Source organism: Excalfactoria chinensis, chromosome 2 (genome assembly GCF_039878825.1).
Source record: "Excalfactoria chinensis isolate bCotChi1 chromosome 2, bCotChi1.hap2, whole genome shotgun sequence".
In the NCBI taxonomy this organism is placed as follows: Eukaryota; Metazoa; Chordata; class Aves; order Galliformes; family Phasianidae; genus Excalfactoria; species Excalfactoria chinensis.
The window spans coordinates 6,812,116-6,956,294 of NC_092826.1; the positions used below are offsets into that span (position 1 = coordinate 6,812,116).

The following is a 144,179-nucleotide window of genomic DNA, read 5'->3' on the forward strand; positions in this document are numbered from 1 at the left end:
GGAGATCCAGGTATTCATCTTGTGGTCAGTGCACTTTGATGTATCTCCCCTGCTGAACAAGCAAAAATGGCAGAGCATATATGGCTATCCTTCATATAGCAACAATCTGTTAGAAGCCCGTTTTCAGAGAAAGTAAAAATATAGCTAAGGATGTTAATATTCTTTCTTCCTTTTTCTGTTCTGCTTGCAGGTAAGCCTACTGGTGTGTGTGTGGGGGGGGGGTTATGAGGGTAAGACATTATGATAAAGGGTTAGTGACAGATGGATTTTTGTTTTTTACTTAGCTTACTTCTAAAGCAAAATGATCTGGATTAGCTGCTTCCTGCCCCCTGAGGTGGCTGCAGAACTTCTCAGGTTACTTAAATTAAAGACTTAATTTGGCTCAGTAACTTACTCTACCAGGTCGAGAGCCAAGAAGGTGTTTTATATGATTTCTTCATGCTGAGCAATGTTGTTCAGCCAGAGGGAAGAGGAAACTCTGGGGGGAGTCTTTAATTGCTGCTTTCAGTTAGCTAATGGATCATGACAAGAAACCAGATCAGTCTTGGTGTTGCACAGCAGAAGGGCGAGAAGTGCTGGACATAAGATGCAGCCAAGGAAATTCCAGTTATGTATAAGGAAAAAAAAATAAGTTAGGCCTGTGACTACTCAGACATGTGACTGGATTGGGAATGGAGGCTATGAAATCTTTGCTTGGGGATGCTCAGATTTTGAGTGGAAGAGGCTGTGCTTTGAGCAGGGAGTTTGCTGTAGGTGATTCCCAGAGGGTCACACAGAAGTCATTTTTACTGTAAGATATTTGTGGTTTCCATTTGGTGACTAGTTCACTATTTTTCTTCACCAGGAAGGCTTATCGTTGTTCTAAGCTGGCTTTCTGTTCTTCTACAGTAATCACTTTTCATGTCTTATTTGTTAAAATTATGCTCACTAGAGTCAGAATGGTGTCTGTGGAGACAGTGCTTTTGTGAAGCATGTATTAACTGAAGGGTTCCGACTGCATGTCTGTTTTACTGTATCTGCCCAAGTAAAGATTTCCAAAAGTGAAACCTAGTTTGGAGGTTGCTGTTTTCGGTGCTGTTTTTTCAGCTTCAGTTTCATGTATTTACAGTTCACAGCACTAATATTCAGCAGAATATTTTGGAGCAGGGAGAGCTAAGAAGTTGAAGGCAGACTGTATTCTCTTAAAGAATTTTAGGGTGTGAACTTTGATGCTGATGTGTAACTTAATGATGTATTCCATTACTGTTCCTTTGTTTTGAATTGCTTATTTAAAAGCATAAAAACACCTTTTCCTTCCCCTGTGTTCAACCTCCAGCTTTCAGCACGCTCAGTGTACTCCAGTTAATACTTGAGATGATTTGGGTTGCAGGTGAATGCATACCTGCTTTTTCATAGGCTGTGGAGAAAGACAGTCTCTGTAGTTGCTACTCCTGTATATTTTGGGAATTAATGTGAGAAATGAATAGGGGCCAGTTTTGTCTTGCATGCTGTGTCTGTTCTTGAGCTTGCTGGATTTTAGTAGTTCTCTCTGATGCAGTTCTAGATTTATAGACATTTTTTAACCTAATAAACCTCCATTCTTTAAAACAAGTGAATCATGAGGCAGAGTGTGGAGGACAGCTTTTTTTCTTCCTTTTCTTGCTTAGTCACAGGAGACTAAACTTACAGATTGATTCTAACAGCTCCCTAAGATACGCAGAGCAACTGGGTGGATGCTCTTAATCAGGATCTGAACTTTATTTTGGCTCACAAATCATTGTTTTCTTGTTTATTGTCCTGCTTTGGTGAGATGAGAAAAGCATTTTATGACGAAAGCATTCAGTTGTTTGGCTTTCTGTAATGGTTATGTATGACATTTGCATCCTCACTGAAATTTGGTCTTAGATATGTTAACAGTGTACTATTTTTACACATTCCCGGGCATTCTTAAAATGTGAGATGCTTTTTTTTCCTGACAGCTCAATTTAAAAAATCTTTTTATTTCTTACACAGTGAAACTATCAGTTTTAATGTTTGCACTTACGTATATATTTAGTCTATCCTTCTAGTATTTGAAGAGAGCTTAGAAGCAGAAAGGGGAGTGACTTTTTACATGGTCTGATAGTGACAGCTCAAGTGAGAACAGCTTTAAACTAAACGAGGGGAGATTTAGGTTCGATGTTAGGAAAAAAATTCCTTTCTCAGCAGATGGTGGGGCACAGGAACAGAACAGCCTGCTCACAGAAGTTGTGGTTACCCCATCCTGGAGGTGTTCAAGGCTGAGCTGGATGGTGCCCTGGGCAGCCTGATCTGGTGGGTGGCAACCCTGCCCATGGTGCAGAGTTGGAGCTTGGTGAGCTTTGAGGTTCCTTCCAATGTAAGCCATTCTGTGATTATAAGAAGCAGAGCGTGTGGTTTCCTGAAAATATACAGGAAATGCAGTTCTAAAACTACTTATGTGCGTTTCCTACTTGATCATAATTCATCGTGCACTGTGAACTTCTAATGCTAAAGTGAACTCTTTGTGGCTGTTAAAAGATCAGAGTCTTCCCCTACACTGGGTCAGACTGTGATCTATTTGAATCTGTGTGACATTAATGCTGTTGAAATTGACTTGGGCTATGTGAGAGCTGAAAGCTGTGGCACTTTAAATACAGCGCTGATTCAGACAGTGTTTTACTCGGGGCAAATAACTTGATGTCTAATACTCAGTTATGTTCTGTTCAATAGGCATGACTTAAAATAATTGCAGCAATAGTGAGGATCTGCTTTAACTAACTGAGACTTGGAATTCACTGAGTAATTATAAACATGTAGATCATGGAATGAGGGTGTCTTAAGATGTGGGAAGAAAAGAAGCTAGAAGCTCTTTAGCTTCCTTGTTCACCTTCATCTTCCTTTCCCTTCTTGCTTTTCTTCTTCCCATCTTGTTTAGCTTTCTGGTGCAGTCCAATCTCAGTATGACTGCAAGTAATGCTACATTCATTGTTGTTCTTCAGCAAATAGAGTTAATAGCATTAATGGGAGCCAGCAATCAATGTTCTTCAGTTTGCAGTGACGTTAGAATGAGTCCTGCTGCTGTGCTTTTAAGCTTTAGCAGAGTTAAAGGACAGAAGAGCCTTTAACAAAAGCTGTAGTGCGCTGTCTTTTCATAATTGCTTGTAAAAAGTAAAACTGCTCAGGAGATAAAGCAGAAGATGCTTTATCTTCAGTTTTCATAGAACTTCTATAAAAGTTCAGTCCTTCAGAAGTGTAGCTGCATGAAACTATGCTGCAGATACTTCTTAATACTGTATTTGGATGGAGCTGAAATTTTCACTCCCTTGTACAGACATGATCACGTTGTTAGATGTTGTGCTGGGATCGGTAGCTGACAGTTGGATAAAACAGCAGGAGGCTTCACTGTCACTCGTATTGGTTGTTTTGCGATGGTTTGAGTGTTAAAATGAAGCTGAAGGGAGTGTTCTGTCTTTAGGCAGGTGACATTGTGGTAACCTTCATTAATTCCTCAAGAAGCAAGTGTTAAAGGAGAGCAGCGTAAGAAATGGTTCACTGCAGCACAATGCTTAGCAGCCTAATTAGTTGAATACCATGTGCCTACCTCTGCATGAAATAACCCATTTCTTCACAAGGTAAAATAGGAATTTTCAGTTTTGCAACAGCCCAAAGAGGCCTTTGTTGCAAATGTCCATTGGCTTTTTAACTATTTATTCTCAAATAATGAAGGTCAGCATGGTATCCATAGAGACTGCATGCAGCTTCCTTGTTAGTCTTGGCAAACTCCTGTAATAACTACATTTGCTTGCTACTGACAAATGTTCGCATTGCATTTATTGGAAAACAGTATGAGGGTGACTTTCTGTAACTGAGAAATGTTGAACGTGTAGTTTTTCTTCCTTAAGCTCTGTTAGAATTTCCCCTTACGAGTTGCCTTGGAGGCCTGAGCAGCCTCAGAACAAGCAACTTTAAATTGGAGCAGTCTGCGTATTTCCTGGAAGCAGAGAACTTCTTACTGGCTTAGCCTTTCCTTTCTGAAAGCATAAGGAACGGTAAACAAGGATAAATGGGTCTGCTTTCGGCCCTGTGTAAAAGGAGAGTTTTCTGCTATGAACTAGAACATAAAGGCATTGAAGTATTATGTGAATATGATGAAGCCAGAATTACAGGATTTAAAAAAAGTAACCTCATAGACTTTCCATCACTTTCTTCTTTTTTCCTTTAACAAAGAATGGGAGAATTTTTGCATCACCAGAACATTCCTGACGTCTTGTGGGATTTCTGGTTCTGAGTTGCTGAAGGGGGGAAGTAAAAGGGTTCCCTCCAGGGGCTGTTACAGTTTTATTCCCACCCTGATCCTTTTAATGCTTACCCCAAAATTATATATATATGTGTATATATAGAGAGAGAGTAACAGAGTCTTGAGCTGATCAGTTGCTGCAATGCTGAGAAATACGCTAGTTTGTCAGAATTCTGCCAGGTCTGTTCACAGAGTCGCACATAATCACAGAATCGTAGGGGTTGGAAGGTCCCCTCTCAGTCTTCTTTTCTCAAGGCTAAACTGACCCTGCTCACTCAGCCTTTCTTCATAGGGAAGATGGCTCCAGGCCCTTCACCATCTCTGTGGCCCTCCACTTGAACCCAAAGAGGTTTAAAAACGTGTATTTAAGAATTGAGGACGTATATTCTTATGTCTTGCATTTAGAAACATTAAATATATCTTACATGTAGAATTGTGGTGGTTTTGTATCAACGCTTGTTTTAAATGAATCTGAGAATGAGGTGTTCTTCAGAATTAGTTGAGTGGTAATTAATTGGAATGTCATAGAAACGAGTCATGAATCATTTTCTTTTCCCCCTTCCCCTAAAGGTGACCGACTGCTTTGTGCTGCTGGACAGCTGCAGCGATGTGTAGTAGTCTGTTGCTGTAAACATCCCCGACTGGAAGCTGTAGCAGCTCGAGCTTTCAGTCAGATGTTTGCTGCACCTGGCTATACCTGGACAGCACCAGGAGGAAAAGATGTCATAAACCTGCATGCGTGGATACGTATCTAGTAGTTTCTATAGACACACTGAACTGCCTCCAAGTGAGTTAACTTGATTTTTATTAATATTGCTAGTATGATTGGTTACAAGCTAATGTGTAACAGGGTGGAGATACGAAGGTATTGCATATAAGTCATTCAGAACTGAATTCTTTGCTGCTCCATGGTATGAGCTACAGAACTATGCTTCTCTGGAATGTAACAGCAAGGGCTGTTTAATTTCTTGTACAAATATACATAAACAAAACTGACCTTATGAACTAAATTTTTTTTTAATGGTGTCTGTTACTTATTAAGATGTAGAAAAATGATTGATATATTTGCTAAGTATTCAATAATTTTATTTACTATGCCTTACTGTTTCTTTCTGTGATTTCATGTTCTGCCTCTCCTTTGAATGGGTGCTGCTCTCACTGTTTGTAAGCTGGATGTAACCCGAGGCCAAAATAAAGGTTAAAAAAAAAATCACTCAGGATGTATTTTTGTAGTTAAACAGTGCCAAATGTATGCAGTTGTTCGTGGTACAGTCAGCTTGCTTTGTGCCATCATTAACAAAGATTACTTTTCACATAAAAACCAGCTTTTGAAAGTACTTCTTCAGAGTTCTCTTCACTAATTCTAAGCTTAATCATTTCATTGAGAACAGCAGTCAGCAAAACAACTTCAGTACTTTCCACTTCTCTCAGTGAGGGATGTAGGAAGTGTGTTCTGCAGATGTAATTTCCTGGACCTTGTCTGGGACTTCTTTTCTCCTGTTTCTGTTTAGTTCTTTATTTGTAAAGGTTGGGAGCAGAATAGCGTAAATGAGTTGTTTGGATAGTAAGCATTTGCTGCATTAGCTTAGCTTTCCAGTCTTTCTCCTCTGGAAATGTTAGCTTTATATTCCTGGACATTCAAAAGGTGAATTTGATGTTCAGTTTATTTGATAATATGGCAGTGTAGATTAAAAGGGTTAGCTAGATCTAACTTTACTACAGGAATTCTGTAGAAGATGATGTGCCAAGATACAAATACTTGGAAAAATGCAACTTCTGATTTCTTAAAACTGTGACGATTCCTTAGGCCTGAAAGGGATGGATTACAAGTATTGCAGAGGCAATGATTCTCAACAATGTCATGAATGGTCACCAGTGAACTGAGGGCAGCCATTCGTTCATTCTGGGCAGTTGTGTGACTGTAAATGCAGAGCTGGCTGCAGTGTGGGTCACCTTTGTGCTGGCACAGCAGTGTGTGGCGATCAAAGGTTCTGAACTTACTGATAGCGCTGCTGCAATGATCTGTTTTCAGAGCAGTTCACACACAATTTCTATTAAAAAAACATGTTCTCTTAAATGAGATGTTTGGCTCATGTACATCTTCAAATTAGAAACATAAGCAGTTTTACAGATATATATAATTTTTTTTAAATAGAACACAAGTGCTAGTCATTTTTCCAGATGTTCTTTGCTGTAAATGCCTGGCATTCCCTAGTTCTACATACTACTTGGACTTAGAAGAAATGAAGTGCTGTCTGTTAACATTCTTTACCCAATGATCAAAGTGGATGTTATCCTGTAGTTAATCTTGCAGTCATTTCTGTTAGTGCTGTCTTAGCCTTTTCACAAGCCAGATAAGAGTAGTCACGTGCAGTTCATCAGCTCAGTCTTGTGGAGTTTTATTTATGTGCTGGTATCTAATAGCCATACTCAAACACAGCCATCATACTTCTTTACATGAAAGCCAACTGAAGCGGTTTGTAACTACAGGAAATAAATAAAGCCACACTGCATTTTTGTTGGGAGTTTTCTTGCGAAGAGTTTGAAAAGCCAGGATCTCTGCTTTCTGCAAGTGAAATACAAGCTTATGAACATCTGAACGGATCTCAGACATTTCTGCTTGCAATTGAAGAAGTTGGAGTCTTTCCAGATGTTGCGTGTTTACGCATTGATTTAAGTGGAATCATTGAATTTTAGGAATGGAAGAGGCAGATTTGACATGTCAGCCTAATCATCAGCAAAGCTAATTACCTTGTATTGTTAATGTGATGACTGCAACTATTGCTTATGATAGAAGGAGGCATAAATCAGTTTCTCATATTTTATGATGCACTAACATCATAGTGGAGGCAGATACCTAAAGGAGGAGGTTGCTAGTCCAGAGGCTGGCAATGAAGTTGTGAATATGCTGCTAATTCCGGATGACTGTCATGCCTAGCACAAGTGGGAATGGACATGCAGATGTTTGAAAGTGGAAGCTAGAGTGGAATAGCATGATCCCTACTTGCTGAGCAAGTGGAATGCTTATGAAGGTGCATGTTTAGAGTCTAAATTAGTTGCCTGTGGTTTTCCTCCTAGTGGCTTTTATGACCACTTAACAGCAACACATCAACATGCTGGCCTGCACGAAGGGCTCCCCTTGCTGTGAACTTGCAGCTGCGCTCACTAGAAATGCTTGAGCTTGTGTTTTTTTTTCTTCATACAAAGGACCAACTGTTAAGAATTCAGAAGGCTTCCACCAGCCTCTGTGTGTGAGGAGAAATCTGCATCTGTGGTTCCTTCTCCACAGTAAATCTGCAAAACACCTGCTCAGACAGGAGCTGTAAGAAGGCTGATGGAGTTTATGAAGAGTTCCTGGATTGCTAAAATTCAAGGCTTTAGATGCTAAGTAAGCTGCACATTTAAAATCTAAAGTGTTGAAGCTTAATTGATAGCGTTCTGTTCTCTCACCATTAAAATGACTCATCTTTCTGAGTAACAATCTGCGTGGAGAAAACTGAGAAGGTTGAAACAACAGTTTGTTGAAAGCAGTTTTAGAATGGGAGTTAGTTGAGGAAAATGTAGAGCAAGTAGGAAGGAAAGCAAAGGTAGCAATAAAAGCTGTAAAATTCAGCACGTAAAGGAAACTGCTGAAATGTTTGGTACCCCAGGAGGATTTTTGCACAAAACATTTGAGAGGGACGTCCTTGAAGACTGTTTTCTGGTTTGTACCACCCTGTTGATGTCCCACATATATTCTGGTGTTCAGTATCAATTCTGATAATGCTTTGAGGTTTCTAGAAGGTGCCTGCTCTGAGCATCAAGAGTCTTGGCAGGTAAGTGCAACAGAGATATTGAACTCCAGCAGTTGTGAGAATGGATTTATTCTGTGGGTTTTTTCCTGTTATCTCTATAGTGTTATAGACTGTACAAATACATTGCCATGTCCTGATATTTATAAGGTTAAATGTTAAAAAGCAGTGCTCCAACTTTATGTCAGTAAGGTTTAATAACTGTTGCAAATGCCTTCTGAGTAGCTTAAGCTGTAGCACACACGGTGTATATGTCTGTGCCGATTCATTTTTGGATATCTTGAAAGCCAATGCTGTATTTATATTGTTAAGCTAACTTTTAGTTCCTGTAAACATCCTACACTCAGCTATAACAAGTGGTAGGGCTGGGAGGTGGATGTTTACTTCAACTGACTTGGAAAGGCAGCTTTCCTGAATGATCAAGTGACATTTTGGCAAGAACGGAATGCTATATTTCAGTAGAATCCAGATAAGCCTATTTTATTGTGAATACTCCTCTTTCTGTGGAAGTACTGCATATCTGTAAGTGTCTTACTGCGTGATTATTGTAAAGTAGTTTTAACTGCTAAAATGTGTATTGTTTTGATTGCAAATAAACTGTGACTCTGTGTCTTTGTCTTGAAAAGAACATTGTGGTGTCCTCAGCTCATCCAGCTTACACTCTAGACAGGAACATTGCCAGAATCTATTACTGGATGTAAACTGGACAATTTGCAGTAGCCATTTCTTATTTATGATCAACTTCTTCATTGTCAGAAAAAGAGTGGATATGTTGGATAATGATAAATAAAGAGAAATAATGGTATAAAATATTTAAGTGGTAGAGCTATTTAGATTTAACAGTTCTGATGGGTTTGGTATCTAACAAAATGAGAAGTATCTGGGTAGAAGAACATGGGAAGGAGATGATCTTTACCTTTCCATTTAACTCATTTTACATTGTCTCGTGTCAGGATCCCGTTCCTATTGGTGGTGGATGATGTATTGTTAAATGAAATAGAGCTCCAGCATTTTGAGAATAGGAAATACTACATTTATCCATTCAAAAAAAAAAGAGCTCAAGAACAGTTTTGTTCAGGCAGAAGAATGAAGGACATGGGATGCATTGTTGGGACATATAACTTGCTTTCCTGGGGATCACTTCGAAAATGCATTTCCTTTAGTATTAGGCAGTGATTCCTGATACGTGATGTATTTCCTACCCGAGGCAAACAGGTAAAAATCATGTATTACCGTGTATGTGAATGCATGGTTTAAAACCTTTTTGTGTGTGTGTGTGTGTGTGTGTTTGAGCCAGTGTCACCTGCTCAGTTGGTGCAGACCTCTGAGTTTTCCAGTTGAGGTGAGCTGGAGAAGCCTTAGGAATGTGAGTTGTCCTCTTTGGAAGAGATACTGTGATGAAGGGGAAGCTTACTGCAGAACAATCTGCATCTCTTATTTTATTCTCCAGTTAAACGCCCCATGGCACCACTAACTTCACTCCATTGCTAATGGAGATCCTTCTTTCCATCTGCTCCGGTTGGCATGACGTGCAGCCATGCTGATGTAGTCATGGCATAGAGCAGCAGGGTTGGACAGCAAGAAGGAATTCTCAAATCAACATTATCACCAGTCCAAAGGTGCAAAGAGTCCTTTCAGCAAGCACCATTTGTCTGGAAATAAGAGCTATTGTGGGGGTAGTGAGTAAGCAGTGTGAGCAGACTGGGTGTGGGTGTGTATGTGGGGTCTGAGTGGGTTTAAATGAGATGTAACATTCTTGTTACAAATAGGTACAATAGGGTAGGTACGCAGTCTTAGTGATTTTATTAAAGGAAAATCGTGACTTTTTGACGTGTCTATTGAAATACAGGAGAAAAATGGTGGAACTGGTGAACGACCTGTTGAAAGTTTAAGATTTAACATATGCTTTTTGGGAGTATTTGCAGCAGCCTGAATTCTGTAGTGGTCAGGGAACCAGCTGAAGTGTAGCTCTTCCTTGGATAAATGCACGTTAGACAGCAGCGATACTCTTGCTGAAGGATTCCAAGCAGGTTGGCTGCTCCTCAGGGAGACAGCCCGCTCTAAAGGAGCAGCGGGACCGATAGCACGGAAGGAAAGCTCTGAAGGTAAGCCAAACTCATGTGCGTTTGTTCCTTTATGTTTTGGCTTCAGGAGAGGATTCAGTGACTGGACGTGTGCATCCTTGCTTGTACAGCTTTGCTGCATGTGAAAAGCAGCTGTTGGTTAATACTTGCCATTCTGGTTTGCGCTAAAGGGCAACAAAAAGTCAGATTTCTAACCTAGAATCTAAAGGTTCTAAGCACAGCATCACCGAACTTAACACTTCTGAAGCACAGAAAGGCAAGGCCATAGTGTGTATGATTTATACGATGGTCCAGAAGTTCTGCTTAGATATGGTCGCAAAGGTAAGTCGTGTAGCTTCGGTCATCACATAACCTCGAAGAACACAGGCACAGTTAATGCGTTTTTTTGTTACTTTTGAAAACACGCGCTTACTCTTCTGTGTGATTCTTCCTGTTTTTGTTTTCCTGATGGTGAGAATCCAAACTTATTTCAATAAAAAGATGCTGATATTGATTGTTCTTTTCTGTTTGGTTCACTGAGGTTGTTCTTCCACTAATCATGTTCTCCTGACCAGCTTCTATTCTGGCCAGCTTCATCCATGTTTTAAAGCTTCTCTGTGCGAAGTTAATAACTACTTAATATTCCATGTGATCCTATAGTAGTTGAGTGTCAGCAGTGGGAGTCTTAACTCTGATGTGGGAGTCTGTTCAGACAGTCTGGGAATGCATGCTGTCAGCTCAGTCTGTCACCCATAACGTGTGTGTTTAAGGGAGGAGAGCCTAACCCAAGAAAGCAATGCATGGGCTCTGCATGCACCGTGAAGGAAATGCAGTTTATGTCAGTTGGGATCATTTGTTATCTGATAGCATCTCTTTCTCGAGAGAAATAATTTCCTGTAAGCAATGTGGCTTTATCTCAGGCATCTGCCAGTTTAATAATGTGAAAAATTATTTTCCCAAACATTGCACAAGCCTTATCTCCCTGACAGCAAGAAAGGGAGGTGGCAAGGATGAAAGATGCCTTGTGAACTGAACTCTGTTTAACTTAAGGTTATGGAAAACTTGCTGGCAGTGTATACTTTGAATGCAGGAATTAGTGCAGTTTTTGAACCCACTTTCCCCAATATTGATGAACTAGTAGGACTGACTTGTACCAGGTAGTAGGAAATATGTCTCACAGTTAGAATCTAGAGGTTGCAATGGCTAATTAACAAGATTTTAAAGCTAGTTTGGGGGATGTTAGTAAACATTCTCTTTTTAGGAGTCAAATAGGTTGTTTGCATCACCCATTAGGAAGCGTTCAGAAGATGCTTAACTTTGGCTGAATTAACTGTTCCACATTTTCAGTAACTGGACCAGGTCCTGCTGTCTGTAAGGGAACGATGCATAACTGGAGTTTATACTTAGCTACCCTATGTATGTAAAGCTGCAGGACACTGGAGGTTAAACAGAGGTATGTGGGACAGCTTTCTTTGCCAGTTTCCATAGTACGTAAACACTGTTTATGGACAGTAAGCACAGGAAGGGATTATTTAGTGAGCAGTATTTGAACATGAAGAGCACAGAGGTCCAGAAGTGCTTGTGAGGTTCTGTATCATTTGATTCTTCTACAGGGGACAGCTTTCTACTGATGATTACATTTCTTTGGTGCATCACTCTGGGTTACACTGCAGAGCTGCTGCGGCCCAGTGAGGGTTGTTGTAAGAATGCCTTTCTCTCTGAGGGGCTGCTTAACTTCAGGCTGCCCCGACTTAGATATACTATCCACACTTCTACATTGGGATGTGAGTTTCAAAATTACAGAGGTGAATGGGGGTGAGCACATTCAAATGGTTTTCTGATTATAAAGTAATCGGGTGCTTAAATGGCTTTGAAAATAGCATGTTTATGCTACTGGAACCTTCATCATTGAGTGGTGGTGTTCTGGCTTTTCTCAGAGATAGAAGAAAATATGAAGCCAAAAGAAGTATTCTAAATACCTCCTTGTCATTCCTGCCTTTAAACACACAGGTGTGCACCGTGCCACCAAGTAGGCTGGAAGTGGGGTAGGCTCTGTCTGCACATTTCATAAATGTCTTTTTCATAACCGAGTTAGAAAAAAAGAAAGAAACCAAAAACACCCCCCTTTCCCCCAACGCCTCAAGTAAGTGTTCCATGCCCACACTCAGGCCCTATAATTATTATCTTAGGGTTTGTTTGTTGTTTGTTTGTTGGTTTCTTTCATTGGGGTTAGGTGCTGCTCTGAGACAGCTGCTGCCACACTGAGCAGTACATGATTTATCTCATTCGTATGGACGCTGCCTCTCTAAGGCCTTACTGTAAGCAGGGTGGGATGGGGAGCTTTTCACTTGGTTGTTTATGTTCATCCTGCTCTGCAGGAATCCCAGCAGCAACGTGACATCTCCCACCAGTAAATATGCTTATAACTGCGGCTCTGGCCTCCTCCTGCTGCAAAACAAAGCAAACTTTTGTGAGCTATCGGCGTTAATTCTCCAGGTTACTGCTTTTATTGCTATTATTTCAATATGTTATATTTATCATATGGAGTATTACATGGATACTACATTAAATTATGTACTAGATGGGAAGGAACTTCTTCACAGTGAGGGTGATGGAGCATTGGAACAGGCTGTGGATTCTCCTTCTCTGTAGATATTCAACTCTTAGCTTTGAAAACGGTAAAGTGCTGAACTTCCCTGTTTGGTTGGTTGGTTTGTTTGAGCTGCTATAGAAAATCAGGTAAATGAGGTCACGCTACAATCGTAGAGCCACGGAATATCTCATGTTGGAAGGGACCCACGGATCACTGAGCCCAACCAAACAAATGGCTTCCAACGCCTGGTCTCTGTGATAGCTCACATCTATTCATTAGATTTGTTGATTGTTTCACTGCAGAATAACAGTACAGGTTGATGAGTTACTCGTTATTCACCAGTTGTGTCTGAAGGCCACGTTCTGATTCTGTTACATCTGGATGACCTCATGGATTCCTCAATGTCTCCCTTTATTTCTCGTTAATGTCAGTGAGACCAGGAGCAGGCTTGTATCAGAATGTAACTGGAAGAACTAAATACGCTCAGATGTAACATCGTGTGAAGCACATGCAGTGTGCACATAACTACTTAAAGCGGGTTTAACTGTAAAGATCTGCAAAATTCACAGCTAAAATATGTCAGGGGTGACTCATTTATTAACAGAGCTTCCCAGTATGAACATGAAAACTGAACTCCTGTCTTTATTGCACGTTTCAGTAACCGTGTCTGTGATGCAAAAATAAACCCCCCAAACCCTTGATGTGATGTACTGATGAAAGTAGACTGAGCAGATGGTTTATACGGACCGTACTCCACGTATTATGCAACTGTGCTGTTCTTTCAGGGAACGATAAATGGGGTGGAAAGATAAATAGCTACCTTTAAAGCCAAACTCCCATTCATTGCCTAAACAGAAAAAGTCCACGAGAACACTCCATAAATAGGAGAAATACTCAGGTGTGTGAGCAATAAAACATACCTTTTTTTTTTCCTCTTTACCATCTAACCTGAGTAATTATCTCTTGGCAGCACTGGCATTAAAAGCTTCTTCAGTGCATTGAGTCTGTATGGTTTGGGTTAGAAGGGACCTCAAGGACCATCAAGTCCCAACCCCTTCTGCTGCAGGTAGGGTTGCCAACTAGTAGACCAGACGGGTCTGGTGCAGCGCAACAGATGGGGCCTCATGGGGGCAGAGTAGAGGGCAAAGAGTTCAGATAACTGAGTTCATCTTCTGCTCTGACCTCCTGCAGACAGCCCAGTTCACGATTGTTACCATTACATTTTAGTACCTGGAGTGTTCAGTGGAGCTGAGCAGCATCTGAGCAGTATTTGTGACTGAGGAAAACTTGAGAGGAACCTCTGCATTAAATTATTCTGTGAGTTGGAGGGCTTGGGGTCAAAAATTCCAGACTGCAGTACATGTGTTTTCCTCCTTGTAAGGGGGAAAGAAGGAATAGGTGGATACGTCATGCCATACTACATTGCTAGGAGTTGCCTAAAATCATCAGATAACCAGGCAATTATAAGAGTCTGGACTTATTTGTTCCATATAAGCAGATGTTTTTAGTATTCATATTTGGATCCCCAAAGGAAACCAGTTTTTGTGATTGCAGGATGCTGTAAGAACAGGCTGTATTTGTTTATTAAGCTTTGCAGACCTGAATTCTACTTCTATGTAGAAACGTCATAGAATTGTAAGTACAGAATTGTTACCATCCTCTGAGTGTGAAACGTAGGCTGGCAAAAGAGACAACAGTGTTGCTTCCTGCCCTTGGGAAGCACACAGGAGCTTTGCTGTTGACCTCCAGGAGACTGAACTTTCTGCAGCACTTATAGAACTACAGCCCTTTACAGCGTAGCCATATTGTATTGGCAAGAGGACTTGTTGCAATTCAAGGAATACCAGCCTGAAAAAGATCTTATTTACAGCTCTTTCCTTTCTCAGTTAATGCATCAACACTAGCATGGTTGGGCTCCATCAGGAGAGGGGTGGTCAGCAGGGATAGGGAGGTGATTGTCCCTCTCTACTCTGCTCTTGTGAGGCCCCATCTGGAGTACTGTGTCCAGGTGTGGAGCCCTCAGTACAAAAAAGATATGGAGATTTTGGAAAGGGTCCAGAGGAGGGCCACAAAGATGATCAGGGGGCTGGAGCACCTCCCCTATGCGGACAGGCTGAGGGAGTTGGGTTTGTTCAGCCTGGAGAAGAGAAGGTTGCGGGGTGACCTCATTGCAGCCTTTCAATACCTGAAGGGAACTTACTCCCAGGAGGGGAGCAAACTCTTCGAAAGGGCTGATAATAGCAGGACTAGGGGAAATGGTTTTAAGTTAAAAGAGGGAAGATTTAGGTTGGATGTTAGGGGGAAGTTCTTTACTAGGACATTGGTTAGGTCCTGGAACAGGCTGCCCAGGGAGGTTGTGGATGCCCCGTCCTTGGAGGTGTTCAAGACCAGGTTGGACGGGGCTCTGGGCAACCTGATCTAGTAAAGACGTATGTTTGGTGGCCCTGCTAGGCAGGGGGGTTGGAACCACATGATCCTTGAGGTCCCTTCCAACCCGGGTCATTCTGTGTGTGATTCTGTGTGTGATTCTGTGTGTGCTGCTTTTCTCTCTGCTCGGCTATCCTATAAATAGCTCACTCTTCAGTGAGAGCTGTGGCAACCTTCCCAGTATGGAAATGATAACAAAGATGTCTGTCTCCTACAACCTGTCTATGTGCCTTTTCAGCACTGCTGCCTCTTGGTATTTAGAATGTGCTTTCCTATGCCATTAATCTACTTTTCCATTTGACACCTACATGTATCTAACTCCTATTTCCTTGGATTGCAGTAGATGTGATAGTCATACTACGAGTAGTCATGGTTTGGCTGGAGTAGAGCTGTCTATGAAGAAGAGCCTCATGTGATGCCGTGTTTTGGATTTCTGATGAAAAGAATGGTGATGGCACGCTGATGTTTCAGTTGTTGCAGAGCAATGCTACACAGATCTCAGGGTATTTCAGTTCCTTATGCTGCCCTGCCAGCAAGGGGCTGGGGTGCACAAGAACCAGGACCCAAACTGGCCAAAGGGATGTTCCATACAACACGGCGTCATGCTCAGCATTAGAATATGGGGGACAGAAGGAGGAAGGAAGGGACATTTGAAGTGATGGCATTTGTCTTCCCAAATAACCATTGTGTGTGATGAGCCCTGCTGTCCTGGAAGTGGCTGAGCATCTGCCTGCTGATGGGAAGCACTGAATGAATTCCTCACCTTGATTTGCTTTTGCACAAAGCTTTTGGTTTAACCTGACCTCAACCTATGAGTTCTCACACCTCTGATCCTTCCTGTTCTCCATTGCACCTGGGGAGAGTGAGTGAGTGCCCAGGTTGTACTGAGCTGCCTGTGGGGTTAAACCAGCTACTTCTTCTCAGCACTTCTCGTCTCGTAGGAGCCTATGTGAGAAAACAAGCCCCAAACAAGAAGTCTGCATAAAAGCAAGGAAAAAACAGCATTTAAAACTGCAGTGTTCAAGCTGTACTGCTGACTCCAGACATCACCTAGCAGGAGAAAGACACGCTGTACAGCTGTGATAGGATTAAGCGGTGTAAACCTACAAGCAGCAATGTGATTAATGCAGGGTGTTTCTAAACCCTGCAGTGATTATATTGCTATACCAAGAAAACGACCGTCCGATCATGGGAAATATTTTCAGTGCGTGTTTGTTCTGAAGTTATTTGTAATTGATGGCTTTCCCTCAGCCTGCAGGAGGTAATTTTTGCATTCACTGTGCAGTGCAATCAGTATCAGTAGATTATGCAATCCCGAGATGGCAAGAATTATGATAAGCCTCATGCTAAGCTCTAGAGAGATCTGTACGTGTGCAGTTTGCGCTGCCCCGTTTTTATTAGCGTTTTCATTACACAGATGTTACTGAAAACATGTTAATGTCCTGGAACAAGATAAGGGCAATGGTGTGGTCCTGAACACAGAGCTCCACATCAAACGTAACAGGATAAAAAACAAAGCACACAGAGTTACTCCAGATACTGCGGGGAAAATACGAGGCCTTAACAGAAGAACAAGGAATTTTCTCTGTTAAGCACAGAACTACCTGCAGAACAACCTCTGGTGATTCCCTCCTTAACCTCCCTGCAGTTCTCAAGCTGAGCTCCCAGAAGTGCACAGCATCAGCTGGAACTGTTTCCTCATAGCGATCAATGGGAAAATACTTTGAGAATAAAGCGAGCGCGGAGTATCTCTACAATTCCCTCTTAAATTGCTGTATTGGTAGAGCTGTGAGCCCCACGGATGATCAGAGCGATGGGACGGGGATGGAAGGCAGCAACATTCACAGCACCGGCCGCCCCGCAGCACGGCCGGAAACCCGCGCTGCTGTGGAGGGGGGGGGGGGAGGAGAGGGAGCTGCGCATGCGCCGCCCTACGGCCGCCATTCTCTGCGTCACGTCGCTAAGGAAGAAGGCGCCGTGTCGGAAGCGGCAGATTCGCCATAATCCGCCGCTTGGCCAATCTCACCCCCCACCGCCTCCATCTATCTATATCTTTATAAGGAGGAGCGGTACGGCACACATGAAGCCCATCCTGCTGGCGAGAAAGTGTTCTTTTTGATTTTTTTTTAATTTATTTGTTTTTGACAAGGCCGCCGCTCTTCGCTTCCAACCAGCTCTTTCGCTGCCCCCCCAGCCCCGCCGTGGTTATGGAAGCTGCGGTTGCAGGTGAGCGGCGCCGAGCCGGGGAGGGCGGCGGAGCGCGCGGAGCTGTTGGCGCTGGGGCGGGGAGAAGTAGTTCCGGGCGGAGAACGGCTCAGCGCCATCCGCGAGAGAAGTAGTTCCAAGCGGGGAGCGGCGGCTGCTCCTGCCTCAGCGCGGCGGGAGGAGGGCGGAGAGGGGCTGCGCGCCGTTGGGCCTGCGCGGCCTGCGGGCCGAGATGCGGTGTCTGCGCGGCGGGTGAAGCCGGCTTTGTTTTGTACGAGCTGGTGATGTTGCAATGATCGAACATCAGATCGTATGACTCTATACTGAAATTTGGCTCTCGGTTGTCATTCATTGAGATGATTCGCAGACCGCATTCAGGGAGTGAGGTACTGTCACAAGTCCACGCGGCTGGATGGGATCCACTCAGGAGTGCTGAGGGAGCTGGTGGAGGTGATTGCTGAGCTGCTTTCCACCATCTGTCAGTGTTCCTGGTCAGCCAGAGAGGGTTCAGAGGACTGGAGGCTTGTGAATGTGACAGCCATCTACAAGAAGGGTCGGAAGGATGATCTGGGGAACTACAGACCTGTCAGCCTGACCTCAGTGCCAGAGAGGTTATGGAACAGATCATCTTGACTGCGATAATGCAGCTGGTGTGGCTCAGCCAGGGGATCAGGCCCAGCCAGCACAAGTTCAGGAAAGGCAGGTCCTGCTTGACTAACCTGACGCCTTTTATGACCAGGCGGCCTGCCTAGAATGACAGAAAGGCTATAGGTGTAATTTGCCTACGCTTTAGTAAAGCCTTTGACTATGTTTCCCATTGTACTCTCCTGGAGAAGCTGGCAGCTTATGGCTTGGACAAGTACACTCTGCTGGGTAAAGAACTGGCTGGATGGCCAGGCCCAGGAGGTGAATTGAGTTAAATCCAGCTGGTGACCAGTCATGAATGGTGTTCCTCAGTGGTCAGTATTGGGCCCATCCTGTTTAATGTATTTGTTGATGATCTGGACAAGGGGATTGGGTGCACCCTTGTTAAGTTTGCAGATGAAGTCAAGTTAGGAGGAAGTGTCAATCTGCTTGAGGAAAGGAAGGACCTGGATAAGCTGGATCGATGAACTGAGGCCAGCAATGTGAGCTTTAACAAGACCAAGTGTTGGGTCTTTTGCTTTGGTCACAACAGCCCCATGCATCACTACAGACTTGGGGCAGAGTGGCTGAACAGCTGTGCGGAGGTGAAGTATCTGAGGGTGTTAGTTGACAGCTGGCTGAACAAAGCCTGCAGTGTGCCAGGGTGCCTGAGAAGGCCAATGGCATCCTGACCTGTATCAGAAATAGCGCAGCCAGCAGGAGCAGGGAGGTGACTGTCCCTCTGTACTCAGTACTGGGGAGGCCACACCTTGAGTACTGTGTGTCCAGTTTGTGGCCCCTTGCTGCAATGAAGACATTGAGGCCCTGGAGCGTGTTTGGAGAAGGGCAGGAAGCATGAAGGGTTCTGAAACACAGGTCTTGTGAGGAGTGTCTGAGTGAAGTGGGGTTGCTTAGTCTGGAGAAGACACCCAGGGGAGACCTTGTTGCTCTCTATGGTTCCCTTAAAGGAAGTTGTGGTGAGATTGAAGTTGGCCTCTTTTCCCAGGTACCAACCAAGAGGGCAAGAAATGATGGCCTCCATTTGCACCAGGGAAGGTTCAGGTTGGGTATTTGGACTGATTTCTCCTTTGAAAGAGTGGTTATTCGTTGGAACAGGGTTCATAGGGAGTCACCATCCCTGGAGATGTTCAAGAAACATGGAGATGGGACACTGAGGGACATGGTTTAGTGGGCATGGTGGTGATGGGTTGATGGTTGGACTTGATCTTAAGGGATTTTCCAACCTTAAAGATTGCATCAGGTGTGCTCCAGAAATCAGATTCAGAGCCTTGCAGCCGGAGCCTCCCATATGATTTTGTTATGTCCGGTGATAGGGCTTAAGGTGTGATGGTGTCTGAGTGGATTTTTGTGGTAACCGCTGTAGTGTCGCATTTATCCACATGAGGGCGATCTTACAACGTTGAAAAGGCGAAGTCTTCTTGTGAGCGTAGGTATCTCTGCTTTTTTAATGAAGGAGAAGCTTTGTTGTTGTTTCTTTTGGTAAGTTGATTATTCTCAAGTTCCGCAGTAAAGTTAATTTCCTTATTTTTTCCGGCTTTTCTTTTAAAATCATTTGTAGGGAAAGCTTTTTTTTTGTTGGCCTGAACTAGTTATTCCAACAGCCCTTTTAATCCAGTTCTTAAGTTTGTGTATTCTGTGCATCGTTAAAGTATGCAGGAAGTATCTTTTGAATAACTTCTACAAATGCTTCTGTAAAGTTACATAAATCTAGTGTGAGTAAGAGGAAAAAAGAGAGACTTCTATCTGTCTTCCGTAGTTAAAACCAACATTCTTAAGTGACAGTTAAGCAGCAGAAGTTGGCTTTCTTTTGCTAATAGACTCTGCCTTTGGTACTGCCAGAGTGGAAGGATGACAGAGGAGGGAGATAAAGGCCTTGTGCCTTTTCCCCCTGGGGTGGCTTCATCATGTGGCATGATGCAGGTTCTGCTTTCTGGTGATGAGTTAGACAACTCCAAAGCAGGTCCGTGCAATGTGGAGTACTTAGTATTGGTGAATTTTCAAAGGTACTGGCTTCTGTTGGTGAAAGAATCAAGTATTTGAATGCTGTCACAACAGGCTTGTGTTAAGGGCTGTGTTTGTGTTGTGTCCTATCAGTACCCACCTTCTAGTATGATGCTTTTAAATAACCTTCATGCTGCTTTCAAGGATTTAACTTATTAGAAGGCTTTTTTTGCCTGCTTTTCTTTTGTTAAAGGTGCTTTTAATCTTTGTGTAGTTCACATCGTTAAACACAAACGTTTGGCTTTTTGTCACTTCTGTGAAGGATGTTTTGAGTAGTACTTGAGTCCTTATTGCAGAGTAAGTCTCAAGTAGGGTCCCATTGAATGCGGTCCTGTTTTACTTCTGATAATGTCAAGAAGTGTTCCGTGATTATTTTTCTGATGATGTGCTGGGTGAAGTGGCCATTCCGAACACTTAATATTGTCATTCTGGTGTTCTGACCTGGCATTTAACCAGTTTGCATAAGGGTAATTGAAGCCTAAGATGTGTTGTTGTTTGTGTCTCTGTGACATCTCCTTCAGTGTGTCAGTCGTTCTTGTGCTCTTGTTGCTAATGCATCCTAATGCTCCTCTGTGTGAGCGTTTTGGTCCTCAGAGATCCTGCTAGTTTTGGCCAAGTCTCTTAATCGGATTTGGCCCTAAGCCTCCCCTAACTCATAGACATCCTGCTTTGTTTCCCCTCTGCTTTATATTCTGCATTATCCCGCTGGTGTTAGAACAGTATTTTTCAGAACCTTGTTTGGATGCCTGTCAGTCAGCAGCCTCGTTTATGGCTCGGCATTCTGGTTCTGGCACCTTATTAGGCTTGTTGAGTTATTGCAGTAGCATGCAAGTTATTTTTGAAGGCAGCTACAAAGAAATGAGAAACAAAAAGAGCGGTTTGTTTCAGCTCTGTGCTCTTTGTCATCTCCCATTGTTTCTGTCTCACCCTTCGTTTCAAAATCATCTTCATGATTTATCACTTCAGGGTGAGTCTCCTTGATCCGCGCGGTGTGTCACACTTGCCACCTACCCTTAATATCTTCAGTTCAAAACCTGTTCCGTAACCCCTTACGTTTTGATTGAGCCCATTGGAGCCCTTCACTTCTTGGTGTTTTATCCTCCACTTGTCATGTTCCCGTAGGCACAGATGGAGCTATCAGCTCAGCTCACAGCAGTGCTGTCACATCGCTGTGTTCAAAGTGGTTAATAGCACCGACTTACATTGTGCTTTTTTTTAACCCTGTTTTTGTTTTCTCTGTCATAGTATAGTTGCATTGTATCGTTTTTAGATGAAGCTTGTTTCTTATCTATCTTATCTTCTTATCTAAAAACTCCAACAGGCTCACTGTAATTTACTTTGTAGCATCTGGCAAACTCAACAGAAGTGTTTAACCCAGGAGAGCAAACTTGAGGTCTCATTAGAAAAAACATACTGAATGGATATCATTAGTTTTTATTTAAAATGCTATTAATCGGAATTGATTTTAGTGCGATTTATTTGTTTTCCACGAATTTGTCCTTTATCAGCACTTTCACAACTTTTTCCTCTTAGGCCAGAACGATAAACGCTTGTGGTATTTAACCATCAGTTACATTGTCCGGAGCTCAGTTAGCAGCTGCAGGCTGGGACAGGGATGGTCAGGTGCTCCTTTTGTTTAGGCTGGCGAATGAGAAAAGAACAGTTGCAGACCGAGTTCACATTCAGGTGAAGGAAGCCCTAAAATTCTGCTCTCTCAGCCTGCTGCTTGTGCTGCGGTTGTTTCGTTAGGTTTGAACATAGGCGCTGCTGGGCTGTGAGCCATTTGCAGAGGGAGTTATTGCTGCTCCTCTGGTGTTGGCAAGTGGTGGGAGATGGATAAATGTATTTCTTATGCAATAGTGCTTTTGGCTTTAAATATGGTGTATTTCACCCCGTGCTTTCTGATGAATCAAAACACAGAAAACGGCAGAAAACAGGGATGGATGGATTGATTTTTTTTTTTTCAACTCCACCAAATGAAGAGAAATAAAATTATTGTATACCAACGCCTTTATTAAAATGATAACCAAAACGCTAAAAGGCAGAGGTCTAGAGAATAAAATGTGGCAAAATATGGCTTTTTTGAGGCTAAAATGTATGTAATCAAAACAGGTTCATTCAGAGATTCTTTTATGGGATAGAAAAATGCAGCTGACAGTTCAGTGGGATGATGAAGCAGTACTGATTACTTGCAGATATTAAGAGCAACGTGCTCAGGCATTTCAGTCTGCTCTTTTCTTCTTGAAGCAGAATATAGTTCCGAAGAGTAGAAAAAAGAAATCTGTCACACGAACATGCGAATCAGATCTGATGGCTGGGAGAAATACTGTTAGTGTAGTTGCTTTAGAGTGGAATGTCATCACTCCTTGTAATGTATGTCAGTTCTTCTGTGCGTAGTTCAAACTGGCTCTTTTATTTGCTGAGAACTAATTCTGCCTGTTGGGCGCAAATTATTGCCTTCTTGTATGTTGCTCTCCTATGAACTATTATTTACAAGATTTGAATGCTTCTACCTAAAGGAAAAGTCCTGTCTGGTTTTTTTCTTGGATGTTATAATATCCCACGTGCTCAGCTTTTGTGTTGAAAGAGTTCTTTAATGAACACAATAGATTTATTGGCAGAACTGTGCCCACCTTCTGATACGATACGTACTATTATTGCACTTGAAACTTGAACAAAAACCTTCGTATTTTCTCAGTAGTTTGCGTATAATTATATTGTTTTATGTTATAATGAATATTTATCTCAATTGAATAAAGACAGCTTGTGGCTAGTAGTGCTGCATTGAGTGCTGGGGGGTTTCAAGACAACACAGTACAGTACAAGGAGGAAGGACAAGGCAGTGAGCAGGTCGGGTACTGAAGTAGCGCGACCATCTGTTTTTGATAAGCTTGTTGGGCTGTCGGTGCAATGCTTTGCTGGTAGATGAAGCTACAGTTTGCTTCTGCTTTTATTGTACCATTTGTGTTAGCTAATTGCAGGCATTCCTATGCTATTAGGTATATTTATTGTTTTTACAGTAGTAAGAAACTGTTTTAGGGACATTTGGAAACTGTTGCTGAGTGTTAGGCAGGCTGTTATCCCTGAGTATAATTTTGTCTTCCAATACTTGAAGGGAACGGCTGTTTACGAGGGTGGATAGGACAAGGGGGAATGGTTTTAAACAGAGACAGGAGAGGTTTAGGTCAGATACTAGGAAGAAGTAGGTTAGAGACTAGGAAGAAGTTCACACAGAGGGTGGTGGCGCACTGGAACAGGTTGCACAAGGAGGTTGTGGATGCCCCATCCTTGGAGTCATTCAAGGCTAGGCTGGATGCAGCCTTGGGCAGCCTGGTCTGGTGGTTGGCGATCCTGCACACAGCAGGGGGATTGAAACTGGATGATCATTGTGGTCCTTCTCAACCCAGGCCATTCTATGATTCTGTGACTGTACTGAGGTATGTTTGTGTGTGGAACCATGGGATTTTATTTTCCTTGATCCACAAGTATAGCTGCTTTTATAGGTCTGGGCTTGAAAACTGGAGAGTAGCACACCTCAAGGAAGTTAAACTTGCTGAAGGAGGATTAGAAATAATGTCGTTGTTAAGGGATATTCTAAGCAACTCTGCAGACTGGAGGCTTCCTCTTGCCTGACTGCGGAGCCCTGCCTGCTGGTCCCAGAATGGTGGACACTGCTAATGCTTTTCCATTTGTAGGTTTAGCCAGGAACAAAACTGGGTCCCATCCCAGTGTCTGGAGTCAACAAGCCTCACCACTCTATAGTGGCAGGCACCAGGCTTGGTATATTCAGCCCTAGTCTGATTGCAGGCACTGCACCAGATCCATTTTTGCTGGTCCCTCTAGTAGCTGGCACTTGAAAATGAGGACAGACAGTGGAATTGCACTGAAAGATTGTTGTGAAAGGATTTAGTGAGAAATAGGACAGACTACACAGTCTGTGCTGTGCATAGAACTGTGGATCCATTTGGGTTGGAATGAACGAAAGGTCATATGATCCAACTCCCCTGCGCTGAACAGGGACAGCTACAGCTACATCAAGTTGCTGAGAGCCCCATCCAGGATGACCTTGGGTGTTTCCAGGAATGGGGCACCCACCACATCTCTGGGCAGTGTGTTCCTGTGCCTCACTTCACTTACTGTATGTTTTATTATTCCTTATATTCAGACTAAAGAAGCATTTTTTGAAAAGAAAAAAAGGTGTCTTCTGATGTCACTGGGTTCTAATGCTGGAAATAATTTGGAGTTGGACTAGATAACCTTTAAAGGTTCATTCTAACTCAAACAATTGTATGATTCTTTGATCCTATGAAATAAGGGTGTGCTTTTGTACTTAACGTGAGGCAAAGAATACTTGAGTCTTCTGCCAGGATTCCATGACAGTGTTTGTAGCTGTACGGTGTAATAGCCCAGTGAAGCCTGTGTTTGATAATTCTGACCTGTACAAATGTCATGAAAACTGGGTGCTCTGTTTGCCTTTATGATTGTTAGCTGAGAATGAGTGCTGATGGATTCAAACCAGGCGAGAAGCAAAGTTCTTTTAGTTGCAAGGAAAAAAAAAGTCTGGGTATTAAAGTGTAAGTTAAGGTGAGTAGTTGAAGCTTGGAAGTGCATAGTGAGGAGCAGTGAGAGAGGAGAGTCTGATAGGCTGGAAGGTGCTAGAGAGAGAGAAAGGGATTTATTTAAGTCACAGAATCATAGAATGGCTCTTGGGTTGGAAGGGACCTCAGGTATCATCAAGCTCCAACATCCCTGCTGCAGGCAGGGCTGCCAGCCTTCACATTTAATACTAGCAGGAGCTGAGGGGAAAAAAAAAGATGAAATAAGTATTACAACAACTTGAGGGACCAGAGAGTTACTAAACTGAGAATAAAGTTTATAATACATACACTGAAGGTGGGAAGATATCTGTTATATACATTATACTCTACCTATTTATTTGGATTGCTAATAGTCTGTAATACAATAAATACCTAACTGCCGCAAAAGAAACCAGCTAAAAGCCTTAGGCTGAAAAACTTCCTAGTCATAGGACGTAACACAAGTTTACTTGCAGTACATTGCCGTGGATTTGAAGCAGAGTTTGTTTTATCTTTAAGTTCAGATTGAAACAAGTAGTTATGTAAATTCTAAACCATACTGCTGTATATTTTAGGAAGGTTGAGCAGGAGCACAAATATTTGTGCAAGCAACTTGGTTATTCCACGCGTCAGGGAGTGTCAGGTGAACTTTTATTTTTGTATTTAACCTTGGAGTTCATAGAATTGTTAAGGTTGGAGAAGAACTCTGAGCTCATGCAGTCCAACTTACCATCAACATTTCTCATTAAACCATGTTCCTTAGTACAACATCTGCATGTTTCTTGATCACCTCCGGGGACGTTGGCTAAACCATCTCTCTTTGCAGGCCATTCTGCTGCCTGAATACTCTTTTGGACAAGTTGTTTTTCCTGATATCCAACCTGAACCTTCTCTGGCACAACTTGAGAGCATTCCCTCTTGTCATAATTGAAAGGACCTGACACTCCCTGGCTGTGCAATACCACCTATTTAATATAGACAGCACTTAAAATCTTCTGTGATCACCTTTAAAGTTTTTAAGTGCTGTCTGTATTAATTAGCTGCTGAAAAGTTTTGGATACATTGGAATGATTTATGACATATAAACACAGATGGATAATCTCTCTTTTGTTTACTTCCTTTGTGTTTCTCATGAAAACAGTTATTTAAAAGCAAAACAAAACAGCCCCCAGCTTATCCTTAGTGCTATAGGGATGTTTGTGATTTGTTACAGCAAACTCTTAGTTTTTGACTCATGGATCAAAAGTATACATAACAATGTTAAGTGTTTTCCATAAATAACTCTACTTCCAGTATTGTTTCCAGTATAAGCGGTCCCTCCTCTGGATACAAAGAGAAACAGAACAGATGCTTTTAAACTTTGAGAAGGGAGTTGGGAATAAAGGAGCTTGTTTTCCAGTCTGCACCCCCTGTTTGTCCTCAGTGATCCACTGATTAATCTCCCTTTGCTATGCACATGCTCAGTATAATAAACTATTTTTGTCTAATTCAGAAGTACCCTGAGATCCTTGGAATAATGGAAAACAAAATTGAAATGGTTTCATTTATGTTATAACTTAATTTGCTGCTCCTTAATTCAAGAGAAAATGTAAGTGCTACCATTTATTTCAATGTACGTGGAGCTTATATGAGCAAACTGGAGGTAATGAATTAACACACAGCAAGCTTAGTAGATGGAATGCTTCAGATTGGTTTTGGCTGAAACCCTTGTTTGTTTACCTGCATGCTTGATTAATATTTCTTTCATTATCTGCATATTTAATGTCTAATTAATTGCTCTGTTGATTTTCCACATAATTAATTATCCACTACTTAATCATTTATTCCCTGCGTAGTTAATTGACTTTTTGCTTATTTGATTTTTACACTTAATTGACTGTAATTCATTACTCTATTGCTATATCACCTAATTAACAACTGGTTAATTGGTTATCATTTACTTATTTTAATCTAATTGTTTAGGCCCATAATCAGCACAGCTTATCCTCTACTTTCTGACCTCCTTTTCCAGTCATTCTGCATAAAAGCATTTCTTCCTCTATTTTGCTTCAGTCTCATTTCTAAGCAGAGCACTGATTGCAGCTGTTGAGGGAAGGGACAAAAAAACTGAGCCTGAACTTCCAGGGAAAACAGCTGGCAGTCAGGAAGCAGAAACAGTGGCAAATAAAGCCTTGAAACAGAAGTATCCACTGCATTGTGGAATTTCAGTGTTCAGGTTTGGTTAAACTTGACAGGTTTTGTAGTAGGAATATTAAATATGTGTGTGTAGGAGACAGTATATTTTGAACAACAGGAATAGTTTGTGGGCTGTTTTTCAAAGCTATGTTAAGAAATGAAAGCATGTCACATCTTTTAGTTTTGGGGTATTTGTGTTATTTCTAAACATTATGTTGTTTTTGTTACAGCAGGTATAAGTGAGAGCCAGCTTTGCTATTCTTAACGTTCGAAAGCTTTTTCTTGAGTGGTGCAAACCACACAGTGTGTCACGAAGGGAAGGTAGTAACATTGAATAGGGCTAGTGATATTTGCTTGGGATTGTTACTAGTTCTAAAATATATCTTTCCTGTTCTCTTCCCTCCCCGATTCATCCCAAAGCTCACAGAAAATCACTGTATTTTTGAGTTTTAATTTGTAACTCAAATAGCATTGGCTGCTCCAGCTAGCATTTAATGAAGGCGTGTCATTGTTTTCCTTACGGATATGGAGGGAGAGGAGAACTTGAAAGTGATGTATGGGCTGGGGCTTATGTACATAGCTGAGGATCTGGTGTGCCTTGAGGATTGGCTCCTGGTTGTTGGAGGTTTCTTTAGAAACAGAAGGGGTTACAAAATCAGAGCATTACAGCGAGTTTCATTCGAAAACATTGACCAATATGCATTGTAATGAAATTCTTCATTTACTGCTGCTTCCTATGTCTTCAGTGTTTTTTCTTGTATTATTTTGGAGAACTAAAAGGAACTTTGCATAGAACTTGTATGTCAAAGTATATGAAATCTTGATAGTTCTCTTGGTGTCAAATGTAGTTAATGCTGCCCCTGGTTGCAATGTAATGCTTTGCTTTGAGTATAAAACTGTTTTTACACTTAAATATGTACCACCATTCATGTTTTCCAGTACTCAAATAGGTGATTAGAGATTAGGTTTGTGCCTAGGTAAGGTAAGTTGAATACACTTGAAAAGTAAAGAACAGTGAGGTCCTTGACCTTTAATTAGACATGGAGCTGAGCTTCTCTGTATTGCAGAGCTACTTTGTGAAGGATGGAATGTTTTGGGTTTGTACCAATGGATTATTCATCGGATCTGGACAACGACTTCATGTCTTAAACAATTTTCTGTTTATCAAATGTTTGAAAAAATGTGAAATTGTGGCATTGTGTAAGGCTGGAAGTGGGGAAGAAAATGACTTCATCTATCCTGTTTGCATTCAGAGTTGCAGAACATCTTGGGTTGGAAGGGACCTCACAGATCACCTTGCTGCAAGCAGGGTTGCCACTCACCAGATCAGGTTGCTGAGGTTCCAACCGGGCCTTGAACACCTCCAGGGATGAAGCACATTTCTTAGGTTTTAGTCAGGAGAAGTTTTTTGACCTGCAAGAGTCTGGGTAGAAGTTGTACCATTTCTTAAGTTTGTTTTGTGATTTATTATGAATGCCTTCATTTGATGGTGTAACATTCATTTCCACTGGTTTGTTAGTTGTGTTATAAGAATCAAAACCTCTATAACTACCGGTAACAGGAATATATGACCACGTTTGGAAATATTAACCTGTTGTTCTTTTAATTTACTTTTCAGGGATCAGTTCCATCTTCATGTGTAAGCTCTGTAACTTATTTTCACCGTATCAGTCAGAACTATTGTCTCACGTCTCTGCGAAGCACAAAGAAGAAGGGACTAATGTGGACGACATAATTATTCCACTTCAGCCTCTAACAGCATCAACAGTCATAAACAGAAATGGAGAAGGTACTTTGATAGATTGAGTAAAATGTAATTTTCAAACAGTCATTTAGGCTTTTTTTAATGAAACCTGTGGTCTGGTGGTTCTTCTTTGTATGTAGAACAATTTACATAGTTTGTTTCTGCAGTGGTTACCGCATGCTGCCAACATGAATTTCATTTAGTGTAGATTATATCTGGGGATGGACATGGATAAACGCAGTGTGTGACAGGGGATGATTACAGTGCTCCATTAGTTTCAAATGTCAAGTACAGCAAAGTCTGCTTCCTAAAGCTTTGATTTGAGGAAAGCAGAGGAAAGAGTGTAAGTGCCAGTCAGTTCAGTTTTCTTAGGCAAGCAGCCAGAGCACCATGGGGTGGGAAAGGGAAGGGGGAGTAATGCTTTGAGTTACAAAACTTACTGCTTTTGGAATTTCAGATAATATTAATAGTTTGTTTTTAGAAGGCAGTGGGGTGATTCATAATCTGTTATTGTGCTTTGATATTAGTACTAGTAAATAAAAAAAGAAGTTGTGTAGGCAAAGTTTGATGCTATCTACAGTTAAAGAAGTCACATTCATGACTATTTTTAACTGATGATAATTTTGGTCTCCTGTAATATTAGCAGTGGGTTCCAAGTGATTCAGGCTTTATCTGTTTTATTGAACAATGGATTCATATTGTTGGCAAAGCTCTTATCTTAGTACAACTACCAAGATTTCCCAAGTCCTTAATAATTATGATTGCTGATAGTAGGGAAAAAAATAACCCACTCTAATATCACACTTGAATGAATATTTTTATCATTAACTTTTGTGTGTGGCATTTCTTCCTTTGCTGACCAGCAGTAATTCATAGTTACTTTGATGTCATGAATGTAATAAGTTATTTCCAGTAACTGGTCACACAGTGTTCAGCTGTTACCTCCTCAGATGGCTGGTGAGGAAAAGTTTGCATCAGATCTGTGTCAAATTTCAAAATCCTCATTTCAATTATACAGAATGAGTATCTCAGGTATGCAGAATCCATCTTCCTTTCTGCATTTTTGTAGTTTCCTGTTACCCCTTCACTAAGCTGTGTCTCTGAGCACAGTGATAATGGTACTTTGCAACACACTGTTATTCCTGTGAGTAGAAAGGCTCTTCTGTAAACTTCTTGTTGTATTTGTGGCAGAAACTATTAGCACTGTTGTTGTTGTATGTTGTAAGGCAAGCATCACACATTCATTGGAATTGTATGCTACCACTATGCTTGTGGTAGCAATGGTGATAGGAGGACGGTTGGACTTATAGGTCCATTCCTACCTTGTGATTCTGATCCTATGAAGATACCATTTTCATTGTTCCTGGTCAATACTTCGCATCATCTGATGTGATCATGTGGTGCTGCTGCCTTTAGATTATTTGGTCTAATTCTTTGACATCTGCTTTTAGTAAGAGTAAGAAAATGAATTACTCACAAAGAAAAGATACAAAAATATTCCTATAATATAAACAAATAATAAATCTTTCTCGTTTCTTGAATTGGTTGAAGAGAGTAGTGTATTCTGAAGTCCTGTTCTTCATTGTTATGTGTAAATAATTAGGAAGCTTTGTAGCAGAATGTAGGAGTTTGAAAGTTTCCCTTTCTGTTAAAATCTGTAGCACATACAGGTTTTAGTATACTTTTTTCTTTTTTTTTCCTCTGTGGAGCCTTCTGTAATTTTTAGTGATTCAGTTATTTTCACTAAAGGGAGAAGTGAATTATGAATGACAATATGAAACAGTTTCCTTTCAGTTGCCTGATAGATGAACATTTTTTTGCCTTTTGCAAACATTTTCTCTTCCTTGTATAGTTATTAATATATATTTACTTTGGAATTGGTATAGATGAGTGAATGTTGAGTTGTTAATGGAGCTCTGTTCTGCCTGAATACTAAATCAATGATTTTATAAGTACTGTGAAAAAGTAAAATTCTGGTAATACATGTTTATTACTCTGAAGTTATTTTATCGGTAATACACTCTGCTGAATTTTAGTTAGTCACACCACTTTCCCATAATTAGATTATGATATGTTTACACTCGATTTCTCCTAGCTGCTTTGATCAGGTGATGTTAGAGTTGTGAAATCTGGGGACCAGACAAATGTTGCTGTAGTGAAGATTATGGACAGCTCACAATTCGTTCTGCTCTGGCGTATAGCAACTTCGTTTGGGAAATGACAGATATCTACTGCTCATCTATCACTCATATTCTACTTTTCTGTAGGATTTATGTTCATAACTTTCCATAATGTCTCAGTTTTCTTTCAAAGAACCTGTCAGAGCTCTTTGCCTTTTCACTTTCACTTAATCAGGTTGGTAATGGTTTGAGGAGCAGCATGGATGATCCTAAGTTCATCTATTCATAATATTATTCCCTGACGCATTGTTATTATAGGCTGTATCTGCATTATGGGATACGTGTTTTTTGAAGCACTGTTTTCAAGCCTTATGAGATTATGAGAACTGGAAGAAATTACTGTCTGAGTATGAAAATCTTCCACGAGAGGTGTAACTCCTTAAGGTCATGTGAAAATGATCAGCCTTATCCTGACCTGAGGACTGGCTGCAGCTGGAGCATTTATCGAGGCTGAAGGGCTAAGGGCTGTTCCTGGGTGCCAGGATGTGTGATCACTGTTACATTTGCATGAAGTTGTGGATTTTCATCCATATATGCATGTTTTTGTATGTTCTGAACATTTCTGAGGTAGCTGATTATTAAACAGACTGATGTTGAGAAGCCTATGTGAATAATTATTCTGCAGGAACAGCATAGAAGTAGATTTATATAGTTTATTTCCATGTCCTTTTTCTGAAATGCCTTTTTTAGTGCCATTGAGTACATAATTATGTAGTGTAGCACAGAATGTTTTCTCAGAATATTGCCGTTGCAAACCCAATACCAGTTAACATAAAGATTGATTTCTGAGAATCTGTGCTGGGTGTAAAAATACCTAGAAACAGCGAAGAAGTCAATCATGGAGTGAGATTCCACTTATAAAACCTTTCCAATGATAGATTTAAAACTTCAGCTTCTCACTAAGCATTCTTGAAATAAGAGCTTTAATACATTCTTTTAGCAAAGTGTGAACATTCTCATTGGCTTACTTATTTGCTAACAGGTCAATGACAGTGTAGTGTTGGCAATTGTTATGTCTAGTTCATCTTAGGTGGTGCTTCGAACTGTGGTTAGTACAGTGCAGTGTGAAAGGATAGCTGGTGGCAGACTGGATGGGGGAACAGCTGGAAATTATGGTCATATGTATCATCACAAATTGAGTTCTGGCATTGTTAACTTCAAGTAGCTTGAGGAATGTTTGGTTCTGCAAGGAGGAAAGAACAGGAGCAAGTGTTGGTGATTCTGTCAGTTGTCCATGACTCATCCTGTTCCAGTACATGCTGCTATCTAGCACTTACCACCAGGCCTTTTAAAATGTCTGATAGCAGTTGGCTATTCTTCTATTGGTAATTGGTCAACTCATTTACAAACAGGTGTAAATTTATGTATTCTTTATGTTGGTTGCCACACCATTAGAAACTACAAGTTTGTAGTCCACAGAAAGGGATCTACCACCAGCCTTCTAAAGGAGTTCTCACATGGGTGGTTGTACGCAGGACTTTGTCTCCATTTCTGTTGTAACAGGAAAACACTGTTATCTTTTTCATTTACTTTAAAACAGTCAGCAAGGGTTCTTTGACCCATTTTCATTTCTTTTTGGGTGATCTGGTGAAGTTTGCTTGCCAGAAAAAGAATATCATACCTGGAGGTTATACTCACTCCTCACACCCTGGGGTTTAATTACTTATAGTAACTTAAGCAGTATCTGCATTCCTTATATTATACCTGACATGTGGGCAATTTGACCTTTTTGCAGGTTGACATTGAAATGTTGTTGGTTTTTTTAATTGCAGGTGAATTTCTTTAGCTAAAGGCACCAGATACTGTTTTATGTGGTTGGCAGATGTCAAAATAACATGAGTGGTAACAAAGAGAGGTTTTGAGAGTACTGAAATCACCTTTCTCTATTTGGTGGTAATTGATACTTTCTGGAGTGCAGTAGCAGAGAAATTGAGAGCGCTGCTTCATGAATAGTTGCAAAAAGTGATGTGAGAAAAGTGGGTTGTTTTTTGTTTTTAATTTATAATGGAGCTTTTAGTTTTCTTATGACGTATTTAAGTAGATGGATACTCAGACACCACTGTAATAATAAGACAAAATGCTTTCTTGTTCACTTGATATCAATTACATGATTACCTCAATAACGTGGTCTCTGTGTGTGGGTTTTTGTTTGTCTGGAATACTTAAGGGAAACGATGAACAGATGTAGAAATGATGCTGCTACCACCTCCTGTTCTCTTGCATCATCTTCCCATTGGATTCCTTGAGGTCATTTATTTTTCCATACGTTTTAAGTCAAGCAGTTTAGCAGGGGCTTTCGGCATATCTGCTTGAAAATCATTATGTTTTAAAATTACTATTCTTTTACAATTTTGGGGATTTTTATATTGTCAGTCTCAGCTCACCGGATAGAAAACAGGCTGTTGGCTCATAAATGTTTGGTAAAAAGCTTTAGACTAATTCTTAGACTTCACTGTTGTGGTGAAAGTTCCTGGAATGAAAGCACTGTAAATTTTTCATGAAGAGGAAAATTTACGAGTTATGCTGCCAGTCTGTTTTAGCTTGAGTAATCTCAAGACCTTTTCACACATTTGGAATTGCAGAAGTTTAATTAATGGGCATTTCTCTTTCTATGAAGCCAGAAGACATAATCCATACTTTTCCCATCTGTGCCATGCAGAGAGAGGGAGAGAACAGCCATAAGTTTTTGAGAGGAGTAATTTTATTTCTATATTTTGCATGAGTCTCATATTTTGGAAATGTATGGTAAAAATGCTTACAGGGACCTCTTTGCTTTTGTCACCATAAGCTCACTTGTACAAGAGATTTCCTTTTTTTCCCCTCTTCTTCTTAGAGCATTAAACACAAGGTTGCTGGCAAAACTTTCTAGTTCTTTGTTTTTCTCCATGATATTACAAAGATGATGGCTGACAGGGACTTCATACATGTTCTATTTCACTTTAGCACACTTAGCATTTTTATGCATTTATACTGTAGTTGGTTTTTTCTTGTTGGTTGTTGTGTTTTGTTTTTGCAGTTACAGCGGCTGTATCAAAGTCTTTTGCCTTTTAATTTTCAAAGCCGAATGTCACTGCACATTACTGAAGGCTCTGAAATGGGAGCCCCAGTCACCCTGGGAATCAGAGCGTATTCAATTCATGCCTTAGATGATCTGAAGTGCATTCTGGAGAGCACTTTCTATATTCATTCAATATTAAAGAGCATAGGTGTCTAATATTTGATAAAATGAATGCTAAAAGTCTGGCAGAAGCTTGGCTCCTTCCTGTTCCTCTATATACATCAGACAAACCCTGCTAGATGCACACTAGTTTTTCTTTCTCAAAACTGTGCAGAAATAGATCTGATATTTCACCAGATGCCTGCTCGGAAGCAAATACATGTTTGAAAAAGCTAGCATGCTTTGCTCTTGATGAACTGAGTTTCTTGCAGAAGAGCAGATACAAAGTAATTAAAATACATACAGTAACAGTCAGATAATTCCTCGTACAGCACAGCATAGAGTACAAGAAGTCCTGGAGATTAACAAGAAAGATAAAGAGTATAAACAATTACACCAGAGTAATTGATGTCTAGGATGAAATTTCTGAAAAGAACCTGGACACTGTCTGGAAAATTCCTCCTCTCTTAGTTTTGGCTTTCATTAATTAGAAGTTTCACGCTGGTCTGTCACTCTTTATGTCTGTGAGAGCCTGAAAGCAGAGTTGCTTTTGAAGTAACTATGAAGGAGTGATCAGAACAGTCCAAAGTGAGAGACAGGAGCATGAAGCTAGAGAGTGTTAATAAGGAATAGTGGGAATTACAGGCTCACAGAATCACAGAGTGGTTGGAGCTGCGAAGGATCTTAAAGACCATCTGGTTCCACCTCCTTGCCATGGGCCAGGACGTCTTCCATTAGGTCAGGGTGCTCAAAGCCCCATCCAACCTGGCCCTGAGTTAGAATGTAATTGGCTCATGCTATTAAAAGAAAAATGAAGTTTTGGTTTTGAAAGATAAAGTTCTTTTCTCTGAATGCACCTCAAATGCTTAAGCAATTTATTTGAGAGTGATTTAAATTAAAAGGAAATATTTTTAATGGAGTGTCAGAGCACGGTAGAGCAATTCTGTAAAATATGCATGCTGATACAGTTATTCAGTAATCTAAAAGCATGCTTGCAGTGTGATTTCTGTAAAATTGTAGTACTCTGATATCTGTCAATCTCAGTAACATTATTGCTTTGTGGCTAGCAGAAATGCCAACAAATGTCATTTCTTAAAAGGAAATTTGTGTGAAAATAACCTTTTTTTTGTTTGTTTCATTTTGTGGGGTTTTTTTGGTTTTTTTTTTTTTTTTTTTTTTTAAGCTTTAGGTGTAGAGTCTCTGAACCTTCATTTAATATTGCTCTTTTTCAAAGGTTCTAGAGTAACCCTATGAGATTGCACATTGTTTTTAACTCTTAACTTCCTTTTTATTTCTATTTTTTTCTCTAGAGCTTCTCGCAGTGAAGAAGAAAAGGGGCAGGCCAAAAGGATCTACTAAGAAGTTATGTGTGGATGAAGATGTTGCAGAACATTATCCTGTTCTGAATGAAGAAGCTCAGCCTGTGACAGAAGAAGGACCAGAAGTGGCTGAAGTCTCACCAGGCAGCTTGGAGTGTAGGAAATGCAATAGGAAGTTCTCTAACATGCGTCAGCTGAGGAAACATATCTGCATTATTGTTTTGAATGAAGCAGAAGAAGGAGGTGGAGGTAAGAAAATACCCAATGAAAAGATACAAAACCAATGTTTTTTGATCTTATAACCGTGATTATTTGCTCCTAGTCATTAATGCTGATTTTCAGTTGAAGGAAATGGATTGTTTCTTGTCATGTAAAAAGCATGATGAAACAAAACTGAGAACGAAGTTAGACATTTCTCTTTTTTTCTTTCAAAAGTACCAAAGGCTTATTATATTAGTAGTCTTAGATTCACTAAAATGCTTATTTTGCACAAGAAACTGTTTTGCGCGGAGGACTGTGGTCTTCTAGTAGGAACTGATATAGCAACACAGGTCAGTGTCATGCATAGATGAAGAGGTGTGATTCCATAAAAATGTTTCTGTCATTTCACTTGGGAAACCTGAATTCTGTTCTATTCCTGTGATACACAAAAGTAATGCCTTTCAGGATGGCTTGCTATACTGTATAAAAGGTAATGCAAAGCTCAGCTCTTCTATTTTACAAAAATGTTTGTATCATAGAGTCATAGAATGGCTTAGGTTGGAGGGGACCATAACAGTCATCTGGTTCCAGCCTGCATTGGACAGGGTTGCCATACACTATCAGGCTTCCCAGCACCTCATCCAGCCTGGCCTTGAGTGCCTACCAGGATGGGGCATCCACAACTTACTTCTCTTGGCAACATGTTTCATCACCTCGCCACCCTCTGAGTTAAAAATTTCTTCCTAACATCTAAACAAAATCTCCCCTCATGTAGTTTAAAGCCATTCCTCCTTATCTTTTCACTGTCAGGACATGTTGTCTTCTGCTTTTAAGCTCACTTCAAGTACTGGAAGGCCACAGTAAGGTGTCCCCAGAGCCTTCTCTTCTCCAAGCTAAACAAGCTCAACTTCACAAAATCACAGAATTATCAAGGTTGGAAAAGACCTAAAAGATCATCCAGTCCAACCATCACCAATACTTCTCAGCTAAATCAAACTTCTTCAACCTTTCTTCATAGGGGAGGTGCTCCAACCCTCTGTTTCTCTTTGCGGCTCTCTTCTGGACTTACTTCAACAGCTCCATATCCTTCTTGCATCCCTTCCTTCTGTTATATCAACTGCAGTTCATCTTGGTGTCTTCAAGAAACTTGCTGAGAGTACAGTTGATCCCAGTGTGTATGTTTTTGATATTGATTTTTAAGTGTACTCGGTCCAAGAAAGACTTCTGGGGGACACCGCTTGTGACTGGCTTCCACCTGAACATAGGGCTGTTGACAACAACCTTCTGGCTGTGACCTTCCAACAATTCAGCCTTAATTTTTCTTCTTTAGCTGCATTGCTTAACATGCATTGCATATTGCTTTGTTTGTTGATCCTCATACAGGCAGTATTTGCCATTGCTTTTTTTTCCCCCATTTTTCTATTACTGTTTTGTGTCCACTCTATCATTATGATACACGGTGAGCGTGACCGCATTTTGCTTCCAGTGAGTTGTATTTTTCAACCCCTGTGGCGATGATTAATTTAATTAAAATGAGCTTGGAATATGTTGACAGCACAGAAACTCTTACCTGCTTGTTTGTTTTGTTTTGGTTTGCTTTTTTTCCTGTCATCATAGGTAGGATTTTTATGATACACATAGAGACATGCATTCCAGCAGTCTCATCTCTGAGAACGCGAATGTCTGTGCCCTTTGCTGTTTGTATGTGCTAGGTACAGTGTTAACATTTGCATCATTTTGTCAATGTTGCCTTTTCTGAATGCCCTTTTAAAATAAGAGAGTATCAGCTCAAATTAACTGCGCTAGATCTGTTAGCTCATTAGAGCTGCTAAATCTTATCTGGATCTGTTTTGCTACAAAACACATTGGCAGGTTTTTCAAAGTTAATTGCTTAGTCTTTTCTTTTAAAAAATAAAACAGCCTCATTTTTTTTGTGAATTGAATGTTTTCTATTTACTTTCTGGCAAAAGCAAACTAGTCAAGGAAAAACATGTCATTCTTGAACAGCAAATAGCGAGGGCTTGTAGTTGTTTGTGTCTAGTGCAGATGAAATGCCTCCAGCCCAAAGTTTCATACTTAGGTGGCAAACCATGAAGGTGTTGAGGACCATTTTTTAATGTGAAGGAATAATTGTTTGGATTACATCTGGCCAGTTCCGTCTTCAGCCATCTACTGTGAGTTATCCCATCATGGGAGAGCTTCACACCTCTCACTTCTATGTAGGAACTGTTTTGGAATAACTTTTCAATTTTAGAATTTGTAGATAAAAGTAGTATGTGCTTTGTTATTATCCTTTGAGAAAATGTGGTTAGATTGAGTAGCTCAAAGCTTTTTGGTGAGTGGACAAAAACAATATGATCTATACCTGTAATAATTTATCATAGCTTTATTGTTTTACCAACTCAGAGAATATGTTCTCTAAACTTGCAGCTTTTGGAATCACATAATCACAGAATTGTAGGGGTTGGAAGGGACCTCCAGAGGTCATTGAGTCCAACCCCCCTGCCAAAGCAGGTTCCCTACACCAGGTTGCATAGGTCGGCATCCAGGCGGGTCTTGAATATCTCCAGAGAAGGAGCCTCCACAACCCCCTGGGCAGCCTGTTCCAGTGCTCTGTCACCCTCACTGTAAAGAAGTTCTTACACACATTCGTGCGGAACTTCCTATGCTCCAATTCCTGTCCATTTCCCCTTGTCCTGTCTCCACACACTGCTGAAAAGAGTCTGGACTCGCCAGTTTGCCCCTCATACCTCAGATATTATAGACCTGGATCAGGTCCCCTCTCAGTCTTCTTTTCTCAAGGCCAAACAGACCCAGTTCACTTAGCCTTTCTTCATAGAGGAGATGCTCCAGTCCCTTCACCATTTTGTGGCCCTCTGCTGGACTCTTTCCAAGAGATCCCTGTCTTTTTTGTACTGGGGAGCCCAGAACCGGACACAGTATTCCAGATGAGACCTTACCAGAGCAGAATAGAGAGGGAGGATCACCTCTCTCGACCTGCTGGCCACGCTCTTTTTAATGCACCCCAGAATGCCATTGGCCTTTTTGGCCACGAGGGCACACTGCTGGCTCATGATTGCTTTCAGATTATTCTTTTCTATTAGGAGCCTTAAGTAACAGACAGACTAGATAATATGGAAATTGCATATGTGTCTGGTCAGTTATATCATTCTTCCCAGCAACTCTGCTGCCCCTGTTTTGAGATGAAGAAGTAGAAGTACAAGCAGTGTTCAGAAGCATCTTTGATTTAGGCAGTGGCAGAAAAATATTTATTTTGTGTGTGTTTTTTTTGTTTAAAATGTTCAAGAAATATTACAGTTACTTGAGTCGACGTGGTTGATGTCAACAGTTTCTAGAGTAAACTATCAATGAGACAAAAACTTCTTGAAGTTTCACATTTTAGTGTACATGAGAAAAGCAGTACTGAAACTTCTGACTCAATGACATTTCTCTGTTGCTGATGTTCATAGAGATGGATGGAGAATTTTGTTGAGGCTCTTTGAACCATCCACTTAAAATACCCTTTCTTTTTTCTGACACAGTGGTTAGAATAGATGGCCAAAAATAGTAAAGACCTTTGACAGCAAGTTCTGTATTCTTTATCCTCTTGCCTAATGCATGTGGGTTCCTTCTCCACCCTTTTTCTCCAGTTAAGCTTTTGCCTTTCTGACTTCAAATTGCTTTTGTTTCTCCACTGCTTCTAGGATTTTTTTCTACTGTTTCCATCTATCGTGTTTTTCATTTCTCGCAGAGTTTATCAGTGTATGGATATCTGATATCTGGATATATTATTAATAATAAATTAAGTTTTCACTTTGTACTGGATTTGGCTGGGATGGAGTTAGTTTTCTTCATAGCAACTCATAATTGCTGCACTTTTGATATATGACCAAAATAATGCTGTTGACGTACTAGTCTTTTAGCTAGTGCTAAAATATACTAAAATATTGAGATGCTATATATTGATATTCTGTGTGATATTCTTTACCGAGAGGAACATAATACGTGTATTGAACTGAAGATTAACTATCAGGAAAGTTTTGCAAATAATAAAATATATTGGTCTTTTTTATAGACCCCTAAGGGAAGTAATGAAACACCATATTGGAGGTTTAAAGTTGCAATGGATAAATGACAGTAAAACTGTATTGAAACAACAATATCTGTTGGTCTGAGAAATAATTGATAGATGTAATTGACTTCTGCTGTTCTTTGCTCCTGTGATCAGCAGCTCACATTGATTTCTCTGAGATCGGTTTCTCACTGAGATGGTCCTTCTCCTTTTTCAGGAGTCATCAAGCCTTACTGGTTGCTGAATTCCCATGTGCAGCTAATATGCTCCCTTGGAACATAATGATTGCCTTCACCTTGGAATCATAGAGTTGTTACAGGTGGGAGGGATTTTTAAGGTCATCTAGTCCAGCTTCCCTGCAATGAACAATGACATCAGGTTCCTCAGAGCCCTGTCCAGCTTCTACAAACACCCCATATATATACTCAGTAAACTTTATTTAACAGAGGGTTTATCTGCCAAAGAAAGTTGCTATGATTTTAAGCAGTTATGTAAACACTTATTTTTGTTTTTGTTTGGTTAAACTAAATTGGAGTTTCTTGTTAATGGGTTGACAGGAGATACCATCCATTCGTTTTGTCCTGAGACAAAGCTGGATGTGTTGAGAAATGTTTCTGAACAGGTGAATGAAAAGGATATGCTAGAGCGCCTGCACTGAGATGGGATGAGCCTGGGGATTTTGACTTCTGAATTGGATCAGTTCCCCAGCACCTGTCTCTGCACTCACTTGTTCTGAGAAAACAAGAGAACATGCGATTAATATAACCAGCCTCCCCTTTCCACTCTGCAGCATATGTGAATCTCTGGATAAGAGTGGATGTTTGATGTCTGGGAAATGGGATTTGGATGGAAGATAGTTTGCAGCAGTGGACAACCCTCTTCTTTTCTCTGGACTAAATACTTTGCACTACCTAAAAGGATTTTTAGTTTTGATTAAAGAGTTGCCTGTGTCAATACAGAGAAGCTTGCAGCAGTTCAAGGCAATTTAAATCAAAAACTGTGCTCGGGCAACTTAAGAAGTTATCCTTAAGCTGGAACAGTATAACAGGCTTTGTAAGTGCATCTCATTTCTTAAAATTAACTTCTGGTTGTTCATCAGATTTCATTGCAACAGTCTAGATATTCTTTTAGACGTTTTCAAGAGAGTCATAGAGATCTGGAGCCTTCAGAATTCTTAAAAATGACCCTTTAGCTTTAGTTTAAAACTTCTTTAACATCAACTGGATTCTCATTTACATGAATTCTCTTTGCAAGTAGTGTGGCAGTCTGCAAGAGAAACAATTACATTCATTTTGACTGGCTACTCTACTCTTGCTGCTGTGAAATATCAGTGTGTTCAAGGAAGAAAAACAATAATTTGAATGAAGAGTAGTTTAAAAACATGCCAATTAGGGATGCGTTACTGTGCCTGTGAAATGTAGTCCAATTATGAAAGCAGGGAGCAATACTCTCAATTAAGGACTTAAACAGAAGCAAAGGACAGATGAACAGCCTGGTTCAGCAGAACTTTGAAACTGTTGGTTCATGCAGGGTTGACAGTTGTCCTCATCAGCACAGACATGACTGCTCCTTAAAGCTGTTAGAAGATTCAGGCGCTGCATTATGTTTCTTGCACAAACACAGCTGGAATTTAGCATGCCTGCCACTAGATAAGGAAGGTCAGTCTATTAGTCTGTTGAGTCAGAGTGCCAGCTGTCAAAGTGCTGAGCTGACTGCTTAGCGAGGGAGATGCAAAGTGAGGCAGTTTATCTAAATGAATCTGTTTATGAGCAAGCGAAGACTCTCATGGTTTGGAGAAACTTTGTTTAGCTACTCTGAGTTGCATATACTTCATTTGTTCCTAAATCATCTCAAAATCACTGGTGGAATGTTTTTTTAATGCAATAAGAATAGTAGCAGGTGAATTGTCCCGTTCCTGAAAGATAAAAGTACTTAGTTTGACTCTAATCTCTAGTGGGAACAATGCAATAATTTTCTTAAGGAAGATATCTAAATTACTCAGATAGAAAGCTATCCTGTGTAATGGAAAGGCAGTGCCCTGTAGTCAAAGCTGAAGCTCATCTTTTTAATAAAAACATGCTTTTGTTTCCCGCTGTTCTTTTCCTAAACGACCTTCTAGTTCAGGTGATTTTGTTTTGGTTTGGTTTGGTTTTTATTATGCATAGAGTGTTCCGGAAGAAAGCAGCTGTCAGTAGGAGGTAAGATGGTTTTGATCTGGTGATTTGATGGAGGGTAGTTGTATATTTTTATGCTCTCTTTCAGGTTACACACAGAATGCAACATAGTTGTGCTTTTACAAAAATGCATTGGTCATGCTTGCAGCCCCAGCTCCTTACCAACAGACAGCTTCTGGATGATGCTTGTTCCTCCCAGAAGGAGGGAGAGTAGACCTCAGTATGGATTAGTGAGTGGATTTTAAAGTTAGGTACCAGAACTTGACCTTATGTAGGGAGGAGAGCTTTGTGCTGTGCATGTATCACTTGAGTGTTCATACAGATATTGAACACTAGTTCAAGATGTATGATAGATAAATCAGTTGAATTTTCTCTCTTACTGCTTTTGGACAAATCTCTGTGCCAGGTTTTCTGTGTTACAGTAGTCTGCACAGCACTAAATGCCTTCCAAGCACCTATGCGCGAGCCGATTCTAGTCCTGTTAATAGATTTTACTCAGCTCAAAGGTGGAAGCTGAGATGCAAATCGTTGCTTGAAGTATTTACCAGCTTTGTCTTTATTATGTATTATGTAAAAATTGCTTCTTAATAAATTTCTGGAGTTTGTTTTGCAGGCTGGGAGTTATAGTCAGTTATATGTATTATAATAGATCTGTTTTCCTCATTGACCCTTGGTCAAACTGAATCAATTAGCAAACTGCTCTGCCTAATAGAGACATAATTAGGAAAGAAAAACAGCAAGTAATATTTGTTAAGCTTGTTAAAGTTGTAACAGCAGTTTTCATTAGTGTCAATGAACCCACAAACTCAACTGAGTCAACTCTGTCGCTCAACTGACTCAGCTCTGTCCTTCTCTTCCTAACTTTTATTAAGAAAAAAATAAAATAAAAAATCCCATTATTCTAAAATTTGTAGAGTTATGAGTTAAACATGAAGTGATCAGCCCCAAAAGTCTCCTGGTCTCTCTTGTTATTCTGTCATTAAACAGATTCTTACTTTTTAATGGTTAGAAGAGCTGGGGGTAGGGTGCTTGGAATCACATTCCTACCATTGTTTCGTATACTACCCTAAGCAAAACGGGGAATTTTCTGTTGTTATAATCACATCTTGTGCTTCAGTCAGTAGTTGTGGATTTTTGTTAGCTACACATGCAGAATGTCTTTTGTTCTCAGGCACAGCAAATCAGTCTTTTCTTAAATTTTCACTAAATTACTGACAGTAATGTGATAGTGTAATCAACTCAATCAACTTCTTAAGAGGCAGCTTACATGCTGATGTATTCTTTTCCACTATGGAGGAGATCAGATATTTGTGATCCACTCCTGCTGTGAAATTTGTAAATATCTATTGTTGGCAGTAAAGTATGGGAGGCTGTTCCATGAAGGAAACATGGGAAAAATACGCTGTTAGTAAGCTGCCACACATCCTTCGTCCCACTGCATGAGTGGTGTCTGCCAGAATGGGGATATATCTTTATATTCACATATCCTTTAGAAGTATGGCAGTGAAATGTTGCTGTTAGAATTACTCAGTTTCAGTATCGATCAATAAATTACATACAACTCTTCTAAGGAAGTAAATGTGGACATAATGAGACTCTTTGTGCTTATAAAGCAGTAATAATTTCCAGAACCATTGAAATCTACAGTGAAAAATTGTTGAGGGGAGCGATATATAGATGTATTTTTCTAATGCATTCTAAACGAACTCCCACATACTTTGTTTTTCTTCTAGTTTTGCATTTAGTTAGAGGAATTGCAAATTAGCCAAGTGCTAGTTACACTGCAAGGAATGCTGCCTTGGTTTGTGCTCGTTCCCACTCCTTTCTTATGTTTTAAAAAGAATTGCCTATTGTCTTCAGCTTCTTGTTTCCCATGGTTTTGGAACCAGAAACTCAGCTGAGTATGAACAGATAACAAAATATTACTGAAATGAAAACACAGCCATTTCCATGTAGCACGTCATGGCACTGCTTTTGCTGTTTATATGTTATAAACAACTCAACACACTACAGCTTGTGCTGTTATTGCTTTATTTTTATCTATTGTTTCTTTATCTCAGTAAGCATTTACAGCCCTTTATGAATATACACAGAATACTCTGGACGTTGTGTCAGCTGCTTTAGATTCAGGAAAAAAAAAAAAAACAACAAAAAACCTTCAGAAATTCATTGGGTTCATTTATAATTTTCTTTCTTCAGTCGGTGTTGAGCATTCCTTACTCATTACATCTGGAATATTTGCATAATGCCCTAATTTGCCACCAGAGTTTCTCTAGCCTGTATTGTCAACCACTTCATCTAATACAAAGAATGTTTTGAGTATAAACTCGAAGCACTCTTTTTTAAAATTCTAATTCTTCATTTATAAGCACTTTCAGAAACAAATTTCAGTAAGGAATTCCGCGTTTGCTTTAAGGAGAAAGAGCTTCAAGAAAGAATTGAGCTGATTATTTATGTGTTATCTCAGATGAGTGTTTTGTTGACATTGTGGCTTTCTAGGCAGCAGGTCCAAAAGTTATCCAGTTAAGAATACAGAGGTGTTCTGAACAGCAGAAGATAGGGCATCATTTAAAAGAGCAGGCCTTCAAAAGGCAAAGCTACAACTCAAGAGTCAGACTGAACCAAATAAACTGTTTTGTACCTCAGTGTTAAACACTGAAAAAGAGAAGTATGTTTCTGTCTGTTGATTCATTGTAATGGTCAGTGGAAAAAGCCTAATCCAAAGAGATTGTTGGAACATTTTCCATGAGATATGATGGGTAGTGAATCAAGTACAAGGATAAATAATCCTGAAGTCACTGGGACATGACTTCAAGGAGAAAAATAATCTGTTCTTTAATGATTAAATCATTAGAGATTGTTCCAGGTTTGTAGAATTTGCACAAAAATCCACAATAATATTAAGATAATTTAGGAACAGAACTGTATCGGGGAGTCTTAATTTTTGTTATTTGTTCTTTTTTTCTACTTTCTTTATTTGTATAAGTGTCACACTGTTTTTGTTAATGAAAGGAGAAAAAAAATCCCTTTGGGGATTCATGCAGCACAACTTGTTTAAATAACGCACAGTATTTTCTATAGCAGTGTTCATTTTCTTCTAACTTTTCTGTAGCATTCATGACTATTACCTGTAATTCTTTTGCATGAAGTTATATATATATTCTCTTTGATGTTTGTTCTGTAGGTAATGATTCTGACGTTGACCTTGACAGGAAGGAAGATGAGCGAGAAAAAATTCCAAAGAGGCCCAGAGTACAGAAAATAGAGAAAACTCCATCAACTAAGGAGCATGAACAGGTTCCAGGAGCTAAAAATACTATAATAAGTGTGGTTTTGACAGCCCATGAAGCTATTCCAGGTATTCAGAACCACCAATTAGTTAATCAAAGTTGTTTCTGTTCATGTTGACACTGTAAACAAGAGTAATTGGTCTAAGACTGAAATGCTTAGGGTATGTGCTGTCTGAATCATCAAGTATTCGGTTATTTGGTCATTTTGATACGTAATTTTGATCTTTGTGTCTGGCAGCTGGGTCATTTTAGAGCTACTGTTACACTTCTTTATCAGTGACAGAAATGCTGGGAAAGGACTTTGTGGACCTGAACATATTTATCTGCAATAGCATGAGTTGAGTCTATGAGGGGTTTTAAAGGAGAAAGGGAAAATAGCATTGAACAAGGAAAAAAAAAAGTATTTTTCTGTGGTCATATCTTTATTTCAGCTCTTGACTCTTGAGAATATTTATGATAAATATAAATTTGATTATGAAAACACGAACAGCTTAGTGTATATAGAACTTAATACTTGCATTTACAAATAGATTGATAGAAAAACGATAAATATATTTCAAAAACAAATAGAGTTTCTGTTCAATAGTTAAAGATTCTTCATCTGTAACTTTGTGTAGAACCTTTGCATTGATGGATTTTGAAATAATTTCAAACTTAAACTTGTATTTGCCTGTTGATATAAGCCTGGTCCTTACTTGAGTGACAAAATGCCTCTAGTAGTTTTGTGCAATTTTTTTTTGTGCATCAGCTTTGTAGCTTTTTGTCCTCTTCACTGTTGCAAACAGTTCTGAATAGTTGTTTTGCTTACAGATCTCAGAACAATTACAATGTGTTTATTCATTTTAATCTTGTGGGTTGGAAAATACCTGGATTTTCACTAACCGCAGTCCTGATCCTTTTGTTGGATGTGACCTTAAACTCTTTCCTGTCTGTTGCTGAGCACTCCTTTTCCCCATTGTCTCTGCCAGCTATTTTGCATCTTTCCCACTGCATTCAGCTTTTCCTTCCATCCTGGCCCCATTCCTCTCACTGCAACGTGGAAGGCTCCCTTTTATGTCTTCTGTTGCTTTGTCCAAAGATGAACATGTGGTGGTTGGTTAAGGGACTTAGGTAGGTGTTGGTTACTGGATTTATACACGAACACTTGCCAAAGAGCTGTAATTTGGGTCTTCTCTATCCAGGTGCTAAATTTTATGAGCATTGTAACAATTTTTATCTTTGAGAACTCTACCTTTCTGTTATTTAGTAAACAATTTTTTCAAGATTTTCAAGAGAAAAGACACAACAGATCGTGCTATCAAGACACTATCCCCATTTTCTTAGGTAGCCTACTGAGGTAAATACAGACAATAAAAATAATGTACAAAGCATGTGAAGATAGAAAGGAAATGAATATTTAGGGATGTTTGTTGCCTTAATTACATCCCGGTAATTTATTATTCAAACATGAAATTTCTGTTTTCTTCTTTTTATGATTTTTAAATTACTCGGAACATTAAAAATAACTTTAACCTGGGAGCAGTTTGAGCACAGTAGGTTTCATTCAAAAGGGTTGAAGAGAGTGGCAGTCAGATGTGGATTTGCAGCTGTTTTTGAATATCTTTTCATTTATTTGATTGACAGTAATCTTACTAATTTGGAAGGTCCCAGGTAGAACATAGACAATAAAGAAGTAATTGCTATTACAGCAGTTATGAATTGTTATACAGAATTTACAAATACTGAAAACGTAGAAGATATTTTTAGCATTTTAACACTTTGGTTATGTTTGTGGTCAGTGGTTTTATGTCCAGGTGGAGGCCCATAAGAAAAAGAAAAAAAAGAGAAAGAAGACTTAGTGAAACAATCTCAATCACATCTCAAAATGTGTTTATTTTTGCCTCTTTTAGTGAAAGCTCTGTGGGATAATATCTGATCTTTTTTGCATTAAGCAAAGGCCTTTTACTTCTGCTTTTAATGGAGACTTATGTGTGCACACAGCATGTGTCCTTTTTGTTCTGAGTGGATGGCAGTAGGTCCCAAAAAACAAGCAATAAAAATTTGTTCAAGGAAATCATGTCCAGACTTTCAAATATAGACAGAACAGTGTCTTTTTCCCCAGCCCCATTTGTGGAACTGACTCAGCAGCTCAGTTGAAGTTTTCAGTAGTATTGTGAGACAGAAACTGAAAAATTAAAACTGAGTTGTGAAAACTTGTTTTTTTTAAAGGTGGGTGTAGTTGGAAATGGGATCTCATCATCCCATATCAAGCATCAGGCACTTCTCTAATTCTGCAAATCTAATAATTCTGTCATGTAATTTAAGCAGATGCTTGGCGTAAGTACGGATATCTTCTGGAATTGTACCCATCATTCTATGCACATGTACCTGTCATTATATGCTTATGAATTTAAAAATAGAAACTGAAAGAGTTGAACTAATGATTGCTGAGTTTAATGTTTTATTTATCAGGCAGTGCAGCAGTAGGACACATTTTTAAAAAAGATATATTTAGATTAGTCATGAGGCAGAAATTCTTTCCTATGAAGGTGGCGAGGAACTGAAACAGGTTTCCCAGAGAAACTGTGTATGGCCCATCCCTGGAAGTGTTCACAGCCAAGTTGGATGGGGCTTTGGGCAACTTGGTGTAATGGAAGTGGGATTGGAAGTAGATGATTGTTAAATGTCCCTTCCAACCTGAAGCATTCGATGATTTACACTCATGTATTATAGATAATGCAGAATTTAGTCAAATGTTTTTAACAAACATTTTTTTGTTCTTTCTTTTAGGAGCCACACTAATTGTTCCAGTTGAGGCCGCTCCCCAAGAAAGTGAACCAGCTACTCCAGAAACAGCGTTTCAAGACCTATCACAACGAAGAGGATATCAAGAATATGCAATTCAACAGACTCCATATGAACAGACAATGAAATCTAGCAGGTAATTTTGAAGTATTTATGTTCATACAAAATATTTCATTTTTATTAAAATATTGGGGAAGCTTTGCATTCATATTTTCTGAGCCTTCTCAATAAAGGAACAGCTAAAAATACTCTGTGCATAGGTTGTGGAATTTATAAAACTAACAAAGAGTATCTCTTTATAATAAATAAAGGTAATTATTTGTGTCTGCTATGGATATCTATGAAATGTTTGACACCAAGTTTCAATATTTTAAGATACAGCTATTTTTGTTTCCTTTTAGGTTGGGTCCAACTCAGCTGAAGATCTTTACGTGTGAATACTGCAACAAGGTGTTCAAATTTAAACACTCCCTCCAAGCACATTTGAGGATTCATACAAATGAAAAACCATACAAGTGTTCATACTGCAATTATGCCAGTGCAATCAAAGCCAACCTGAATGTTCACATGCGGAAACATACAGGGGAGAAATTTAGCTGTGACTATTGTACATTCACGTGTCTCAGCAAAGGTCATCTCAGAGTCCATATTGAAAGAGTTCACAAGAAAATTAAGCAGCATTGTCGCTTCTGCAATAAGCAATACTCGGATATTAAAAATCTGATCAAGCATATCAAGGAAACGCATGACCTTCAAGATAAGAAGGTGAAAGATGTTTTTGACGAGCTTCGTTTGATGACACGAGAGGGCAAAAGGCAGCTTCTTTATGACTGCCATATTTGTGAACGCAAATTTAAAAATGAACTCGATCGAGACCGTCACATGCTTGTCCACGGTGATGAAAGACCCTTTGCTTGTGAGCTCTGTGGTCACGGAGCCACTAAATACCAAGCTCTCGAGCTTCACGTTCGCAAACATCCATTTGTCTATGTGTGTTCTGTGTGCCTGATGAAATTTGTCAGTTCTGTAAGACTCCGTGCTCATATCAAAGAAGTACATGCAGATTTGCAGGAAACTTCGGTTTTTAACAGTTCCATCAATCAGAGTTTCTGCCTGCTTGAGCCGGGAGGTGATATACAGCCAGAAGCACTTGGTGAACAGCTAGCGCAAACTGCAGATGAATTGACTATCATGAGTACTAATGCTGTTAACACACCATCTCCTTGCACAGATGAATCGATAGCTGCAGATGTGAGCAATAATGATCAGCATAATGGTGACTTCAAAACAAATACCGGTCCTTCCTTAGAATCTGAAAATCCTCTTGAAGAGAACGTTAGAGAGACTGTATGTGGGGCATCAACAGACACAAACATTAAATCCCGTGTAATGTCAGATTGCTTTCTACTGAAAAATGGCACCTCTGCTCCTGATAAGTTAAAAGATTCTGCTGCAAACGGAGAGGAATCTAATCACTGCAGTTCATTAAATGAAAAGGGTGAAGAAATTCAGGTTTTGCTCTCGGAGGATGAAAGTTTAAATGTGAGTCAAAACAATGCAGTGACTGAGGATCTTTCAGTTTCTGAAGAGAAATATCAGTCTGTTCCTTCTAGTGAGTCAGAAGCAAGCAATCCATCAGTTCAGAACTCAACGGGAACAACTGACCCTTTGCTAGCAACAGATGCTAATGCTGCCATCAGTCCACAGACAGCCTCTTCCAATACAGATAAATCAGATAATCGGAGTGGAGCTGTTGCCTTTATGCAGATCTTGGATAGCTTACAGAAGAGACAAATGAACACTGAGTTGTGTGAGAGGATAAGGAAGGTTTATGGAGATTTGGAATGTGAATATTGTGGTAAGAAGCAGTATAAAGATGTGGGTTGTTTTTTTTTCTTTGTTTTGTTGTTGTTTTTTTTTTTTTTTTAATGTTATGGGCCATATCTTTTCTACTTCTCTGGTCTACAGTTTTTGCTAAATTTGTCTATCTTTGCCTCAGTATTTTTTAGTTCAGTATGGACGGTGGAGTTCAGGGTAGTTTACCCTGGGCTGTCTAAACAAAATGAAGTGATTCAAATCCCCTCATAAAACAGTTGTGGTATGTAGTAAAGCAGAGCTTTGCCCTGGTCAATTTTCTGTTAGTCTGAAGTCTGATAGAACTGGGCGGATTCTTTTTGCCTGTCTGCCTTATCCTACCTCAGAACTTTCACTGTGGCCAAGCAGAACAGACATAGCTGTCCATGATTAGCATTAGCCAGTCTGTGCTTTGGCACTTAAGCTTCATTATTGTCTTAGTGTAAAATTCAGTCTTTGTTGTAAAGCATGGGAAGATGTACAGTCATACAAATTATGTACAATGGATGCATGATGTATTTTAGAACTATTTTCTCTGACAATGAAAATTTTCATTATGTGCTTTAAGGTCAGCACTGTTCTGATTTTAATGGATTTTTATATTTAACAAAGACTGTGCATCCCCATTTATCCCCACTGCAAATTTTTTGGCTGACACAGCTGGAGTAAAATAGTCAGGATTCTTACAGTCTTCCTTTTTGAGAAGGTTAAGGAGTTTTTGTTTCTTGTATTGTAATTTTTAAACACCGTAACATACGTTTTATTTGTATGCATTTTTCTTTTTATTGGTGCCATTGTATCAAAAGAACTTTTAGGAAAGAATAACATGAAAGGAAGTAACCAAAAACATTTCTGACAATCTCTTCTACTGAACAGCTAGATTCAGAGTCTTTGTATAGGAGAAGAGATATAAAAGACTTCCTCATTAGCAAGAAGATCATTTATAGGTAATGTAGTTGCACTTGTTAAGCTATTTGAGGACATGCGCACAACCCTTTTAGACAAAAGTGTTCCTGAAAATATTTTTGTTAGTAGACTCTTTAAGATAAGTTGTTGTTGTTGTTGCAGCCAGAGGGGACACAATTTAATGCTATGTCGTAAAAGAAAATTGTGTATGCATTGGAATGTTCATTAACAGTTGCTTAGAAATCACTTTCTCTGTGTCTGATTTGATTTTCAGGCAAGTTATTTTGGTACCAAGTGCATTACGACATGCATGTTCGTACGCACACTCGAGAACATTTATATTATTGCTCCTACTGCAGTTACTCTTCCATCACCAAAAACTGCCTTAAGCGTCACATCATTCAAAAACACAGCAATATTTCGCTGAAGTGTCCTACAGAACATTGTGACTACTCTACTCCAGATAAATACAGGCTCCAGACACATCTTAAAGTTCACTCCGAGCTGGTAAGTAGCCAAAAGTAACAAGCCACGTAGTATGTTTATCTGAATTCAGTGTCATCTCCTTGGTGTTTGGAATCATGTGGCAATGCTTGAAGATAGAGCTCTAACCTCAGCACATGAGCACTTGTGTCTGCCTGAGATATCTTAGATGATCTTGTTACAAGAGCTAAAGGACGCATATATTTAGAATCATAGAATCATTCTGGTTGGAGAAGACCACTAAGATAATTTCGTCCAGCCATCGCCAACATGCCCACTAAGCCATGTCCCTCAGTGCCACATCTACCCTTTCCTTGAAAACCACCAGGGGTGGTGACTCCACCACTTCACTGAGTTTGGTCACTCTTATTGTATCTTCCATTGCGTTTGTGGGTGTCCACTTCCACCCTTCAGTTTTCCTGGTATTCTCAGGTTCTTTGAGTCTTGAAAGACTGAAGCGATGTCTGATATTGTTGTTTACTTCATTCCTTCAAGTTGAATCCCTTCCTTTTCAGAGAGATGATTGTGGCAAAATGAATATTTATTTCTCTCTTAAATATATAGACAAGTTTAAATTGCTGAAAAACTTTTTTATTAATATTGTTTCGCAATAGCCCTAACTAGTTGCAGCCCATCTGTTTGACCAATCACAATTTTCTTTAATTGTTACAAAGATAAGAGTTCTCATCTTAAAGTTTCCCATCTTAATCGGTAAACCTTCCAGCCCTGAATGTCTACTGCAGTTGCTTTTTTGCATTAGAAGAGGTAGAACAGGTCTGCTTACTGCATACTGGACTGGGAACCCTCTTTCTCTAAAGCACTGCTTGGTGATATTTCTCTGATTGAACATTATCACATGAATAATGTAGAATGCACCACTTACAGGCATGTTACTCCTAATCATGTGAGAAAATAACATCACAACTTGCTTAAACTGCCATGATTAAGTGCGTTCCACTTTTTTTAAGTAAAATGTAATGTTTGAATGAAGGACTTGTGGTAATTTTTCCCCAGATGTGGACAATTTCTTGCTACTAAAGTAGCATAACTGCTTCAAAAAGGTGTTTACACATCAGCCTAATGTTTTCAGGTCATCTTCTGCATTTTGCAGGTAGGCTCTTGGTGAATGTTTTCAACAACTGAAGTTGTTCTAAAGGTATTTTTACTCTGATTACTTGGAACTGCAGGTCAGTTTTAAAAACCAACAACCAGAAAAACCAACAAACAAGCCACAAACAACCAAACAAACCGCAGATGACATAAGAAAGGTTTATTGTCCTCTTTATCCCACAATATTGCTGATATTTTAATCAATCTGAACTTATTATGAGTTATATGAAAAACTCATGAGGCAGATATTTTTTAGGCTGCTTTTGTGTTTATTAAGTTTATACTGTGCACCTGATGGGAAAAAATCTGTGTAAATGATATCTGAGGCTACTTTGAAAAAAGAGCCCAAAATTACACTTCTGTGTTCTTCTGCTTTTATTTTTTCAAGTGCAATAAATATCTGACATCTCCCACCAGGAGGATCATTTTCATGACACTAAATGGAACTGAGAAAATGCATCTCATAATTAAAAACATTGTGAAAATGAGCTCTTTCAAAATTATGCTTAGTGGTGCTTACTGCAGAATCTATTTGAGTATTTAAATGAATGGAAAAAATCATTTATTAGCATTTACTCAGTAACTAACCTTGGCAGTGCTCTTATTGGGCCTTTTGCCTGCTGCTTGATGTATTTACTTAATGCATGCCTTCAGTAAACAGGGCTGCTCATCCAAAATACAGTACTTCAAGAAAAGTAGGCACAGACAAATACAGAAAGCTACTTTAATGTTGGTTTTCATTTGCAAAATTAATACTTAATAAATATTAATGTTAAAAGTTCCCCAGTGATAGCCAAGATGAAAATCTCAGTTCCTTATACAAATGCACGTATTTCATTAGGTTGTTCCTGGCTGCTTTTCAGCTGGATTCCCGTCTTATTTGGTGAACAGGATAAATAATGATTATTAAAAAGCACTCATATAGTACCCATCATTTTCTCTGTACTGATAAACATCAGAGAGAAGTTTGTGTCTGAAATTATTATAAACCTATAAGTGATACTCCAAGATAAGCAAACCTGGAGTTCTGCTCCAGAGTTGGCGTTTAGATCCAGAACACCTACCTGTACTTTGGTGACTACACGTACTTCATGTACATTACTGGATGCAAAAAATGGTTATTTGGAAGGATGCTTAGAAATTCCATTATGCTGCTAACCTTAATAATATCGTCATTAGAGCTTTGAGTCACAAGTGAGATACTTGTGCTCTTGTTGCTCATTTCCCTCTCCTGAGGAGTGTCATTTTCACATTACTGATCTGGCTGTGATACTTCTACATCTGGGATGTTTGCCACTGTGTAGTCAAGAATGCAAGGTATTGGACAGAGAAATAAGTAACCAAGGGTATGACTGGCCACTCAGTTGGAAAATGGCTTTCTTTCTTGGTACTGGCTTCAATAAGAAGTTTCAGATGTCCACTTATTTTTCTAAGTAGTTATTTGATGAAAAATGCATAGGAAGTATTGCATGCAGTTGCTTATCATGTGGTGATGCTGTAATAAAGTCTGTCTAGCCTTTTACGATTTTTTAAGGAATTTCCTTCATATGTGTGTGTAACGAGTCTGGGTTCATCAGAGCAGCTTAGCAAAGTTGCACTTTAATAGAGACATCAGCTTAATTCAGGAATCTTAGCAATTTCAGTTTGAGCACCATGACAAGCATGGTGAGGATTTCTACACTTCTTCACTTGTTACAAGTTTAACTCAGGAGCCCTATTTTATATTTTATGTTAGTATTTCATTTTTTGTTGTTTTGAGTAGGTGTAGGAGTAGGCGTTCTCTCTCTATTACTCTGCATTATTAAACAATATATATATGTATATATATATATATTTGTAATTAACAAAGTCAGAACTTCTGCTGGCAATACACTTAGATTAGGGCAGATGCACAGGAGTTCAGAGTAGCTCATTCCTTACTAGAAGAAGGCTTGCAAATGCATGTTCTCTACAGCTGTAGCTCCAGGAATTCTATCTGAGGATGCAGTAACACTGGAAGATGCTTGACAGTGTTTATTCTTTGCAAGCCTCATCATAAATTCATTTGTAGCTTCATCATAAGTTTTCTTCCACATAAAGGAATAAGTGCATCAGCTATGGAAAGAAGAAAAAGAAGAAAAACATTCAAGTACCAAACTATCAAAATGCATGAAGATTTAAATACTGAAAAGGAAAGAGAAAACAGTGTTTGGGAGAATTAAATACAGATAAGGTCATTTTAGGACTGTATGTTCTGCTTTGCAGTGTTTAGATTTGGTTTTAAGTCAATAAAACTTAGTGTGATGCTAGCATAGACACCTTATGTAATGTGTCTGTTTCTTCAGTCATCAGCTTCTGTGCAGCACTTTGATTTTCACTCCTTTCTTTTTAGTTTTATTCTTTATTTTGCTGCTCTGACATGAACATATTATTTTTAGTGTAGAAGCATCTTAACAAATTGCCTTTCACATCTGTAAAATCTTGTATTCTTTTCAATATAATAATGCAGGAAAAGTGGGGAGAGTCAGATACTGCAGTATAGGGAGGAAATGATGCTAAACATCCCTCCTCAGCAGCTCATCCAGCATCAGGAAAATATTCTGCTGACCATTAACTTCAGAAAAGCTTTATAAGAAAGAGGAGTGGTAATGGCAGAAAAGTATTTTTTAAGCCAGTGTAGTCCATTTGGCCTGAGTACTAACTACACTTACCTGGCTGCCAAGCTGGGAGGCCTTGGGCAGATGAGAAGTTTAATTTTGCCCATGGCACCAATGTTTAGTGGAGCTTTGTTTTATTTCCTGCTCATAAAATATTGTCACTGCTAATAAAGAAGCTGAGGGTGTTGATTTCTATATCACATTAGTCTAATATGGTGTGAATTGAATGGGTTTTGTAGTGGCTGTGGTCTTAATTTTACACTGGTAATAAAACAAATTACAAAGCAGTCAGGAGTCCACACAGTCTCTTTTGAAATTAGCATCAGAACTGCTGTTATAGTCCATGAATTTATATTGATGTATAGCATCATCACACATTACTCTGTATTTTCATAGGGTAAGATCCTCACGTCATCAGAATGCCTCTTTATTTATGAGTTAGAGTTAGAGTAGGCTGGCTACATTCTTGGTGTTTTGCAGTGTTGGTTGTGTTTTGCATTGCTTGATTTATAATTGAACTTATAGTGATCTAATTTTTTTTAAGTGCTGCATATCTAGAGAGCTTCATTTTTGTTTTTAAGGCTATATACTAGTACAGCTACCTATTGAATTATCACAAAACACATACATCGGAGGAACGAAATTCTCTTTAAGGCCTGTATGTTATACTATAGATAGATATTGAAATCCTTCTTAAGCACAGTTTTAACTTGTTTATATATAAAGGCACTGTGATTCCTCTGCAAATTGATAATGAATGATAACAGAAACCAAGAAAATTCTGTGATAATAGTAGACTACATTTTTTACTGCTTAAAATATTTATGAACCTGACTAATTCCTGATGTGTGGGATGTGAGCAGTACTTTCAATCAGAAAAACTAACTTTACTTTGGAATTATTTTAAGTTTCTGGTATGTTCTCAAATTGGCTAATATGGGGATGAAGGAAGCCTCAGGAAGATTGAAGTAGTTGATTGGATTATGCAGCTGGTTTCCAACGAAGGTAGATCTGTCTTTCTTGATACTTTGCTTCTCAAAGGCATCTAAGAGGCAGGCAGTCTGATACGGTGCAGGATAAATACTTCTATTCATAGCAGAGGAAAACTTGCATGCTAAGAATGTGATGAAGGCATTACTACAACCTCATTGCAAGACGTTCAAAGTGCCTCCATCACTGCCTATGAGAAGGGCAATCAGCAGAGTGCTAGAGCTGTGGCGGGGGCATCTTTTTTGGGACTCTGCTCAGAACTGAAACCCGTTACTCTACAAAGGACTAATTTTTGAAGATCATTTACCACAGAACTTAGTGTAGAAAACTTTCTCACTACTTGAAGAAATCTTATTCGTTATTGATTTTGTTTTATTTTTGTTTTCCACATGCATGTGGAAAAATACGTTCTTGATGCCTGTACTTTAATGCTGCTCCTCAAGAGTAACTGCAAGAAGTTACCATAATTACATCATAAAGGGTAATAAAAGAAATGATACAAATATGTCTAAAGATTTATTTTAATGAGAATGAATTTACCCATTTTCTTTTGGGTAACACATTCATGTAGAAGACCAAAATCTTCTGTAGCAGGTTTAGTGATAATAGGGTACATAGTTTGAGAGATACTAATTCTGTCAATTAACAGCTCTTTTCTTGAGGGCGCTTTCTAAGCATTGCACAGGCTTCTTGAATCTTTCTCCATAAACTAGCTGGTGTTCTCTGCTGTTCCCATGTGAAGTTCTCGGGGTTCGAAGTGGTGACTTACCCAATTCTTAGTAAAATACTTTACTTTACTCAAGGTGTTGATCCTCTAGGATCTGCTATCCCCCATCCTTAGCATAGTTTTTCTCACAGACAACGTTCTGGCAGTGCAGACAGAATTATTGTTGTGCTATTGCCATATTAACTGCAGGATTTTCTATCCCATATTCCACTGTCATGAAATTATTTATTGCTCTTGCAGCCAGTTTTTTTCTCAGATGTAAATGATATTGAATGCAAATGCTTACGAGCTGATCCAAAACAATTTATGACTAACATCCTTCATTTTTGCTTTTCTTTTAAGAGAAACATCCATTTGTAACTGAGGTCTACAGACAATATTTATCTCTTTGCCCTATTTTCCTGGTTAGTGTTAGGTGAGAAATAGCAGTGTCCAGGATTCTTACTCTCCTTTTACTTGCACATTTTTCTTTCTTAACATAGGGATCATTTTCTTTTTGAAACAGTAATCTTCATTCTGTATTCTTCAGGAGGCTTTCTGTCCTCTTGAAATAACTGGTAAAATATCTGCTCTGTAGCTCCAACTCACCTTTTGCAATGATCTCCCAGTGGTTTGGTAGATACACTACCTGGTGGGAGATGTGTTATCTACCTAGTTGTCAGGACTAACAAGACTTTCTTCACTCTGTTTGTTGTTTTGATACTCCTGTCATACATTAATCTGGTCAGAGCAGCGGTGTGTAGATGACCTATGGATTTGGTTGAGCACCTGGTCTGTGTCAGCAGGTACTTCTGGAAAGGTCAAACTCTTCAATTTATATAAACAGCAAAGATTATTTTGAATTAGGCGATTCTTCAGTTAATGGAGAAAAGTCATGCATTTTTATGTGGAATTATCTGCTTTTGGAACAACACTAAAACCCACTAACAATGCATATAGAAAGAAATTGCATCAAATCTCTTTAGTTCAACTTGTTTGGGGATGTTAAAACTTTTATAACATCAGTGACACTGATAAAATCCAGATAAGTCTGGAAATCTTTAGGTCACTATAGTGGAATAATGCTTTATTAGTAACGTGGGAAAATGCTGCGTATTTATAGTGTTCAAAATGTAGACTTTGAATAAGTAATGGCGTCTGTCATTGTTAACTCTTCTGCTCAATTTCAGGCCATTAAACAGTATTATAAATACATATACTGGTGAATGTGTTCTGAATAATGAAATCTGATCCTTAGGTTTCAGACTGGAGAACATGTGAAATCGCAGAAATCTGTTATGTGTTTTTTGTCCAAAGTGTCAGCCAGAAGATGCTTACATTTATTGTGCATTTTCTCGTGTACTTTAACTTGGAGCTCTACATTAATGAGGATTAATGACGTGCTTAGAATCCTTTCATATTTCTCTTTCACTTCTTTTGCCATAAATCTCTGAATTTATTAAATTAAAAAACAACAGCAAAAAACAACCCTGAACTTTTCGGTTATAACTTTGTTGAGAACTGTGTGTTACTGAATAACAACGTAATGATTGTACCAGTGGACTTAAAATACAATCTCTCTCTTTCTTCTTATTTCTCACTTAAGGATAAAAAGAGTTATTCCTGCCCTGTGTGTGAGAAGTCATTTTCCGAAGATCGACTTATAAAATCACACATCAAGATAAATCATCCTGGTAAGAAAAAATCAAGGAAATGTTCTCAGCCTATTACAATTCAACTATAAACTTCAGAGCGAGCAATATAATGTGGTTACACTCCAAAGAAAAAGTCTGTGTCTAATCTAATTTGTTTTGATTAAGGATTTTATTGGGTTTGCAGATGTTAGAATTTAGAATGAAAAGATTATTGTTCCAGGTATGTCAGGTAATTGTACTAAGCAATCTAACTTCACCTGGCAAAGAACTCATTTCCATCCACAAGATGACTTAAGTGAATTCAAATTAAGTACCAGTGCATCTGGAATTAGTTCCATAGATATTATATAACAGCACATTAGATGTAAAGTTCCTATTGCCCATACATTAACTGACAGAAGTGAGTTTATTGCACATTATTTTGTCTGTTGGTAGTTTGCTGTGTCTGTAGATAAATTCTCATGGATGCAGAGATCACTGGGCTGACACTAGGCCTGCTCCCTTAGGATGTGGCCAGGCTTTATCTCCAGGGCCATCTGAAGTCTTCAGTAGGGCTGTTGCTAGAACCTGGTGTAATAGTCAGTGGCCAGAATTAAGCTGGATCCAAGCTAACTACTGCAATCCAGTCAAAATCTTTTAAGATTTGCTTCCTAAAGCCTTGATTTATCAGTTCTAGCACAATGGCACTATTTCCTTCACAGTATTTGTATGAGATTGGATAGAATGACTCACTGCCACTGTGGATAATGGGACTTGACTGTATAGGCTAACATACTTGAATCAGCTCATTTTACAGCGATGCTTCCACTAGACATAATTTATTACTAAGTAGGAAAGTACCAGTTCAGTTTGGGAAAGAAGAAGCTCATTTAAAATCTCTTTCACAGTCTTTGTCTGAAATACAGAGTAATAGGTAAAGCAGTAGTTTCTTATCTTCCTACTGCCACTAGATAGTGCTAGACTCATGTTTTTAACAATTTCCTTTGCTCTAGACTTGCTTCTACTCCAGCTCTCTTTTTCTCAAACCTCTTTATTTGCAGAACACTCTACAACAGTGTGCCTGGTGGAGGGCTTCCCATATGTTATGGGATGGATCTGATGCACCAGGCTGAGATGAGGAAAGGCTTATATGCTATATTGTAGACAGGAGATAAGACACTCAGTAAGCATAGAAATTAAAGTTCAAGAGCTGTGGCTTTAAAGCTTTTGTGTTGCCTTAGCCTGGGAATATATTATGTGGCCTCTCTAAATAATGTAGTCTGTGAATTAGCAATGCACTATATATTGTGCCCTTAAAGCTTGCCATTGGTCTGCACTGTTCCATTGACTGCTGAATTATTATTAGTGTATGCTGTGCCTGGAGTCCAGAAATACCAGTTAACTCTGGAGCTGTTCTGTACTGAATTTAAACACACTGAACAATTTGTTTTGTATCTGATTCCTTCTAAAAGTATGGGATGATTTTTTGATTTGGGAAACTTCATTCTTTTAAACTCTTGATTATAATAGAAGTAAGGTTAAGAAATGATGTATGTACAGCCTATTGTTTGTATCTTCATTTCTAATTCATATATGTGAATAGAACTTATCTAATAAATCTGGTATACCTCTGTGGTACTAACAAAATACACCTAAGATATGCCTATGCAGAAGCTGTAATGCACAATTCTTTGCACTGTACATGCAGTCCCTGCAAGCAGGAGGAAATCCTTTATTCTTCCAACATACTTAATTACAAGCCAAATAAATGTAAGGAATGTGTTGCTGTAAATTGTCAGTTACTGAATGAAATGACTGCAATTGTTTATAAGAATGTAAATGGGAAAGAACAAAGATGAAAGAAAAGGATGAATACTCTTAAAAGGGATTGAATTTTAAAACAACACATCAAAAATTAATTTAAACTGAAACCATTTCATACTTATCATTAAAATGTTATTTCTGTAGCTCTTTTCTCCTTCCTTTCTTAATATAATTCAGCATGCCGTGCTCTCATTGCTTCAATTTTCATCAAGTATAAAATGTGTTATTAAATAATACTCCTTCTTTTACTAGTTTTGCAGAGGATGAAGTTAACTCTAGTCCCATGGAGTCAGTAGGACAAAAATCTCCTTAGATTTTTGTAGAGCTGTGTTTTAAACCAGAGACAGAGAACTCAGTCCTTTTGCCCAATGATTAGGGAACTCAGCAGTAAAAGAGATCTCTTGGATTCTCCTTCCATCTCTCAGAATGACCTAGCTTTTGACCAGGTTTTACCCAGCTTTTATCTGATTTAATATTAAATGTATTAATAGTCCTCAGACATGAGAGGCATCAACTTTCATAGATCCCTACTGAGCAGACATACAAGCCTGAAGTCATGAACCAAGAATCCACCATGGATGTGAGGGTCCCGACCTGTCCGTGTTTTTTCTAGTTTGATTATTTAAAGATTGGATGGGAACCCAGACAGTTGAACCTGCTAATCTGGCCCTGCTTGGAACTGGTGACCTTAGAACCCTTCCAGATGCATTTATTCCAGAAGTCTGTTTTTTCTCTTCAGAATTTCAGATTATCAGGCATTCTGGGGATTGCAGCTGTGACTGAAATATTGTGATCCTTGACATCTCTGGAAAGCTGGGGTGAAACTTTGAAGAAACTCTTCTGAAGATATTGAGGAAAAAAGCACTAGATCAGTTTATTGGAAATGTTCATAGTTAGAAAATGGTTTTTAAGCCTGTGGCAATTGCAAGATTTATTTATGTATCTATCTGTCTATTTATTTATTGTAAACAGATAGTAGAGATTATCGAGTATGCAGATTGAGAGAGATAGGTAAGAACATATGAAAAGGCCCTAAAGTAGAAGTGCTGTATTCATTACTTAGGTATTATCTGAGCGGCAGGGGGAGGAGGTAAAACTTCTTGCTCTTCAGATCTAGCTCTTCAGTATTAGTTATGGAACAGAGAACAAATTCCCTGATGTCCTTGTTTTTATTATCTATTACTTTTCTCTCAGAGGTTTCAGTGAGTACCATTTCTGAGATTCTTGGCCGAAGAGTTCAGTTGAAAGGACTTATTGGAAAACGAGCTGTGAAATGTCCCTATTGTGATTTTTATTTTATGAAGAATGGGTCAGACCTTCAGCGTCACATTTGGGCTCATGAAGGTAAAAGTCTGGTTTTGAGTTTTTGAGCATATGATCAGTTTCTTATTCCACACAGGCTTTGCTGACATAAAAAGGAACTGAAATTTACTGCTATACCTGAATCAAAAAAAAAAGTTAAACTACAGTATAGTAATTCTCAATGTTTATATAATTAGTTTAATAGATTCTAAATCACATATGAAATTACATTCTCACAACGCAAATGGACAGCCTAAAGGTTAAAGAAAATTAATAAGCTTCTGATTCCATTTTTTTCAATACCTCATTCATATGCATCCAAAAAGTACATGTTCTCAACATGAATAGACAGCCTAAAGGTTAAAGAAAATTAATAAGCTTCTTATTCCATTTTTTTTTTCTAGACCTCATTCATATACATCCAAAAATTATTCTATAAAGAAAGAGAGAAGCGATTTAACTTCTAATTCAGTCTCTTAAAACCAGTATTTTTCAGCAATTCCTTACGAAAAGCTATTGCTCTTTCAGGTTTGTCCAAAAATACTTGTTCGAGGAATCTGTTAGTAAAATGGCTGAAATCCTGTTGCTTTGATGTACACTTACAACTTCTTTGTGTATTATAATAGCATCATGCTGGGCATGGCAGCTAGCTGACATGGACCTAAACAGTGATGAAAAAAAACATACGAAATTGATGATCTTATATGTATGTGTGTGTGTGTATCGGCATTCTGTGTATGTATGTGTATATATATATATATGCATATACATAATTGTACATAATTGACATGCATATATATATTTATTTAAGTGTCTCAGGAAGAAATCCCATTTCAGTGCTAGCACAGAGTTTGAAAATTCCTTTAACTTAAAACCTTTGTCCAGTAGAAGTTTCTGTCTAGTCAGTGTATTTGTGCTTATAACAGATGGGAGACAGCTCATATGACCACTCAAATAGTAAATAAACTATGGAGCAGATTTCCTTTGGCCTTTTGGCGTTATTCTGGATTATTTATCAGTGAATTTGCATAAAGGGAATAATGGAATTTGGTACTTCTGAACTGGTTTTTTGTTACCAGTGTTTGTGCCTGTGCAGGCATTTATTCTAGTACTGTGTGTTTGAAAGCCTCAACTCTGAGTTTATCTGTCTTTTTGCTATAGGAGTTGTTTTCTTTAGGATCTTTTAGGAGCTTAGGTAATTCAGAATCATAGGCTTGGAACAGTGCTTGTGTATTCTGTAGACAGAGTTTATGCTGCCAAGAAAACTTGGTACCCATGTCATATAGTTAGGGAGAAGTGGACAGGAATTTATTCCAAAATCAAAGCATGTGATCAAGCCTGCTTGAAAGTAGGTTGTAATTCCTCATGCTTGTAAATCTAGTTTTAAGATCATGAATATCAAACTAAAACTGTCAGAGCCTCATAAAACTGTTGAATTACTCTGCTAGTTCAGTTATATCCAACTTCTCTTTGAAAGATTTACTTTGTTCTAGCGCACTTGCTGCTAGATGAGATGGTGATGCTTTGGATGATCTGAAAGAAGTGAAATTGTAAGTGCTTGTGGCTTAACCAGAAAAGAAGTACCACTGGGCAAGCCATTAGCAAATCTGAAGCTAGTTAACAATCAAATGCAGCCTTACGTGTTCAACTTGTGCTTATGTATTAATTATCTAATGGACCAATCTTCCTAAAAGAAGTTTCTTCATTCTTTATTACAGTAAATAGAGCATGTTAGTTGTCAGAAGACTGATTTGATTGTGAGTTAGATTCAGATTTAGATGGTTCGGATTCTGCTTTTAAATGCAGGGTCAGCATACCAATACAAAAGTAATGATATTTTCTTCATTGAACTCAGAACCTGCATTTAATATAGAAGTATTTAATTCTGAAATGAGCACCCCAACACTCCATTCTCATAATGAGTTAAATCATGTGACACTGTCAAGAGCTCTGTGTCGTTTACTTAGACTCTAGAGATTAAATTTAAAATGCTGACCTTGTTGCCTGTTTTGCTCTCAAAATTCAAAGCTTATGTATTTCTTTCCAGGAAATGCCCACTCTCACATCAAAATGTACAGCTTGTTTCCTAGTGCATTTTTTCTTTGTAGGTGTCAAACCCTTCAAATGTTCTCTCTGTGAGTATGCCACTCGCTGCAAGAGTAACTTGAAAGCGCATATGAATCGTCACAACACTGAGAAAACACACCTTTGTGATATGTGTGGGAAAAAGTTCAAAACGAAGAGCACTTTGAGGAGCCATAAACGCCTTCATACTGCTGATGGTAAGCGCGCACTTATTAAATCCAAGTTTGTTTTAGGCCAATAACTGTTGCCTGTAATATAGCACTATATTAACAACCTTTTTCTCATTGGAGTTTATGTACTAATTCAAAAACGTTTCAAAATCAACTTCTGTGAAAGACGGTTGTCCTTGGAATACTTGCATTTTCTGAACTTGTATTGTGATCACTTCCTTCTGTATGCTTTCAGAGTACTTCTGATCTCAACAGAAAATACAGATAATAACTTAATTATCTGTTTTTTTCTGAGAGAATATTGTTAGGAGTTGCCAAATCCGGTAGCCCAGTAAAAGCAAATTACTGCACACCTATGTCCCCAATGTGTCCTAAGTGGCACACATAGGTATGTATTCACAGTAGGCACATGCATAGGAATATTTACTCAGTAATTTCTGTGATAGTGATGGAAAACAAAACAGATGTAAATAAAGATAAAAATACTCTAATTTCTTTCAAAATTTGGGACTCAAATTGTTATTTTATTATTATTATTATTTGGGATGCAACTTTATTTCCCTGTCACTTTCAAAGCATGTTAAGCAATATAAGATCTGATGACTTAAGCAGTGTGGTCTTTGCTACTCATGCAACCTTGTGGATCATAGTACCTCTCTTTATTGGCTATTTCATTAGAATTGTTTTTTCTTGAATTTTTTTCCTGTTCACCAGCATTGCCCTTGCACCTAAACACACGATACTCTCTTATTTTTGTGTCTGCTCTTTTCAGTGTATGGGACACTAACAGAAGGAATGTTCTCTTTCACGTTGGTATGATATATATTATAGGAAATGTAGCCAACTTAGTATATCATTCCTTATTCCAAAAGTACTTTCCAGTGTTTTCAAATACCTTGATCAATAACATACAGGTGCTGAACATATGTATAAATTACATATGCAGAAATCACTAATTTCACTTAGCAAATCATTTGCTGATACCTGGCAGTGGGAGAGAGCAGGTCATATTTGAACTGAAAGTTAATTTTGAATATAATCATAATATGATGCTTAAAAAAACATCTTCCTGTGGTGCCATTAATGTCTCCTGCATGGGCCATGATACAAACACAGTGTTCTGGGAAATTCCCATTATCTTTGGTGAAATGCATGCTGCCATTGGGGTGACAGATTTCACTATCTGTAGATAGTGAGTGACTCTATAGAGTCTTACTCCTCACGAAGCTCACTTCAGTTAACTCTTCATATATTTCCAGCAGTCGTTAAAATAAAGACAACCTTTTTCATCAAGAATATACTGTATGATTTGTCAAGGGACTCAAAACCTCTTGGATGCTGCTTGTTTCTCTTTGCTGAACGTCTTCTCCTACACTGACAGCACTTCAAAACTTCTCACTAGCATATAGCTAGTGTTTTCCAGTTATTTCACAAACAAATGAATTTGAAAGATGCTCTTTGAGTCTTGTCTTCCTGACTTATGAATCTAGGCAATTTTTGTTCAAATATCAGCCCTGCAAGGTCAATTTAGCCAGTGGAATATAAAGTCGTTTTCTGTCTGTTTTATTCCACTCAAGGGTGATATGATAGAAAACAACTCTGCAACCCAGGCTTATTACTGGCTGTGATTAGAAATAAATCAGAAAAGCTGTTTTTCATTAGTTAATCAGATATGAGAAATTGTAACATGATGTTTCATAGGTTTGTTTTATGGAAGCTTTCACACTTGTTATAAAATACTTGCTATTGTTTGAGTGAGATTCAGAATTTAAATAAACCTGATTTCTTCAAGGCAATACTTATTTAACCTTCCTATTGCTTCTTTTGCTTTTCAGCTAGCCTTAACACACCCTTACCCTGCTTTTATCAGATACAGTTGGCCAACCATGGGCATTTAATAGAGAAATGCAGCCTTTCTGCATTTAATGCATAGCAGGACTAATACAATCAAAATATATAGAGAAGGGGAGTGTGAAAGCAAGGCAAAATATGGAGACAAGCTATTTTGTATTTATATCATAAATGAAAAAAGATATAGGAGAGAAAATGCTTTAAAATAAAGGATGCACAAAGGGAAGTACTGCATGGTTATATATTTGAGAGCTTCCCTCTTAATGGAGCCACAAGCAGCAACAGATGTTTCTTGAAAATGTCATAGAGAATTCATTCCTGTTAGAGTAATGGTTTCAAGGCCAAAAGCAGGCTATTATGACCACAGAGTCTGATATCTTGCAGAATGCAGACCGTAATTTAATAATTCCACATCATATTTCAGATGGATTGTGTAGTACATCTTTTTATATGTATTATATCTAAGCAGACTTGATTTAAAGACTTCATGTGACAGGGCATCTATCTGATTTTTGAGTAAATTGTCTTGGACATTAGTCATGACCTCTGTTAAAAATGTTGACTTTTAGACTTTATGTTCTACCTATCAGCTTCAGTAGCTGCAATTCCATTTCTTGTTCTTCTGTTTTGTTACTGCCTTTTCAGGTTTAATATCTGCAGTATTGAGGCCTGACTTGGAAACTTGTAGGCACGTAAAAAGAATTTCAAATACACTGTGAATGCAACATTAGTTTTTAGCCTTCTCTACAGAACATAAAGAAGCACCCTTCTTTGCATAACACTTCTGTACTGAATTAATGTAGGGTTTTTTGTGGTGTTTGTTTTTTCCCCACAGTGCAGTCACTACAAATTGTATGACTGTACTGACAACCAGACTTTCAATCTGCAAAGTACTTGAGAAACAGCGCGTCTCGAATCTTTCATTGACTTTTTAGCCTTGTATCTGTGAGAACAAAGTTTTGTGCAAATATGCTCCAATTGTTTTCATATCCCATTGCCGATTAGGTGTTCCAAAGTTATTTTATCTCCATACATTTGGAGGAAACGTGTCCCTTTTAAAATAAAGAATTCTGATTGGCAGCCACCCGACACTGCACAGGAGGTGTGAGCTAATCCCAGTATGTGCTCTCTCTTGCCTCATAGAACTGTATGCGAGTCTGAGAGTTACTGCAGAGATTTAGATGAGAAAAGACAAAACCTCATAATGAACAAGGCAAGGAGGCATCATGCTCTCTGCTGCAATCTATGCCCATTGTTTTTAAAACTGTGTAAGCGATAGTGAAAGGTGGGAACACAAGGCTCTGTTATTTGCCATATTAATCCTGTTTCTTTCTGTGACCAATTTTATTTCTCCATGTGTCTTGGATTAAGCCTTCGTAGAAATCTTTTTAAGGTACTTTGAGTCATGATTGGAAGAGAAGAGCAAAAATATGTTGAAGGAATCTTGTGGTAAAAATAATAGGTCTGTACCAGAAATATATCAAGAAAGCATGCAGGGAAAAACAAGAAAATTTAAATGTATTTGAATCTTAACAACTCACTACTGGAGACAAAAGTAGAGTAAACCTATGTGACCATGACCAGACATCGGTATTTTAAAGATGTACAAATCTGCTATATGGATTGCAAAGTAAAGGTGCCTATAGTGGTAAAATCTCAGTTCCCTTCTTCCATTCAAGCTCTGCTAGAGTGATTTTTGTCTCTGTTTCACCAGAAGACTATCCCAGGAGAACCTCAGATAATTAACGCCTGTAGTTTACAGGTGACACTCAAGCCTTTTATCTTCCTTACTGCTCTTCAGTCTATTTAACGAAATTTTAGAGAACAGGTAGTAAATTGAGTATTGTTCATTATTATAACTTTGGAAATCATCATTATGAAGAAATGCTACCAGTAATTTTCAGAATTTAAATAGAAAACAGTGATTCCATTTTCTACCTGTTTCAGGAAAGCAGTTTAAATGTACAGAATGTGACTACACAGCTGTTCAAAAGCCACAGCTCCTACGTCATATGGAACAACATGTCTCTTTCAAGGTAAGAAAACATAAGTTGTAAGTTGTCATTGTTATAACTTTAAGAAATACGTGGAACTTCAGGCAAGAGTTTTAAAACTAGCACATTTTGTTTTGTGGTCACAATTACAGCATCTTAATAATTCAGTATTTTGGGAATTTTCACTTTATATTCAGACTTCTGAGGTGGATTTATTTTGTTCATGGGCTATTTTCTTGACAAAGATACACGTTTTAAAATAAATAAAACAAGGGTAACCATTATGCCCGATTTGATATTATTAATCTCACATATATCTTAAAATTCCCTATTAAAGTAGGGATATGCATCCCATCCATCGCTGCTCATTGCCCATCTTAATCTGCTGTGAAAGTTTGTATGTGAGTTCATACACTTAAAGAAAATTGATGAAAATTATTATTTAAAAAAAAAAACAAAACCATTTGAAATGTATCTTGGAGGGAGTTTTGAAGATTGTTAATGCTGCTTTGAGGTGTTGAGGTGAGAAATGTGTAAACTCTAGTATGGTTTTATTCTCAAATTTCATGTTGGTTTTCAGCATGATCTTGATGCAATGAATGATGAAATACTGTATTCAGGAAACAGAAATGATACTTTTTTTTCTAGAAAAATCAGTATTTTTTGTGTATGAAATGTTCATTTCAATGTAATACTTATCTTAGCAATGAACATATTAATCATGGAAATTGTCATACTGTTTTGATATGCAACAGCTTTCATTATCTAACAAATTAGCTTGCTTCTATAAAGGATAGACTTTTGTCGCTCCTCTGTGTAGCAGAAAGGATGACAGCTTTTTGTTTCATGATTTAAAACGTTCTGGAAGACAGGACCGTATAGGAAAACGCAGCAAATCATCTAGCGAGATATTCTTTTTCTTAAAGATGAATCCCAGGCTGGATGTGACTCCGGGCAGCCTGGTGACCCTGCCCATGGGAGGGCAATGTTGTAACTAGATGCTCTTTGAGGTCCTTTTCAACCCAGGCCATTCTATGGTTATATGAATAATAAATATTTTTTTTCTATTTTTTAATGGAAAAACACTGTTTTCCTTTTTTAAATGGCTAATGAGATTAAAGTAGTCATAGTGAGTACTTTATAATGAGTTAAAACATGGATACTTCTGTCCACATTTTAGCATTATAGATCCAGTGCCTCTTTCCAGTCCTCTATAAGCTTGCACTGAATTGTGGCTCTTCAGTGCATTATTAAGGTAACTGCAAAACACTGAAGTAGGTCAATCAGGAATATTTGTTGAGAGGGGTTCATTAACTGTCTCTTAGTAACAAGTACCTCTCCCTGGGATAGTTACTTGCATGCATATCAAACTCATCAGTAGTAACACAATCTAATAGTAGTTTAATCAATCCTATTTCCAAGCTACATGGCTCTTGAGTCACAAAACCCTGGTGATTGATTCTGGACCTCAGGACACTCACAGAAATGAATTCCAGAGCTGCAGAAATCAAAGTTAATCCTGTTAGTGTGCTGGACGTTGTTTCCTCTGTTTGAACAGTGTGTTCCTGGTAATTCCTGGAGCCCAGAAATACAAGAACCCATTAAGAAAAAAAAAAAAAAAAAAAAAAGATTTAAAATATTTACCAAGATTTGATGGTTCAACTTAAATGTTAGGTGTGGGAGAAACTGAAATAGATTATGTTTTGTTTTTTCTTTATGTGTTTAATGGTAGATGAGATAGATGAGTTCTTGGTGACTAGTTACTGCTGTGCTGCTTTTATAGTCTGTAGATCACTTGCTGTTTAGAACTTTTTTACTTGTTCATTTCATTTTGGTTAAGCTGAAGCTGGTCGCAGATTTCCTTCAACCGCACATGAGAAGAAATGCACAGAGAATCAGAATTGTTTGAGTTGGAAGGGACCTTTAAAGGTCATCTGGTCCAACTCCCCTGCAACAAATAGGAACATGAATAGCTAGATCAAGTTTCTCAGAGCTCTGCCCAGAGTAACCTTGAATGTCCTCAGAGTTGGGACATCCAGTAATGCTCAGACATTATTCTGGTAAAAAAAACAAAACAACACAAAACCAAAACAGTACTACATAGAATTTGAAGAAACAAATGAAGTTAATGGGCTACATTTTCCTGACATAGTTGGAAAGTTGGGAGTATGTGAAGTGACAAAGTAATAAAATACATGTGGAAAACCTGGAAGAGATGTGAATAACCAAGAGAAAACCAGTTAAGTGTTAGAAAATTGTTTTGGTCATGATAAATTAAGTTGAAAAGCAGTGGAAAATAAGTTGGTTAAAATTTACTTAGAATCAGACAAATTCTACAAGGGAGGAATAGATTAAAATAAAAATTGCTGTATTGCTATAAAACAATTGGAAAACTTACTAAGAACACTTTGGTTTGTTTGTGCCATTTACTAATGCTTGACACATTATTAAAGTAATCCTGTTACATAACTTTGGTACATTTTTAGGTCATTTCATAGAATCATAGAATTATTCAGGTTGGAAAAGACCTCAAACATCATCAAGTCAGACCACAGCCTAACCATAGTACCCTAACTCTAACAACTCTCTGCTAAATCGTATCTCTGAGCACCACATCCAAATGTCTCTTAAACACATCCAGGGACAGTGACTCAGTCACCTCCCTGGGGAGCCTATTCCAGTGTTTAACTACCCTTTCTGTAAGGTAGTGTTTCCTAATGTCCAACCTAAACTTACCTTGGTGCAACTTGAGGCCGTTTCCCCTTGTCCTGCCACTTGTCACTAGTGAGAAGAAAGCATTCCTGTGGAAAACTTGAATAGCTGAATGTTACAGCACCTTCTGAACTGAAAGGAATCTGAACACTGCTTTTCCTCCTTACTGCTATTGCTTGGAGCCTCAAGGAAGGTCATGAGCAGCAACATTAGGGCGGTGTTCTGGTCAGCAGACCCTGACAGCAGACATTTCCCTGCTTTAAATTCAGCTTCTTAATCAGAATTTCTGAACCAGCTGTTTTCTGCTGACTAGCTGTGGATGAGTCTGGTCGATGTGCATGAAACATTTTGCTTGTTCTGAGGAACTTGGCTTTCCCCAAAGGAGTTCAGTCAGTGTCTGCGTTGTTTCAGTCCTGGTTCTACTTAGCTTCCTTCAACAGCTGCATGTCTCGCTCAAAAGCTGCAGTTATTTTAGCTCTCTTACTCCCAATTTTCAGACAAAAATTACTTTGTGCAGGGCAACTGAGTAATTCACTTGTAGAAAATCTCTGTGCGGTCAGACCTGAGATCAGCATTTGTGAAAATATGTAGTTTATTGAACTGTGAAATTAAGTACAGTTTTTAGAATGTTGATAATTCTTGTTTGTTTTTGTTTGTTTGCTTGCTTGCTTTTTTTTTGCATATAATTGCAAGTACAAAACTGTAGGTAAATTTTAGTTGTGACTTTGATTTGTACTGAATTTTGGAAGGTCTCCTTGGAAAATACCTGAACTAGAATTCAACCTGTTTTCTATGAATCTAAGCCTTACAGCTTAGAGCTATTTCCTTTTTTTGCTCCTAGCCTTTCCGTTGTGCACATTGCCGTTATTCCTGCAACATATCTGGTTCCCTGAAGAGGCATTACAAGAAAAAGCATCCTAATGAAGAGTATGTAAATGTAGGTTCTGGGGAGCCTGCCACAGAAGCCCTTATCCAACAAGGTAAACCTCCTTCCACCTTATAGATATTGATGTTATCTTGCTGAAGCAAACATGTACAAGAAACTTTTGTAGGGTATTTATTCCTCATATTATTGGGTATTATGTTATAAAACAGTACTACTTTTCTGGTAATTCCGAACAGCCTGCCTGTTCTTTCACTGTTCTTGGTTTGTAAGGGTGATTGAATCAAACTTCTGATTGACCTTGCCCGTTCTGTTCACTGCTGTGTACATTTATCTTTTTCACTTGTCTCCATCTGTAAGTAAAGAATCAGTATCTTGAAATGAATGATATACTGATAAATTTCTATGACAGTTTTACAAGGTTGAACTAAACACTGAGAGTAAATGACACTAAATTGTGCCACCACAAAAGAGAGTGCAGGTAAAACCAGTTGCAATGCTTGAAATTTTGTTTGTGACCAAAGGAAGCATGAATTATCTGTGTAAGTATTATTAGTATAATGGAAATCTTAACAACCTAAATTAAGAATCGTCATTAATCTAGATCTAACTGTTATGGTGGCTAAAAAAAAAAAAAAAAAAAAGACAAAATGAAGCATTGTGGTTAGAGTACTTGTGTATATAAAAAGTCTCAGTAATAATACAATGAAAATAGTAGCACACACATTTAGTTCCTACACTTTTTCCTGGTATTATGCTGGCCCTCCCCCTGTTATTCTGCTTTCTAAGACTGGTGATTCTCTCTGGTATTTGTGCTAGTGTGGGGGTTTCAGTAAGTTTTCAGCATCTGGATTTCTTTGCTGGGAGGAACATAATGTTCATCTTCATGGCTTTGTCTTCTTCTCTCCTTCTGTTTGAGGTCAGTGTTAATACGTTTGTTTCTGCATATTTATGTTTTCTTTTTAATTGGTCTGTAGCTCCAAATTACATCCAAATTTACTGTCTGTAGTTTAAAGGGCAACAAAATACATATGAAGGACACCAGTTTTGTCTAGCTGCAGATCTTCGCTTTCTTTTGGTAGTTTATAGCTGAGATCTTCATTACCAAGCTTGAGTCCCATTTCTTACCACTCCTTGTCCTCTCTGCTGCATCCTGTGTCTCCATGTGAAAGGGATGTTGTACCAGGCCTGCATTTCTCTGCTTTGTATCACTGTGCTAGGGTCCTAAGTATTCCGTTCCTTGTTACTGATGTGTAAAACTACAGTTGTACTACACACACAAAAATAAAACTTGATTAGATGTAGGCACCTGTCAATTAGAGAAATTGCCATCATAGGCAGGTCAAGAAGATATAACAAGAATATTGGGGGATATCCAAACTTTAAGAGTTAATGGAATGTCAGAGGTAAAAGAAAATCAGCTTGAATTAGCTTAATTTATCATGTTTGTACAGTTAGCATTAAAAGATCAGTTACTCTCAGTCATTATTTTTTGTTGATAATTTTCAGCTGAAGTCCTGTATTTCCTTCTGAAAAGATGGGAAGCACTATTTGCTTTATTTCTCCCATTTCTACTTCATACAGGCATCAGTCACAGTGTAACTTATTCCTTGCAGTGCCTGAGTAACAGCAAAGCACTCACACGTACTGGTTGTCTGATTCCCATCAGTAGTTTTCCTTTTTCGCGCTGGGCAGATGAATCAAAACAAACAGTTGACTCTGCTGTCAGATACCTTTGTGAGTGCAGAATGTCATTGGAGTGAAGTTCACCAGACACAAACCTTATTCAGTTCTGGTGCCTAGTGTCAAAGGTGGAAAAGCCAAATTAAATAAAAAAAAATTCTAAAAATATTTTAGTATTTAGTATTTTATTACTTTTTTTTTCCCACTGAAACAAACAACAACAACTGTAAAGTTGAGAATGCAGGAATTGTCAGAGAATTAAGATCTTGGAATGAGATTAAAAAGAATTAGCCATTATGTGTTTTCTGGTAGACATGCTGTTCTCCCTGACTTTGCAACCTTCTTTCTCGTCCTTTCCTTACACATTCCTTGTGCTACCGCTAGAACTGTGATTGCTTCCCAGTTGTTCAGTTGCTTTATAGGGTACAGGAACAGTGATAGGACTTCAGATTTGTGTAATAGCTACTAAGACTGTGCCTCATCTCAGAACTATCATGAAGAAAGCCGTGTTAGTAGATGCAGTTTTCCCATGTACAACCTCCTTTGACAGCTTCACTTTCTCCTGTGTAGCCCATTGTGGGGAGTATTACATGTGCACTCAAAAATGGAATAATTCTAGATTTCTTGTCAGACTATATGAAGATCATTTTTCTTCCCCCCTCCCCCCCCCAATGTCTTGGTATCTCACTAGGAAAAAAATGCTCCCTTTTGTGAGACTCAGTTAATTAGGATTTGCAGCACACAAGTGCTGTTTAAGTTAATCATTTTCTTTGTGATTTTGGAATCAGAAGATCTTTGGGTCACAGCACAAACAGGTCAGTGTGGACGTATGATGCAGCATGACAAGGTATGACTTTCTGAGCAGCCTTGGCCAGTGGTTGCAACTTGTTGCCTCACTAGTCTCTATCAGGCTTCAATTTAGCGCACCCATAGATCTGAAAGCTATTTTGGAAAATTATTCACATGTTCATGTAAGAGAAAATTTATCATCTTAATGGTAAATACTTACATGCATGTAAACTGCTGGATTCCACTCTGGATTCCTAGAAGTGCTTAGAGAGTAGAAGCGGCATCAGGATTATGTATTGCTGGGAACAGCCAGGAGGGTTTCTCTTCTGAGCTTATATTAGAAGACCCTGCCAACTCATTTAATAGTTTCATTTTCTTTTTTTTTTTTAAGTTTAATTTGTTCTCTAGTGCTGAATATGTTACATTTTTTTCTATACATTGCATACTTTTTCTTTACTGTTTTTTTTTCCTACCCTGCATTGTTTTGCTTATGTATTCCGGCACTCTCTGGAGTATGGCTTTTCTACTTGTGTTCATGTAGTAACTTGTGCAGTACATTCATGATGATCCGTTTATGGCCTTATGGCCTATTACGCCACTGTCATCACTTTAGCAGACAATAACAGTTGTCTTACAGAAGTGTTAAGCAGGTAAGTGAACTGTTTGGAGAGCATGTCAGTGCCATAATCGGGAAAAATATTAGACCTGTATAATACTTAAGTGCATTGTTTTTTTGCAGAGATCAATTTGATGTTAAAAGCAGAAAAGCTGTGTCATTTACTGACTTTCTGCTGCCAATTTTTAAAAGAATTGTGCAAAATTTAATTTTCTGAAGCTTTTATATCAATTCACTGACCTAGACTTAACTATCATCAATTCTGTGCTTTCATAGTTATTCTTTATTTAAAGTCTCAGAAACAAAAGTTGTGCTTTAATTAATCTGGTGTATTGTTACAGTGGTTTCTGTAACTAATGTAGGAAGGGCTTCCCTTACACAATGATATATCTTTCTAATAATACAGATTACTGTGGAATTAAATATTAATTTCCTTTTCTCAAACTGATAATTTCTTTGTCCTCATCAGAGCTACGGTATTTTGCTTTTGTAACCTGCAGAGTCTTAAGCCCACTAACAGAGAAACCATTTCAGTACTAAGATAGAGTATTAAGCATCTGCTATAATAGTGAATTTTGGTGAGGATTTACACTACACAGAGTGGGAAAGCATAGACAAATAATGTCAGCTGTAGTGACTGAGTGTAGCTGCATTCTGTTTACCAAAACAGAGTTTATTTTCACCTGGTAGAATACCCTTTGGTAGATTTCCATGACTATAAAATGGAATGCTTTTTCTAATCACCTTATGCTTAAAAGGCTTTGTGCAGTGAGAGCTTGGCTTATTGTCAGTTTATGAGAGACTGTGTGAAGCATTTGAACACCATGAGTAAGAGGCATCATTTGCCATCTGGTGGCTTAGCTCCTAAAGCAATTTGATTTGTTAGAGTGAGTTCTGGTCACCTAATGGAACAAATTATCACATGTAGATTATTTCTGCTCTGATTTAGTCAATAGGGAAAAAAACAAACAAACAAACAAAAACCCAACAAAAAACAGCACTTATTTGCGTAATTGCAAGCAACACGGATCTGACATTTAACCAAATGAATTTAATAAGAAAAAGAAGTAAAAGCTTTTTAGTCTGAAATTGGCTGCTTATGATTTCATCATATTCAGTATTTTTTTACCTGTAAAAAAATGTTTATTCAGTAAACACTGTGCCAAATTCATGCCGTGTATTATTTTGTAGTAAGATGGGAAACCTCTTTTACACTTCTGTGTATGTTAACATCAACACTGAAACTCTAAAAATATTAACTCCTCCTGGTCTGCTTTAATAATACGTTGTTTGTTTCAAAGATAGTTAGAACAAGTGTCTTCAAAGACAATCAGTGTCTTAATAGTACAACAGGAAGCCAATATTTAAACCTAAAACTTGGCAGAGCCCATTCCTGTAGATTTATTTTAATATACATCCAATTTATATTGGAAGCTACAACGGTGTGCATTGGAGCAAGCATTAAAGTCTCTAAAGAACTCTATGATTTGAAATAAAAGAGTATTTACTGTGAAATAAAAGAGTATTTCTATATTGAATATATTCTATTTATTTAGAATTAGTTAATGCACATACTGGTCTTAGTTTGTGCTGGGCCTACAGCAGAATGTGAGTCTTAGATACCTTTGAACTTCAAAGAAATGTAACTTGGAAACTACAAATGGTCTCTTAGTGCTGTTAAGCTTGTGTTTCAATCAGAATCACGACTGTGAGCTCAGGTTCCTCTGTTACATTCCGTCTCTCTCTTTTGACATTGAGCTCAACAGGCTTGAAACCACTATTTTTTACTTGGACTTAATTACAGAAATTAAGAGTAATCTCAAGCTAATACAGGTAGCTGTATGTTCCTGTTCTTTGTACCTGTGAGAGGGATTCTCAAAGGAGAGAGATGTAGAAGCAAAGGGAGATGGAAACATCATTCCTTCAACTTTTCATCCATCATAGGGAAGCGTGAAGGTGGGGAAGCAAGATTGCTATACCTTTCCAGGTACATGAGTTGTTCCAGACTCCTCCTGTTACTGTCATCCAGAATTGTCATTCAAGCATTGTAAGAGTTCATCTACTTTGTGAGGTTTTTTTTCCATTTTTTCATACTGTTTGTGTTAACGAAAGTAAAGATTTTTAAATTAAGTTTTAAATCTTAGCAGAGATAAGGTGAAACAAAGCGGGTGTTTACTTCCTTGAAAAATACTTAATAGAAAAATAACTGAAAGAAGTTATTTTTGTCTCCTTGCAGGTGGTATTAAGTGTCCTGTTTGCAGCTTTGTATATGGTACAAAATGGGAATTCAATAGACATCTTAAGAACAAGCATGGAATGAAGCTCGTGGTACACGACAGGGAAGCAAAGTGGGAGGTAAAACAAAGTTTCCATGGATTTGGCGCTAGGATTTTAGAAAGTTATGGAGAGAAAGTTAGGGGTAACAAGTATTCAAAGGTGTGTTCTCATCTTTATATAAGAACAGGTGGTCACATGATCTCATCACCATTTTCAATGCACACACTGCTGTGACTGTTAATACTGACTGCTTTCATGACTAGTAACTGGATTAATAACACACTAAATGGTTATAAAGAGTGCTCTAGACCTCTGCTGCAGAAAAAATGAAAGTTTTAGCAAAAGTATGTGAAGCTAAAATATATATATATAAAAAAAAAGCATACAAAATATTCACTGATGTTAACTTGAAGGTGCCCAAAGCTGTGAGGTTATATTGAGTTAATGAAAGGAGCTTATGATTTGGTCCAGACAATGTTAAAATACAGAAGACTGAATTTATATGTTAATCAGCTAAACGTGATACTGTTATAAAGAGTAAGTCTTCCACTATCTCGTCTTGTGTCCAAAGTATATAGGAGTCACAGCATCAATGATTAGGATCAAAGCTTGAAAAATGTAACTTAGATCTAGGAAGCCAAGTCAGATGCTGTTAACAGCCTCTTTTGAAAATCATAGTTGTGGGAAAGAGAATTTCTTTAATTCTTGTGTATTGTCCAAAACACATTATTTTAAACACATAACTTGGATTGTTCTCTAATTTGCTTAAATAAGAGGGAGATTATCCATGCATTGGCTGGGTTTTGTTTTCAAGTTAACTGCTGAAGTTTCTGAAGAAGCATCTACTCAGTATCTCCATATCACAGAGGATGGAGAAGATGATCAAGGTACTCAGGCTGCTGTAGCTGCATTACAGAACCTTAGATACACTTCTGAAAATGGTAAGTTACTTTTCTGGGAGTTGGAACACCAAATATGTGTTAATAAAGATCTGATTCTTTTCAGTATACTGGGCAATATACTATCCCTGTGAAACAATTAAAAATGCTGAAATTTGTTGTCCAGAACTTCTTTAGAGTTTATATTTTGTCTTGGAGAGTAGTGACCATTCATAATGAATGTCTGTATCCTTAAGTCACTAATACTTACCACGCTCTACTTTGCATTTTATTATTAGATGTGTGGAATTGCATGCCTGTATTATTCAATATACTGTGATTTCAGCTGCCTTGGCAAAGCAGATGGTGTGTATCAAATGGCAGTTCTTAGCTATCATTTTTCTTCCCGCTTAAATCAGCCATCCTGCAGAACTGACACAGTGGAATACTTCATTTACCATATTCCTGAAACAGTACAACCAGACTTAATTCTGATGGTACACAAAGCAGAATGAACTATTCAGAATCACACTGGATAAGAAGAAGAGGACTTAGATTAGATTGATAAATCAGGAACAATAACAACTGTAAGAAGAAACTCTCAGGTCTAAGAGAGTGTTAAAACAGAATCAGTGCTTACATATTCTGAATGTGTGTGTGTAAATAAATGTAGTGGGTGCTGGAAGAAAGCATTTTACCATTGCTGTGAACTGTATGGTTCATAATACATATAAGTTTCACAAGCTCCCATTGTTTTGTGCATCTCCATGCATGTCACATGTAACCAGCACTTTATGTCTATTATTTTACTTTAATAAGTGGGAATTTAGAATGAGTAAAAATATCTCGAGAAAATTTCTTAAGCTATAATATATTTAAATTAAAGTAAGCATGATCGTGGAATATGCTGTATATAACAGTTTTGATTTTAAGCATGAAGCAGTAATTTTCAAAGTAGAACAATTTGCTTTAATCATCTAACTTTTCTGACATATTCCTTCTAGGTATAAAACCTAGCAGTTTATACCAGTTATGTAACTGAAGGCAGTTATATAGGAAAAAAATTAAAGGAAGAAAACATTTTTCAGTTCTCAGATAAAACTGAGAAATTTCATTTGGATCACAAAATGTAACTACTTACTTTGAAATTAAATGATTTGAGCTATATTCCCACCACAGTATCAGTTTGTAAAGGTTGGGTGTTAAGACATGAGCTGTATTCCACTGACTGGTTCCTTTGGGCCTCTTTCCTAACTCCAGCAGTGATTTCAGCAAATTAAAGCAGCTTTATCATGACCTTGAGAGTTTTTCTCCCTTACTGATATCTGTCATGCTACTACTAGTCGTATGGACATGCAGACCACAGGACAGGGATTCCTATTCCTGCATGTCACAAAACATTCTTCAGCAGCTGAGTCTTTCCTTTTCACATTTCAAGAGAAGTGGATATTTATTTATTTATTTATTTATGCATTTATTTTTGTATACTTGCCTTTCCTTTGGTAGAATTGCATGGATAAAGATAATTTAGAAATGTGACAAACTTATTTTCTTATCCCATGCATATAATACAGTAGACATTGTTTCCCTCAAGAAATTACCTTTTTCCCTTCAGAACATTAGTGATAATGTGTTTTAGGTTGAGAGGTGTTGCAGACATTCAGACAGATGATAAACACGAGTATCTAATATACCAAATAGCTGTCTATGTCATAGGTATTTCAGATTCTGTTTAATATGAATGTATGGCAAATACAGATTTGGATTTGTATAGGCTCGCAGCTGTCTAATTTACAGTTACTGCTGTTAGTTGTATCTATTGTTTTAGTCAATGTATTTTTTTTGATCTCTTTAAAATAGTCATAAAAATGAGCAGTGTGGTTTCACTTGCTGATACACATCAGGCAAATTTGTTTTTGTGAATACTTTCATCCCATAGATCTGTTATTAAAGTGTCATGTTAGTGAGCTGTTTGAATTTACAGACAGCACTATGTATCAAGGTTAAAGCTTGAGGGGAAAGAGTGTCTCTGTCAGTTAGAATCACATACCTTTAGGCCTGAATTACTGTAATGATCTTATACTTACTGTCTTTCTGATCAGGTGAAAGACTTGATCCAACAGCTGTAAACATTCTGCAGCAAATCATAGAATTGGGATCAGAAACCCATGATGCCACTGCAGTTGCTTCTGTAGTTACCATGGCACCTGGAACTGTAACAGTACTAAAGCAGGTAAGAGCTCTTCTTCTGAACAGCTATGTTTTATTTTGGTATATTTCTTGTGAAATCAGTGTTGTTCTGTGAGGCCCAAATTGTGAATGACTTTGTAAGACACATACAGAATATGTCCTAAAGTAATTTTGTCCCTGTGCTGTGTATATATATGTGTAGAGTCATAGAATTGCCCAGGTTGGAGAAGACCTTTAAGTTCATAGAGTCCAACCACAACCTAACCATACTACCCTGACAACCCTCTGCTAAGTCATGTTCCTGATCACCACATCCAAACGGTTTTTAAACACATCCAAGGGTGGTTACTCAACCACCTCCCTGTTGAGCCTATTCCAGTGTTTAACTACCCTTTCTGTAAAGAAGTTTTTCCTGATATCCAACCTAAACTTCTCCTGGCACAACTTGTGGCCATTCTCCCTTGTCCTGTCACCTGTCACCACTGAGGAGAGACCAGCCCTGCTCTCACTGTAAGCACCTTTCGGATATTGGAAGAGAGCAATAAGGTCTCCGCTCAGCCTCCTTTTCCACAGACTAAACAGCCTAGTTCCATTTCAGCCCCAGTTTATATGCACACACACACATTTATACATAAATACACACGTGTATTTATATTAAATACATAGCCATCAGTATAAATACATAAAATATGAATGGGTAAATATATATAGAAATGTGAGAGTGAGAAAATACAGCCTTTTCAGACTTCTTAAAATAATATACCTCCATCATGAGTGAGCATGTGGTCCCACTATCATCTAAAAGAGTCAGGAGTTCCTTGGTTCCATTATTTCAGAAACATGAAGAAGAACATGAAAGGTTTGTATACAACTGTGCAATGCTCTGCAACCATTATACTGTTTGACCATAACCATGGATGAGTGACCATAATTTGTCCTTTCCAGTGCTGTCCTGTAGCTAAAGTTAGAGAGATATTCAGGGTCTTAAAGTTATGTGTCATGAGAACAAAGAAGACTTGTGCCCAGTCTGAGTTCATACTGCCTTTCTTAATGAGGGATGCAACACAATTCATTTGCAGGCATGTAACATCTCAGAGAAGAGTATTACTGATGCTCCTTAATAGCAGTTTTTTCTGTGAGACAGAAGTCAGTATGACCTCTGTTATTAGGGAAAACGGAAGAAAAAAGTGAGAGTTCATGAGGTTCATAAAAGTCTAGTGCAAGGTCTTGCAGCTGGGTCATGGCCAGCTGGGGGATGTAAGGATTGAGTACAGCCCTTTTGAAGAGGAATTGAGGGTACTGGTGGATGGTGTTCTGGACATGAGACAGAAGGCAGAAAGACAACCATATCCTGTGCTGCATTAAAGGAAGGCAGGTAGCAGGACAAGGGAGGTGATCCTGCCTCTCTACTCTGCACAGGTGAGGCCTCACCTGGAGTACTGTGTCCAGATGTGGAGTCCCCAGTACAGAAGAGACATGGACCTGTTGGAGCATGTCCAGAGGAAGGCCACAAAAATGATCTATGGAATGGAATATCTCTCCTATGAGGACAGGCTGAGAGAGCTGGGCTGTTCAGTCTGAAGAAGAGAAGGCTCCAAGGAGACTTGTGAGTGGCCATTCAGTATCTAGATGAGGGCTATAGGAAAGAAGAGGCCAGAATCTTTAGCAGAATCTGTTGTGACTAGACAAGGAGAAATGGTTTTAAAGTAAAAGACGGAAGATTTAGACTCTACATAGGGAAGAAGTTTTTTACAATAAGGGTGGTGAAGAACTGGAACAGATTGCCCAGTGATGTGGATAATGCCCCGTCCCTGGAGACATTCGAGGTCTGGCTGAATGGGGCTCTGAACAACCTGATCTAGCTGTAGGTGTCCCTGTTCAATGCAGAGGAGTTGTACTAGGTGACCTTTAACAGTCCCTTCCAACTGAAAGATTCAATGATTCTATGAAAATTCATAATTTATAACATTCGGTGACTCTTCCAAGTATTGAATCTGATCAATTTCTCATTCACCTTAAATTCTATCGTCTTGTTAGAGCATCTGAATTTGCTGATAGCATTTTGTAAATGTTCGTATTGCAAATTAATTCTGTCTGTCACTTTTTAATCCATAGTTCTAGCATTTGAGTTTACAAGCTGTTAAGAACTGATCACTGCTTTTCCCTTGCTTTATATATATCAACAACTTCCACTGGCCTAATATCGAAGTGGTGTAAGCTCCACTCCTACATCAAATACTGAATTCTCAGTGCACAGAACCTTCACTGCATTTCTTGTCTGTTCCTGCTGTAAGAGTGCTGTTGATCAAATGCCTTTTTTCCCTGATTTTGAAGTTGCAGAGAAACAAAATGTAGAATTGTAGTACTTCTCAAGATGAGTGATCTTGTTCTACCTCTGCTTACATTGAATTTTTCTATTATCTTAGATTGGATTGGCTTCCTAGTTTGGGTGGGCTCTGTGGAAGTAGATCAAGGATCAAAGGAGATCTGTAGAGCTGTTTGGTTTTTTAATGACTTTTTTTTTTTTTCCTGTTTTAATGTTATACTTCTGATGCTTTCTCAAATCTGTTTGGCCTACAACACTGCTCTATTTATCGTTTTCAGTTCTTATCTTCCCAGCCGAGAGTGGCTTCAAAATTACAGCCACACCCATTTTAGCATGTGGGGAAAAGTCTTTAAATGTTATTTAAATGATTGTAATCCTCTCCTATTTGGAAGTGACAGCTTTTCTTTTTTTAATACTGCATTGCTTTCTACGGGATATCACTCATTTGTACCTGCTACTTTGTCAGGTTTTAATTATGCTGAGTTCCTAATTGTTAACCTTGCGGTGATCATAAGACATGTTTGCATTTCACTTCTCCACTGGAAAATTTATTCAGCACTCTATTCTGTGACCTTCAGCTTCTCTTGTGAATTGTGAGACAAAAAATTCATTCAGGGTGTCAGCAATATATCAGCATCATCTGTCACTGAATTTCCATTCTTGTTCTTCAGTGGCCTCTCCAAGTCCTTGCTTAGCAGCTCGGTTTTGTGTTTTTTTTTTCCTTAACAACATTTATTGTTCTGATTTTTATGCTGTTATGTTTCTTTTTTTTATCAAGAGCATACATAACCCAGTTTTTTCATCAGTTCTCACCGTCGTCTCTCATTTTTAGCTAGCCTGGCAAATTGTTTTCATATTTCTATGTTTGTACCTGGAAATTTCTTCTAAAAGCTAAATTAGTAGGACATTTTAAACGTTTTTGTGTCTTTTTTCTTCTGTGAACGTTACACTACAATACTGCTTTATATGTCTTTATGTATGTTTTTCTTCCTTTTCCTCCCTGGAACTTTCTGCAGCATCTGTATTCCTCTTTATTTTCACTTATAACTGTGCCATTGACACTTCATCCCTGAAATTGTGTGAATCCAGATAGTACCCACTGATAAAGCAGTCATCTTCATCCCTTAGTACTTCCCCAAACTGTGTGTTCAAATGTCTACTCTGTTTCATGTTAATGCAAGACTTTTGCCTGAAGAAACAAGCTTTGTCTAAGTCCTCAGTACATTGCTACATGTCACATATATACCTAGCTCTGTCTGGTATCTTCTTTTTAAATTATTTTGTATTAATTCACAAGCAGAAAGGTTACAGAGTTTACAGTGTTCTATTACATTATTTCTCTGAGTTTTATGTCTTCGTATTGCTTACATAATAAACCATGAGTATGAATTATAATGCAGCTGTATTCAAGATCAGATTTTCTATTCAGAGCTCCCACCTCACGTATTGAGTGCTGAGGAGAAAAAAAAAATCAATTTTGACTATGGAAACTTTGTATTTGTTGTTCATAGGAATGATTTTATAAGAGAAAATCATTTCACAGCATAACAACAATGAATCCCAGGCTGAATCATTATTCATAATATGACTTTAAACTAAAAAAAATGTAAATAAGTCCTATCTAGCTTGGGTTGTGATTGGGAAATGGAAGTTGATGTTAGCTCTAATAGTGCTATGGATGTGAGTCCTTTCAAAGGTTCTGTGTAGAACCTGAAATGGCTTCAGCTCATTCTTGCCTGAGTGCCAGTCTATTAAATTATTATCAAGATTAAACCTTTTTGGTGTTCTAATTTGTGAGAAATTCTGTCATGTTGTTGTGCTATGAGAACATGCAGCTGATGCGGAAGGTAATGTATACCAGATGCCTGAGAGAAAAGCAGAAGCCAATGTGAGGTTCTGCCATTATATTCTGAAACTGGCAAAAATCCACAGTGAGGCTTTGATCACAGCATGACACGAAAAGAACAGCCTTGTCAGATTGAATCTATTTCAGTTACCGGTGATCAAGTCTGGATCACTACAGATAGTGATGATATTTATGGCATATCGTTTGAGATGTCCTGCACTACTTGAAGAAAAAGTGGTACATTTGAAGAATTGTTAGGAAAGAGAAAGAAAATGCTTTAACGAAATAAGAAATGTCCATAGTGAATGGTAAAGATGGACAAGAAATTGGGCGTTTCTGCAGAAACAGAACATAGCGAGGAGTGTCTGGTATGGAAAAACAAGTCATTTTCCTTTCTGTGGATTTAACTCTCTGTGACTCATAACAGAGTTGTCATCTCACCCTCATACTATAGGGTGGAAACTAATATGTCTGTGTTTTTGTTTATTTTGCTAGCAGAGTCTGTTCAGTCCATAATTTACATAGGTGGATTGTATTTTTAGCTCACACGTTGAATATAGAGGCAGGATTAGAGGATGAGTAATCATGCCAGTATCACAGCCACACTTGATTAGCAGTGTCTGCAGATGTGTTTTCAAAACCTTTCAAGTACAAACTGCCTTGAAGTATGACGACATATTTCAGTTAGCTGATACATCAAACAAGGATGCCAGCTAATTCTGGAGAAGATTGTTCTGTGTTAAGCATTTGTTTGATATAAATACCATGCTTCTTGTGAAGAAACGCTTCCCTCACAAATGCACGCTCCTGTTACATCATTTTTTTTAGCAGAAAAGCACTCTGTCATAGTGTTGTGTCTGTAAATGATTCTCTATGGTGATGAAATTCAAGGTACATTTTGTTGGTTTCACAGTACATACCTGTTATAGTTGTTGCTCTTCTATTTCCAGTGGTCATTAGGAGTAGTGGTAACCAGACACATTCAATGTTTCAATACATTTATTTTGTGTAAATGCAGGGTGTATTATTTTTATAAAATCTCTTTGAAACCAAAGGTAAAAACTGTGTAGAATTCTGTATCCAAATTTAATCTTATATTTTTTGCCTCGATTTAATGAGCAGAGCAGTAGATTTTTGGATTTCTAGTTTCAGTCAAACTTACAGATCACTACTCAGTTAAGTCTGGTTGCGTGTTATCTGTGTCTACTATGTTACCATTATCTCCTCTTTTTATGTAGATACTAGTGAACAAATGTGTTGTTAATTTGCTTGTCTTTAGACCTGAAATATGTTTTGAGTATTTTTACTAGCACAGAACTTATTGTCCCGATATGAGAAACTCATCAGTAGATTATTATGTGAAGCTTTAAATTTTGTCCTCAGTATTGTTTTTCCTGTATGAGCAAATTCTTTTTATTCAGAGCAAATCCTGCCTGCCTTGTACACAGAAAACTGCTAGAGCAGAGCAGCGCTCTTTGTTCTCTCTAACAAAACCGAATCACTCCCCCTTCCAAAATACAACTAACCTATTCCCAAAGTATTGTTCGCCTCTTCAAATCCCTGTACTTTCCCTTAATTCCTAGTTCTCCATAACAATATGGACATGACAAAGAACTTCTTTACTTGGAGAGTTTTTACAGAGCGCTGGAACATGCTGTGCAGAGAGGTTGTAGAGTCTCCTTCTCTAGAGAGGTTCTAAACCTGGATGCTTTCCTTTGCAACATACTGCAGGGAACCTGCAGGGTGGTTGGGCTGGATGACTTGCAGAGGTCACTTCCAACCTCTACAATTCTATGGCTGTCCTTAGTTACATGGATTTCTAATGAAGAGCAATTTGTATTTCACTGTCTTCAAAAGTAAGACACCACCAGTTAGTTATCTGTGATTAGACTGTTGGTGTGTTGACAATGGTGCCTATTACATGAAGGTAGAATCACAGAATCACCGGGGTTGGAAAAGACCTCTAAGATCTTCCAGTGCAACTGTCCACCTGTCACCAATATTTCCCAGTAAGTGGCACTCCTCAGTGCCACATCTACACATTTCTTGAGCACCTTCAGGGTTGGTGACTCCACCACCTCCCTGGGCAGCCTATTCCAGTGCCTGATCACTCTTTCAGATAAGTTTTTCCTAATGTCCAATCTGAGGGTACCACTGTCACGTTTATATTGTGCTCGCCCATATCCCTTTGTCTGCTTACTGTTTTATGTTGAAATTACAAGACCTTTGGATGTGAAATACTTTTTGCACTTAGAATACCGATAGAGTTCAGATCCTGGTCCAAAGCACTATACTAATCCTAACAATGAAGAGCAGCTGTTGGCTCACTTTCTCTTTTTCTCCCATTCAAAAACAACAGACAAGAGTGATCTTAGTACCTCTGCAGCTTGGAATTCAGCTCTGTTCCTGAAAAGCACAGTGACACGTTTTCAGCCTGGACTTCTAAATACCTTGATCTCAAGAGCAAGTATATGAATTGTTTGCTAACCAGACAGATCTTTGTCAAGCTTAGGAAAACACTGGTTTTTCGTGCATTTCACACTTCATTTTAGTTCCTTTCATCATTTCATTCTGTGATCTCTTCAGGCTCTGGTAAAATCCTACCATGGCAACAACCGCTTTTTTCAATGTGACAGCAGAAGTAATGCATAGCAAGGATTACATATCAGCTTGCAGATGATCACAGAACAAAATTTTATGGCATAACACATCTTCAAAAGTAAGCATCTAATAATATTACTGCGGCTGTCATGTTAACCGTTACTGAATGTTGCACCTCAGGAACACTCATATTTTAATCTGGCACTGAGTTGTACCTACATGATCCTGGGTACACTGTTCATCCTGAAAATTTGTGAATTCACAGGGTTAATTATGTGCTGATTATCAAGACTGATCTTCCTTTAGCACGTGGAGCAGTTTATTCTTTAACTCAGGGATGCCAGCAAATGAAAGTTTTATTTGGGGCACTTTGGGCCCCCATTTTCTTAGTTTCTGTGAATTTCTTGTCATCTGCATAACATATAGATAACATTTTATATCAGCATCAGTGCCCTCTTTCAGATCTCTTGAAATCGGGGCGATGTTGCCTTACTTCTTCAGAAGAAAATCTGGTGATAAAATATTCTGCCAGACAAGAGATGTGGCCAATCACAGTCAGGATTTATTTGACCAGCCAACCGATAAAGCTTCTTAAAAATGTACCTCACCAGTATGAAGATTTATTTGCCACTTTGCATTTTTAATTTTATGCAACTTGAGCCTTGCATATTGAATTTTCCTGTTATTCTGAAATGATTGTTCGACAGATTGTTTTGTAGCTCTCTATTGAGATTCATGTGATGAAATTACACCGTTTTTCTCTGCATTTATGTGTTTTTCACACAATATGTCTGTGTGTAAACTAGAACAGAGAGAGTTCAGATTATTCCAGTGGCCCCAAACAAAATGGCAGAGGCAGTCCAGCAGGCAGTGATGTAAGCTGGGGCATCACATATCCAGGTGCTCTCTATGATCTAGAATGCTTCTAATCACTGTTTTCAGCTCTTCAGTTGATAACTTGTACATTTACTTACTGTGGTTTCTTAAAATATAAATACAGTCATCTGTAACCTAGTGTAAGATTCTGAATTCCTGCGTATCTATCACACAGTGTCACAGTATCGTGCGTGTTGGAAGGGACCTTAGAGATCTGTTTAACTTTTCTTCTTCGTGGTAAAATCAAGGCACAGATTCTGCAGAGGATTGTGAATCAAACCCAACAAGGTCGTTTTAAACATGTGAATCTGGAATTCCTGCTGAGTGCAAAGAATAATGTAGATACTCAATATTTCTATGAACTATAGAATAAGAAAGCAGCGTTGGCAGTTTATGTATTTCCTTTTTTTCTCCTTTTTTATGGAATTGAAGAAGTATATTTTGGCATATTAATAGCTTCAGTTAATATATCTCAAAATATAAATTACTTGTTTTGTTTTATAGGAAGAAGTTCCTCTAAATGTATCCATTTTTTGTTGTTTAGATAGTGCTCTGCTATTTGCATTTAGATCTTGAGATAATTTAGAAATCTTGGTCTTCTTGTAAAGATGTGGGGGCTGAGGACCCATCAACTTCTGTGAGGAAACACTTTAAGCCAGTCAAGAATATTTATGCAGGTACTAAATTGGTTTAGTATACCAGCTGTGTGTGGCTTCAGATTCTTGCTGGCATTCTCTAGCAAAGTGTACGCAGCCAGATGCTTTTCAGCTGGCTCTTGAACAGAAAAGAGGTCATGGATGCTACTCTTCAAAAGATCTCATTTGCCACCAAAAGGAACTGAGTGTAGTAACTTCATTCATTCTCATGGCAGCTGTCCCACTGTTTCATCAGTTTGAGGGATGTAAATTAACGTTTTGAGATTATTCCCCGTGGAACAATCTAACAGGAACCAAGCAGAAGCATGTAAACATTGAACTGATTTGGAATGTAAATATCAGAAATGAAGTGGTGATTTGTCAAACTAAAAGGATTACAGATAACTGTCCAAAAAAGATACTGGAAGCTAGAAAAGCCAGAAATAAGCACATTAGTCTTCTTTACCTTGTTTGGCAAGGGCATAAATCCACATTGATAAAGGCAGACAGGGGAGTTAAATGAACTTTCTTTGTTGGCCATTTTAATTTCAAAAGCATATAAAAGTGAACAAGTACTAAATTGTTATTTAATTGAATGAGATTCTGGTTTCATCTCATTTTCATGTCAACTGTGCTTTGTTTGTCTTCCTTTGTTCATTATTTATGTACACTCTCAGAACTAGTTTTAAAATTATTTATGGATTCTGATTTAAGTGACTAAAGTGAGACCATACAAGATCTTTTTCAGACTGTGTTGTGCATTCTTGCAGCTCTTAGCAAAGCAGAGTAATTTTTCTGGCCTGAGGCGTGTTGTTGGAGGATTATGTATCATGCACTAATACCGGAGAAGTTACTGTGCATTACATAATTAAAAAGTCAACTTTAAGACACCTCGGTCTGTATGTGCTTGAAGATCTGTAGCATCAAGGACTCTATCTGTGAGCTGACTTAAGAACAAGATGTGAGGTTTTAATTGCCTGACATTTTTAACTGCAGCTTCCTATCCAACTCCACTGGCGATTAGACTTCAGTCCTCCTGTTCTGATCTTCTTTAGTAGATGTTGTGTGGAGCCTTCCATTCCAAGCAGGAGCCACCACTGGAGCAGGTAGCCTCAGGAAAGAGAATGAAACAGTCACAAAAAGGGAGCGCTGTCTGAAAACACAAAATTCCTAGTGTTGAAGCAGCAGTTGGAGTAGTTGTTTGTGTTGAAAAAGGCATATAGGAGTACTAGGAGAAGAAAAGTGTTATGTTTCTTTTAGTGGTTTAGTTTGTTGCACTTTGAACAGGAGCTCAAAAAGTAAGGGTAGTTTTTGGAATATCCATTTTTTGTGATGCCATAAATTTGTTTTTTTGAAGGTGGTTGCAAGTTTTATTCTGTCGGGACAAAGCATTCTACACCAAACAACTTTGTTATATGTACCTCAATGACAGCTGGAGCTGTTTAAAATAAATGCCATGTAAAATGTTCAGGTATGCTTGGTAAAAGATGCAGAAGATGGACTGGGCTTTACCCTTACCCCCTAGCTTTATCCCTATAATCTGAATGCTGTACAGCAAAGCCAGAGTGAGCATTAGTAGCTGTGATTGTGCTGTTGAGGTAAGGTAAATGGCACTGCTGAGGTTCTCTTTAAGCTTGATCTTTTACCAGTTAAGATCCACTTATGTTTCATCATTGTACCACAAACATACTGACTCTTGTCCTCTGAATAATTTAACACCTGAAAATACTTGTTATTGTTTGAGAAAAAGCTTTGTAAAGCTCGATGAATTGAGTAAAAGTTCAATGTGATACAGAGTCCTATGGGGGTTTCTGTGTGTCTGAAACCTTCCTGATCTATCAGATACTTAAAACATGGAAGAAAAAATGAAAACCCTACAGAACAGTCAGTATGCAAAAATGGGAATGGTTGCTTAGTGAAGTGTAAAATAAATAAATAAAAGAACATACAGAATTTCTCCTTGCCAGGCACATGCTTGAACACTTCACTGCTGTTCTTCCCCTGTTCCCACTCTTCTAAGCATCAGTAGTGAACTTCTATAGATTTTCTTGGACTCCATTGCTCTAACAGTACTGCTTAGAAATCAATGTAGTACAAAGTGGGAGAGGAGAACTTTTGAATCAGTTTCTAATTAAAACAACAAAGAAGCCTGTTACAGGTCTGTGTGTATGTAATTTAGTGGACTCCACAAAGAGTAGAATCTGTCATACTTATTTCAGTGCAGCCAGGAGCATACCATGCACTGCTCTGAGGTACAAGGGTCACACTGAAATCTAGTAAACTGATAATTTATTGATCCCATGTTCTCTTCATATTACCCTTTCTGTGATCATTGGAAATGCCATCAAGTTATGCTTTCTGCAAGGGTATGTAGGTGAACCACAGTTCTGTGTTCGTGCTCTGTTGTTGGTGATAAATATATATTTTGTTCATGATTTATAGGTAAGTTGGTGATTTATAGATCCATTTGATGATGTGAAAAAAGTATTTCTGTAGAGATTGCTCCTAGAGATTCAGTCAGCTACTTTCTTGCAGTGACAAATAAACATCATTTATCTCTGGAAGTTCATTTCATAGAGCATTTTCTAAGCCTAAATGAAAAAGAAATAGGCCTTAGCAAAAACTACCCATTTTCCAAATAGGAAAAAAAGAGAGCAGCTAATTAACTGCATGTTGCAGATGCAAGTGGGTTGGCATTTATGCTCCAGCAAGTAAGACAGCCCTCTTCAATGAAGAAGGGGAGTGGTGTTATGCTGAAAACACCTAACAGATGCCTTTGCATGTATCTTGTGCATGTAAAAATTGCTATCCCGTTCTGTCCCCAAAAGAATATTATAATTAGTATTTGTTAGAATCAGTCTCCTCCTCCTAACTTAGTCATCTAATGTGTTGTTACTGGCCTGGAACACTATGTACTGACAGGTTGTATAGATCCAGTGAAGAGCTAAGTTTCGATCTCGAATTCTGCTGTGTACTGTAGTCTCAGTATAACTTACAAATAGTTGAGCTCTCTTGATACCAAAATCTGCCGCACATCTTTCTTTTTTGACAAAAAGTAGAATGCTTATTAATAGCAATTTTCAGTTGCTACACTCAGTATTCTTTCAGTAATGTAAAAATTAGTACCTCACGTACAGGTGTTAGGGGTGCACTTCAGTAAAACTTAAATTTCACAGTTTTCTAATAAATTACTCTGGTTACAGTTTCTGTTGTTATAGTTCACAGTGATCAACAATCTGTCGGGTAAAAAACTGAGAACTGATCTGTGGTCTGTTGGGTGGCAACACTGCCTGCCCACAGCAGGGGAGTTGGATCCAGACGATCATTTAAGATCCCTTTCAACCCAAGCCATTCTGTGATTATTATGTTATAACTGTGGATGTCTTTAATGTGGTTTTGGATGGATTCTCATATCATTAATACTGGAGGAGTTGTTTGACTTTTGGTTTATTTAAATAAAAGCAGTTTTCAGTTAATTACTGGTGAGAGATTAAAACTGTTTGAAGAGACCTACGTTCCTGTAACTTCCTAGTTCTCCATGCATGTAACTGAAATGATGGATTACTGCTCTCAGTATTTTGTGTGTCTAAACACCTATTAAAAGTAATCATTATGAGTTTTGTGTAAAACTGATATTTTCTTTCAAAAGTTTCCTATTTCTGTGTCGGATTTGCATTAATCATCACAATAGCGGTTATTTATTGGAAAAGTGAAACTGATGCTAACACTTCAATTTCTCCCTAGGTAAAAGAAGAGGAGCCATCAGCCAATCACACGTTGATGATTCAGGAGACTCTGCAGCAGGCCTCAGTGGAGCTGTCTGAGCAGCATCACCTGGTAGTCTCATCAGATGAAGTGGAGGGAATTGAGACAGTGACTGTCTACACACAGGGCGGAGAGGCTTCAGAATTCATTGTTTATGTTCAGGAAGCGATGCAGTCTGTAGAAGAACAATCTGTGCAGGAGCTCTAAAGAATGGTGTTCAAATGAGATGCCTTCTTGGTTTGCGAATGCCTAAACTTGTATTTATTTTCCTAACACAACCAAAAACAAGCAAGCAGGCAGACTTTATTGTTAATTTGTGAGATAAAACCTTGTTACTAGATACAGCTGGTTGGGTTGTATCAGTAACTTTCAGTACAAAATGATTTCGGACTTTCTTTTTCCTGAAAAAAAAGTTCCTATTATGAGGAAAAGTTATTCTTTCCCATCTAAGATCTCATTTGATTCCCATAAATCTCCAAAATATTGTTTGCTCAGAATCGTTTTTGACCACAATAGAAATAAACATCCATCAAAGCAGCAGATTGTCTAGAAAAGTCCCTCCATCCTACCTTATAGATGAGTTAGTGCTTGAGTTCAATGGAAATGAAATGGTTGTTTTTGTTTTTTTTATGGGGGGGGATTTTTTTTTTTAAGGAAAAATTAGAAGGACTTCTTTTTTAATTTGTATTTGTGAGTTGATTGTTTGGGAGATATTTAAAGCCATATATGATAATTCTAGGTACCAGTTGTTTTTTAGACAATTGGACAATAACTCCTTCCATCCCACTGAATAAGGAACTGTTCGGAAGCATAGGATGAAACCAAATGTTTGTCGACTCAATGGAATAGTCTTCAGTTTTTTAGAAAAAATAATATTCAAATTATTTGTAAATGCAATAAAATATGTTTGTTCATATGCTTTAAAAATATGTTTGTAAATATGGTTGTGTGAAAGAACTTGTACAAAGAGTAAGTAAATACTGACAAAAATTTAAATATTATTAATTATAAATGTATATAGTTCCAGATTTTTCTTTGTGGATTTGAATTGTTTCTGATTTAATATTTTTAAATTTGAGCTATAAAAGTTACTAATTAATAATAAAATTGTCATGTTTTCCTTTAATGCACTTTAATGCAATGTGTTGACTTCCTTTTCACAGCTAAGTAAATAATGGGTTTTTTTTGATGACTTTGGCAAATTATTTGTCCAGTTGGTAGTTTCTAATCAGGAAGGTAGTGTAATGAAGTCTAGCAGGAATTATCTATGTAACTGAACTTATTTATGGGCATTCTGAGTGAATAAGTAAAGCTTTTAAATACACTCATGTAATGTATTGAGTTGGTTGCCTACCTCTTGTAAATCTGCTTTCTTACACGTCATGCAAAATTAGAGTGCAGACATGTTGTGACAGATTTTCTATTGACTGTGGTGATAGGGAATTCAAATTTGTTAATGGAAAACAAATAACCAAATACTTCAAAATTAAGCAGGGTGGTTGCTACGTTTCTTCTGCTTAAATCTTGAAAGTGTGTAAGATGTTCTAGGGATGTTAGATTTGTAGGACAGAAATATTTTTTTATATATATTTTTTTGCCAATTACTGTAACTGGCTGGGACTGATTACATGTCAGTGTCGACTTCAGTAAACTTAATTAGATGAAAGGTGTTCAGTAACAATTGTGATGTAGAAAATGTTGCACCAGATATGCCAACTTGATTAATCTGCAAAAGAAACTTGTTTTTTTAAGTAGTGGTTAAAATGCAGCATTGAACTGCAAAAATAAGTCTATTATCTGAAAGAGAATAAAACAGTCTTGAAAGGTGTTCATATAATTTCTTAGAATTTATTAAAAATAGCCAGTTCGTTATTGAACCACATTTGGAAGTGCATCTTGATCATATGTGCAGTAACAGCTATGTTTTTGATGTAAAACCATTCTGAATCAGTCCAGCAATGTATTGTATTATTATCTGTAAGGGAGGAGGAAGGATGTAAAAGTATTTTGGTACATCCCATTCAAAAATTCTCAAGTAAATTATTTCCAGAAAGATTCAGTACTTCTGCTTATGTGACATATGTCAGTATTTGGAGAAATGGGTATATTTTTCATAATTTAACTCTGGCATGCTGTAGCCATGCATACCAACTAGAATTTAAAGTCTGATTTGCTTTTTGTTAGATGGCACTACAAGAGCCATGCTTCGGGATGTTTTGGAGGAAGAACCTGCACTTCATTTTACTGAATTTTATGAGTTCTATTACAGATAAATTCAGATGTGAATATAGGTAGTAGAATTTGAATCTAAAGCATAAATGTTGTAATTTTCTATAACCCTTTTATTTAAGAAATATTTTTCAAGTGCTTTCTTAGATGCTATTATTATTTTCCCCAAATCTGCTTAGAAATGCAATGATTGGAAACCAGCATTGGAACAGGCTGCCCAAAGTAGTGGTGGAGTCAGCATCACTGTGGGTATTTTAGGGATGTGTGGTTGTGGCACTAAAGGAGAGGATTTAGTGGTGGAATTAGCAGCATTAGGTGATGGTTGGACGCAGATGATCTTGAAGGTCTTTTCCAACCTAGATCTTCCTATGATTCTAAGACAGGAAATATTTTGAGCTGTATCTTGATTTATTGTCTCCATAATTATTATACATTTTCATATTTTTAGAATATACAACAGCTATAATATTCCTGAGCAGATAAGTGCTTCCTCTTTAATGTAGGTCATTGCACTTCACAAAGTGGAGTTCAAAAGATTTGTCTGTTTTTCAGAGGCAAGTTACTAAAAGAAGGAAGACACAACTTTGTTTATACCAGTCACTTGTTCTGAGAGGCCTTGGCTGTTCAGTTGGCTTCTGTTTGGATTTGAAACTAACTAGAATGTAAGAATCAGCTCTTTTGCTTGGGTCTGTTTCTGTTTATCACCTAAGCAACACAGATTCTTTACAGTGTAGATTGTCTTAATAAATTTCATTGGAAAAATCTTCTAAAGTTACAAAGTTCCGAGTTCGCACATAGAATCTTGCCACTTCAGTGTAGAAGTCAGACTTACTGAAAGGCAATTAAAAATGCTTTCACATTTCTTTATATCCTGTCACAGATTGGATGCGTGCTCAACAAATATAAAACAAACAAACCCCCTCAAAATCCCACCAACTTATATGTCAAGAGTAAGTAAGTACTATTAGTACAGTAGGGAAAGAAAGAGAGTAGCAGAAATTATAGAATCATAGAATCACAAGGTTGGAAAGAACCTACAAGATCATCTAGTCCAACTGTCCTCCCTTTACCATACTTACAGAAAAACCACTAAACCATACCTCCTAGCTCCCTATCCAGACGCCCCTTGAACACTGACAGGGATGGTGACTCCACCACATCCCTCGGCAGCCATTCCAATGCCTGACCACTCTGAGAGAAATAGTTCCTTCTTATGTCTAGTCTAAATCTCGTCTGAATCAACTTGTGGCCATTTCCTTGGGTCCTGTTTGTTGCCTGGGAGAAGAGGCCAAGCTCCTCTTCATCACAGCCTCCCTTCAGGAAGTTGTAAAGTGCAATGAGGTTTCCCCTGAGCCTCCTCCAGACTAAACAATTCCAGCTCCCTCAGCCACTCCTCATAAGCCTTGTGCTCCAGACCCCTCACCAGTTTCGTTGCCCTTCTCTGAACATGTTTCAGGGCTTTGATGTCTTTCTTGTAACTGATCGCAATACTCAAGATGCAGCCTCACCAGTGCTGAGTACAGAGGGATGATCATCCCTCTGCTCCTGCTGGCCACACTATTTCTTATACTGGCTAGGATGCTGTTGGCCTTCTTGGTTGTGAAGGTGTTGGCCCACCTGGGCACACTGCCGGCTCATGCTCAGCCGAGCATCATCCAACACCCCCAGGTCCCTTTCCTCTCCACAGTCATCCAGCCACTCAGCCCCAAGCCTATAGCGCTGCATGGGGTTATTGTGGCCAAAGTGCAGGACCCGGCACTTGGTCTTGTTGAACCTAAACGAAAGATGTTACAGATATTCAGTGGTTCAAATAAATGTTTTGAACTCTTAGCAGACAGAGAATTTGGTATGGAAGGGAAATTTTTACTGCTGTGTTTAGCTGCAGAATCAGGATTTGATTTTTGTATTGAACTGCTTGCCTACAGAAGGGGTTTATCGTTTGCTGCACTGTTTCTTGAAGCTTCAGTGAGGTTAACAAAGGTATGAAAACTGTCGCAGTGAGGAAATTCAAGTGCTCAGCCCTTCTGAAAATCAAATTTTTAGAATAAAAGCACATTGAAAACTCAGGATTGACCAATTCAGGAGAACTTTCAAATTTGCATCGTTTGTGGAGGCAGGAGGTTGTCTGTCAAAGTCTTACGCTTCAAGAGCTAGAAAGCCCTACTTAAATGTTAAGTCTTGTATCTGTAAGAACAATGAGGTTCAACTGAGGACAGCACAACTCGTATTGAATTGAAAAGAATGTTGACTTTTATTTTGCAGTTCTTTTCATCCGAAAGTAATGATTGTTATCAGAGTGCACATAGTGAAGCAGAGTAGAACAGATGCTATATGCAAAATCACAGTGGTTGTTTTTGTTTATTTTACGTTTATTTTGTTGATGCCACATTGCAGTTCCTGCTTTTTGGAGATATGTTTGAGCTATACCTGAAATGTTAAATAGAGAAGGATGTGAGTTCATTTGCAGACCTTGTCATTGGTAAAAATGTGCTTTCTTTGGGTAATGCTGATATTACAGTCTTTGCTCATAACTCGACAAACTGCAGATGTTCCTTTCCCTTTTATAATCTGATCACAGTGAGGTTACTGAGTTTTACTGTACATGGCTTGACAGCTTCTCAGTTTACATTTCCAGCTTTTACATCATTAGCAGGCATCATATCCATCAATATTAGCACTACTCTATTTGTCCTCTTTTTCCTCCTTGAAATGAGAACTTTTCATCTTGGAAGACTTTCATGTCCACTTAGTCATAATTATCTTTTGGCACATTCTGAGAGCATCAAACTTATGACATTAATAGGCAGCATCATCTTCTCTGGTTTAATTCCACAAGGTACAGGTAATTAGTTGTGTGATCTTTCATGCGTCCCTGTTCTCAACTTACCTGTGCTGGGCTTTAGTGATTACAAGTGGCACCACACATTTCAAAGGACAGTTGAAGTTACACAGCCATTGTTGTATGTTCCCAACAAAATCCTCTCTTCAGGTTTGTTGTGTTCTCCACAGTTGGCGTGTATCAGGCAGAGACAGAAAAGCAACGTGTGTTTCTCTACTGCTAAACAGAAATGGATGAAAATGCTCTGCTTATATGCAAACATAATTCCTTTCAGTCCTGCGTGATGCAGAACGTCTTTCTCTTGGAGCACCTGGGAGTGAGGCAGCTGACCTCAAAGGCTGCTCTTCTACCTCCAGATTTCTAGGCTTTCATCACAACAACAGCGAACAAAATGATGTAAGACCTGTATGTTTTGTATTCAGAGCTACACCTCACAAGGATGCTTTCGAAAGTAGTAATTGATGAGAATGGGTGTGATGGAATCTTAAATAAGAGCAAGACTGCAACATCTATTTTTTAAATCTTAAGCCACTTATTCTTCATTTGAATCCAGTGTAGGATTTGAAATGAGTAATGCTTGCCAGTAGGATATGAAAATGCAAAATAAACAGCTCTGACAATGCTGTAAATGACCCGGTCTGTAAAAATATTGTTAGAGTCATCTTTGCTAAATGTGGATGAAGGAGGGAAATTATAATCAAAACATTGCACGGAGGTCAGCCTGCTTTATCAAATGCTGTGAATTTTTCTGAAAAGCTGGAAATAACTTCATCAGCCTCAGTAAATTAAAAAGGTTGAAAAGCTCTTTTGTGCTTGGGAATGAAATCAAACAGGAGAAATTTGTAATAAGAAATTGAATAAGAAGCTTCGTTATGATTTCTGCGGTTGAAGGAATATCATCTTCAGGAAAATAAGGAGTCATTTTATGTTTTGCATCCAAATGAAATACCACATAAGTGTATTTTACAGGAACATGCGAGATATATAACACTATACAAGCTATCTCATCCAGTATATTCTTGATGGGCAAGCAAGGAATTAAAGGACAGAATATTGTGGTAGATTATAGGGCTAGTCGATATTTTTACAATTTGTTTTGGAAATGGTTTCCATTTTTTATTAGCCTTGAGAGTATTTATTTTGCTACTTGTTTTAGGAGTGAAAACACTTCCTAGAACCTGAAAGGACTTGGGGTACTGAAAACAGCATGTGCAGGTGCAGGTGTTCACTTTGGGTCTATACAGCTTGGTCAAATCCATATTCAAATGGGAATAATCAAATATTTCCGTAAAATAATGGTAATTGAATAAGTTAAAGAGATCATGATATAATAGGAAAGGCCCAAGTCAGGAATTCTCCGTGTCACTGGGAATGAAATCGCTTGTCAGTTTTTCCCAAAACAGTAATATTTCAAACACTGACGTGAAGCTGAAGTTGAGATAATCTCTAGAGTAGTTGAAAAATACATTAGTAGATAAGTGCAAAACTTTCTGTGGCTGTTGTGATACAACTCCTGTGATGCACTTTTTTCTTTGTATATGTGATTTACAGGTTGGGTGATGCAAGTGTAAGGTAGCTGGATATAGAAATCATTTGATCTCAGATCTAGAACATGGCACATCAGTACTTTATTTTAGGAACAACCAATCCAGACTGTCAGAATGAGAATTTAAAGGAAAAATAAGTAAATAAGAGAACATTTTGCTCATGAGAGTGCAGTTCGCTAATGTGAGTAGAGTCAAGTGCGATGTAAACAACGCTTGTGCAATTGTAAGAACTTGAGGCATGAGGAAGAACGGAAGTCCAAATTAAGAAACTTTGTGATCATCCATTTTCCTCGTGTAACAAGCTCAGAATTTGTGATACGTACCTGAATTTCAAGGGGAAAAAAAAAATCATTGCTGATTTTAATTTGTGGTTTGTGGTTTTTTTCATCACTTCTTGACTATTTATGGCTTAATAGAAATAAAAGACATGACTGATGCTTACCAATACCAGTAGATTATAATTCTCTGGCATAAAAAGTCCTACATGATTCATCTGCTTTCTTTAACTCTTGATTTGGGCAGGGTTTTGTTGTTGTTTTGTTTGTTTTGCTTTGTTTTGTACATTCCTTTAATCTCTTGATCAAAGGTCAATTTGTTTAGCCAACCAAAACAGCCATCCTTCTGTTGCCATAAAGGTAGCCTGGATAGTGGCATTCTGTTCTAAGTTTGAATTTAGCTATTCAGATTCAGGTTGCATTTTAAGCCTTTAAATCATGAATTGCACAAGAAGTCATGTCTATTCAGTGTCAGTTCAGTGTCCTGGAGTGCATTAAAAAGAGCATGGCCAGCAGGAAAATAGTTGTGCTAGAGATATTACTCTGGCAGAACTGATACAGTCCTTAAAACACCACTTTTCCATATCTTTTAAATGGAGAATTAAAGTAACTGTAGCTGTAAATCTGTGGCAGAGCCCAGAGGAGCCAAGTATCTTATCTTTCCTCTCGATGTGCAAGAAAGAGGCAAGGCGCAGAAATGCCTGTGGGTAGACGAGGGCGAGCCTCTGTGGAACCTCTCCTGAAAGAAAGCTTTTCTCATAGCAGGAATGGATCTTACCTGATATGCCATGCACCGTGTCTTAGAGTGGAGGCAGTGCAACACATGGTTGCTTGGGTCTGAACAAGCATGAGCCTGAGTGTATTTTGTCAGGCCTGCAGTAGTGGTAAGTCTGAGTAGATACCAAGGCAGGGGTGCAACACCAAGGTAAGCATGAACGCAGCTTTCAAAGTGACATGTAAAGGATACGGTATTCTTGAAAAGCCCGGATTTGTAGTGTTACAAGAAGGAAGTATGTCTTTCTCAATTTAACATTAGTAATGTAAGTAGCAGCAAAATTCTGTATTGACACGATCCTATGGGGGCTGTAAGAAAGAAGGGGAGGGACTCAGCAGTAGGGTCTGTTGTGATAGGACAAAGGGAAATGGTTTCAAACTAAAGCAGGAGATTTAGATTGGATGTCAGGGAAAGTTTTTCATGGTGAGGGTGGTTATGCATTGGAACACATTGCCCAGAGAGGTGGTGGATGCCCCGTCCCTGGAGACACGGTCAGGCTGGATGGGGCTCTGAGCAACCTGCTCTAGCTGAAGGTGTCCCTGTTCAGTTCAGGAGTGTTGGACTGATAGCTTTGAAGGGTCCCTCCCAACTCAAATTGATCTCTGTGGGTAAGCCACCAGGACTCCTGTCCCTCTGCCCATTCCTCAAAGCAATGCAAATGTTTTGTCTTCAGCTACACACAAACTTTTGTTTTTTACTTTGTTCTGTCTTTTCACAGCCCGGTTGGCTAGCTGTTAGTGTCTGTACTTTATGCTTCAGTTGTTCCACAAAGACTTGAAGGCACTGAGTGCTCTGAGGCATCAATAAGGTTTTTGCATTAGATGTCAGAATGTCCTATATCACAGCTTGGCGTACAGCCAGATTGTCATTTAATTGCATATTTCCCAGTTGAGCCAAGATCCATCTGAATTGGATGTTCATGCTTAGTCCCTTGTGCTATATATTCAGCAGAACGTGCTTGCCACTTTTGCTGTGCTTTCAGATCTCTTGATGCTCTTTTGTGATGCTGAGTGTGCTGGTCTGTTTTTCAGCCTTTGTTTAAGACAGTCTGCTTTATCCAGATATTCCGAAATTTAAAAGGTTTCTGTGTATTAAAGGTCTTGTTCTGAGATGGTAGGTCCTGATTTTAAAACAGACAGCGCTAAGGCTTGGATAGTGTGATTTACTGCACACTCAAACCATTTCACTAAGGCTGACACCACAAGGGTATATAAAATCATGTTTAAATCACTCTCCCAGTGATTTAGAAGGACTAGTTAAATACCTGCTTTAGAAACTAATAATTGAGTGTATGTGAGCTGGCAATTATGCATGCAGTAATTGCATGTGTTGGGAACATGCATCATGGAAATGGGAACCAGTGGGGTTATAGTGCTTCTCAGGAGCTCTGGGAGACTGAGGGGAGCAGCTAGAGTGGTTAAAAACAAAATTAGCTATGCATGTCTAGAGATTCTGAAGCATTAGTACGCAAACAACAGAACTAATTTTCCAGTGCCAATGAGTTTGGGAGCTCATTGCCACTAATTGAGTGTTCAACTGCTCTGTGCATTAAGGTGGGAGCTGCACTGCTGACCCACAGGGTCTCTGGCAGACTTGCAGTATCTGGGACATGGGATGAAGCTGCTTTAAAAATGGTTGCAGAGCAGTGTCTCAGGACATGCTGAAGAGCTGCACTGCCAGTTTCTGAGCATCCAGAGATCTGAACTTATTGCAGAGAATGGAGTATTGCAACAGCTTTCAGCAAAGGTAACGACAGCCCATGAAGATCCCCGCAGTGTATTTTGGGCTGACTGCCCTCACGATGATTTCTGTTTGCATGGTGTTGCAGGCAGGGAGTGAGATGCTATGAATCAATCCATTGTAAAAGGCAATTAACTTTCACCAGGAGCACGTACATCATCCTAGCAGAAACGTACAACCCAGAAGACAGCGTTCATCCCTAGGTGTATTCAGAGATGAGGAGTACTTGGCATGCCTCAGAGGTTTTGAAATACCACACAATCACACAATCACAGAGATTGAAGGGGACCTCTGGAGGTGATCAAGTCCACACCCCCAGTTAAGCAGGTTCCCAAAGCAGGCTCCAGCTGTCCTGGCGGATCTTGAATATCTCTAGAGAAGAAGACTCCCCAGCCTCACTGGGCAGCCTGTTCCAGTGAAAGGAACAAGAACTGAGTTTAAATGTCAGGAAGGAAGAGATGGAACAGAGATGAAGCTTTGCAGAGGTGATTTTTGTGGGGAAAGGCTTTCATCAGTGCAGGATTTTAAATGTAAGCCATGCAACTCTACTTAAGTCCTGATCCTCCTTTGAGGCAGAAGGAGAAGCTCTATGGCCTCCATGTTAGAATCCAGTGTTAACAAATGGAATAAAGCAGTTAGACCCTACTGCATGATGGGCTTGTGAGTGCCACTGGAATATGAATGTTTAGGAATAATTATCTTTACCATTTAAACATGTCCTGTGCTCTCTGTGGCCTTTATGTAGCTGCAAAGCACAAATACAAGCCAATCCAAGTACATTCATACCAACCTTGTTGTGTGTAAATCGTTTGAACAGTGTTTCCCTAAACACTTTTTAGATCTGTCATGCAAAACTGGATCTTCATTTTTAAGACCCAAATTAAGTTGTTTGGCATTAAAATGGTGCCTGGAAAATTAATTAATCTGTACTTTTAAAGCTTTGGCATTGGAAGAGATCTTCCGTGCTGAGTATCTGTGCTGAGACCTGAGATCTCAGTGAAATTCTGAAATGGAAATGTTGCCTTAATGCAAAGTAAACAACTATTTTATTTCTAATCTGCTTATTAATTGCTCCCACACAACTAATGCAGTGGGCTGCAGCTGGATTCATCCCAATTAATCCTTTGCAAGCTTGCAAAAGTATTTTGTCAGCATATTAATCTACCACTGTAAATTAGAAACTTCAGTCTTCTCAGATCCTGCTCCATCCAAACCCTTGGTGACCTTTCTGTTTGTATACCATCAACACTTGCTACAATTGTTTTCTCACTGAGAACCTTCCATTGATCTATTCCTTGTAAAAGGCTGCTCTTACTGATGAGTTACCTTTGGCGTAGTGCATCTCACTCTCATTTTCACTTTTATCAGCCACAATGTTGGGGGTCATGTATTTCACAACATAACTTTCTTGGTACCTATGTAGATCTTATTACTGTTAATTTCAGTTAGCATTTCCTTGCTTTAGCCAGCCACTCTCAGGATATACAGCAGCTAATCTGCATCTGCTCCATGCATTGCTGTTCTACCTTGGCAACAGTGCCTTCTATGCTGCTTTGACTGACTGGTGAACCTGAGGTGTGAGCCATTTCATCTGAAGAGGGTCAGCACATACCAGTGGATAAAACCACTCTGCACTTGCAATGCAGCACGCGTTAAATGGTGTGAATTCTATTCTACTAGAAGATTTTATAGTCCATAGAACTTTGAAATCATAGAATCACCAGAGTTGGAAAAGACCTCCAAGAGCATCCAATCCAACCATCCACCTACCACCAATATTTGCCACTAAACCATGTGCCTCAGTACAACATCCAAATGTTTCCTGAATATCTCCGGGGACAGTGACTTCACTACCTCCCTGTGCAGCCCATTCCAGCACCTCTCCACTCTTTCAGAGAAGAAATTTTTCCTACTATCCATTCTGAACCTCCCCTGGCACAACTTGAGGCCATTCTCTCTAGTCCTGTTGCTAGTTATATAGAAGAGGCTGAATCACACCTCTTCCCAGACTCCTTTCAGTTGTAGAGAGCAGTAAGGTCTCCTCTGAGCCTTCTCTTCTCCACACTGAACAGTCCCAGTTCCCTCAGCAGCTCCTCAGAAGGCTTGTGCTCCAGACCCTTGACCAGGCTCCTTGCCTTTCTTTGGATGATTAGTTTGATTCCCTTCCCTGACAGGCTCTCACCGGCTGCGCTGGGAAGCTACCTTCCATGCACTATAGAAACCTCCTAGACTGCTTCTTCTGTGCTGTACTGTATTCCCAGCATATATCAGGGAAGTTGAAGTCCCCCATGAGAACAAGGGCTGGTGGTCACACAACTTCTGCCAGCTGTTCATGGAACACCTCATCCATCTCTTCATCCTGCTTAGGTGGTCTATAACAACTTCTTCATGGATTTTGGTTCCAGAGACTTCATTTTTTTTCCTTAGTTCTTTTGCAGAAGTCATTTCCATTTGAGAGCTCACTTGAGCCTTTCTTCCACAACCGTCATTAATACACAAAACTGATAATTACACTCTAATGTAATTTGCTTGGTTTTCAGAAGTGGTAAGAGAAGACAGCAAAGACACCAAATACATATAAAAATGTTTGCAGGGATTTCAGATGAACTAAAAAACTTTCATATCATTTCAATCAAGTGGGCCAGAATAACCGAAGTTATTCTGTAGCCTGCATAGCCTTAAGTCTAGATAAATGAGAGATCCTCCTCAAGGTCCCTGCAAAGCGTTGTCCATTGATTGCTGGACTGGATGATCTTAGCGGTCTTCTCCAACCTTAATGATTCTATGCTAAGTGCTGGAACAAACTCAGGGCTCATTCCCACTATGACACTGGAAAGCAGAGCAGTCTGGATGATTATGAAAAAATGTAACAAAATCAAATTCCCAATGCTTAAGCAATAGGTTTCATTCGGTGTAGGGAGAAAACCATTTGGCAACTGCTCTTGATTCAAAATGTCAAAGATTACATGTTAATTGACTCTTGCTAGGAGTTGCTCATTATCTTTCAGCAAAGCCTGTGTGCAAGATGAATTGATCTTTGAGAAGCGCATGGAGCTGCCATGAAAGTACTTTAATGGGAAAAAACATCGTGTGCAAAGAACATCAGAAGTCTGCTCCTGTTTGCTGTTCTGCCTCATTCTTTCTCTCTTTCTAGTTTCTAACAGTTCCAGCCCTGCTGTGCAGCTTTTTAATTAACTTCTCTCATGTTATACAAATGGTAGGAGTAACTCTGCCTCAGCCTCTTGTCACTGGAGGCATGGCATGTAAAAAGCACTTTATAGTCACAAAATGAGATGGAGAAGTAACAAAGGGATGAGGAAAAAAAATAATCCACATCAAAAACCTCAAAACAACAACAACAACAAAACCTGTTTTCTAAACCATGAGGTCCCATTGAGCAGGATTCAGAATCTGATAAAAGGAGATCCTTTTTCCATCGGTTTCAGTGGACTTGGGAGCAAGTTTTCTCTTCTAACTAATGCCCGCTGCCCGCCTCTAGGGCTTGCAGTTGGTAGCAACACTGCAGCAGAGAAGGATGAAAGAAGCAGCATTCTGTGTCTCCATAAGAAAATGCCCTTGTAACATTTTTGTCCCATGTGTGGCAACATGGAGTGAACATTCGCTGCAGGAATGACAGCTGAATGCTGGATATGCCCCAATTAGGCACTGAAGCCAGCTTCTAGGGCTCAGAGGATTCACAACACTGGTACTGGCATCTCCAGCTACAGTGGCTTAATATTTCTTTTGCACTCGCCTACACCTGCTTATCTGGGAAGATACAAGTGCTGGACAATAGGAAACTCATTAAGACTCCTAGTCCCTTCCTTGAACCAGAAGCTTCAACAGGGTCTTCAGTGTGCTGTAATAGGTATTGCACATTCAGAGAATGGAATCGTTTTGTTTGAGTGCATCAGGTGTGTGCCCTTGGTTGCAGGCAGCCAGGAGGAGGGGGCTGCAAGCTGCTGTCAGGGTCAAAGCAAACCCCACAGCTTTCAAACCCACTGCATCCACAATACGAGAGACAGAAAGCAGGATTGTTTTCTTCTATGGACTTCTGCAAAGCAGCCCAGGATGTGCCAAAAGCAGGATATGCAACACATACTGCATGCAATGTCCTGCACAGTTGTTCAGCCTTGGAGAAGAGAAAGCTCCAGGGAGACCTGATGGCCTTCCAGCATCTACAGCATCATCTGTAAGAAAGAGAGGGACCTCTTTACTAGGGTTTGTTGAGAGAGGACAAGGGGAAATGGTATCAAACTAAAGCAGGAGATTTAGACTGCATGTAAGGAAAACATGTTTCATGACCAGGATAGTGAGACACAGGAACAGGTTGCCCAGAGAGGCTGTGGATACCCCATCCCTGGAGATATCCAAGGTCAGGTTGGACAGGGATCTGAGCAGCCTGCTCTAGCTGTAGGTGTCCCTGATCATTGCAGAGGAGTTGGACCAGATGGCCTTTAAAAGTCCCTTCCAACTCAAATAATTATATGATTCTGTGTGTTGGAAAACCTTTAGTAGTGTTGGGGGTTCAACTGCACTTTTCCAGCTCAGGCCCCAGAGCACCTTAGCATCTGACAACAGACACCTTCCAGCTGTGGTCTTTCACTGCCTGTTCTTTGTCTCCTAGCTAAAAATGACAGCCTTTATTTTATCCCTCTGCCCCTGTAGACACCATTACCATACAAGCTGCAGCTGGGTGCTGGTCCCCAGCAGCACTTAAACACTGTGCTCTTTGAAGCACAATCAATCCAAAATGCGTAACAGGGGAAAAAGCAACCAGAAACAAACCTGCACATCATTAGCATACAGCTTCTTCTTTGGGGGACAAGAGTGCAGACCACACATTGGAAAGTGATGGATTTCTGATATCAGAGGGTGAAGGGAATGACAGGGCACGGCGGCATTTGTCACAGCCGTGTCAGATTGAATGGCAAAGGAAGGACAGCGATGTGTCTCTCAGGCACAGTCAGAGATAGCCGCCCGGAGTCAGAGCCACCGTTGTCACTCAGCCATTGTGAGAAGCGACAAAGCAATAGCTGCTGCCCTGCCGATTAGGAGCAGCATGAATTATTAATGGTGCACTTGTAGAAGTAACTTAAAAAAAAAACTGTCAGCATGCCATGCTGCAAATACAGCGATAACAATTCCCTCCTCTCTTCCTTCCTCTTTTTAATCAGAAGATGGAGCATTCTGGGTTGGCTGCTTCTGTTTTCTTGTGGTAAGTGCACAGCGCTGGAGTGACACAGCATGGATTCCAAACAGATTCTACATGGATTTTTCCCCATAAATATTTCGTCTCTTTCTTTGCCCTATATGAAACCCTCTAAACAAAGCCCTGGATACTAATGATAAAGCTTCTCTTCTCCCTTCCTTCCCAATCATAAAATCTTAGGGTTGGTTGGGAACTCAAAGATCATCCAATTCTGACCCCTGCCATGGGCAGGGCTGCCACCTACCAGACCAAACTGCTCATGGCCCTGTCCAACTTGGCTTTAGTCGTGCAAGTTATCTCTTTCTTTTATTTAATTAAAAAAAGTTTTTCACCTTTTGCAAAGATTGAGTCCGCTCTTATTTTGAACATCGGGTGAAACACCTGTTTTCCCTTTCATGGGAGACAGGAGAGTGTAGGGTTAAAACAGTGAATTGGATGTTAAATTTTAATCGCCTTCGGCCTGTTGTCCAGGGAAATTTCTTTCTCAAACTGGAAGGCAGCTCAGAGGGCAGGCAGTAAATAACAAACTTCAGATGACTGGCATTAGTGTTTTTAAGGGAATCAAGGGTTTGTAACCTATTACTTTGTACCAGTGCTGTTCTGAAGCCTGGCTGCAGGATTGCTATGAATTAGCAATGTGCTTCTGCTGGCCTTTAATTTTTTGTCAAGTGCTCTTAGGTCCTTTCCTCTATTTCACCCTCACAGTGGCACACAGTTTGTGTTTGACAGCTTGAAAACATTCCTGGTGGCTCAAAATTAGTTCTTACACCTTCTTTGTGACAGGGGTGAACTCCTGCAGCTGGAGATGATTATTTGTAGCCCTGCTACCAGCTAAATACAGGAAAGTGGATGTTCTGAATCATTTCCATAAATAAAGTTTTGTGGGACACAGCAAGTGTGTGTGCCAGTTCATAGAATCATAGACTCAGTGAGGTTGGAAAAGACCTCCAAGATTATCTAGTCCAACCATCAACCCATCAGCACCGTGCCCACTAGGCCATGTCCCTTTGTGTGATATCCATCCTTTCCTTGGACACCTCCTTGGATGGTTGGTACACCACCTTCCTGGGCAGCCTGTTCCAATACTTTACCACTCTTTCTGAGAAGAACTTTTCCCTAATATTCATCCTTATGCTGGTTTTCTGTCAAGCACTTGTTTGCTTCTGGCTCTATCAAGTCCTCAGCTTAAAAATAACTTGCTGACTACATCATCTCCAACATCCTGCACTGTAAAGCTGCAGAAAGGCAGCTGTGCCCATCCCAAAATGAGAAAACAAAACAGAAAAGGACATCAGCAGCAATTTCAAATAACTGAATCATAGAATGGCTTAGTTTGGCAGGGACTTTAAAGATCACCAAGGTCCATCTTCCTGCCATGGACAGGACTACCACCCATCCTGGCCTTGAACACCTCCAGGGATGGGCCTTCCACAGCTTCTCTGGGCAGCCTGTGCCAGTGCCTCACCACCCTCAGAGTAGAGAATTTTTTCCTAACTTCTCCCCTGAATCACCCTTTGCTTAGTTTTAAGTCATTCCCCTTAAAATCAATCACTTCACACTCAGAAGTATTCAAACCTGCACGGAACCCCAATGGATTTCCAGTCCATCCCCACAACCACTCAGCCACAAACACTGCACAATCATAAAATCATTTGAGTTGGAAGGGACTTTTAAAGGCCATCTGGTGCAACTTCCCGGCACTGAACAGATCTGATTCAAATCAGATACCTACAGCTTGATCAGGTTGCTTAGAGCCCCATCCAGCCTGATCTTGAATGTCTCCAGTGCTGGGGCATCCACCACCACTCTGGGCAACATGTTCCAGTGCTTCACCACCCTTACTGTAAAGAACCTTTATTTTATATTCAATCTGAATCTCCCATTTTATTTTGAATCCATTTCCCCTTGCTTCATCACAGCAGACCCTGCTGAAGTCTGTCTTCTTTTTTCACAGTCACAGTGAGTCGCTGGATTGATGCTTTGCCTTTAAGTTCATACCTGAGTTGTCATTCTGAGGTGCTGTTTCACTGAGTTTTGATTATTTTCCCATAGGATCAGAAAGGATAAACTTCACTCCAGTTTAAGGCAGGGCTGTGACCAATCCGGATGAGTTTAAATGTGATACCACATGGCAATAGTTGTATCTCACAGTGAGATGTACATTGCCCAGCAGCACTGTGGGCTCCTGGTGCTGGAGGAGGTGATGTCCTGCAGCCCTCCCATTGCCAGTCCTCAGGGATAGGAGTCAAGGAGGAGTAATGCTTCAGGCATGGGGCACTGCCCAGGATGCTTTACGGACAAGTGAACAGAGGGTTGGTGTTTATGGTGGTGTCTGTCACCTTCTACAAACGTGTTTTAAAATGAAAAATACAATCCTCACCTCCCACAAGGAGCAAATATAGAAATAAATCTTCAGCTCCTGCAATGCTGCCCATAAATAGAGCTTCTTGTTCCTCTGAAACCTCTCTCAGAACCATTTAAATAGATGCAGTAAACTCTTCCAGGCAGTAGACAATAAACCTTTCTTCTGTATTTCCGAGTGGCACAGAAGCGGTGTGCATACACTGCGGCCCACTGTGCAAAACCTGACACCCCTGTTTTCACTACACTGGATTTGCAGACACCACGTTCTTTTTTCTTTGTTTTCTAATAATTTTAAAATTCAATGAGCTCTCCCTCTCATCTCTGGTAAACTGGGCTGGAAATACTGTAGTGTTTTTCCTCAGTGCACTCCCATGCTGGTGTAGTCCTGTGTCCTTGGGCCATGACACAAAGGATCGTGAATTGGCACTGTTTGGAGATTGGAAAACTACATTAAATTAAAGCCCATCTGTTTCCTGACACCTCAGTAACTTCCCTGCTCTGCACAGGCTAAGCAGTTGCATCTTCTGGCTGCTAGGGCTGCTTTATGCATGAACTATTGTGAGACACCAAAAGCAATTTTCGCTTCAGATTGCTGGTACTATTAGATCCAGCTGAGATGGAGCTACACGGGAATGCATGAAAATGAAGACTTATTTAGCACAACAAGAAGGAGGGAATTGAACTAAATACTCGGGTTCATTCCAGTGACTCACCACAGTCCTGAAAACAGAAGTGGTTTTCCAAATGCTGCATCACCCATCTCCACTCACTGGCTCAATGACAGGGACTAAAGTGAAAGGAGAGTTCATGCTCTCCATAGTTTTATCTGAGCTAAATACAACAGGAGATCTTTGTAAGGGTGTAATGAGTAGAAATCATTCTCTGTGGGGAAGGTGAAGAAGTGACTCATTTACCTTGTTTTAATGAGGTGTAATAATGTCCTTACAGTTTACTCTGTTGGGAAGATTGTGTGCACTGGGGAGTCTTGAATCTTTTTACCTCTGCTGTCAATAATACATAAAAAAGGAAAGGGGGAAAAAAAGGTCATCATAAGAATCTTCTATTTACAGTAACCTTTACATATGGGCTGCAGAGATTAACATTACAGCACACGTTGTCCATTTGAGGTAGCATATTGGTAGCAAGATGGTACCAGGCCAGCCTGTTGGTATTGGTGATCACCCACCCTTACACCAGAGATCTGAATGTGGATGGCACACTGGTTTGAGAGCTGACAGACAGTTTTTACAAGCTAAGGATGATAGGAGTAAACATGGGAAAAACAGTGCTGTGATGTCTCAGCTGAAAACTCAGCAGACAGCTCTGTTATGCTCCTACCAGGTTTTCTATAATGCTTAGACAGCAGCCAATTCAATATCAACCACTTCAGCCACCTGTAGACAAGAAACACTGGCACTCCAGATCAGATCAGCATGAAGAGGAATGCAAGCTGGCCACTGTGGATTTCTCCCAACCATGAAACAAAAAAAAAAGAAAATATTAATTAGCTTTTTACACAAACAGATCAAACCCTTGAATGGATTACTTGTCTTTTGGCTTTGAATGCCAAGAATTACCCAGAGAGGTGGTAGATGCCCCATCCCTGGAGTCACTCAAGGTCAGGCTGGATGGGGCTCTGAGCAACCTGCTCTAGCTGTAGGTGTGCCTGATCATTGCAGAGGGGTTGGACCTTTGAAGGTCCCTTCCAACTCAAACGATTCTATGATTCTGTGCTGTAGATCAGAAAGCTAATGTGTAGTAGTATATCCTCAACTCCTTGGTGGTGTCATTCAGCATATAAATAAACATATGTTTGAATTCTGTGAGTTGTTGTTTCTTTCCCTCTCCCAAGGCACTTAGTCCCTGCAAGACAAATGTGGAAGAAAAATCAAATGGTATTGTTGCTGCCTGAGATAGCATCGTATAGATTTACATCAACGACAGTATCTAAAAAGCTTCGTTTTCTATCACCAAATCATGGTTGCTGATATTTCAAATGAGCCAGAAATACTTTCAAGTTTTATCTTTCTCCGTTATCACACATTCCCCCTCTGGGCTGAATGGTCAAAAAACTTTGTGAAGAGGCTGGAGAAACTTTGGCATGAAGCTTTTAAAGAGAATGCTTAAGGAGGTGTCAATCATCAGCACATCCACCAGAGACTTCCAGGACTGTCTTCTCCTTCTGGCTTTCTTCCTAAGGTGATTTATGTGTGGTTTCTGTACAGGTATCCAGGCTTCCTTTCATGAAGTAACTGGGATGTTCCAGTTTGTAAATTGTCCAAGTGAAGACAAGCAGCTTTAATAGGGGAAATACTTGGCTCTGTCTATAGATCAGAGCACATCCTGGCTATTATTTGAATTGGGCATTGGACTGGAGTTCAGCAATAACATGTTCTTGATGCACTCAATGCATATAAACAGGTAAATAACAGTTTCTGGTTATGCCAAATGTTTGTTCTCTATGGAATGATGTACCTTCTCAGGTTTTCCAAAAAATATTTTTCTTGAATCCAAGTTACTTCCTCATAAATGAGGGAGATATGTTTGTCAGGCTGAATACTCCATTTGGACTTCACTGAAGGGCTGCCTGCTTTTACTAGCAGTGTATTTGACCTGTTGCCCTTAATGTAAAGAACATATTTTCCTTACAGAGACGTTTATCTAACAGGGACCTCTAAGGGAAGAATAAAAATTGGTTTACAGATGACTTGATTCCCTCAAGGTGCACGAATCAATCACGTAAATTGCAGCGTGTCCCCCACTTCAGCTTAAATCAATAAGGGATTAAAACTCTAGTTTTAGCATGAGGAAAATAAATGCCTGTATTGATGCTATTAATAACATCTAGGCTTACTAAAAGTATACTGATGTAATAAAAATCTCAATTTTTAGTGTCTATGTGTCTTGTTCGGTATTTCCAGCATTCTTCTCTGCTGGGAGGGCGAAAATAGAGGAGGAGCTTTGACTTATTCTAACTTGCTGCCAGGCATCACTGAAAAGATATATTTCCTGCAGTCTGTATCCTGTGTTTTGTTTCTGGCTTCATCCGAAGCAGAATATTGAAGATAAGCCATCAGCAATATTAAGATGGGCCTTTTTTAACATCATAGATTTTTGGAGGCCCTCTGCTCTGCTGTGTTCACACTTGGTCTGCAACACATTTCCGATGTTGCACCAGGCAATCCACTCATTTAAAAACAGCCTGAGTTCACATGGCTGTCATATCCCTAATTTGAAGACAGGTATTTCCAAAGGGTAACTCAGCATGTGATGTGCTGCTGATTTGGTATGCTATTTCACTTCATGCTCTGGCTCATCCTCAGCCTCACTACCTGCCCACCTGATTTTTCTCCATCATCTGTGGTGCTTAGTCATTTTTAGGACAGTTCATTAGAGATCCCTTGAGATCTGTATGACCACAGGGTAGGGACTGGTCTCTGCTGCCTCCCACCAAATACAACTTGGGGAAGGGAAGGCTTCCTGGCTAGGAAGTGAAACAGGGTGGCCATCCCTTGCAGGGTGCCCCACTCACTGAGTGGGAGCAGCCTGGAAGCAACCAAAAGAAATACAAGTGCTGACACAGGGTTGCATGTAGCACTTTCTTGGTCTGCTGTGTGGCCTGAGCCACTACAGCTTCTGATATACCTTTCCAATCCTATGCAAAACAAACAAACAAACAAACACAGATTTCCTTCAATATATTTTCTGTTGGGGCCCACCAATTATCATGTTATTTTCTTCTTTCATATTTATAAAATGGAGCTTAAATAGTAGGCTTCTTCAGAAATTAAACTGATTGAATATAAAGAGGCATCAAATGCTATTTCCGTATCAGTTTGTTTTGGAGCTAATAAATCCATTGCAGCTGGTATTGAGCTATAGAATGCCTAAACTGTCTGCTTTAGATGGTTGCCACTGATTTTGAAAAGTGCTTGATGTACATAAAATATGGTTTTGCAAATTGCTTCCTTTAAACTTCAGAGACTCCTTTAATTTACTGTAGTCATTTATTGTAGCTCTCAAAATGCTTTTGGCAAAGGAAGCATCCTGCCTCGTGAAGCAGAGTAAGTCTGAAACGAGACAGCATTAGGAATATTTCCTATTGGGAGGATTCAGTCTGTGCTCTTCGTGTGATTATTTTTCTATCAATCATCTTATTTTCTGTGAAGACTCCTTGCAGGAAGCTGCTGTTCTTGTCCAATATGTCCAGTTTGACAGTGACTGGGAATCTTATAAGCTTTTCAGTAAATTTTGACTAACCAAAGATATGATTAAAGGGAGCTTTTAAGCAGGAAGGGGAGTGACTTTTCACATGGTCTAACAGCGATGGGACAAGGGGGAATGCCTTTAAACTAAGAGGAAACATTTAGGTCAGATATTAGGAAGACATACTTTACTTGGAGGGCAGAGGCTGCCCAGAGAAGCTATGAAGGCCCCATCTCTGGAGGTGCTGAAGGCCAGGTTGAATGGGGCCCTGGATAGCCCGGGTAGATGGCAACCCTGCCCACAGTGATCCTTAGGGTTCCCTGCAACCTCAGCCATTCTGTGAATGGCCACACATTCCCAAACACACACACAACTGGTCCACAGCTCATGGGACCAAGGCTCTCCTGGACAGCCCAGCAGTGACTTGTGTCTCTGTCTGGGGTAATAAGGTTCTCTCAGTGTCCTCATGTCTCTGGGCTCCTTCATATGTGTGAGTAGATGAGTTTTGTGTCATATAACCAAAACAATCCCATGGTATTCTGTGCAATCTAGAAAAGTGAACATTCCAGTCCTGGCAAAGGGCACTATGTACCTGATATTCAACATAGATCTTCCTTACCTTGTTTTCACAGGACGTTGTTGGCCTACTGTAGATGGCCTACTGACATGCTTAACATTGCCCTGGGCAAACAGTTCATCATCTGTGGTCATGTCTTCTATGAGACCTGCTCTGTTTATTATATCAGTAAAACATTTATATGGTGGCAAGCAATAATTTATGTCTCCAGCAAGGTATGCAGCTTCATATCTTCCCTAGGCCGTATGCTGCTTCTTGAGCATATCAAGATTGTGTTTGCTGTTTCAAATGTCAGGACATTCTTGACTCATCTCCAGCTCGTGACTCACTGCATGCCCCATCTCTGTTTCTGAATAGCTGCTGTCTGGGGAGTTAGTCTATCTTGTGTTTGTGCAGCTGATTCTTCCTGCCTTGCACGCTTTTGTATTGAATTTCACCCTCTATGTGTCAGATAACGTCAAGATTGGCTGGGATTTTGAACTTGTTCTCAAGGAGACTCAGAGGGACCTTCTCAGCATTTTCAAATTCATTGAAGACTCACTGTCCAAGTCCTGCCACTGCCCAGGCAGAAGGATGGCACCTCATCCAATGCATTTTCTCAAACTGGGAAAGACTTATTGATAACAGCCCTGGACATCAACAGTATGAACATTTCTACTATGAAACACAGAAGAGTGTCCCACTGGTTCTGCACCTACAAAAGATAATTTTATCCAGACTGTGTCTTATTTACAAAACAATGTCATGGATTTTAATGTCAAATATTGTGCCACGTTAACTGCATGAAATCCAGAAATTATTAATAGTCATATGAACTTGTATCTGGTGTAAGGAAATAAGTTAAGTGCAGTCACGATTAGACTTTTGGCATATTGGTATGCTATTTGTTATTCAGTTTTGTTTTATCTTTAAGATTCTTGTATGTCTGCTCAAATGATTTTATCCAGAACTTCACTGGATATAAGCCAAGCTGAAAGGTCTGCTTTTCCCTTCTGCTTTTCACCTTTCCAGTCTACTGACAGTCAATCCGTCCTTTACAAATTTTCCCAGCTCACTACCAACAGATCTGAGGTTTTTTTCTGATACTTTTTTAGGGCTTCTAAGGTTAACCTTATATGACCAATCTTTGAGAATATCAAAGACTCAAATGAGTATTTTTAACATAGAACACCATTTGGGATGCCTGAATATGGGGTGTGATGGGTACTGCATCTTTCTCTGCCTGCAGATGGAAGTGAGATGGACCTCTAAAAAGGCACCAGCACCCACGGCTAATCAGTGACATCAAAGGGCTGCTGCATGTCCCTGGAGATGGTCAAGGCCAGGTAGGATGGAGCCCCGGGCAACTTGGTCTATTACCAGATCTGGAGGCTGTTGGCCCTGCCTGTGGCAAAGGGGTGTGGACTTGATGATCCTTGAGGTCCCTTCCAACCCAAGCCATTCTGTGATTCTGATTCATGTACCTCCTTCCTGCTCTTTCTCATTGGCATTAAATGTTCACTGCATTCGGAAGGAAAAGACAGCTCCATCTTTTGACTTTCTTATCATTGCTCATCAGCAGTTTTCCCTTTCCACTGAGAAGCTGATCAACAGTTTTTTTGGTCTTCCTTTCACTGCTAATGTAGACCATTATTCCTGTTCTTCTATAGAGAGATGACTTCCTGTATTCCTTTTCCATAGGGATTATTTATGATTTTGCTGTGAGCTTATGTTCTCTGAGCAGCACCTAATCATCTTTAGCTTTTCTTTCCCATAGATTTACCCCCTACGAAATGTTACTGGCTCTGTATCTAAGACTATTCAAGCCAAAGGGATCTATGGAGTGAGTGAGATTTCTGGATCTGAGATAGCGTTCAGTATCATGGAGAGCAGCACTTTTGAGAATAGATATACATGCCTTCATTTCCTTCAATCAAAACATGAACTTTCTGGCAATTCCTTCTGTCTCTTTGTAACCTCTTCTAGGGCTTCTCTATTGAAAAATGGCAGCATTAGAAGACTGTGTGCACTCAATAGACAACACAATGCTGTGGGGCAGTTATAAATCAAAAAATTCAAGTAAATCATGGAAATGAAGCATTGAACATTATTGGCATGCAGGCTGGTTAGAACTGACTTAAATGAGCTCATTACAAAAGAATATCTAAACAGTTGAAATAATTCAACCAAGAACATTCAAGTTCTCTGCTCCAACCTGGTAAGTAATACCATACGCAAACTTGTTTTCATTATATATCCAAAATTGAAAGCATATTCTTCCATGAAAAATTCATTGCTTTAACCTGGTTTTGCACTTAATCAGGAGAAATAACTATGTTGGTAGGAGGCCTGCAGCCAGAAAAACAGTGCGGCATTGAAAATCTTTACTACTTTCAAGCTCCTCCTTTGATCATCAGCACACTGGCTCCATTAATAACTTGTTAGGTTACTGGAATCTGTGCTTAGAGAATGGAAACAATGACCTTCTTGGTTACTAACATCCAAACTTTTCTCTGTTTTGTTTAGTTAATGTTTTGCTAAACTGTAATCAGCAATAGGCACTGATGATTCAAGGTCCACCAAAATCTGTGTCAAGTATATATTCATAGGCTATAAAAACCTGGTCCTAAGGTGCTGGTCAGAGCCTCCTTCCTCTGTGTTAAGAAGGGGCTGTTTTCAAAAAGCAGAGCATCATGGAAATGGCACAAACTTCAAAGCAGTAGATAAAACAAAATCAATGCAACGTATAACCAGGATAAATACAGAGCATAATATAGTGCACCCACTTTTAAGTTTTACATTTTATGACTTTTCTGTTAGTTAATAGAAACCACCGCCAACTTTCTGTTATGAACAATAAAATTGGGACTGCAGCATTTATGTTATTATTTTCATCTTAAATTCACTTTATCTTATGCTGCATTTTCAGTTTGCTTTATGATGACATTTTTTTTTCTGCTAATAGCACAGTGTTGTATCATCAGAAGCACTTCCTGTAAATTAACTATGTTAGTGTGCACTGCTTGCTAAAGCTCTAATGCAGCCCAGTAGTTAAGCAGGTGCTTAACTCCTGTATATTTTTCAGATCACTCAAAAATAAGCACAAAGTCATAAGTCGTGCTTTACTCTTCTTTGGTACCACGGGCAGTGAGGCTGTGCTGTTACACTTCACCTAGAGCGTTGCTCTAGAATGATCATCAGACTCTGCCTCCTGTTGTTACAGGTACCCGCATTTTCTTATCCCTGTGATCAACTGATTGAAATCCAACTCAAAACGTCATCCCTTTTCTGTGTTTGCTGAGGGTTCTGGGGTTTTAGTGCTCAGAGAATTTACTATTCAAACATACCCATGTCCGTGTTAATTATCCTTTAGTAATCTATTCTCCATTAAAGAAACTGAGAGAAGGAAGCAACTTCTAATAAAAAACCATCACATCTTTCTCCTTTTATGTTATGACATCTTGAGCGAGTCTTTTGCATCCAGCTTCCTCTTGCACAGCTGTCCATCAGCATTGTTGGCCATTTTTGTTCCACGCCTGCTTTGTGTTCTTAATTGTGCAGCATCACTGGCTCAGTGTACTGAAGATGAAGTCCCTAGGAATAATGACCAATGTGACACTTCTATTTCACTGTATGCATAGGAAAAATCTCTTCTCATGTATCTTAGGAACACCTTTGCCTTTCACACAGCTGCAGCAGTGGAGACTCTCAATTACTCATGACAGACAAGTACAAACCAGCCTTCCTCCTCAGTTGTTCCAATTATTACCACCCTATATAAATTATATAAATATATTCCACTTAAATTAAGCACTGCTGATCACTTCCAAATAGCACACTTACATTTCCTCTCTTACTGGCATTATTTTAGCCTATTCTTTTATTGTTTATTGCCAAATCTGTTCTCTACATTGTATATTATAAATTCCTTTAACCGTTTTCCCTTGTCACACCTTGAAATTCTACTATGGCACCTGTGGCCTTTGTCTGGCATTATTTCTCTTCTTTTCATACTCCTGGGTACCAGTGCTGGTCCTGTTTCTGCCAAGATGCCTTCAGGAGTTGACAGGGCATGTGCAATTGTGCAGAATCCTCTCTCTAGGCATAGCATCCAATAGTCAAAAGAAACAGAAGGCTTAATACTGGAAAACATAAGAGTCACTTTGTGTTGTATGAACTCCTTGGGACAGCCTGTGAAAGCATGAAAACCTAATAGAAGGTTGAAGAACCACTGTGTCAGTTAGGCAAACTGTGCTTCCTCTGCAGTGCTCCGTGATAATTTCTTGTTTTCCTGTAGCCCAACATTTTAATGGCTAATTATATACGGGTGTTGGAAATGTACACACAAAATAAAAATAAGCAAATGGTAAAACAGCCGCTATTAAATGTTAGGTTTTTGAAGAACATAGGAAAATATTCTAGAGGTAAAATTGGTGCTGCATTCACTCACGTCTCTGTGAAAAATCGTACTCATTAAAATCAATTATCTTTTTACAGATGTGTATCCCTTTCATAAAGGGATAATTATTTCATGTCTAGAATTGCATCAGCAAAACCAATCTGTTTTAATTGTTTCTGTTTCAGTGAGTTGTAGCACAACTTCTTCTTCTAGCCACAAAACAAATTTAATCAACTCTGCCAAATAAGAGTCATTTGTCACTTGAAAGATGAAGTTATTTGTTGTCAGTGTCAGACAAAAGAAACAACAAATACTTGCCATATAGATATCTGCATGTGTATGATTTTTGCATCCATAAATGCATTAATATTGGCTTTTTGTAAAAATCCATCCTCACTGAAGAGTGATTCTCCTCTCATTACCTTCAAAAGAAGTTGCTCTTTGGTATTGTACTTACACAAGGAATGTAGTCATGCTGGCTTCTATTCAGAAACATCTTTAACCAGGTGGAATAAAAAAACCTCTTCCTGTAAGATCATTTTTGAAAGCCACACACGACACATGATTGATGAAATACCACGTCCTGTTTTTCTCAGGAGAAACAGAATTTATTAAATGGACTAAACTAATACAAAGATCATAGAATCATAGAATAGCTTGGGTTGGAAGGGACCCCAAGGGTCACCGTGTTCCATAGGCAGGGCTGCCAACCTCCAGATACAGTACTAGACTGGGTAGATGAGGCAGCTTAGTGGATAAAATATCACGTTTTGGGTGAAATTCAGTCAAAACCTAGTAGATATTTCCTTATACACCTGTTACAGCTCAGCAGAGTGGATGAATATGCATTTTTAGATCCACAGAGGACATACTTTACAAAACCCATGCTCCAAAGGCAGTGAGTCTTCTTGGTGCTTTACAGTCAGCAGTTGCCTGCCCTATGCCTAGAACTATGGGGCTGCCCCATCCAGCCTGGATATGTTGACACTGAGTGGGAACAAAGCACATCACCAGTCCATGCTTTCTGGTCTTTGTGCTGTGACTCCTCCAATACACAGTGGACTGGGTATTTCCTGGTATGCCCTACTAGTGTGGGTAGAGTAGCCAGCCCTATCAGTAACTCACTGAACCACATCCTGTGGGTTGGATCCTAAAAGCACTACTATAGACTTTTCCACTCCTGCCATACCAGTTCCAGTTCTCTACCCAGCTTCACACCAGGTCTGCTTCTCTTCCAGTAATTTCCAGCATGCTCCTGGGCACAGGGATGTAGTTCTGTATGCTGACAAATCACTACACTGTTTCCTGTTTAATCCTATTCCAACTTGTGCACTCCCAGCAGAAATTTCACACAATCAGACAACTGGATCAGGGATCATTCCCCAAGGTGGCTTGAGCGTAGCTACCTTGTTTTGGGTACTACCATGACGAACTAGACTAGATGCTACAGTCCTTATCCCCTCTCTGAGCTTAGTTATGAGCTAATCTCATCACTCAGCAGCAGGCAAGCCTCTGAGCTCATACCAAGGCTTACTCCATGAGGTGCAGTCCAAGTGTGGAGCTCCACATTTCCCAGCCTGCAGTTGATGTAACTGCCAATAGGAATGCTGCAACAATAAATAGACTTTTCCCTTGAAGATGAACACTGAGGATCTATTTCCTGAAATATTTCTTTCATTGGCCTCAGATTACAATAATCGGATAAAATTCTTACTAATAATAATATATTGTCACTGCTTGAAGAGATGACTGGAATAACAGAAAACTACCAAACTAATTGGAATCTTTTCTTCATAAGATTTGCACCTTTGAACTGGACAGCAGAGGTTTGCAGCACAGCTCTCATGGCCCCTTGTGAACTGATAGCTGGATAATTGAGAAAAGAAGAGCAATTCAACCTGTATCACATTGGATTTACCTGCAGCAGCCAAAGAGGTTACCAGCCCGGAAGATAAACTCTTCATCTGCTGGAGCTAAATCAGAGATGATAGTAGAATCTGAGTCATCAGCCTGCACAGCTTATAGCTGGATGTTTTAATGTAAACTGAGATTGATGGTGGTTTGCACTTACTGGACAAAGTGAAATCACCTAATCAGTAACCTGACAGGGACATTTTGGGATGGCAAGCTTTTAAATCACCCCAATCGGAACTGCCAAATCTTGTAAAAGAGGTGTTTTTAAGCACAGGACCATGATATCTGAATTCACAATCATCTCCTGTTCAGCTCATTGGATTTCAATAGAGTAGGGAAAAATATCTGACCTGGGGTATCATGATAAGTGTGCTTCCGCCACACAGTTTCTCTGCTTATCTCTTGGTCTTACTGTCAAATAAGACAATTGAATGTTCATTTAATTGGGTAAGAAAAAAAAAGGAATTGTCCATCAATTCTGTGATTCTGCCAAAACCCAACTAGGCTGGTGCTAGGTTCTGTTTGAAGTCATAGATGTACAGTTAAATGAATGAATATGATACAAGACTTTGTCCAAGACAATTTCCCCCAGATAATCTGAATTTTTCTTTCATAAGACATGAGATACGCTGAGTAAATCCATGATTCTGTTTCTGACATATTGCCTTGACATGACATTATTAATTAAAATGAATAACCTGATGATCATTAGTGAAATGATTAGGGGTGAAATTAAATAATAATAGCAACAGTAGATCATGAGTGAGGATTTAAGTGGAAAAATATCTCTGGTTTGGAAACTAATATTTAGATGTTAACAGTCTCTACAAAAAAAGCAAGGATATGCCAAAGTAAATCATTTCTGAGCAATAAGTCAAGTACCATTTCCATCTCAGAATTGTCTAAAAATATCATTCAGGAGGCCATACGAATGGAAGTGGCCTAAAATGTAACAGATTAAAACTCAAGGCCTCGATAACAGGAATTTTGGCTGTGGAGTGGAAACTTACCTTCTAACGTGAAAAGAATATACAAGGCAGGTTTCCAGCCACACCTCCCCAAGCCTGTAGGGTTGCCTGGGGTTGTTGTGACCAAAATGCAGGACCCGACACTTGGCCCTATTGAAACTCATAAAGTTTGCCCTGGCCCATTGATCCAGTCCTATCCAGGATCCTCTGTTGTGCCTTTCTCCCATCAGGCAGATCAACACTCCCTCCCAACGTGGTGTCATTTGCAAAATTAATAAAGGCACACTCAATCCCATCATCAAGATCGTTAATAAAGACATTAAATAGAAGTGGCCTCAGTACTGAGCCCTGGGGAACACCACTTGTGACCGGCCACCAAATGGATTTAACTCCATTGACCACAACTCTTTGGGCCTGGCCAATCAGCCAGTGTTTCATCCCGCAGAGTGTGCGCCCATCCAAACCGTGGGCAGCCAGCTGCTCCACAAGAATGTTGTGGGGACAGTGTCAAAGGCTTTACTGTAATCCAGGTAGACCTCTTTGACGGCCTTACCTTCATCCACTAAATGGGTCACCTTGTCATAGAATGAAATCAGGTTTGTCAGACAGAATCTACAGTTCGTAAACCCATGCTGACTGGGCCTGATCTCCTGGTTAACCGCTAACTGGTCCATGATGGCTCCCAAGATTATTCATTCCATAACCTTCCCCAGCACTGAAGTAAGACTGATAGGTCTGTAGCTACCAGGATCATCTTTCCGGACCTTTCTGAAGATGGGCGTCACATTTGCCAGTCTCCAGTCTACCGGGACATCTCAGGGTAGCCAGGACTGCCAAAGAATGATGGAGAGGAGCTTGGCAACCACATCTGACAACTGCCTCAGCACTCTAGGGTGCAATTCATCTGGCCCCATGGATCTGTGAGCATCCAGCTTTTGGAGCAGATCCAAAACCATCTCATCGTGGATTATGCAGGGCTTATTCTGTTTCCCATCCCTATCTACCAGTGCAGCAGGCTGTGTTTCCAGGGAGTAACAAGTCTTACTATTAAAGACTGAGGCAAAGAAGGCATTAAGTACTTGGTCACCAAATTCCCATGGCATCCAACAAGGGATGGAAATTCTCCCTAGCCCTACTCTTGCTGTTGAAATATTTATAGAAATATTTATTCTTGTCCTCTACCTTAGTGGCCAAGTTCAATTCTAGCTGGGCTTTGGGTTTTCTAATTTTCTCCTTGCACAGCTTCACTATGTACCTGTAATCATCAGAAGTACCTTGCCCACTCTTCCAAACACCATAAACTTCCCTTTTGTACTTGAATTCCAGCCAAAGGTCTCTTTTTAGCCAATCCAGTCTCCTCGCCTGTCAGGTCTTGTTCCATGACTTGGGGATGATCAGCTTCTGCACCTTTAAAATTATTCCCTTAAAGTATTCCCAGCCTTTCTGGGCTCCCATGCTCTCCAGAACTACCTCCCAAGGGATCCTCTCAGCCATTGTCCCAAACAGGTTAAAGTCTGCCCTCCGGAAGTCCAAGGTGCCAGTTCTACTGACTCCCTCTATTCAACAAGGATTGAGACATCTAGCATCTCATGATCACTTTGTCCCAGATGGCCTTCAACCTTCACATCCCTCACAAGATCTTCTCTGTTAAGAAACAGCAGGTCCAGGATTTTGCTTCCCCTTGTTGGCTCCCTCACCAGCTGTGTCAGTAAGTTATCTCCCACACACTCTAGGAACCTTTGGGACTGTTCCCTATCTGTATTATAAATCCAGCAGATGTCTGAGAAGTTGAAGTCCCCCACAAGAACAAGGGAGAGAGACCTTGAGACCTCACCCAGCTATCTATAAAGTGTCTTGTCCACCTCTTCATCCTGGTTGGGCGGTCTGTAGCAGACACCCATGATAATGTCAGTAAATGAAAATGATCAAATTGGAGGAGGTGTGGAAGGTTAAATGGAGAAGTGGGAACTTGGCTGCTTGGTCTCTCAGGGAGGGATGATCGCCTCAACTTACATCATCAGAAAGCTATCTTGTATACTTTATGGCCTGTGTCACATTATGCAGATTATCCCTGGCACATTTTAAGAGCCAGCAGGGGCCAAGAAACCTTTCCAGTAGTATTTGGTTGACATCTCCATAACATCGCAGGCAGATAACGAGAAGACCATGCTTGTGCATGCCCTAGCTTGTGTAGCGTCTGCACTCTGCTGCAGCACAGTAAACTAAAACTGAGGGCAGTAAAAGTCATGGACTACAAAGTCCACATCCAATCTTAGTAGAGTAGAATGAAATCTTCTATAAAAGTTTGACATGAAAGAGAGGATTTAATACAAATATCGATACTAGTATGTCATTCGGACTCTATGAGGGACCCTGAGGCTTGTTTATCTATTGGGTAAGTAGATTTAACAGACCTTACCTGCTTCAAAGCAGATTCATAAGAGACAGCAATCGATGTATACTTGTGAAGATCTTGAAAATGGAAAATGCTGTTTTCACTAGTTTCATACAATAATCCAATTACTGCTTTGGAGGATCAGAGGTAGAAGAGTAAACCTATTTGATCATGTCTGAGGTTCTTTGCTATGATTACACCTACACTTAAAGGTAAAAAAAATAATAGCACTGGGCTAAGAAAGAATGGATTCAAATAATTATCTTTCAGACTTAAGTTTTAGAAATATTAGAAGAAATACTGAAGAAGATAGACAACGGCCCTTCTGTCAGATCAACTTTTTCTGTGTCAGCACTAATGGGTGCAATCAGTCAGGTTAGGAAGGCACAGCTGCAAATACAGGGGAATGCTAAATGTGTTTTGATAAAATCCAAAGACCTAGGTGTCCCTTAAGAGTTTATTGCAGAACTAACTGTGGGACACAGTTCAGTTCCATGTTATTGCAGTGAAGGGGAGATTGAAGACATGTAAATTAACATTGAATTTTAACTGTTGATCTTCAGAATCTGGACACTATCAGTTCAGAGAAGTGTTTCAAAACAGTAGTTTTCTTAGTGCCCTCTCTATAATCTATTGTCTACAATTGTAATCAGTCTCAGAATTCCCTGTCTATATAAATACAAACAATGCACAACTCTGTTGTCATCCGTTCAGATGAAGTTGATGCCCATGTCCATTTTGAGATCCTTTGCTTTTCAGATTCGAGCACCAAAGCCTAATAAAGTGGAGAACTCCTGTCTGGTTGTACTATATTGTAGGAATCCCTTACCATGCGTATATCCATAGGCTGAAAGATGTACAAACTCATAGTGGTGAACAAGGCAGTAGGCAACCAGAGGTTGCTCTTACTGTGAGGTGTTTTGAGTCACTAACATATGCCATTGTGCTTCAGGGACATACTGTATATACCCTTATGGGGTACACAAATGGGAGCTCATGATATTCAGTACCAGAAGAACAGATAAACCATAACTTGCCTCTACTCTGAGAAAGGCAGACCGAGTTTCTGTTTGGGCTAGTAAACCTTGCTGAAGGAGAGAGTAAAAGGTGGCAATACTGTAAGTAATGGTGTAGCATCAGGAAGATTCTGCAGTGCACACCCATGTGTGAAAAGGACCTACCAATTGATATTTCTTATCACTAAAGAACTTCTTTACAGTGTGCAAAGTGCGCAAGAACTTCTTTACAGTGAGGGTGACGGAGCACTGGAACAGGCTGCCCAGGGGGGTGGTGGAGTCTCCTTCTCTGGAGATATTCAAGACCCGCCTGGACGCCTACCTGTGCGACGTGGTGTAGGGAGCCTGCTTTGGCAGGGGGGTTGGACTCGATGATCTCTAGAGGTCCCTTCCAACCCCTACAATTCTGTGATTCTGTGATCACTAAAGTTTGCTTCCATTGTGTCGACTTGTTTAAAAGTACCTCTCTCAATGCATTTATTATGTGCTTTTCCATCTATCTCCTTGCAAAGGAAAAAATGTCATTTGAACATAATGGAGAACGTACTCCCATGATTAAATGCAATGAGAAAGGCACTGAATACAATGATTTTTTAGCAGGAGAATCATGCATCTTCAAATCAATACAGTTGCATTTGCTGGCTGTGTTGAGCCATCTGCCCACCTATGGCTAGCAAGAGATGTATCAGCTGGTTAGCAGCAGGCCTACAGCAGTATGTATTATAAAACCATCAAAAAGGGTAGCCAACAGGAAATCTGTCCTGACTGCTGCTTTGAGCATAAATCCTGTGCTGGGCAGTTCACAAATATTATACTGTAATCAATCTCTTGCCAACATCTTGGCCTGTCTCTTGTATCTCTTCTGCAAGTGTGCAGTCATAGCACGGCCCTGAATCTGAGCCCTCTTTCTGCCAAGTTGGCCTTCCCTTGGCTTCATTGTCAGGGAGACATCACTAATCTGCCTCTTTGTCATGACTCGGGCATCATCCCTTTCCTGTCCTCTCTCAACATACTGCTGCTCATAACATCAGTTCTCTCTTCCCACTACTTGGACTGTTTACTATGTCATATCCAGCAAAGACTGGTTGGTTTCACTTAAGAGTCCACAACCTACTTTTTTTGTCCTCTTCTTCCTCCCACTCAGAATCTTTCTTAGTTGAGCTAAGCATTGTCTGCTGCTTGCTTTCTGCTTTCAAGCAATCTTCTCCTTGCCTTCTTTGAACTTGCCCCTTGTGCTAGGCAGGAAAAACCCCACAGACAGCTCTGAAGCTATTCTGTTATGAAGGTCCTCTGAAATATCTCTCTGAAATCTCTCCCTGAAATTCCTGTCTGCTGTGTGCAGTCCAACCATCACCTACAATCAGTATTTCCCCAGTAAACAATATCTGTTCATGCAACATCTACACATTTCTTGAACACCTTCAGGGACTGTGACTTCACCACCTCCCTGGGCAGCCTGTTCCAGTGCCTGACTACTCTTTCAGAGAAGAAATTTTTTCTAATATCCAGTCTGAACTCCCCCTGGATCAACTTGAGGCCATTCCCTCTAGTCCTATTACTAGTTACATGGGAGAAGACACCAACTTCCACTTCTCCCCAGTCTCTTTTCAGGGAGTTGTAGAGAGTGTTAAGGTCTCCTATGAGCATCCTCATCTCCAGACTGAACAATTCCAGTTCCCTCAGTCACTCCTCATAAGGCCTGTTCTCCAGACACTTCACAGCTTCGTTGCCCTTTTCTGGATATGCTCCAGGGTCTCAATGTCTTTCTTTTAGAGAGGGTCCCAAACCAGAACACAGTACTGGAGGTGCAGCCTCACCAGAGCTCAGTACAGAGGAACAATCACTTCCCTGCTCCTGCTGGCTGCACTACTGCTGATTCAAGCCAGGATGCCATTGGCCTTCTTGGCCACCTGGGCACACTGCTGGCTTGTGTTCAGCTGAGAACCAATCAACACCCTTAGGTCTGCTTTTTTTTTCACACAGTCATCCAGCCACTCTGCCCCAAGCCTACCTCCAGGCAGACTGACACTTCTTTCCAATTTGGTGCAAACTTACTGAGGATTCACTCAATACCCTTATCCAGGTCATCAATAAAGTTGGACAGGCCACAATACCAAACCCTGGCAACTGATGACCAGCTGCCAGCTGGATTTAACTCCATTCACTACCACTTTTTGGGCCTGGCCCTCTAGCCAGTTCTTTACCTTGCAAAGAGTGTTCCTGTCCAAGCCGTGGGCTGCCAGCTTCTCCAGGAGAATACAGTGGGAGACAATGTCAAAGATTTTGCTCAAGTCTAGGTAGTCCACATCAACAGCCTTTTCCACTAGGCAAGTGTCATGGTTTTGTGCTGTCAATATTCTACATCATGACATCATGTGCGGTGTGAATCATTGGCTGAGGGTACAAATAGTGCTGAAACAGTTTACCACTATTTCCACCCCTTATTCTACATTATTACATCATGGTTACACAGATACATGGAATTACTGACTGCACTCCCCCAGCATTAATTTACCTTGTGGTACACACTGAACATCCCCATCCTTCTGCATCACCCACCAAGTGCACCCAGGTCCCTGGGCAAAAACAGTTCCACGGACAGGTTTGCCATTTCCAGAGGCTGGAAGGACCCAAACAGCTTTTCCCAACATGCTCTTCACATGCACGACAGGGACTTTATCTCCTTCTATAGTGTGCAGGGGACTAGATCGGCTAGGACCATCGCGATTGACAGATCCTCTAGTATTGACCAACCAAGTGGCTTCTGCCAGGTGCTTCTCCCAGTGCTTAAATGTTCCACCACCCATTGCTTTCAACATCGTTTTTAATAACCCATTATATCGTTCAATTTTACCAGAGGCTGGTGCATGGTAGGGAATATGATAAATCCATTCAATGCCGTGCAATTTTGCCCAAGTATTTATAAGTGAATTTTTGAAATGTGTCCCATTATCAGATTCAATTCTTTCTGGGGTGCCATGCCGCCACAGGACTTGTTTCTCAAGACCCAATATGGTGTTTCGAGCGGTGGCATGGGGTACTGGATATGTTTCAAGCCACCCAGTGGTTGCCTCTACCATGGTGAGCACATAGCATTTACCACTGCGAGATCGTGGCAAGGTGATATAATCAACCTGCCACGCCTAAATAGTGGTAAACTGTTTAATCAGATATTGTCTGATCTCGGAAGCTAAGCAGGGTCGAGCCTGGTTAGTACTTGGATGGGAGACTTCCTGGGAGTACCGGGTGCTGTAGGCTTAAAACAGTTTACCACTATTTGTACCCTCAGCCAATGATTCACACCGCACATGATGTCATGATGTAGAATATTGACAGCACAAAACCATGACAGCAAGTCACTCAATCATAGAAGGAATGAGGTTGGTCAGGTAGCATCTGCTTTTTGCGAACCCATGCTGGCTGGGTCTGATGCCCTGGTTGTCCTACACATACCGTGTGATCTCACACAACATACTCACCTTATTGCTGTATGGCATACACTTTACCTACTTAAAAGAAGGTTTTAGTTTTACAGCAGCTGTCTCGTATTCTCAGCTCTACAGAGATTGCTTTGTGTATTTTATTTTTAAGCCCCAAAAGGGTCTCTGTTATAAATTAGGCTGATCTTTGCTATGATGCACATCAATATGGCAATATTCCACCAAGCTACATTGAGTATCACCATGAGGCTTTCGGAAATACACTCGGTTTGGCCTGAGGTACCCAGAAAGTGTTCTCTATTTCACTTCACTCCAGTGGGAATTTTCTACAGCTATTTAAAAAAAAACAAAGTACTCCAGACTGGATTTTTAAGTTTCTGCTTTCAGTCCTCTGATACCTATTATATCTTCACTAAGCACATGAAAGAACTCCTTAAAAAGCACTATATTCTACAGCTGCAGTCTGGTCACTTTTCAGCTGTATCTTTTACCTTCAAGAGTATAATAAATACCATAATGAAGATAATAACTAATAATGATGATAGACTCCATTATTCACAGAAGAGACAAAACATGCCAAGTGCAAAATACACAGAATCAAAAGCAAAGGCTTGAGCATAGCCTAAGACATTTCATAAACTGGGACATAATTGCTCTTGATTTCTCTATATTGGCTTTTTATCTCAAAGAAGCCAGATGATGAATTACCATGTGATTTATCATAAGCTTTAGTATGTGATTTCTTCCCTTCTTCCTCCTCATCATGCACTTCTCTTTTGCCTTTGGATTCTTTCCTTTTGATATTTGTAAATTTACACAATTTGGAAAGGCAAAACAATGAAGAGCACAAGTCTTTCATACTCCGCAACCAGCTGGTCTCTTTCCTACCATTTATGCACTGAAGCTGCACTTGGGGAACTGGGTCATGTTGAGTGTTAGACAAACCAATTTAAGCAGGTGCTGCTGCCCTGAAAGATTTGCACTGAACAGATAAAGCATCCAAGAGAAAGAGGATAAAGTACAGTGACGCATGCAAAGTCACAGGGCAGGCAAAGGGCAGGCCTGGAAATTAATTATATCTCAGTGGTGTTTTAGTCCCGGCTTTTCCCATCAGCTTGTGTCTTATTTTTAGGACAAAAGATTGAGATATAGTGTGTTTCTCTAACCTGTTAGTGGCCAATAAGTGATGTAGGAGATCAACAGACCTCTGAGGTTTATGAAGGACCACTGCAGTGGTTCAGTGTAGTTTAATCATCTCAGGATATGCCTACATCCCTGGAAAGCTTAACTGCACTTTTAATCTGATGGGCATATCTGTGTTTCCTGGGAAAGAGCAAGGGAGAGATTTCAGTTCCTCCTTGCCCATAATACCCCCCATTTCTGTTCCTCCTTCACAGCAGACAAAACTAGTGCACACTGGATGTGGGGCCCTGGCCCTCCCTTCCTTTTGCTTTTAATTGCTGTTTGTGGGCAGCTGGAGACAGCTTGCAATGCTGGCAGTATCAGGGTATTTTTCATCTTCCCTGTGATAGGAATGGAGGTGAGGAGTTCAGCACTCTCCCTTACCTCCACTGACATCAACGCTGTGTCAGCCTTGATGGTATTAAGGCAATCTTTTTAAAGCAGTTCATCTTATTACCATGGTGTGTGCTCTCTGAAGGCCTTGGATAAATGTTAAACTCTGGAAGTGTGCATGATGCCACTGAAGAAATATGAAACAACAGCTGAACTGCTAGCCGCTACAAGGGCAAATTTTGGTTAATGTTTCCTATTAACTCCCAGCTCCTTCTGTCATTCTGCTAACGTGGTTGAGAGAAGCTAAAGGAAATAGCTTGCTCATCTTCTGCTTGAAACTGTCATTTGCCAAGGATTTGCTAGAGGTCTAATTAAAGTAGAATAAATGTATTTTGCATTTCTCACCCAAGAGGGTAGTTCAGATCATAATCTGTGAAATGAATACAGCATGTTTCTGACTGAATTTCCAGTGGTAGTGAAAAGGGATACTCTGAATGATGAAGACAAATGTACTTCAAAGTAAAAAATTAATACAGCTCATGACAGCACAAATATGAGAATCCACATTCTGAGAACAAAAGCTTTGGTACTGTTAGGCACTTCTGTGTATGAATCTCGGTTAGACCCTACAGCTGGAAGAGACAAATATTTATGCTGATATTTAGTACTTAGTACCAATATGGATGCAATATATTTCCCTCCTCAACTGTGTCAGAATCCCACTGTGAGCGTTTTGTTCTGTGGCATTTCCACTTTCAATTTTAATGCCCCCAAAGCAGCTCTTCAAGGAGAAACCCATTCTTCCATCTAAAGAACAACTGTTGTCAGATCTCTCTGGTGCTCTCTGAAATACAAGTAATTACACTAATAAGGCCCAGGACTTCTAGATTGAACAATATAAAACTACTTTGTGAAAAATTATTTTTGCACTCAGGACCTTATGTTCTTAAACATGATGGCTCAATTGATTTTTGCAAATGAAATCTAACCAATATATGTGGTTATGAAGGCTATTTGTAAATCTTAGTTGTGAGGATGACCTGTTTTTACAGACAGAAGCAAAATATATTTGTGAGCAAGTCTTAATTAGTCTTGTTTGCTCCTATACCAGAATCACTAAGATCTGCACATTCCACTGACACTCTTTGGATTGGATTAGCCCCCAGACAGATGTAGGCTTACATCTTAAAGATGAATAAGATGTTTAACTAGTTTGCTTTCTCCCATGCTCCTTCTTGGAGCTCCCACAGCCTCCAATTGATCACACAACTGGAAGCACATTCTTGACATCCTCAACTCAGTTTCTCTGCCTTTAACAGACTCAGTGGACAAGCAAAGCATATGCCGGTGGTAATCTGAACGATCATGTCTCATTGATTCCTAGAGAAAGCCTGAGCCTGCCCACATATAGCTGTCCCAAAACACTGAACTGAATTCAACTTCAAAACTTAATATATGTTCCCAAAAGTTTTGTTGGAAGAGTGATGGAGACTATTGAAGGCAGCAGCTGAAGCCTGATATTAGAAATAGTTCATAAAATTTAGGATGTATTTTCCTACCGAGTATTTATTTTGCATGGTAACCTACCGCCAATGTTTTGCAGCAAGAGTTCATTCAGGGTGGTTTTTGAATTGGTTGATGCATAACTTTAAAGACTTCCTATGTTCAAATCTCATTTTATTGACATAAATGACTTGAAAAGAACACAGTGGCTTGGATTGGAAGAGACCTTAATGATCATCGACTTCCAGCCGCCACCCAACCTGGCCTTGAACTCCTCCAGGGATGGGGCATCCACAGCTTCTCTGGGCAGCCTGTGCCAGCACCTCACCACCCTATGAGTAAAAAATTTCCTCCTAATATCAGTTTTAAACCATTCTCTCTTGTTTTGTCATTATCTGCTCATGTAAACCATTGGTCTCCCTTCTGTTTATACATTTCCTTAAATTTCTGAAATGAATTTAAAGGAAATACAGAAGTCTTTAAGTAAACTTTTGTTCAATTCAATGATAATTCACCATGATTAACTCCAAATTCCATATTTTTTAGGGAAAAAAAATACCAATCACCTTGTATTATGTCACTTCATAGAACATATTTTAAAACATTATCATTCATATTTTAAATATATGCTTAAAGTGTTGCCCCATCTTTGCTTTCCAGTCTGTAGCTGTCTGCCCAACTAACTCCATTTGCTCTCATCTAATAAAGTATTATAACAGCTTCTACTAGTGCATGTTTTTACAGGCTGTCAATGAAGCATTGCTGTTTAGTCAAGGAGAAAAGTAATCAGTAGTATCTTGGTTCCTTGTGGCAATGGGGCTTTTAGTTTACACAGGGAGTAACTGCTCCTTTGCCACTGAGTTTATGCTAGCTTTTGTACTATCAATTAGACAACATTTGAGGATCAAATGTGTAAAAATAACTGAAGGGCTAAAATAATTATTAAGGTTAGGTCATGGTGATCAAGTTCCCAAAATTTATTTTGCAGAATATGATGTTAAATCTTCAGGACTTTTCTTCCTCCTTCAAATGTCAAAACGCATTTAGGCTTTAGACGCTGCCATAAAAGACAGATCTTCCTTTCCAGTATCCCAAATAAGTTTAATTCAAATCAAATCCACAGAGTCACATCATTTAAAGTCTTCTCCTAGCACACTGTACAGCTGCTCAGGCAGTTAATTACAATATGTTCTCAGAATGAGAAGCTAAACAGACACATTTTTGGGCTTCATTAAAATTAGTTTAGTGAATTTAGGCTGATAGGATAATGGGGATACCTTGTGCAGTTTCCACTATTCCCAGCACAAAGATTGTACCAGATGTTGCCCTTTTCATGTGTAAATCATATACATTGTATTTGTTGATTAAGAATAAGTAATACCCATATTTCATATGGATACCATATTTCATCTTACATCCAGCCTGTAAACAGAAATGTTTTGAAGTCTTATAAATGAATGCTGCCCCACAGTATAGGTACTATCAAGAGTAATCTTTGGTGCGGAGAAGAGATAGAAACTGGAAATATTTTTGTTAGGAATTACAGGAAATGAGCCACTCCATAAGAACAGTTGACTTGCACAATATATATCATTTTTGCACCTTCATAATTTCAAGTAAAAATGTTCTTTCTAAGTTTGTGTGGTTCTTCTCTCTCACCTTCAATATTTTTTAAGATTGGAAATTCAAATAATTTTGATGGCATTGATCTGCCCAATGCTGATTAATTTGCAGTGGGTCAGATGCAGATGGAGCATAAATATCATCTGTCTCTTAAAAACTGACATCCAATTAGCTATGTTTGTTGTTAAAGGATCAGGGGAACAAACTGCCTTCCTGGGAAACATGTTCTAGGAGAAGAATCATCTTTAATTACAGAAAGAGCCCCCAAACCAGCCTGAAAGAAATCAGGTGAATGTGAAAACTAAGAGGTGGATCCAGGCCAAAGAGTCTGATATTTTGAACACATCCACTAAGAAGCTTTACTTGGCAAATTCCAAGAAAATTTAGAGCTTCCATGTATGGTGTCAGCAAGAGCGGAGGGGAAGAAAAATGATAAAATCATATTGTAGAGTCATAGAATAGCATGAGTTGGAAGGATCCTCAAAGCCCATCCAGTTCTAGTGCCCTTAAACACTTCCAGGGATGGGGCATTAACAACTAACTTGGTCAACATGTTCCAGTGGCTCAGTGCCATAGGAGTCAAAAATTACCTCCTTGTATCTAATCAAAATCTCCCCTCTTTTAGTTCATTATCAGACTGTGTCAAAAGTTGGTCTTCCAGTGATTTTGGTCCTTATCTCTGGGAGTCCTTCAATAAGTTAGAGGGAATATAAACTGGAAACTTTCAAAGCAATGAATAAGGCTTAATTCTGATTTGAGCTGGCTCAGCTGTCTTTGGCTGTAGCCTTCTTTATATTGCATACCAGGCCTGTTTGCAGAAGGAGCATATGAGGCATGTTCTGCTGGATATTTCAAACTCTTTGCCTGCAATTTTGGGAGTATCACGGTCAAATACAAACTCAGCAAATAAATGTCCAGTATCTGTTCCTTTACTAACTAATTGCACTGCAATGAAAATAACAAGTGGTATGAGTCAATTACATCTATATGGCCAGTGAGGGAGGTAATAGGTATCTCTTGTTTCCCTATTAGCAAGAGATGTTTTCTAAAGTGATAAGTGAGATAAAGTGAGTAAATTGGTTGTTGAGAAAAGTAAGACGTTATTGTGGACACTGTCCATCACATACCTTTTTATGATATATGGGTAAAGCAGGAGGAATTTCCTGTTTTCCAAAATAAAAAACAAAAACAAAACCCAAAACTACTATGTACCTTTATGAGTAGAAACTCTTCAATTCTCGTGTGTGCAGTTTTACTGCATTAAGCATCACTGAAAATAATTAGCTACAACATCAGTTTCCCTCCTGGAGCAAAGAATCAGGCTGATAGCAGTGGTGCTATTAAGAATACCACCAGAGCAGTAAATATGAATTTCTAATCATGTATAATGGCAGGCTAGACATCTGCATTTGACTGAAATGTAGAAATATATCACTACACATTCAGTTTCAGTGAAAATATATGTCCATCCAACCTACAAACAGCAAGTGTGATATATAGAAAACATTTTTCAAAGCGCATAATTCCTTCAGCGATCAGCTCCTAACCTTTACTTTTGCTTCCAAAGTATTAAAAACTAAACACTACATCATATATTGCAGCTGTTCCATTATGCATCTTGATCTACTAAAAGGCTGGAATATTTTATATATATATTGTATAGATAAGAATAGTGCTCTGGATCAAAGTCTATGTGAAAGCAGTGAGACTCTGATGGGTCAGTTGTTCAAATCATTGATAAGGTGCTGGAGGTCTTGCTGACATGCAGTACTTGGCCACATCAAAAAGATAAGTCAGCTCTTGTGGAGCTGCGTTAGCAGCTGACTATTGCTCTCAGCTGTGAAGCATGCAATTTCCATGCCCCTTGACAGCAAAGTAAATGGTCTGATAAGCACAAATGAGGGTCAATATTTAACACTCTCTCGAGGTATTTCTATTTACCTAATGCCCTTCTAACTGAAAATCTTATGAGGTGTGTGGCCAACGCTTCCCAAACAGAATAAGCATAGCCATTAATATTCTCCTTGGCATGTACTAATTACAATTCATATTTTTACTTTGTCACATTAGTAGCATTTAATGACTGTAATCATAAAATCATAGAATCATTAAGGTTGGAAAGACAGGTATGATCATAGAATCTGACCATCAACCCATGCCTGTGGCCTCTCTAGACCATTTCACTCACTCAGTGCCACATCCATGCTTTTCTTGAACACATACAGGGATGATGCCTCCAGCACCTCCCTGGGAAGCCTATTCCAATGCCTCTCCACTCTTTCTGAGATGAAATTATTCCTAATACCCAAATTGAAAAACCATGCTGCAAACCATCGCTGTGCCACAAGCACTTATACTCACCTGTTACCTTTGCTAAGTTGTTTCAATAAATTCATATGCTTTTTAAAAGAAGGTTAGACTTTCAGATTAAATAATTGGACTAAAAGGTGAACACCAATGTTAGATGAGACTTCCTGGGACTTCACTTTGAGATGTGATCACCTCTACACCTATAGGTCGGTTTTGACTCAGCACTGAGCCAGGCCTCATGGTGAGTTACCTTTTCCCAGTCCATTCACTTTACCAGAGTGTGTAATGGATAGGAGAGGGGATAATGGATTTAAACTACATAAGAAGGCAAATTTAAATTAGATTTAAAGAAGAAATTATTTACTACGCAGACGATGAGGCATCAGAACAGTTGGCTCAGAGAAACCGTGGATATCATGGAAGTGTTCAAGGCCAGGTAGAATGGGGCTTTGAGCAATAAGGTCTAGTGGAAGATATCCCTGCTCATGGTGGGGTGGGGGGTAAGAACTAGATGACCTGAAAGGTCGTTTGATGAATTATCTCAGAAAGAAAGACACTAGGTGACACAAGTGATTATGGTGATCAAGTTGCTCATTATTAAAATTGTAAAATATGCTTTTGATTTCTACTTACTCACTTTTCTAATTACCATATGATGGTAAGTTGCAGCTAGGAAGAGCTTCACCATGCAGGGCAAAGCTTGCAACAATGAATAGCCAAGGCTTACTGCAATAGTAGACTTACCCTTCTAGATGACATTTAACACTCTCCTTTTAAAAATAGATCAGAGTGTTAGCTAATATCTCCGTGACTTTTCTGAGCTTAGAAGTTCTGGGTATGACTTTCCATCTGACAAGAAGGACAAATAACATAATGTCTTTATTCAGAAAATCAGCAATAGTCGCAGCTTTTCAATGAGGCTTCATTTTCTACTCTTTAGCACTTTGCAAGTTCTGTTACCTGACATGAAAAACAGTAAATGTGTTACGAGAAGACATTTTGCACAGACAACACTAGCAGCATCGGTACTCCTGTTTTAAAACAAAAGCAAACAAAAAACTCTCTAATTATTAAAACTGTTTTTGTAATGTAATTAAATCAACTGTCTCATTAGCATTAACCATACTGCACATTCCAATGACTTAATTTATTTTAAACTACAGATCCAAGCAGACCTGAGATAGATAAGGGCACAGTATATTGATTTTAAAATAATTCTCCATCTAGAACAGCCTCCTGGGCATTTTCAGCCACATCAGATCACATACTGTTACAAATAGACTTACTCAGCAGACCAAACCAGACCAGTTCAGCTGAAGGAATTAGGCAGAAAACTTGCAAGCTTTTAACTCAGTTGGTTCTTTAGGGGCATTTGCTGGCTTCATTGTAATTTAAATGTAACTAAGCACTGAAAAGCAAAGCTATTTTGCAAATGAACTCTTTTCCTGTGTGTTACAGATTTGCCTTTCTCCTAAGGACAGCATCTGGCAGACTGTGTGATATGTCATGCTGGAATGCAGCTCCTGCACATTTAATAAGCAACCTGCAATTACAAAGGGAAATCTTAGAGAATGGTTTGTTTTGAAACAGCATTTTAGTCCCAAACACCAGATTTCTTAGCTTTAGCGTTCCAGATGAGGAATCATAGTCACATTGCCAGTAGTTTTATAACACATGCAGAAACTGACCATGTTTACATCATGTTGACAACTTCACAGCAATGCCTGTGATCTGAGCCCCCAGGACCTAGCCAGGTGCCATGGAAAAGTCATATGGAGCCATTAACATAATGCTGGACCTGGCCTGCTTCTTCCTGACATGGCCATGGGATTTTGGTCACCTCAAAGCACAGGCAGAGCACATTCATGTCTTCATCCAGCATACTGTGCAGTCATACCATGCACGTGGAGTGCAGTCACTGGCTACCACACCACAGTCTCTCCTTCTAGGCAACTTCAGTGTTTATCAGCGATTGCTGTTCAGAGGGGATTTTGAGTTTAAATCCGGTAAGATCAGGTTATCTTTAAAGAGGAAGGTCATTTACTGTGATCAGATGAGATGGCAGACACTTGCCTTTCAGAAGAGTTCCACGAAATGAAAAAATAAGCCTCTTATTAGTGAGAAATTTAGCTACAGATGCTAAAAATCTACATCCTGATATTGATCCTGGATGTACTCTGTAGGCAGATTAATTTAAATATTTTAAATAATCTTTCATTACATGCATCTAGATGCTTCATTAACCAATTTACCTTATGTAAAGGTAAATGGAAAGATCAAGCACTAGAAATGCAAGCTATATATAACTTCTGTGCAAGAATGTCAGATCATGACATTAATTTCTTTTCTAATTTCCTATGCTCCCAGTTTTGTCATAGAAGGTGACATCCTTTACAGAAACTGGATGATTTATACCATGTAGGGTAATTCTTAACTATCTTAAATATTGGTAGAGTAGCTCATCCATCTTCAGGGAAGTGATATGTGCAAGATTATTTATACAGGGTTGGCAGTGAATGTTAGAAAAAGGCTTATTCCTGATTAAATGCAGCATATCTTTGTTTGGCTCTCTAGTGTCAAGTAAATATGTGTCCATTATGAGTATATGCAGCCCCCAAAAACAAATGGACTTAAAATATGACTGAAGTAAAATAAAGACTTAAAGAAAAAAGAAAAAAAAAAGAAAGAAAGATAGAAAAGCAGAGGAAACTTACCTTTTTATTTCCTCAATATAAAATTTGGCATTATGTCAGAGAAGTGGAATCGATAAGATGACTCTATGTAATCTATTATGGCACTAAGCCTGCTGAACAATGCCCTTAGACATATGGTCTGATTTTTGAGAGGTCCTATATGGATCCAGGAGATGGACTTGATGATCCTTATGAGTCCCTTCCAACTCTGTGTATTATAGAATTCTATTATTCTCTGATTCTATTCTAGCCTAATAGAATGTCAAATTTATTTATTTATTTATTTATTTATCTCCAGGATCTGTTGACTCTTATGAGTGGCGGAGAGTTGGGTAAGAAGAAGATGATGCAGTGTAAGAAGTATTAATGGTGAACCCAAGAGGCTATTTTTGCTAAAAATGGATTCTGTGATTGAAGGTAATTGAAGGAGAATGACTCCTTCTAGAGGAGGAAAAATGCAGACCAAAATGGAACCAAGTCAAAGACTGACTGAAGCTATCGTAAAAGCTTCTACAGCCTTCAGATGTGTTTGAGACAACTTTTAATGGCAGTCCAAACAGGAGATTTTTTTCCTCAGCTATGCAAAAGTTCAAAGCAAAATGAAACTAAGCAAGTTCAAGAAAAGAGAGATCTCAAAAGCTGTATGGTAAACTGACTTGTTTCCTCCAAGCTTCATTTTGTTACACCAAAGAGTCAATGCCTGATAGTAGTGTCAGAGTTCAGTTTACATCTACTAAAATCAGAGGTGAGACAAGGCTGGAGAAAAAGTTCAGAGCAAATTCTGGTGATAACAATGGAAAGATATCAAAACACAATCTCAAAATATGCAGTTTTAAAGATGTCTAGTCTTGGGTTTTAGTTAAAATGTTCGGATTGAACTGTCTGTCCCAGATGATCACATAAGTACTTACTGGAGGTCCTAATCATTCTTAATCATATTTGGCTACCTCATGCTTAAATCTAAGAAAACAGACAATCCGAAGAAAATTCCATCCCTATATACTGAAACAGAACCCTTCTCTGTAAGTACCAAGTGTGGAAGAAGAAAAATGCTATGCATTTTTCTTCCATGGGAATTACCCAAATAACTTTTGGCTTTGGAAAGCTAAGATTCATGTTTTGTCGTACCATTTTCCTTTCTTTTACAGAAATTGCCTCAGATATAAAATGCATGCCTGAGGAAAGAAAAATCAATCAAATCATAATAACTTATTCAATAGTATAGACTAGTGCTGCCAGTGAAAATTGATACAGGAATAATCAGAGTGCATTAGACCTGATCCTTTCCTGAATTATATGAATGCAACTCTTGATGTAACACAGACAGTTTTGATACTGTAGGATCTATTAAAAAAGCATGGGCTCAAATCATCTCCAGTATTAATTTTATGCCATGGTAATTTCATACATTTTAATGAGATCACTTTGTTTTTACACCAGTGACAGAAACACAAGATAAAGCTTCTCTCTCTCTCCATTTTTTAAGAGGGGGAAAAAACTACAAGTTGGATGTATTGGATATAGTAATTTTCCAGAAACAGGAGACTTTCTTTTTTGGAAGGGTCTACAATGCAATAAAGAGAAATAATCACCATTAAGCAATGCTTATTTGTCTTGTTGTCAACAAAATACTGACCTGAAAACCAAAAAAATCAAACAAAGCTTAATCAAAATGTATGTTCTAACCTGGGCTAAATTAAATTCCCTTTTAAAATATGAGTAGGGATCTGAGAGGGGAATTTCCTTCTGAACCATTTACACTTTAAAAAAAATTTGTTATCATATATTTTTTTTCTTCACTCCTCATTTAGTCTGCATCCCAAAGAACTTCTCTTTGCTAATAAGGTTACTCATTCAGCCCTTTCAACCTCCTGTAATTTGCCTGAATTACTGAAGACAAATTAAGCCAGCTCAAAACAATAGTAACAGATTGGTGCTACCATCATCATTAAATCACAGCAGATGCAAAAGGACAGAGGAGACTTGGTTGTAAATGTATCTAGTGCTTCTGATGACAGTAATGGATTTTATCAGGGCATTTTTATGATCTAATACACATTTACCCTTTTCTTCCCTTTCAATCACATGGCAGCACATAAGGTAAATTGGTTTCCTCTGTGTTAATGTGTTTTTTTGCTAATTAACTGATATTAAGATTAAATTCTACATTGCTTAGTGGTTACTCTTGCACACATTCCAGGTGCTGTCAATACAGGACAATCACTGTTTTCAAGAGCACTGCTACCTCATCAACAACCTCATGCAATGCACTCCATGACAGACACAAGGACCGAGCTCTGTTTCTCCTTCCCCTGAGCAGCAGCAAGCCTCTGTGCCCTAAGCTAAACTCAAGGAAAAGCCATGAGGGATCTGTGCTATGAGGACCATGAGTAATGTAGCGCAGTGTGTTCTCAGCTGTGGGGAGACATGAACTCAAATTTGCAGTCCTTTGAGGTATGTGTTAATCACTTGGTTAACAGCAGGCCCTCTGCCTACTCCAGGCATGATTTAAAAGTATGCAAGATGATATAAACAGCTTCCAGTGCTTGCCATCAGCTGTGTGGCTGGAGTTGAGCATGGAGGAGGGATGGATGTGCCATCAAGGATGAACGTGTCACCTCAACACCTCAAGTGAGGAAGTCAGGGGAGGAAAGGGAAAGAAGCTCCATGGTGACAGGTTATGAGACGTTCTCATAGGACCTTGTGCAAATGGGGTTAAGGACACATTAGGATAGATGGACCCCTAGCTCTCAAGAGAAGTGTTTCTGCTCATTTTCTCCTTAGTACTCCCCTCTTTTGGGCTCTGCTCCAAGACATCCTCCTCTTACCAAATTTGCGGGGCAGGTGTAGTAGGTAAGAGGGTTAGCACCAGGCCCAAACACTGTTGTAGTCCAAATGCTGACTAGGAGGGAGCACACAATATGGTGTTTGTGGTTGCATTGTGCTATAGGGTTGTTAGACATAGTCTGTCTCTTAGTGTATTTATCAGTCCGCTGCAGTGTGGGTGGCTAACCTTGGAAACATCTGTGCTTTTCTTGTTCCTGCAGGATTCTGGGACTATGTTGATGCTGATAACTTTCACTTGATTTCAGCACTGCTGGCTTCCTGTGATGCCTAGACTACACATTTCTGCTAGTTTACATTTAAGAAATGAAACCAACTTAGAAAAAACAAGGCTCTTCTTCTAAATGTGGAGCATCAATGAAACAAACCAATGAAGAGGAAAAGAAGTGGAAATGGAGTGTGACATCTGTGGGAAAGCTTTCCTTTCATCTCCATGTTAGTTACAGGAAAACACCATTCCTTCATTATTCTCTGATACATAAGGCAATTGTTTTGGGTAAGGGTAGTGTCTGGATGCCTATGTCTAGAAGTTTATGCTGGGGAGCAATGTTGTGATCCTAACGTGGTACAAACTACAGAAGACAGCTTATTTAAAAACTTAATTATTGTATTCATACAGACCTAATTTTACCTATACATTGTCCAACAAATTTTAATTGTGTTAGAAGGCCTGCAAGATAATTATGTGATTTGAGCAGTGTGGAGATCCCTCATTGCACACCTCTTCCTATTGCAGCTCTGTATGTACTTGCTAATTTACCTGAAGACACATCCATTTACTGGATTAAGTACAAAATAAATAATTTTTACCATGTTAATTATCTCTTTAGTGTTATCCATACATTAATTGCAGTTCAGGAGAAAGAGGGACCAACAATCTTTCTGATTTTGATCTGCTGAATTGAAGATCTGACTGGATTATGATTGTAGAGTAAGTACATGACAACATCCTAGATACTGGTACACTTCATATTGTGACTTTTCCCAGCATCAGGTAACAGCAGCTGTAATGAGAAGAAGACTTTCATTATAAACCAAATGAACAGAGAAGGTATTCTGATCATAGCTGACATTTTAGTTATGAAGTTCAGTGACCTACAAAGCACTTTTTTTTTTTTTTTTTTTTTTTTTTTTTTGCTTTTAATGCCCAAAAAAGCAGATCTTCCCCTGGAACGAATGATGTCTTTGCCAGTCTAATATTTTAGGGGCTTGCATAAATAAAAATAGCATTTGCTAGGTTGTCCTTGCCAAATCCTTTAAAATCAAATTATATATTGGCATATAGTCAGAGAATTTATATGCATTTGAGTCATTGTTTCCAGACAGAAATGCCAACATTCAACTTTCTGTAGTATGACAATTTGTACTTTATGCAGAGGAACATCTCCCTACAAAAAACATAAAACAACAGGGGAAGACACTCTGGAGGAGCACAGAATCATAGAATGAATCAAAGTAGGAAAGACCACTGAGATCAACTATCCAACCATCAATCTTTCACTACCATGCTCACTAAACTAAACTCAAACTCAGCCCTATCACTCATCTCAGTTTCCATAATGTCTTGACTGGCTTGAAAAACCTTTTCCTTCTTACCATCATCAGATCTGAACTGCTTAACCACAAATGGCTTTTTTTTTTTTAGTGGAAAAGAGTAAAACCATACCGAGAGAATAATATTAACATTTCTCTGTGCTATCTGATTATTAGAGCCAAAACATGCAGACTTGAGCCATGTCCCATTTTAGGATTTATCTAAGTGAACATATGGATCCGGGCATTTTTTTATTTATTATAAAAAAATACATAGTCTGAAGTGAAAGAGCATGGTTCATGTCCCAGAGAGATGGTGGATGCCCCATCCTTGGAGATATTCAAAGTTGGGCTGGATCGGGCGCTGAGCAACCTGCTTTAGCTGTAGATGCCCCTGTTCATTGCAGGGGAGTTGGACCTTTAAAGGTCCCTTCCAACTCACAGGATTCTACGATTCTATGATCACAGGCCTGTCTGCTTGCTACGCGTCTGCAACTCATAGCGACTCCTCTTAGCACTGGACATCATTGTGGCCTCTGCAGTCAGATAGGCTGCCTATCACTCATTGCCCTTCTATCTTCAAGTTGATGGCAATGTCATTACCCTGTGAAGACTCTTTGCTATTCTGAACAATTTGGGTTAATACAGAACAGAAATGTCCATAAAATATACTTTTGTGTCATCATATTGTGCAATAATTTATCTAGCTAGTTTTCTTTTCTGTGGCTTGAGCCTTATAAATGAAAAAAAAAAAATCACAAAATAATCTCAGCAAAAGAACTCTGGGGTCACTGCAAGCATATGTCTGCAAATCTTTTCATCATGACAGACATTGAAGTTAGTTCAAAACGGGCTTTATTTTTTTCTGGTTTTGGTGTGTGGTACAACATAAAGTAGAAGAAATGAGATGTTGTTTAACCACTGCTCTGAACATAACAGAACCTGATGAGCATTAGATCTCAATCCAAAGATTAATCATGGTCGTTAATGAATTAAAACCCTGTCTAGTTCTGAATTTTATGTTTTCACAAACTGCAGTGCTTCACATCAAAGTCATACAGTGAAGCCCCTTTCATCTCTAGCCTCGGGTCTCTCCCTTTCCCAGACAAGGGATTTTTCTTATCGAACTGAAGCAAAATTCACTAGATTCACTGGGGTGTCCCAAAAACCTAAGAAACTAAACAGTTATTGCAAGTTTCTCAGCCATAGCAAAATTGCTTCTTTTTTAAATATTTCTCAGGAAGGATTTTTTTCCAGGTCCATAAAATAAAGCCAACAGTTCCAGAGTGGGTGGAAGTACTCATATTTATGATGTGACAAACTTTATGTAGGAAAAGATTGCAGTTGTCTATATTTTTTTGCCTGTTTTGTAGAAGCTGATGTCATCAGAAATGAAATAACCAACTTCTGAGAACGCTTCCCTTTTGTTTATGGCCTAATTTTGTTTTACGAATGCAGCCTCAATAGCCCTTTGTTTTTATACTGTCTTTCCACATTGTAGTGTTGCCACTCTAGCTATTTGTGTCATCATTTACACTGTAAAACCCACAGGCACTATCTGGACATAAAAATATCCTCGTATTAAATTTGTGAACCTATACAAAATGGGTTTGAAATAACAACAACAATGAAAGTCTTCACGCATTTAGAAACAATTCAGAATTCAGTCAGTGCTTTCTTTCTCTTTTTTTTTTTTTTTTTTTTTTTTTTTAATTTTAAAAAGAATAAGGAAAAGAAATCCTAAAAGTGAAAGAGAATAAAATCCCATCTTTATCTTAAATGCTTGCTCTCTGTGTAACCAGCCAAGGGAGGAAATTTCTCCTGAAGTGGACTGAGGATACAGAATCATGGAATCATAGAATCTTTAAGGTTTGGAAGACCACTAAGATCTTCAAGTCCAGCTGTCAACACATTTTCACCATGCCCACTAAACCACATCCCTCAGAGCCACATCTCCACGTTTCTTGAACACCTCCATGGATGGTGACTTCACTACTCCCTGTGCAGCCTGTTCCAACACCTCACCAACACCTCTTTCTGTGGAGGATGTTTTCCCTAATATCCAACCTGAAATTCCCCTGGCTCTGGGTTGGGGCAATCTCAAGTACAGATACAGACTGGGTGGAAAATGGCTTAAGAACAGCCCTGAGGAGAAGGACATGGGACATGTTGATTGATGAAAGATTCAATGTGAGCCAGCAATATGTGCTTACAGCCCAGAAAGCCAACTATATATTGGGTTGCATTAAGAGAAGTGTGACCAGCAGATTGAGGGAGATGATTCTGCCCCTCTACTTTGGTCTCATGAGACCTGACCTGGAGTATTACATCCAATTCTGGGGTTCCCAACATGGGAAGGACATGGAGCTGTCAGAATCATCCAGAGGAGAGCCATGAAGATGATCAGAAGGCTGGAGCACCTTCTCTATGAAGACTGTCTGAGAGAGATGGGGCTCTGCAACCTGGAGAAGAGAAGGCTCTGAGAAGACATTAAGGTGGCCTTCCAATACCTGAAGAGGCTCTACAGGAAAGGTGTGGAGAGACATTTATAAGGGCAGGTAGCAAGAGGACAAGGGGAAATGGATTTGAACTGGAAGAGGGTAGATTTAGATTAGATACTAGGAAGGAATTCTTTACTGTGAGAGTGATGAGACACTGGAACAGGTTGCCGGCGAGGTTGTGTCTGTCCCCTCCCTGGAAGCATTCAAGGCCAGGCTGGATGAGGCTTTGAGTAAACTGGTCTAGAGAGGGGTGTCCCTGCCTATAGCAGGGGAGTTGGACCTAAGTGATCTTAAAGGTCCCTTCCAACTATTCTATTATTCTATGATTCTGAGTCTACAGGAATTGTTGATCTGCTTGAGGGTAGTAAGGCCCTAAAGAGGGATCTAGGCAGCCTGGATAAATGGGCTGAAGCCATTGAGCTGAAGTTCAACAAGATCAAGTGTCAAATCCTCCAGCTTGGTCACAACAACCCTATGCAACCCTAC

The 144,179-nt window shown here is 39.2% G+C and overlaps 1 protein-coding gene and 1 long non-coding RNA gene across 4 annotated transcripts in view; both read left to right on the forward strand.

The window, feature by feature from the left end:
* Window positions 1–4,883, forward strand: part of LOC140248954 (uncharacterized) — an 18,883-nt gene extending 14,000 nt beyond the window's left edge. For both annotated transcript variants that reach the window (XR_011902917.1, XR_011902918.1), the window contains exon 4: window positions 4,847–4,883. This is a non-coding gene — a long non-coding RNA (uncharacterized lncRNA). The remainder of the gene's footprint in view (window positions 1–4,846) is intronic.
* Window positions 4,884–17,078: 12,195 nt separating this feature from the next.
* Window positions 17,079–92,482, forward strand: ZFAT (zinc finger and AT-hook domain containing). Of its 2 annotated transcripts, XM_072328411.1 has the most exons (16): window positions 17,079–17,376; window positions 28,372–28,542; window positions 35,145–35,402; window positions 44,785–44,958; window positions 47,660–47,810; window positions 48,076–49,532; window positions 50,709–50,941; window positions 57,966–58,053; window positions 61,012–61,161; window positions 63,228–63,401; window positions 67,173–67,261; window positions 70,773–70,911; window positions 76,139–76,257; window positions 76,994–77,120; window positions 79,160–79,290; window positions 91,276–92,482. In XM_072328411.1, exons 1-16 carry the CDS (start codon window positions 17,358–17,360, stop codon window positions 91,501–91,503), a joined length of 3,708 nt encoding a protein of 1,235 aa, XP_072184512.1. In that variant the 5' UTR covers window positions 17,079–17,357; the 3' UTR covers window positions 91,504–92,482. The 2 variants fall into 2 exon arrangements, with proteins under 2 accessions (XP_072184512.1, XP_072184513.1); XM_072328412.1 differs by lacking the exon at window positions 17,079–17,376 and having other exon boundaries at window positions 28,406–28,542; window positions 35,165–35,402; window positions 91,276–92,430.
* The last annotated feature ends 51,697 nt before the right edge of the window (window positions 92,483–144,179 follow it).

Excerpts from the sequence above, each read along its gene's own strand:
- ZFAT (XM_072328411.1), top strand. Across the intron at positions 50,942-57,965 it reads TTAAAGTTCACTCCGAGCTG|GATAAAAAGAGTTATTCCTG; the intron begins GTAAGTAGCCAA and ends TTCTCACTTAAG. Across the intron at positions 79,291-91,275 it reads CTGTAACAGTACTAAAGCAG|GTAAAAGAAGAGGAGCCATC; the intron begins GTAAGAGCTCTT and ends ATTTCTCCCTAG.